Below are 124,450 nucleotides of genomic sequence, written 5' to 3'. Positions count from 1 at the left end.
ATGTATTCCAAAATATATACTACTTCTTGTCACATTTCTAAGACACACTAGTTTTCACATTTCCTGTCACTTCACAAATAAGTATACTAATTCTCCTTAAGAAACAGTTTGGTTTGAACTTTTATAACATATCGGCTGTATCTTATTTCATTTGTATTGTCAACTGTCAAGAGCACACCAATATTTTCTCCAATCTGGTATGTATGCCGGTGTTTATTGTTTTTTTCCAGAAAACTCAAAGGTTAAACTGTCTAGGATTAATGGAACAAAAACCTGCACCCATAACGGCCCTTGAGAACCGGTTTTCCCACCCCTGTACTCCTAGCCTACGAGCAATGATAGGTTTTCAATCAATTATTCAGCCCTGATAAAAAAATGCATTTTTTCTGACACTGACCCAAGTATCTGTGCAATTTATTTACCAACTTTCATTGTGATCCCTCCAAATAAATGCAGATGAGGAGTGAGCGAATGGAGATGGACTCTTGTGCATGCAAGCAGGTTGACACAAGGATGGAGGTACACTAAAGTCTTCTTTAAATAACACATTTTTTTGCAAACCAAATCTTCATACATAAAACAGTAAAAAAAAATGTAATGTCACAACAAAAGTAGAAAATCCAAATTTACAGCGGGAAACACAAGGATCATGGGACGATTAGGGTGATCATGAACTGAGTCGACAAGGGGGAGACAATGACAAAGGGTTTAAATAGACAGACAGGGGTTGATAGGACAATAAGGAACAGGTGGATAACATGAGAGTAGAATAGTGAGAGACACAAGGGGCAGGCATCAGTTGGTGAAATCAATGGGTAATTGCATGGGACACAATGGGAAAAAGCCAAGAAGTGTACACACCCCAAACGACATAAGCAGTGACTTGTCAGATCTTGATCCTGTTATGAGGACACGTTTTAGCAGTGGCGTGGCGGGCTGTGAATTTCAAACGAACGCCTTCAGTGCTATGTCTGAATCAATCCAACCCTCAAAAACTATTTTATGGCAATAAAACCTTTACTGGAGCTACAGCTGTGAAACATAAAAAGCATGAATAATGACCTCATACAATTGAAATATTATTTAGGAATATAGCCATATTTTACTCACCAAAAATCCTTTGTATCTGTACACAAAATTCATCCTCCTTTCTTTCCTTCTTTTCTATCGCTATCGAAGGTAATGCTAAAAGTCAACTTGTCGTGTCGTAATTCTGGCATAAGTTTTTATTCGATTTAGTGCTGAAAATGTTCGTTCCCGGTTTTCGACAGGCTTGCTTGCTTCGTAGTTGTCCGGCCTTTCTTAATGATGTCCAACTTTTTTGAAAAAGTCTGTCTGGAAAATGGCTTTGACAGTAAATCTGCTAACAAATCAATGTTTTCTCCTTCAGCCATTGCAGGTTGACAGAACCTTATAGAGACATCTATAATTAGGAGACAGACTGTCTTCTCGATATTTGGTAACCCTTTCAATGTGAGCACTAGTGCTGGATCTCCGTTATTGTTTACTTTCATTTTTCACCCTGCCAACACCTGTTTGTCCAATAATTGAACGATGCTTGTAATTGCATAGGTTGCAAAAATTGCAGTGTATAAAGGAACTGCGGCAAAAGAATTCGTACCAAAGAAAGTGAACAATGGACTTTCCTGGTTTGAATACGCCCTAAGAGCATATTCACATTCTCACATCTCATTCAGGGCAAGTATGAATACGCCTCGAAAGATGAGCAAATAAACCAGGACAGAATGCAAAAAAACAAGCTGGACCTGCTTTAAATGTCATAAAATTAAGGAACAAACCACTCTAATAAGTTCTAATGAACTAATCACACTGAAGAATCAAGAGGTAGTGCAAAACATGGGTCCAACTGGCTGATTGGCCGATACCAAAATGCACGGCAGCCTTCTTTTTTTTTTACTCTGTACTTTGAAACACTTTAATGAGTGTGCAGTGAACACAACATGTTTCAAGAGTACATCATGTACCCTCAGGTTTTTTCCCTAGCAACTGTTGGTGGTTATTGAATTGAATTGAAAGTTTTTCACACTTTTTTTTCATAGTTTGGTGCGACTGTGAAATTTAAGTGTGGAATTATTAATATTATGCTGGGGGTATTTCAATATCTTAATATGTTACATCATTACTGACATTACCAGGCATGTTAGTCATCTAACATTACTATACCGTACACTTATTCAACCTGTTGTTCTCTATTTTATTTAAATTTTAAATTGCATGTTTTTGGTGTTGGATTTTATCAGATAAATTTCCCTCCAAAAATGCGTCTTAAACCCCAGTGCAACATATATGTTTTTTTCCTTCTTAATTATGCATTTTTTGGCTGGTGGGACTTATACTCAGGTGCGACTTATAGTCCAGAAAATAAGGTTTTGTTTTGTGTGCCTACAAGTGCCCTCAACTGTCTTTCCCACCACTTAGCCTATGCCCACTCTGAAATGGTTTCCTTGGCGCTTGAGTCATCATGTTTGCCAAGTCAATCAGCGTGAGAGCTGCCAACTGAGGTGGCCCCTCCCTCTGGGGGGCATGATGTATGTTTCACTTACATGCCACACAGTGATGTCTGACTGGACCAACAGCAGATGAACAGAAGAAAAGGGATGGAAAGGGATGGGGTTGGTTTTGGAGTTAAACCACAGCCTGAATAATGGATTTGAACATGAGGGTGTGCCAGATGTCTTATTAGCTGAGTGGCTTCGAGTCACCGGACTACTTACATTGTGCCCACCTGTCTAGAAATACCACCTTCGATAGGCATATGATGTTTGGGATTGAGACTTATATGCTGTCATAGATTTAAACACACAATACTGTGTAAATTGGGATGGCACTCTGGCTTTGATGAGAAACTCACTGAGGAGTCACTCACCAATAAACCAACCTAATGAAAAAAGGAGGCTATGTGGTTAACACAATTAATTAAAAGTAAAAAATATATATTTTAAAAGTCAATACATTAAAAATGTATTACTTGCCAGACAAAAAATACAGGATTCAGGATAAATATATTAAATGGAAATATACAGAATCTGCCCACACCCACACATACAAAATGCAATACACTTTTAACTAGTTGGATTTTGAAATCACTGGTTAGCTCATCGGCCTTACAGTTTTGGGGTTGATGGTTTGATCCCAGGTTGGTCATCACTGTGTGGAGATTGCATGTTCCCCAGGGTTCGCATGGTTTTTTTTTCTCCAGGTACTTCGGTTTCGTCCCTCCGCCCAAAAACATGCAGGTTATGCTGGTTGATACCTCTAAATTGCCCCTAAGTATGAAGTTGTCCGTCTTCTTGTGCCCTACGATTGTGAGCAATGAGAATGAAGATCTCTAAAAATGAGTAGAAACTCCCATGAAGTAAAACACAGACAGAAAAAAATGAAATTCACATTCAAACAGGCTTTAATTGGTCAACGCTAACACAGGTGGCAAAAGTCCCACTCAGGAACATTGTCGGCGCCACTCTATTATGAAGCTGGCTTGCATCACCACTGCAGATGACCTCATCAAAGCTGTATGACCCACGCCGGCCTCATCAACAATGCCTGACCCCCCTGATCTCATCAAAGATGGGCACCCCGTGAGGCTCAGACGGGTGATGACAGCCCCTAAGAAAACTCATCATGCATTAGGATACAAGAACACTGTAAATATGGGGAGTCAGCGCCACTTAGATATCGAGACCTTCATGCCCAATTTACCCCACCGCGTTCCGTCTTTTATGTGGTAACCCGGCGGACAATAGAGCCGCAAACCTTCACGGCCACAATGTCCGCCCACGTCGGCTGGCAGCAGTGACAGAAAAGGGGGGTGAGGCAGCTGGACGCACTAGATGGGTCGCTCATTGAGCATTTGAGCGATGAGCCAGGTCATCACATCTACCCACCTCATCCATCATGCCCCACAAACAGACCCAAATAAAGAGGACACATTCCTGCCTCCGCTCCCACTACTACATTCAAACCCAGTGGCGGTCCATGCATTTCACACTAAAGCCTTCTGGAGTGCTACGTCTGAATCAATCCAACCCTAAGGATCTATTTTATAGGTCCAAACACTTTACTGCAGCTACATCTGCGACACATAAAAAGCATCAATAATAACGTCATATAATTGAAATATTATTTAGGATACTTATATTTGCTTGTGCAGCTCGCTACAGATAGTTTGGTAGCAATGACTAGTCCACTCCATCACTAGCCAATCGTAGTTTGTGAAAGCCATGATGCATCCCTACGCCTGCAAGATGCCTTGGTGTTGCCAACTCAATATCTGATTGGTTAAAGCAATAGTTTTATGGACGCCTATTTTATGCTCAGGGCCTGCAGAACTGATTGTGAAAGCCTCCAGGTAGATTTTTGACCTTGGCAACAAATTATGGCTGAAATTTGATTGGTTAAATGCTTAAAAATGAAACACACATCTGGAAGTATGGGTTGCTCTGAGAGAGATTTCAAATACTGGATGAGTAAAATGTCTGTGGAAGAATAATGAGAGGAAGGAAGACATATTAATCCACATTGGAGTCGTTTATTTTCTTGTTCCTCCCACATTATTAGAATTGAAATGCATAACAGTTACGTCGTAAAAAGCATGAAAATAAAAGTACCTCAACTTGCTGATTACTTTTTTAAAAATTTATTATAAACAAAAATTAAAACTGTGGTCCCTTAAAATGGGAGAATTCATAAGAGCAGTCTGTTGAAGTTATTTTATTTAGTTTTTAAAAGTTTGGCACAAGGGCTTGACATGAACCGAACGCCACACAAACTTACAGAGAACCGTAGAAAATGTCAACCTAAATCTTAGCAGACCAATCATGCGCTTATGAAACAAATGATGATACCTGCTATTTTTTTCGTCTTTCAATGATTTCACTGATTTCTTTTTAATCTATGTTCATGTTTTGTATAGTTAAATCAATAAATCGCCATTTAAAAAGACCTAATAGCTATTCATTCACCAGTTCCATTAAAAAAATAAGGGGTTACAAGTATGTTTAATACTATGTGGCACTCAAAATGGAATCTACAGCCCACATTGAAGTCTGGGTTCGTCCCAGAGAGGAATTTGCCGTCATCTGGGCTTCGGAGCAGTGCTGTTTAGTAAACAAACTACAGTTTGCCAAGAAATAAATACAATTATCAACATACAACAGCAAACAACAACACCAACACCAACAACATTGAAAAAAAAAAGAAATTAAACAAAATCATGATTGTCTAAGATGACTGAAATACACAAGAATGGAAGGATAACAACTAGCATTCAGGCTATTTAGTGGTATTGTTGGTTGTCTAGGATGAATTCAATAGTGTGGAAAAGACAAATGCCCTTTACAGAACAACATTTAACTTCAGCACTGGCTACTTATCTTAGTAAAAACATTGTTTTCTTTTCATCCACTGAAATGACAATCTATTTATAACCTTTCACAGATAGCGAGATGGGCAGGATGTAGCACAGTACAGAATGGTCGATTGACAATTGTGTACAGTGCAATGATTGTGCAGACACACTGAATACAGATTGGGTACTTCTTGGTTTATTATCATTATTGTTTAATAACTTTGATGAGATGCCGCTATTTGAATTAAGGTTGTTAGCACCCTTCATTACATTAAGTGCATTGTTTGTTTACTTTTTTACAAGCAACACATGGACCCCAGCGGTGTGAAATCAAAATGAATATAGGGAATTGAATATAGTATATGTCATTAAAGACAGTCTAATTGTCTTGTCTTTCAGACACAATCAACTCCAAAATATTCACCCTGCTTTAAGTGAACGGGGCAGTGAATGCAGTCTAACAAAGATACATCAGCACATCTTCCAAGTCCACCAGCTGCCTTTGGTGTGCAAATGAATAGAATAAATACCACTATTATTACTTTAAATTGATTATTTCCACCACAATGGTGTCATCCTCCGAGGTGCCGTATTATGAATTCTGTTTAAAGGTCTTAGAGGGATGTTTTTCTCTCCAGAATTTGAGGTTTCCTGGGCTGTGGCCCTTGAAAAGACCCTGCTTTGTGTCCAAGGCGCCCCAATTGGTAGTCAGAAGAGCCGTGATTCTGCTTGGCAGTCACTTTGAAGACGTTGAAGGGGAAGAGTGCCCCTGCAAAGGGCTCCAAGTTCCATGAGTCAGTGTATGTATGGCATATGGCATAAAAGGTGTGAAGCAGGGATCATCATACATGGCTGAGGGACTGCAGGGCACTGGATTCAGCAGCAGCCCGAGCGAGACTGTGCCACATAGAGGCTGTCGTGTGGGTGGAGGGGTGGAGAGTCTCCTTTTCAGCTAGAGACAGCATCATGGCGTAAGCCTGGGACGGGAAAGAGATGACAAAATCAATCAGTTGCAGACACAAGAAAATTGTCATTTACAAAGATAGCAAAAATCTGTTTTGATTGAGGAAAATTATTTGACTTTAGGATATACTGTGCTTGCAATAAAAATATAGTGTTAAATGTTTGATTCTAGCAATGTAAATTGCCGTTTTAAACCGCCAGAGTTTGAGCTAAAAAGGTTATTCACTTTGGTCTTGTTATTGAGGAATACATCAGAATACAATTTGGATTTGGTAGGAATATTGTAGAGATCTATACGCTACAATTACCTGATACTGTGTTTTTTCAGATTTTATCTGGATGTGTTTGCAATTAGGTGATTTATGTCATTTTGTTGGGCCAACACAAAAAAAATGATAAAATGCGAAAGTGTGATGTCGACTGTCGTATTAGAAATTGACCTTAATGTGACACAGTATATCTTTTTCGTGGCTGCTTAGTTAAATATATCTCAAGTGATAAATTATGAAAAATATATTAAAAAACACAAATGAAATATACTACAATAAGTAGTATCGTATTATTCTCAAAACAACCTATTTTAAAAGCCAATCTGGCAAAATATGCATCAAGGGGTTAGCAACTGTGAAACTGTTATAACTATATGACAAGGTTGTTTCAAATTGACAAAACCTTTGAAGAAAAACAAATCCAATAATAGCATTTTAGAATGGAATTCACTATGATGCGGCATTTAGGGGTCTACAAGTCTGTATTTACTTACAGTATTTTCCCATACCTGTGACTTGGATTTCCTAAAGAGAGGCTGTTTGACTGCTTCGTTCAGAGTGGTTTGGGAAAACGATTGAGATTCTTCGTCACCTTCCCCATCGCTTATTTCACTCTCCTCGAGTTTGTGGAGATCTGAAAACTGACGAATCTGATCCAAGGCAGAGTAAGCACTTGGCTCTTCCTCATCCTTATACCTTGAAAAAGATAACATAATCATATATTACGTTAATATATTTTTGTATCGCTTATCCCCACAAGGGTGCTGGAGCCTATCCCAGGCAACTGTACGCAGTAGGAAATCCTTGAATTGGTGCTCTTTGTTAGCTGGGATAGCTTCCAGCACCCCCTATGACCCTTGGGAGATTAAGCAGTTAGTACAATGAATAAATGTTAATTATTATGTCAGATTTACCTCTTGGGAGAATTTTTTAAATTCTGGCTCAAGTCATTTGCCTGACTGAAATTAAGTTCATTTTGCATGATGTCATCACTAATGTTGCTGGGGGAGATTTTGTCTTGTGGTTTTATATTACTGGGCTCTTCCCCTTCTTCGTCAGCACCAAGCTCCTCCGCTTCCTCATCTTCCAAGTCATGTGACCCATGCCTGGCCATCAGTAGAGCCTTTTCTTCAAATTCTGTGCCATTGACACTGGAGATGAAAAGTACACAAACTTTATGTTATGAAAAAAGTGTCCACCATGACCACGTTTGCCTCAATATCAATGAATGTGTTTCTAGCATACACAAAAATAATGGGTAGTATTTGGCTATGATGGCGCAAAATGCAGAATCTCGAAGTTCATCGGGGGCACAGAGCCCATCTTGGCAAACCAGCACCAAGTTCATCCGCTCCTCATCTTGTTTATCTTTACTACTATCTAGCAATCATCAAGTAGGCCAAAATATTTATCTGACAGTCCATTTGGAGTTGAATTATGAGTGCATTGCCAAGCAATCCATTCTGCTATCCCTTGAGGAGAGAAAGAGAACCAGCTATGCAAACTGCCAAAGCCTTAATTTTTCCTTGTGTCTCAGTGCCAGAGGAAACCACCATTTGCTTAATCACCTGGAAAGACATTGAGGCTGATTCACTAATTACGCCCAGAGATGTCTTTTGTCACATACTTAAAAATCTTTCTAGAGAACTCTGCCTGAAGGGAAATTTACACACATTGTCAAAATAATACAGTTCCTGATTTGATGGGATAATATTTACTAAGCATGTGCAAAATGTGTTGTATTATTTTTCAATGTTGTTGACACTGCATTGTGCTTCATTGAAATTTGGGCCTAGCAGGGTGGGTTCTGGACCCTTTTGAGCTCACCCAGCTCAGAATTTGGGCACTTGAAGAGCCAGCAAGAGGTCTATGATTAAGAAAACAGATTCGCTAATTATGCTTTCAAACGTGGTAATTTGCCGGGGATAAAGTATCTATCAGAAGCAGTCAGAAGCACACCATTTTGAAAGGAAACACAGGCCGACCTTGTGACCCCACCCCCTCTACCGTCTTCCTGCAGACCGACATGCTGGTTCCAGATGTGGTTAACTGCCACACTCCCCATCTGGGTTTCTTTCCCCGTGCTCCCGAGGCTCCTACGTCTGCTGCTACTCTCGGAGGCCAATCACGGAGTAGTCTACGAGATCTCTATCTGGCCTAACAATCGGGCCTGGGATCGGGCCGACATGAGGTGGGTGAAAACAAACTCTGAGCGCTGAACAGATTGTACAACAGCTATCTGACCTGATCACAGCTTCAAGAATGTATTTGCATAATACACAGAGAAACAAAGAGACATCACCTGATTTAATTCCAGAAAGATATGGGATATCCTTGAATTTTGATACACATGATTGCTCTCTGAACAGTATGCAATTAAGAAGATGGACTGGGGTGATTGTAAAATGCAAGTCTAGGTTATGCAGACAGCTGTTGAACAAATTTAATCTAAAAATGTAGAGTGTAGAGTTCAGATGTCTATCTACCCTTCTTCGGAGAGATCTGGTGATGTTTGACTTTGGCCTGTACTGCTGATGAAATTTCTTATTTCGTTGAAGTAAGAGTCTTCTTTGTCGTCCAATATGGCACTGCTACCATCTACTTCTGACTGTGGAGAAGACATTGCGGTACCTGCGAAGAGAAACAAAGGAGACATATATTTCTTGTAAGTATCTCCTGGTGCACCATTTTTTGTTGAAGAATCATACTATTTTTAGTCACTAGCTACTTTGTATAAGCTAATCAAACGCAGCTAAGTAGAAATGTGTTGCCATTAAGGTGAGATAAGCCGACAATAAGGACACAAAAGTTTTAGAAGCCCTTTGGAAATAAACGGAATAATAATAATAATAAATGGGCAGCTAAATTGTCCTTAGACAACACATTTGATTCAAGTGGGTCATTCTTCAGCGTTGTTACTCTTGGAGGTAGAATACAAACGGTGGCCAAGCTAGATGGAAGCAACTGCTTTTCTTTGACCGGTCATTGCTAAAAGAATTTAATTGGACACAGAGTCCACATCCCAAACCACCCCAAATAAGCTCAAACCCTCGTAGCAAGCTACACTTGCACGAAATTGTGGGTTATTCTGTCGTTGTGCTCCATGGTGGTGGTATTCTAAGAAGCTCCAAACCTGACAACTAGAAAATTTTCAATTGCATGCAGGCACAACTCTTTTTTTTCCAGTTCATGGAGAGCGACCATAATCATGCTCCATCAAAGACGAGGCCTGAGTTACTGTTCATAGATCGAAAAAGGTCAGTTTAGTAGTTCAACCTAATTTATAAATACATTTTGCACTAGAATCTAATACTGGATTGGAATGGCTCCAATATTAATCAATAATGTGTGCCTTTTTCTTTTCTTTCGTTTTTTAATTTGAAAAATAAGTATTTTGTCATCTTTTTAAATGGATTTGCATTAAAAGTGAATTATGTGAAAATCCCCCTGGAGAGTAGATTTCAAACAGTCATTTGGAATTGTCCTTACCTGACAGATTGCCATTCTCGTGCTTCTTGAGGTGACGATCCAGGTTGGTTTGCTGACCAAAGCACCGATCACACAAGTGGCACTTGAAGGGCTTTTCCTTGTTGTGGATGTTGCGAATGTGGCGCTGCAGGTTGGAGGAAATGCTGAAAGAGCGGTCGCAGTATTTACACCTGTCGAAAAAGACAATTGTTTGGAGGTCAAATCAAATGGCAAATTAGACATAGTATTCTGGAATCCCTGCTTTGTTCTGTGGGAAACATAACCGGGGCGCTAATGCAGAACACACACACTCTCGGCCCCGGCAGATTCAGACATGATGGAGTAGCTTGTTTAAGGTAAAACAGAATTACCTCTTATCTTAAGCCAGCTCAATAAAATTGCATTCTTCTCTGTATCCCAGCAAAATTAACCGCTTTTGCCAAGTTTCTTCATGCAAAATTATAGGAGAAGATTACATCTTTTCTTTGGCTGGAATTAGCTTGCTCGATTGGCTATCCCACAGGACACCCATGTTTATCACCATAACAAATTACAGTAAACAGCAGCGATCTTTAATGTCATGCCAGCGAATGAGAGGGAGGCTATCGGGCTGGGGCAGTCAAGGGCCATGTTGGGCTCTCTCCCACCCCTGTGGTCAAAAGGCCTCCAACGAGCTTTGGGCAAACATTCCTCCAGGTTGGTAACTATAAAGCTCTGCCCTGGCCAAGGATTACTCATTATATTAACAAGGTAAGGTGATTTTAGAATCAACAAATGTGCTTGATTCTTGGTTCCTTAGTAAGTATGGAGACATTTTTATTGGTTGGAAAATCACAGATAGGGCCCTATGAAAGCTTTTCAAAGAAGCTTGAAAGATTCTCCTGGTAAGGCTTTTAGCCAAAAAACCCACAATCACGAGGATCGCAAGAAATACACTTTGTCATAATATTATATTTTTGGAAATCTATGAACAATTTTCAACATTTTAGTACATACTACTTGGTTAATTTTTTTTATATTGCTTGTATATTGTTTTGTCAGTAAAACTACCCCCCCCCCCCAAAAAAAAAAATCAATTAAATGCTTTACTAAATGGAAAATATTTGAACAAAAATGAAAGATTTGAACAAAAATGAATGATTTGAACAAAAATGAATGATTTGAACAAAAATGAATGATTTGAACAAAAATGAAAGATGTGAACAAAAATTAAAGATTTGAACAAAATGAAATATTTGAACAAAAATGAAAGATTTGACGACAATGAATTTCACTTTTGACAAAAAACTAAATAGCTAATTTACTTGAGTAAAAATATAAATAAAAAAATCTTACCTATAAGGTTGCTCCCCTGTATGAGTCCTAAGGTGGCGTGTCAAGTTGGCAGAACGTGGGAAGATTTTTCCGCAATATCTATGCAAGATCAGAGGAATGTAAGCATGTTTTCAGATTTCTTGAAAACAACTTGCAAAAAAAGTACCCTAAACATGTACTTTAACAACATAAAAATTATAAATACAGTAGTTGTACATTAATATGTGAAACAACGTACACTGACTGCACATCATATACTTGTGATAGTTATTAAAATTCAATTTAGAGTTCTGTAATGGAAAACTTACCTTTAAATTTGACAGCTTATTTTCTAAGAATAACCCATCTGAATTATGATGAAAAATAGTATATACAGGATAAGAGTACTGTAATTACCTGCAAGTATAGCGTTCCTTGCCCTTGCGTAGTAGCGTCTCTGGAAGCGTTGAGGGCGGAGCCCTGAAGTCAAACATGGACGGAACTGAGCGCAGCAGCTCACTCGACTCAGGCTTCAATGAGCCAAAAGTTTCCAGCTTCTCGGCCATGTTCTCAATAGCTGACATCTAAAGGGGAGCAACAGGAAAATACAAACTGAAAACTCCAGGAAAGTCAATTCCGATGGAAGTGCATGCTAATTAATGGACTAGAGTTCTGAATTGGAATTAATTTTTCCTAAATTTTAATAAGCAGAGAGTAACAAGAGGTTTTTTTTGTGTCTCAGTGTCCACAGAGGTATATAAAAATACCTGCAATAATTGGATAAAAAAAAAAAGTTTAAACTACATGTGTCAGAGTGGCGGCCCGGGGGCCAAATCTGGTCCACCGCATCATTTTGTGTGGCCCAGGAAAGTAAATCATGAGTGCCGACTTTCTGTTTTAGGCCCAAATTAAAATGAAGAGTATAGATGTATATTACATTTCCTGATTTTTCCCCTTTTAAATAAATAATTGTCATTTTTTTATAATTTTTTTCTGTGTTTTTAGTTCACAAATCATTTTGTAAAATCTAAAAATATATTTAAAAAAAGCTAAAACAAACATTGTTTTAGATCTATAAAAAAACGTAAAATTCAGGGTTTTTAATCCAGTTCTTTCAATCCCTTTATAAAAAAAATATCGAAATACATCCTCAATACATACGTCCGGCCTGCATGAAATCGAGTTGACGTTAAAGCGGCCCGCGAACCAACCCGAGTCTGACACCCCTGGTCTAAACAGTTGTATGTGAATGTGAGTCCCAATTCCATAGCCTCCAATTTTTTTTAAAAATTGTTTCACTCAACTCACTCAACTCAATTCTCAGACAGACAAAACCAACAAAGACAGACACAGAAAGAATTAATGACTTCAAGCAATCTGCTAATGAAGTGGAACAGTTGCTTTCATCAGATATCCACAGAAGAATTATGCATTCTGGTCTACATTGGCTATGGATATATGGACAAGAAACTATTTGCTATGAGGTGGTCATACTTGATTAATTGCAACCAATGTGTGTGAAAATTGATGCATGAGTGAGAGGGAGAGGAATGTATTTGTAATAAATGTGAGGTATACAATGTGTGTACACAGTGTGCTTACAGCCATGTGTGTTGTAAACGCCTATGATTGTATGTGCCAAGTGTGTATCTGTGTGTTGTCAAATCCATGTCCGAGTGTATTTGTGTTTGTGTGTGGAGTGATTCATGTCCACTCCAGGGCAGTAAACCATTCTGCGCACAATGTGGGAAGACAGCACATTCGTCAATATGAAAGATGTTGACATTGCTGATCAAGGGCCAGACATGGGTAATAATGATATCGCTGTTCCGAACAGGGGCGTAGTGGGGGGAGGAGTACGGATGCAAGGGGGGGGACGATGGGGGAGGCAGAAGGGTTGTGGTCCCAGTAGAGCAACGGGCCTGACAGGCCATCACACACACATACCCTCCGCCCCCCCAAATGCACACGCACACATTCTCTTGTATTTCATGGGAGCCGCAAAAATTTGCATTATTTTGTTTGTGCGCCTTCTTGAATTTTCGCCTTGTTTTTGTTTTATCAAGGCAACAAATCAAAGGTGATTCGGCCCTGCTCTGAAATTCCATCTCCTGTTTTCAGCTCCTGTCACACTCAGACTGCATGCTAAGAAAGAGTAGATGGCCAAGGGGAAAAAGACATGAAGAGGAAGTATGAAGAAAGACAAGATGATAAGAAAAAGAGAAAAAGTGAGTGGAAAAGAAATTCAGAAAGAGTGAAAGGAAGTGTGATTTTGCTTAAGAAAAATTTTGCTAAGATAATTATTATAAATATATTAAGTATATAATATAAATTATCTTTTGTATAATAACGTTTTGCAAAGCTTATTATTTACACAAATATACATTATTCTAAACATTGTAAAAACACAAACACTCCTACCAACAATTATAACACCAGCTTTATGATTTCATAATTCATCCAAAACTAACAATAACAGTGCAATATAGTTTATTTTACAGTTTCAATGAACATAAATAATTATAACCTTTATTCATGATATTTCTAATTTAATTTGCGCTCAAAATATACTCATGCGCACCTTGGCTATATGGATAGGAATACATGAAAAACACTTATTCTAACCACAGAAGATAAATAAAAATGATTGATGTATACTTTTTATGGATTAAGTTGATTAAGTCTATTTAAGTATGTAACAGTTCCCTGTGTGTGAACTGTTTAAGCTACTTAATGTCAAGAAGTGACCAGACTCTGCTCTGAGGTAATTTTCCCATGGTCATACATCCTACTCTTTTGTATAACAGGCCCCTTTACTCATACATTTAAACACACACAGACACACACACATGCACACACACCTCATGAAACTCCCCTTTCATTCTCCCCAAGGCAGTGTGTAAGCATTTGTGAACTTGCTTGTTGCTGTAGTGTCGCAGTGGGACCAGCGGTTGATTGGCTATCTTCAGAAGTCAGTGATGCTGCGAGGGGCCAATTAGTGAGATGCATTCTCAATTGTTGATCTCTATCACCAACCAGATGTTTGGCGAGAGCAACTACCTCAACCCTCGACCCCCTCTGCTTCACGGCAGTGTCCCAATGAGAATTTACCCCTCAGCGCAATTTTAGCAACCCCCCTCTAAACAATAACCTTCACTACACCATTCACTGTCCGCCCTCCCATGCCCATTTTAAATAGACGTGCTTCATTATCTTTACAGCAAATGTTCAAAAGTGGTTGGCTAGGGTGTTGCACCGCTGGAAATTCCCGCTTTAATGTTAAATGTTCAGACCAGAGCAGGACTTAATCGAGATAAAACAAAAAATGTAAACAAATTAAAATCATTAAAAGGGGGAAAACCAAAAATACGTACTGCATCAGGCATGTTAATGCCACGTGTTGTGTGTAAAATGAAAACAAGCTTGCACATTACAGCAAACGCATATTAACTGTTAAAGTCTAAATAAATAAACACAATAGGTGAGTGCTTAGCATCTCTGCCTCACAGATATGTGATCAGGGGTTCAATTCTGGGGTCCGGCCTTCTTATGTATAGTGTATCTGCTGTGTGTTTTTTTCTGGCCATTACGTTTTTTTCCTACATCCATAAAAACATGCACAGAAGTCTGCTTGAACACTCCAAATTGTTCGTGGTTGTGTGCATGAATAGTTATTTTCTTTTTTTCGTTGTGCCTTGCGAATGGCTGGCAAAAAAAAAAAAGGTGCACGATGCCTACTACCCACATTTAGCTGGGACAGGGTCCAGGAACCCTGTGTGGATAAGCGGTTCGGAAAATGAATGACTGCTACTTGGGGGTCATATGAACTCTCTGTCAACTTGTAATTCAGTAATTTAAGTGGTTTAATTTGTTGTATATGACAATTTGTAATGGAGTTATATTACACAACTTCTAATTCACAGTAAACTCAGAAATCTTAAAGCAACTATAGCAAAAAAATGACACAACTGTCTCACGTGGAATGATGTGCTATAACTACATTGAAAAGAATGAACAATTCTGGCTTGCTGTTGTTGTTTTTTTAACAAAACATTCACATTCTTGCAGTTTCTGCATCACTTTGAGTTAAGAAAATATGTACTATATGTATATAAGAGAAAGCAAGAGAGCAGGAGAGGAGGAGAGAGTGAGAGACAAAAACAAACTTACCCAAGTGTTCTGATCTGGCAGACGAAACTAAAGGAAAAAAAAGGGAAAAAAAGTCAAGAGAGCGGCAATTGAGATTTTTTTTAGACATAAACATGATCCAAAGTGTTTTGATGTGTTAAATCTTACAAGTGCAATGAGCTGCCTAACTATAAAGTTATGGTGAGGGAATTGTAGGTGGGTGGCTGTAATAATTCCCAACAGTTCAAAATGTGCTCAATAAAGACATTATGAGAGCAGCCAGTATGTAATAGGAGACCATATTCCTTAGCAATAAAATTTCATGCCAGGAAATAAAAAGCTGAATCACAAAAATTTAAAGAAAAACGAAAAAAAAAGTTTTGAGTTCATCCGCTTTTCTCAGTTTGCCTTGATTTACACCCCAATAGTGAGTCAGGTGACTATAAGCAAACCTACTCAAAAGTATCCCTTGTGGCCCCTTGCTTTGTCTCACTTGGGCCCCCACTAGTCTGGTGTTTCTGGGAATGATTTGTGTGTCCAGACATCATAAAGTCATAAAGATGGCCTAAGCACTGTGTTAGTGTTTCTACTGATAGGACACCTCATTAAGGCATGTGGGACGACCATGTGGTTGTTGCAGGCTGGGCCTTTTGCAACAGTCTGGACAGAGGACATAAATCAGGCAAATGAAACAGGCTGTAAAAAAACAGACCTGAAATGGCTAGAAAAAAAGTGAACAAAATCATATGCCTGAGAAAGCGCTGTTTTCACTTTCCAAAACTGTTCTCACCCAGAAGAGTGACTGAATAAATGAATGTCAATCCCTGGACAGACACAAAAAAGGGCATGCACAAAAATCCATAGCAGAAATCCAGCTTCTAAAGTAGGGGTGACGAACATGTGGCTTCCGGCCAAAATTAATGGAGCTAATCATATTTTGTATTTATTGTGGGTCTTTGTTTCATGTTTCTCTTGTTTTTATTTTCTCTTAAAACACACTCCAATTAAAAACAAATAATAAGTAAGGAAAATAAACAGTTTAAAGTGAATAACATTATTTTAAATTGTGTGTTTTGTCTGGTGGCTCTTTGATTCTCTCAGTTTAAAACTTTTGCTCTTTTAGTCCAACTTGTTTGCTACACCTGTTTGAAAGAATCTTCCCCTCATACACCAATTTTAACTAAAATTTGTAAATATTTCTTTATAGATCAGAGTTTCAAAGTTCCACTTAATGTTAATGCAAAAAGGAAAACATACCTGAGGATGAAAGAGGAAGCCTGGAGCAGGACGCATGTACTTGTCTTTCAGTGTCTCAAACGGATCACCCATTCTCCTCTTCTCAACCCTGCTAATAGTAGATTTCTATCAATTCTCAACACACAATTAATAATAGAGTTTGACGTATGCAACATAACTCGACAAAAAAATAAATCAAGTCATTTATTGAGTGAAAGTGTTGGTAAGTGACGAGACTAATCAATGCATTTAAACAACATGCTTAAAATAATTTACAATTTGGCAAATGGGAGTGTGATATATTAGTAGTTTCAGGCCGTCATAAGATCCATACTATTTTTGACGGAAAGTTTGTTTCATTTTGGTAGAGCAAATTTTGACAGTTAATTGAAATTCGGTCAATGGCATATTGGACACAGTACGATATGCTGATGAGAATGTATAAATGCATGATATATTACAGTGCTAATGAATGTTAATTTTGGCATGGTTTGCGAATTTGTATGACAAAAATGCTAGGAGTGTACTGTACTAAACTGTAGTCTTTAATGGGAGTGTGGTTTATGACAAAACCACTGGGATTAACAGTACCTGTAGATTGGGTCCATAAAGAATGGAGTCGGCCTTGCGTGTTGTAAGTCAGGCTTTGACGTTTCCATGACTGCTTTCTCATCTTGATAACCATCAATTGTTTTTTTCTCTTCTTCTTTTGCACTGGATCCTCGGTCTCTGATCCCTAGGCTGAGATCCAACGGCTGATCCTGACCAGTCAAGTGAGAGATTTCTCGTTTGGAAGACGCAAAACGGTTAGACTTCTCCTCCTTTCGCCTAGTAGTGAGGTCAAATGGTGACTCTGATGACGATTTACTCTGAGCCTTTTTGCAATCTTCTACCTGCAATTGTGGCTCACTCTTCAACACTTGAGATCTGGCATCTCTGTCTTGAACGGGATAGACTGGTGGAGAGAAAGTTGTAAAGAAAGGTAGAGGGAACATCGAAGGATAGGGCAGCGACCCAACTTTTTTGTCTTGCAGTCCAGCCAGACCTGTAGAGCCAAAATACTTCTCCGCAATGGAGGCAATTGCCTTAATAGAGTCATTCACAGCCCCCGTAACAGCTGTGTGCTCATCCAGTGAAGAAGTGATAAGGGCAGGTCCAGCGTTGCTGCTGGTCAGGCTCAGGCTCTGGGGACTACTATCGCTACCATTTCTTTTGTGGCTTTGGCCATTTTCCCGCATAGCACCCCTGTCCCTCTCACTGTCTATATCACTTTCAAGCTCAGAGCTTGACATACTCTCCAGATCACTTCCACTTGGTGTACTGATGTCTTCAAGATCACTGCTTTCAGATTGGTCGCTTTGCTTGTTGCGTTGCTTGGTGGAGGACAAAGCGCTATGTGTGTGAAGGTCTGAATCTGTGATCTGACTTTCAAGACCACTGTCATCTTTTCGAAGTGCCTTGAGGAGCTCTCTAGACTCCTGAACTCCAGGGCAAGGAGGCAGGAGTGGATTCCGGCCTAGTTCTGCACTAGACCCAGTAACAGCTGTGAGAACTTGTTGTCTAACCGGGGAAGAAGTGGTAGGAAAGGGCGGTGGACGGTGGTAGAGTCCCGACGGGAATAGGCCAGGGAAACTAAACGGGAAAGTTGGAGCGGCAGGGAAAGTGAGCCCACCGTGATGGCGGCTAGCCCCAAAGTAATCAGCCAAACCAGCACTGCTATGGGCCATGGCCAAAGTTGATTTGTCCAAACCTGGCCCACCAGGGAGTGACATACTTTGAGCAAATAATCCTCCTGTCGTGAAATGGTTTTTTCCCTCGCAAAAACGCCGGTGCTTATTCAGAGACGAGGTGGTGCTGAACATCTGACCACAGTCCTTGCACTTTATCTGCGTTCTGCAGTCCGCATGCATGCGTTTATGACGGCATAGGTTTGAGAACTGTGTGTAGGATTTATGGCATACCTCACCTGAAGGGCACAGAAAAGTAGAAAAGCAGGTTTCACAATATGGCGCACAGATGAAGACGCAAAAAGTGCTAAAAAAAAAACCATCTCACAATCATATCTACTTATTACATGACACACAAAGATTTTTGTGTGAAATACTCATGTTCACATCAATAGTATGACACTGGTTTCCCATCACAATATGATGAGGTGTGTTCAGATCCTGGTATTGTCATATGATGACAGTGTGAGTCAGTTGTTACCACTCATCACCTGCACATCAAAACAAGTTCCCAGGCATCCCTTGCCTCATTGTGTCCCACAGATTCTATAAACAATTACATACACAAACACACACACACACACACACACACACACACACACACACACACACACACACACACACACACACTCACGCAACACAGACAAACTATGTCACCGAGAAGGATGTGCAAAAGAATGCAAGCGTACTGACGTGCACATGAATGTGAACACACACACACACACACATGCACGTTCTTAGCAGTATGAAGTACAATGGCTCTATTTTGGGTTTGTGAAGGAAGTAGAGTTGAATGAATCCTATCCTGGAGTCTAGTTCCCAGGACAGGTCCCACGTCCAACTGCTGCCCACCCCTATTGCCCACCCTACGTCTCTCCTATCGTCCCTACAGCTCCCTCACCTTGTCCCCAAGCTGTGTCCCTGTCATCCTGTGCTTGGGAACCTTCCCACAGTCAATTCTATTCCTTTTGTGACAACATTTGACCCTGAGAGATGAACAGTGGCACTATCGTTTTCCATAATTTATTGTCTGTCAAAAATAAAGTACTATCCCTACTGTTTACTCATATTCAGACGGGTGTTGTTTCTATAGATTTAAGATGTTATTGTCTTTTTCTCTTTCAATTAGTTAAAAAAAAAACATTAATGACTGTTGACCAACATGGTCAACCTGTTATGATTTTTTTATCCTATTTTTTTATCTTATATAAATATATAAGATTATTAATCTAGGAGAAGACCCACTTAAGCCTGGGGAAATCATGCAAACTCCACACAGTGAGGACCGATCTGGGATCGAAGCCTCGAACCCCGCAACCGTGAGGCCGATGAGGAAATCACTCGCCCACCGTGCCTCCAAATCTTTTTCCAAAATTTTTTGTAATATTCAGGTTTTTAGGTTAACTAAATATATATAAATGTTTTGGCATCAGGCCGTTTTGTGGTGTAGAGGTTCACTCGCTCAACTTTGGTGCGGGCAGGTGCGGGTTTGATTCCCCCTGATGGTGGTATGATTATGAGTGCATATGGTCGTTTGTCTCTCTGTGTGGCGACCAGTCTCAGGTGCCTGAAGTTAGTTGGGTTAAACTCCAGCAACCCCCATGGTTTTAGGATGAATGAATAAATGTTTTGGCATCAAAATTTAATTTGAAATTGAAACAACAGAATAGAAAATGATGACAAATTTCATATGAAATTTTCAATTCCGACGGTTCTTGTTCCAAACCCCTAATAGTGTGAATGTCAAGGAATGATTGTACATGCAGAGAAACATTTCACACGAATAGCGTTTCACATTATGGTTTCACACACCCCTTAATAGTAATAGAGCCTACATATTTCAGTTGATTGCAGCAAATAGGCTCAAGTACTATGAAGACAGCAGTACATGTGGTTGCTATTTGGGAAGAAGAGTGTAGGCTTTGGTCGGGAGAAGTAAATGGTCTACAGAAAAGTGCAGTCATCCTAGCTTTTATTTACAGTATGAACGTTAAAGTGCTCCATTGAAAGTGTGTCGAATAGCGGGACAACTTTTCACATGGCTTCATGTGGCGGGTCAACGAAATAGAAGAGGGGGTGAAGGTCATAATGCTTTAGGGAAAGGAGAGTGTGAAAGGTCAAAATATGTCGTACTGGGTATGTGAGTAGGATAAAGACGTGTGTGTGTGTTTGTGTGTGTGTGTGTGTGTGTGTGTGGACGCGGATACGTGTGGAAGTGGAGGGGTGTTATGTCAGTCTAGGTCACTTGGGTTAGACCAAGTAAAAGTGGATCCAATTACATGCTAGTTAAATAATCATCAACATATTTGTATGCCTGCGAGGGCTGAGTATGTAGAGCTCCTATTTTAAATAGAGTATGTCATGACTCTCAATATTAATATCCTCCTTTATATTCCCTTTGGGATACTATCTGCTTAAATAGGGAAGTCAAGCTGAAAAAAGGACTAAAACGACAATTTGTGGGAAAGCTTTCCTAGTCACACAAACATGTTATTTGAGTGATTATTATAGTGTACTGAGGAGACTTACATAGGTAGGGTCTTAGTGACTTACACATGAAGGGCTTGACACTGCTGTGGATGTGCTTATGTTGCTTTAGGCCCGAAGACGTAGCGAACGTCTTGCCGCAATCAGAGCAGGCGTGGGCCCTTGCCCCGACGTGCTGCGAGCGGATGTGCCTCTGCAGGTTACTGGGGTCTGTGAACACCTGCTGGGGAAAGAAACCACGTAGAGACAAGAGGGGTGTTACTATCGACCAAAGATATGGAACCGAGGGTTATAAAACAAAACAAAGAGTGTTTATTTGCCACACTTTTCCCCCAAAAAGTCATCACATTACCTTTGAGCAGTTTTCACATTCGTGGTGCTTGCCACTGTCATGCGACATCTGATGTCGGATAAGGTTTGATTTCCAGTTGAAGGCCTTGGGGCACTGGTCACACTTATATTCCCTCTCCTCAGAATGGGACAGTGTGTGGGCCTCCAGGCTGTATGAATCAGATAAAAACACCACAATTAAAGAATATAATACGTTCCTTAGACTTTGTATGTGTCTCATGCTGGCCTGAACTCATTCGGGATATACTTGAAATGTGTGACTGTGAGTTTTGCAACAGTTGACATTGTTGACACCTGGTTGGATGGTTGGCTATGATAATGCATTGCCATGAGGTAATGGGACTTGATGAATAAATTCATTCATTCATCATCCATACCGCATATCTTTGCAAGGGTTTCAGAGGTTATTTTTAGCCTATACCAGCAATCATATGGGAACATGAGCACACCCAAACATTACGATCTCTTTATATTATCTTGTGAAATGTTCTTGAACAAGCTGGATGATGATAATTAGGCTAATAATCTAATTGACAGTAGTCTGGAGAGAGCGGCACAGGCTTCTGAATCACTAATTGCCCATATTATCTTAATGACAAAACACAGCTTGTGGAAGGTTTTCCACAGACTGCCTTCTTTAATATATCAGCAAACCAATCCGAGCATTAAGGTAGCATTAATGATTATCAAAGGCCGATACTTAACACTCATGTTAAACTCATATGTTTACATTAATTGACATGTTGCTTAATTGCTGATTTTAATTTATTTTTTCAATTTATATTTAATGCCTTCATTGAGATTTTAGCCAGAATTTGGTGTGATATGCTTTTGAATTCTCTATTAAATTTTCACTGTTAAATTTTAAATTAAACATTCAAAGAAATATGGTTAAAATAAAAAAACTGGTTGACAAATACTTAAGCCACCAGAAAAAAAGCAATTTGCTATAGTTTCATTGTTTTAAGTAATAAACTGTGTTAGATGATCAGTTCACTTATTGTTTAAGTATTTTTTCCTGTCTTTATGGCCAACTTGAAACAATTTGTGCATTCAAAATTGATACTGATATTAAATTCCCTCTCCTCAGAGTGAAACAGCATATGGGCTTCCGAGCATCAGGAATCAGATAAAAATGAACGATGAAAAAAAAGAACTCAAAGGATGAACTTGAAATATATCACTGTAAGTATTACAGAAGAACCTGATTGGATGGTTGTGAATGCTATGATACTACAATGCAAAAAGATACTGCAGCTTGATGAATACATTTGTTCATTCCTCATCCATACTGTGCTTAATTGCAAGGTTTGTTGGAGTTGCTGGAGCATATCCTAGATGACTTAGCGTGAAATTTATTTATTAACTTATTTATTACCTATTTATTTATGTCTTAAATGTATTTTCCCGTCTTTGTATTCTGACCCTCTTGCTACTGTGACATTGAAATTTCCTGAATACGGGATGAATAAAGTTTTCAAATCTAATCTAATCTAAATGCAATAAGATCACTGGATCTAAAATCGTCAATAACCTTAAAAATTGTTTGGACAAGGAAATAGCTTACTTTTTATTGTCTAAGTTGTATATTTCGTCATTCTCTGGACAATATTCCAATATATATTTATGATTAATAAATTAAACTTATTAGCAAACATCTGATTTTGGTTTGAAAGAACCTTTCCAACTAGAAAGCGAAACCCATAGTGTCTTAAGAGTTCATACTAAACATAATTTTTATGTATGTATGCTCTTTATGACCAATTAATTCCTTTTAATTGCACTTCTTAAACTAATGAATCATCAATCAAAATAATCATTCTTGGTGACCTTACATTAAACAACGCCTTTATTATGAGAACAAAATGTGCAACAGTGAATAATTAAGTTACCTTTGGACATCTGGGAAGACTTGATCACACTCTTTACACTCATGAAACTCATGAGACATGTGGAAGGGTCGCAAGTCCTGAGGTTCCTGGGCATTGATGTCACTGTCCTCTCCTAAAGACAAGATAAATAAATCAAATTTTGCCTAATACTTCCAAACGATATTGACTATCCGGACAAACAACCATTTCAAACCTGCATCAAGAAATGAGGAGGGGGGCATCCCACACTGCTTCATCTGGTGGTCCAGTAGTAGGCTGCGGGACTCAAAATGCTGGTCACAGTCTTCACAGTGGTACTGTCTCTCTTCTATATAACAGTGGGTAGATTTGATTAAATAAATCCCCATGTAAATTGTCCCAGTGAGCAATATTATACTGCAATGATGAGTGTATGATACGGACCATGAATATCAGGAGCCATGGAAGTATCACATGAGTATTCTTCTGCCTTCATGAAAAGTAGAAGCTCTTCACCGGGGTAAATATCTCGAGTGACTTTGTAGTAGATCTAAAAATAAATTAAAAAAAAATAAAAATACATAGCATATTATATGTCTTAGTTCAAATAAATGCAGAAAAAACTATTTTCTCAGTCCAAAGTTGCTTTATGATACATGATAACAGAATGTGGGAGGGAGTATATACCCAAAGAAGGTAAAAGCATTTACTACAAGCATCCACATTTTTGTACACAAAAACATGTGTGACATTCACACAAGAAACGGGGCGAAAAATATGGCAATTGATTTGAAATTCATCATCAAAAAAGCAACAAATACAATTGGCATGACTTTCCAGTCATTAAAAAAGGGTTTTATTGTATTGAACGCTACTAATCACCTTTCTTTTATAATGATATGCATAATTTAATCTCACTTCTAAAAAAAATATATAGATATTCGGATAAATCCATTGTATTACTAAAACATGTATATTTCATGAGCGCTTTGAATTAAACTTGGCCAGAAAAAAAACAAAGAACAAAAAGGTATGAATCTGAATGTCAAACAATGTTTGTCCTTAGAGACCTGCAATGATGGAATAGCAACAGGCACTGCGTGAATAACAGGAATATACCTAATTTGGGAATAATATAGTGAACTATCTGGAATACTGACTACTGATTTAGTCTTTTTGACCAGCCTTTTTTTGCTAAAGCAACAGTAAAAGTAATGCCGCATGCGCAGGCATAGCCGCACTTGAGGAATTCCCCTAACAGCTCCACCTCTTTCCCATAGAGTGAACACACACTTACTCATTTGCACACACATTGCCCGACACCCAGTGATCTCACAGTGGTTAAAGTTAGCAGGTTCTTCTATAGATTAGATAACTTTAGGGTGGTGGAGTTCATGGGGACAAAGACCCCTCTTACTAGCAAGGCCATTTATACTACAGACTGCCATTGAAAAACAAAAAGAGATGTTGCTTAAAAGGAAAAAAAATCTTTTTTTTACTGCAAAAAACGATCTCAGGTTTAACTTTGGTGCATTTTTTTCCTATTTTCTTTCCAGTTTTGAGTAAACTAAAAGATAAAGTGCTGGTTTTTCTAAGCGGAGCGCGTTTCAAAATTCAAACGGTAAGTGAAGTAAACATGGCTTTTCATTCTTCCTATGGATTTTCATCCCATTTCTTAAAATTCATTTCCTCCAACAAATGAATGAATGAATTCCTTTCCACGAGAATACCTCAAAGTGTGCTTTTTTTCATTTTTTTTTTAAACGAAGACCACTTTGTCATCTGATCTCGTCTAATTGTCCAAAACGGAGTGAGAGGATACTAAAAAATAAACAAAAAAACAATTGGAAGTGTCCATTTAAAACGAGTCCGTTGAATGAAAAAACATTCTGAAGTTGAGAACATTTACCTGATTGTTTAATGAAGATTGTTTAGCAATCAATGGGTGCAATTACCAGTATACGCAATCCAACTGGTTAGGTAGACATAACTAGTTTTAATCCAGATTATTACCACCCACACCTTGGTGACTCCTTGGCGCACACTCATTTAATTGGTATGCCACTTTACCAACTTTTATATGGTGAAAGATCAGACATAATCACAGGCTAAATTGACAGTAATATAATATTACCCTGAAAAATTATGAGATCAAAAGTAACAAGAATACAACTTTTTTACATTTTTTATTTAGTATATTTTTGTGTTCTGGTTAATACGATTAATCAATTCCATCCTAAGAAGTGACAAACAGTTTTTTTTTCTGTTTTATGATTTTATTTGTACTCACTAGAATGGCAAACCTTTTAATGATAATTATCCACCGCCTCTTGAATGAATTCAGTGAAAATATGTGATATGATCACATAATAATTGCTCAAGATAAGGAAAAACATGGTTTTGTTGTTTGGCAAAGAACTGAATTACTTTCTCAGTCCTCAAACCCATTATAAAACAGGGTAGTGCATATTCTTTTGGAGATTGTAACAAACAATACTATAACTTTTAAGAAATGACACCAAGCTGTCCAATTGTGTAGAGCAGGGTCAGGAACTTTTTTGATCGAGAGCCATAAAATAATCACATTTTCAAATGTTCTTCCCTGAGAGCCATACTCAAAATTTAAAAGTCAAAATACATGAAAATGTGTGCATTTTTTTTCATTTGACCACTTTTAAAGTACAAAAAGACTGAATTCTTTTAACAAGATTGTTATGCCGTTGAGTATCAATGGCAATATGCATGGAGAAGAGTCTAATTTAAAAAAAATATGATTAAAATGTTCACGTCAACGTCACAGTGCCGATGTAATGCTCCAATTGGTGTGTTTTGGACTTAGAGATTTCCATATTTTAGCTCACGGGTTAGTGGAGAGCCTCATCCACACATCTAAAGAGCCGCATGTGGCTCCCGAGCCATACGTTCCTTGGTGTAGAGGTTCTCTTGACTGACTTCGGTGCAGACAGGCGCGGGCTCGATTCCAGCTTTTGGCGGTTTGATTGCGAGTGTGAATAGTCGTTTGTATCTCTGTGTGTCCTACGGCTGACTGGCGACCAGTCTAGGGTGTCCTCTACCTTTCGCTCAAAGTCAGCTGGGATAGGCCCCCGGTAACCCTCACAATTCTTATGAGGATGCACGGTATAGAATGTGAATGAATGAAATGTATTAATAATATTAATATAAAGAAATAACCAAACATTTTTAAACAAAAAAGTTATCGTGGTGAATTAGAATTTCTGAATGAGACATGTTTTTCACTTCCTGTCTCATTGATTTTTATTCATTTGGTGGTTTCATGTCTAAGTGAGTGACAATCATTGTGAGATGCATTAATGTTCCCACTCAATGCTAAGTAAGAATCAATAGACTCAATGAGATTAAGGACGCACTCAGAACAAGCCATTCGAGGTGTGCTGGACTTTGATGTGATTAGGGTCAAGATGGTGTAAGAAGAGGTCTATCAAAACCAACTTTGGCCTTGAGGCGTAGTTCATTGTCGATTGGTCACCAACAACAGTCACCACAATCTCATCACTGTAACTTTATGACATTTTCTAATTTGCACACCAGATAACTGTGAATACATTATCCTTCTACCAAGCACAGTAATCACATCGGCACATGAGCACACCCAAACATTGAGAATGCACTAGTGTCAAAGTGGCGGCCCGGGGCCAAATCTGGCCCACCGCATCATTTTTTGTGGCCCTGAAAAATAAATGATGCGTGCTGACTTTCTGTTTTAGGATAAAATTATTATAAAGAGTATAGATGTATCTAAAATGTCCTGTTTTTCCCCCTTTTAAATCAATTATTGTCATTTTTAATCCATTTTTTTGTGTTTTTAGTTCAAAAATAATTTTGTAAAATCTAAAAATATAGAAAAAAAGATCAAATAAACATTGTTTTAGACTTATAAAAAAACGAATATTCAGGACTTTTAATCGCCTTTGGTTAATGGAAGCTTTTAGGATCAAATTATTATAAAGGGTATAGATGTATCTAAAATTTTCGGATTTTCCCCCTTTTAATCCATAATTGTCATTTTTTTAATTAATTTTTTCTGTTTATAATTCAAAAATCATTTTGTAAAATCTAAAGATAAAGATAAAAAAGCTCAAATAAACATTGTTTTAGATCTGTAAAAACCTGAACCTTCAGGACTTTTAATCCAGTTATTTTATTCCATTTATATGAAAAAAAATCTAAATATTATATCTAAAATGCTCCGGCCCACATGAAATCGAGTTGACGTTAAAGCGGCCCGCGAACCAACGCGAGTCTGACACCCCTTGCTTTAAAGGATCTTGTGAAATGTTCTTGAAAAAGCTGGATGACGATAATTAGGCTAATAATCCTTTTGCCACTGAGTTAAAACGGTAGAACGAGGAGAGTGGCAAAGGCTTCTGAAACGTTAATTGTCGACATTATCTTAATGACAAAACACACAGACTGCCTTCTTTAATATATCAGCAAACCAATGTGAGCATTGATGAAGCATTAACAGTCAAAGGCTGACACTTAACACTCATATGTTAAAGGTTAATGAGTTACATTAATTGACATGTTGATCGATTGTTGTTTTGAATGTAAGTTTAATTAATCTTTTCAATTTATATTTAATGCCCTCAGTAAGATTTTACCTTTAATCGTGATGGCAATTAACTCAAATAAGTAATATTGTGAGATGCTCTTTAACTCTTAATTTTCTGTTGTATAGTTTTAAATGAAACATTTAAAGAGAAATGGTTAAAATAAAAGTCTGGTGGACAAAAGTCTCTTAACTATATATATATATATATATTTTAAATTATTGTATTTGATGATCAGTCCACCTTTTGTTTAAGAGATCTATTTTTTCCATCTTTATTGGCTATTTTGAAGCAATTTGTTCATGTAAAATTGAGTGTATTACTTGGCTGAGACCAACAGGCTTTATTAATTCAGTTAAACACATTTTCAAAATGGCTGGAATTTGTATATATTTGCATATTCAGAACTGGCATTTACTCAAAACACCCCTTCATGTAATACATTTGTTATTTCATCTTTTCTCTCAAAATTGCGGACTTCAAGTCTTGTTTCACCTTTTATGAGGATTTTGCAGCAACAGGTGTATCCAGGCATTGATGAAATATATTTACTAATTTTTGCTATTTCCATGAATATGAATAGAAAAAAAAACCCATTCACGATGTACGTCCGGCAGATTTAAGTGAAAAGCGCAAAGAAAAGAAAAAAAATCCCCAAAATAACGAGACAAAACAACCTCATTCCCCCCTTCTCTCCTTACTCATTCCTTCCTTACTCACACACACACTCACCCTCATGAGATTTGTCCATAAAGTTTTATGGTAAACAGAACTGGGTCAGAAATAAGAGGACCAAGGCCAGTTTTACTTTCACACTATAAGGACTGAAATGGAACTTACGAGTGAGCCATAATGACCAACACACCTGGAAATTGCTGAGTTTGTATGACATTGTCGTCATATAAATCTCACAGCAAATCATCTCCAGTAAAGGTGAATTGTTTAAAACCACTAGAAAAGATTTAGCAGCAGTATAAACTCAAAAGGAGCGCACTCTGTCTCCTCTGTTCAAATCTGGTGGTTGCGTGTGTGTGGTACTTTATTCCAGACATCAGACTCAGCACTTCTCTATGGCCTAGTGGACTATAGAAGCAGCCTTTTTTCTAGTCATATAGCCCAAGGAAACAGATGCAACACCTTGCACTCACACAAATGACTGAATGCATGCATTTGGACAAAAAAAACACAAACAAAATGCCCTGATAAATGCACACAGTAGCAAAAGTGACCGAGGCTTTGCAAGACCACCCCTACATTTAGTCTATTCAATTGAAGTATACAGACGGGCATTGTGAGGCGCTACAGCGTGTTTTCAAAAACACCAATGTTGGCCGGAAGGCTTAAAGACGGCACATTGTGCTACGCTGTGACAGTGTGTAATAGTTAACAATCACCTCATCACAGCCATGTCCGAGACCTGTCGGAGTCTTACATGGGCACCGGAGCAGAACCACCGTGTTGACAGCAAGTCACACCTTGTGCACGGTTCTCTATGCTTGTTTGTCTGACTGTCACTTTGGGAAAAAAAAGAGAGGCCAAGTGATTCCAGACACTTCGTGTCTTTCAAGGGAACGTGAAGTGGACCTTTTGGAAAAGTGTGAAGAACTGGGAACTGTTGATTTGTTCCTGATTTTTTTTTCAGTTGTCCACCTAAGACTGGATTTTCTGCACTGATGATAGGAGAGTGGCTTGCAAATGTTTTAATCAGACCACCTTTTTTGTACATAAATATAGAATATGGTATGATTTTGTACTCTGATTTCAAACAAAGCCTTGCCATAGAATTTTGTGTGGTTCTTATAGGAAACTGATGGAATCATTAGAAATTTGAATGATGGATGATTTCAGTAATGTTATCTTTAAGTAGACATCTATAATTTTTAATAGGTTTTCACTTCTGAAAGAACTGTCTAGGAAGTTGTATTAAAATGTGATTATAGCATAATCCTACTATGTTCATGTACCTGCACTGTCACATTCCATTTTTCTTTGTCAAAACGGCTGCTGTGATACATATTGGTAGACTTTTGGTAGACTTTTTGTTTTGTTTTTAACATTTTTCCTCATGTTGTGATATACATATTTTTTCATCTTTTTTTTGGTTCTTGTAGGAAACTGATGGAATCATTAGAATTTTGAATGATGGATGATTTCAGTAATGTTATTTTTAAGTAGACATCTATAATTTTGAATAGGTTTTCACTTCTGAAAGAACCGTCTAGGAAGTTGTATTAAAATGTGATTATAGCATAATCCTACTATGTTCATGTACCTGCACTGTCACTTTTCCATTTTTCTTTGTGAAAACGGCTGCTGTGATATTGGTAGACTTTTGGTAGACTTTTTGTTTTGTTTTTAACATTTTTCCTCATGTTGTGATATACATATTTTTTCATCTTTTTTTGTTTCTTGTAGGAAACTGATGGAATCATTAGAATTCTGAATGATGAATGATTTCAGTAATGTTATGTTTAAGTTGACATCAATAATTTTGAATAGGTTCTTCACATCTGAAACAACCGTCTAGGAAGTTGTATAAAACATGTTTTTATAGCATGATCCTACTATGTTCATGTCACTTCCCATTTTCCTTTGTCAAAACGGCTGCTGTGATATTGGTAGACTTTTTTATTTTTATTTTAACATTTTTCCCAATGTTGTCATCTACATACTGTTCATCTTTTTTTTTTGGTTCTTGTAGAAAATTGATGTAATCATTAGAATTCTGAATGATGGATGATTTTAGTAATCTTATCTTTAAGTGGATATCACTAAACTTGAATAGGTTCTTCACACCTGAAACAACCGTCTAAGAATTTGTATAAAACGTGATTTGGTATTAATATTTAGCAGAATCCTACTATATTCATGCAGTCATTTTCCCTTTTTCTTTGTCATTTTCCTTGACTTTTTTTCTTTAAACCTTTTTGCCCCACTTTGTGATCTACATGCTGTCCATCTTTTTTTTTTTAACAATTCTTTTTCATCACAGTTTGGTGAGTTCTCACTGAACAATAATGACAAGCATGGAGTTGAAATTCTTTTGCTCCCCAAACACAAGTCATGTCACAAAATGCTCACACGCGTGTCAGGTAAAGTTTAGTCTCTTGTCCACCGCCCTCTAAGAAGGAATGACTGAGTGGGATTAGTGAGGTGAACAGACCCCCATGGGGGCAGCACGCACCTTTTGGCCACAGCCAGGTGAGCAGCAAAGGACTGTGACATTCCTGACATATCTAAGAGTTTATATCGCCAGCGTGACAGGGAAGTGTGGAGAAATATCATCTCAACAGGCCGCCTCTGATCCTGCCCTGTGGTCCTCGCATGGCAGAAGCCAGTATACAATTACAGAATGAAAACACGCTGATAGCATAGAGTGTCTGCAGTTATACTGCATTGTGTGTGTGCGTGTGTGCGAGAATTGAGAGCAGGGTGGGCCAGTCGCACAAGGGACTATCTGACTTGGATCACAAAAACACCTTTTAAGACAAGGGTGTCAGACTCGGGTTGGTTCGCGGGCCGCATTAACGTTAACTTGATTTCCTGTGGGACGGACCATTTTAGATATAATATTTAGATTTATTTTATTATAAATGGATTAAAAGAAGTGGACCAAAAGCCCTGAATATTAGTATTAGTTTTTTATAGATCTAAAATAATGTAAATTTGAGCTTTTTTGTCTGAGTAAGGGAAAATCATTTATTTAATCATTTTTATTTCATTGCAAAAGGAAGCCAATTTTTTTTCTTTAATTATGCTCTATATTAAATTGGAAAACAGAACATATTTGTATATATTTTTAGATTTTACAAAATGATTTTTGAACTAAAAACACAAAAAAATGATTAAAAAATTACAATATTGATTTAAAATGGGGAAAATCAGGAAATATAATATACATCTCTAATCTTAATTTGAATTTGATCCTAAAACAGAAAGTCAGCACTCATGATTTACTTTCCCGGGCCACACAAAATGATGCAGCCGGCCAGATTTGGCCCCCGGGCCGCTACTTTGACACCTGTCTTTTAAGACAAGCAGGACAGTGGGCATACAATGAAGCAAGCGTTTGGGGGAAACAGTTATAAAATTAAGATCTTGCCATATTTAGGTTTTGCTTGTTTTTCTCTTAACACACAGCAGAAAGCACAACTTGTTAAATAATGAAATCATGAAGGTCAGTGTGTGTTGTAGGTGTCTCCACATACCTGATCATCTATCTGGCAGGCAGTCAGATTAGGTTGTTTGGCAGTGGGGGCAAACTGGATGAATTTCAGCCAGCTCCCTATATCTGGCTTGCTGGCATCCACACAGTATTTTACATGGCCTGACCCGTCCAAGATCTGGGGAGAAAGAGATGAGTACAGATCAACATCAGTCCAGGTTACAGTGGACCAACCTCCCCTTTGAGGGAGAAACCTTGAATGTTGGAAGTGGCTTCATATAAAAAAAAAAATGACATTCTTGGATAAATATAAAAAGATGATAACTTTGTTTATTAAACGTGTTGTTTTTCTGGCATGAAATGCTTATTAAATGTATAAAAATGAATAAATGTGTGAACATGAAAACACATCTTATTTTTTGCAGGGAGTTCGGTTTTAATAGAGATTTGGTGTTCAAAATACATTAATTTTAATATTATTACTATCATTAGTAGTATTTATTGTGATAAATGATGTGCATTTTAAAATTGTTTTCTGAAAAAGGCAACTTTATTGCTTGGTACACACACGCACACTAACACACACGCGCGCACACACGCACGCGCACACACACTCACACACACACGCGCACACACGCGTCTACACGCCAAACAAGAGATAACTAAAGAACAACATTTTATAAATACACTCCATCTTCAAAAAAAGACAAATTAATTAAAAAACAACTCTTTAGAAACAAAGACAACGAATATCCGTGTTACAAAAAAACAAACAAACGCTATTTTCTTTAATTTTCTGGCCCGACAGAAAAATGAATGGAAATATTTATAGCATCAAAAAACATTAATATGAATATAGCCCTTTTTTCAGTGCATATATTATATAGTACACGCTATTTGACATCGATTTTGGAATATGTTTAAAATACAATCATTTTCATTTGGACAACACACAAAAATCGAAACAATAGAGCTTTTTATGTTGCTTTTAAAATCACTGTCGACCACGTCAAAATCGTATTATCAAAAACAAGAATGAATTATTAAGCTTGACTGAATCCTTTTGTCTAACTCCCCAACATTGTTCCCCCCGTTTTTGACCAAATTTAAAAGTCACTCCGCGTTTTCACTGGCATCAACCACTGACAAACGCCTGATTAGAATAATAAAAGAAATACTTTTAAAAAATCATAGTCGGCTTTTCTTACCTTCTAAAATGCGATTGGCGTCGGCGTGCGCTTCAAGACAAAGTGCCGCTCAAAGTGCGCAAAAGTGATGAAAACTCCTCTCCAAGAAATATAAATTTATTTGCAACAATCTCATTCGCTGCTGTTATAATGCAAAGTCCATTTGATTTAAAAAGAAAAAAAATGTTGCGCTTCTCCCGGACGCGAACCCGCGCCTCTCCAGTAAGCGCACTCTTGACTATCCGCCACAAAGCGCGTGTTTTCTCAAGTCCAATTCTCTCATCCCACGTTCCCGTCCGACTGGTACATCTCCTTTTCTCTTCTCTTCGCAGTGTCCCACAGACGTCCCCGCTGCAATTCCCTCCGGTACATCAACTTGCTTCCAACTTTTCACTGCGTCCGCTCCTCTCATGTCCCCCCCCTCCTGTCCTGACGCACCCAGGTGTCCCCCCCCCCCACACACACACAGACACCCACCCTCCTCCTTCCCAGATTGTGATGCTTAGGATGTATCAATTATAAGATAAAGGAGGCACTTTAAAAGGTCTTCTTCTTGAGTGTCTTTCTCTCTTTTTTGTTGGTTTTAAAAGCAAGATCTTATAAAAAAAAAAAAACGTCCATCCTCGAAGACCCATTTTTTTGGGGAGACTGTCCCCCCACGACGGAAGCGGTTCTTCTCCGCAGTAAATTGTCAAGTGACGGGGGCCCTGGGTCGGAGAGGTTGAGCGGGGTCAAAAAAAGGTCGGGATGAGGCTTCTTAGGGGATGAACAGCCCGGCACACTTTAATGAACCAACAGAAGTTTCAAAGGCGGCTATTGTGCATGTCTTCTGAAAACTTGTTCACAACACTCAGTGTCGGTTCATTGTGATATCAAGAACATTTTCTCTCGTTTACGTTAAGGCACATGTGTCAAAGTGGTGGCACGGGGGCTAAATCTGGCCCACCGCATCATTTTGTGTGGCCCGGGAAAGTCAATTATGAGTGCCAACTTTTTGTTTTAGGATCAAATTCAAATTAAGATTATAGATGTATATTATATTTCCTGATTTTCCCCATTTTAAATCAATAATTGTAACTTTTTAATCAATTTTCTGTGTTTTTAGTTCAAAAATCATTTTGTAAAATTAAAATGAAGAGTATAGATGTATATTACATTTCCTGATTTTCCCCCTTTTAAATCAATAATTGTCATTTTAATCCATTTTTTCTGTGTTTTTAGTTCAAAATTCATTTAAAAAAAACTAAAAATATCTATAAAAAAGCTAAAATAAACATTGTTTTAGATCTATAAAAAAACCGGAATATTCAGGGCTTTTAGTCCAGTTCTTTTAATCCATTGATATAAAAAAAAAATCTAAATATTACATCTAAAATGGTCCGGCCCACATGAAATCCAGTTAACGTTAATGCGGCCTGCGAACCAACCCGTGTCTAACACCCTTGCTTTAAGGTAAGGTAATACTATTTTGGGAGAATATCTGCACATGGTTATAGAAAAAGTCGGATTTGCATGAGCAAAAACAAATAAATAAGCCCACCGTTGTCACTGAGTGGAGTTTATTAGGCAGCTCATAAAGTTGAGGAGGGCTGTAGCAATGGCTGATGAGAGCAGATGATGATGGATAATGTCTCAACCCTGTGACATTGACCTTCCATCTCAGATAATAGCTATTGTTTTGGCAAATCGCGGAGCAAATGTGCAGGAAGGACAGGAAAAATTATGTGTAAATAAGGCAGGACCCCGCCACCGATTCCCATCGTTTGGTGCTCCCTGAGAACCGAGTAGAGACCCCGGTCCGCCCGGTCATTGATTTCCTGCCTCTCCTCGACTTGTCCATTGTTGGAAGCCTTTTTAATTTAGCCATAAATTGGAAAAGCTCAAGCCAAATGAGCTGCTCTATTTTCTTCCTGTCAGGATGAGGGATTTCTTTTATGATGCATTGTTTAATAAATACAAGTAATCTTAGAAGGCTTCACATGGTTCTTCGCATCTGATGCACAATACGGATTGTCCATCGAAAAAGGAAAGATGCACACATTAGATTTTAAGGGGGGTTTAACAGGGGTAAGTAACAATGTTGCGGGAGGCCTTTACGCCTCCTCAGTCGGGACATGCTGTAATACTCTCATCTGCCAGTAGATGGCAAAGTCTACTGAAATGAACTTCCAATTGCAGAGAATAGAAGATTTTAGTAAATGATATTAAACTAGAAAAATCAGCATTTCGCAAATAGATGCAGAATATTGCATTGATTATTCAATATGTGCCAATATATGTCAATATAACCTGCCTTTTGCTCTATAGTATACATTTGGATGACCACACTAATGTACACTTGCTGCACTGGACATGAAATCTAACTGTGTGCACTTGGATTTATATATTTTAATCACATGACTGTGCATAGTTCAAACCTGTTGTGTAAATATTGTATTAACAAACCGGGACAGATTTGCGAGGCGTAGCTTTAATTTGCATTTGTTTGAGGTATGAAAAGCATGGTGATGATTCTTATAGATGAAATAGATCTGCTTTATCTGAATTATTTGACCACTTAGCTGTAAAGATGTTTGCCTTGGCGGAAAGCTGTTTATCAACACATTACAAATGTTAGACTTGGGGCTATGTTGCTTAGTACTGAACAGCACAGCATTTTCATACCTTATTGGATCTTTTAATTGTTCAATTATGTTTTGTGCTGAGGTTTTAAAGCACTGTGAAATCTTTTTGGCTTTGTTGTTTGTTTGCAGAATTCAGTCACTAAAATAAACTAAAGATGGTGACGTTCTTTAATTTTAACTGTAGTGAGATATAGCTTTATTGATTATACTTGGTTTTTTAACATAAAAAAAAATATGTTTTTGCTACTGGGTTTCGGATTCTTGTAAATCATAATGGGATTGTATGGTGAGGGGGTCCCTTGTGGGTTGCAAACCGACTCCAACCATGCAGAGAGCCAGCGTCTGAGGGGCCACATGGAGGCAGGCCTGCGTGGCACATTCCTGCATTAGAAGGCACTTTGAGAAAAAGCAGAAGTTTACATTATAGCCAATCTACCTCAAATCATCTGCTGTTCATTGCGGGAAAACCTCTAGAGATTAGATGAAAAGTTACGGACATGACGTTAGCTCTAATCTAAAATATCTTGACCCCAAATGATCGTAACGTGGAATAATCCTGCCGTTTTATGGAACATGCATCCACATCGTACCTCTCAATTACCATTAAATCAGAGTGCAGGAAATGAAAAGAGAAATGTACGTATTTTTTTCCTTTTTTTTTTTGGTTGGGCCTGGAAGTAGGCCTGTCGTGAGCAGCGTGTTAATCTCTACCTCAGTAATTTGGTTCTGCAGGAGAAGACAGAAGCCCCGCTGCTGTGCCCTGCACTTCATAAATCACTGCTTTATGTGGACAAGGTCAGCTCACCCCCTTCCCCTTCTACTGGCCCCTCCGCCATGTTTACCCGGCCTCCCGGGGGCTCTCAGGACCAGACCAACCCACTTCTAATTACTGTGGATTATTTTCATTTGCCGGGGGTCAGCCAGCCATTTCGGTAGAAAGAATGAGTAGGGATGATTTTCTGACAAATTTTGTGGCCTAGGAGAAACAGGCCTGACATGTTTGCTGAATTAGCACCTGGATATTTTGTGTTCACTCTGTTTTCTTTGCTTTTGACAGCTCCATGTTAAAGCGTATGGCCACATCGTATCCGTTTCCTTATCACGGCATTTAAACGTCGGTTTAGTACAAGCGCAAAAGGTCAGATTTATTTGTTTTTGTCAATTAAATAAAGAAAACCCCCATGACACGGGACTTGTTTAGCATCTGGATCCAACTTCCATATGGATGGACATACAGAAAAAAAGGATAAATCGCTACAAGAGAAGAGACAATTTGTGGGCATATAACAGTGAGAAATGCATTTTACTACTGTGCTCTTATAACTGCAGAAGTCATTTTTGAAGAAGATATATAGCATGAAATTATCTTGTACTTGCTGTGTCATGTACATTTATATGTATGTATATGTGTATGTATACGTGTGTATGTGTGTATATGTGTGTATGTGTGTATGTGTGTGTATGTGTATGTGTGTATATGTATGTGTATGTGTATGTGTGTATATGTGTGTATATGTATGTATCTATTTATGTCTAAAATCAATTTTCCTGTATCTGCATTCTCACCCTCTTCCTACTGAGACAATTAAATATCCCAAATACAGGATGAATAAATTTATCTAATCCAAACAGAGTGACTGTTAGGTTTATCATTATTATACATTTGCTTGAAATATAACCATTATATATATATATGTGCTTGCAATGAAGAACGCTTTGCCTTATTTTGGATATTAAACATTACATATATGAATGCTTTTCTTATTAGAAATGTTAAGTTCATCATTATTATAAATGTGACATTAATACAAGGCATTTTAATACATGTCTTGCAAAACAAATGCTCGCTCTAAAGTTCACCAAAACACCTTTGGAGGTCACTTCTTCTTCACACCTGGACTTCTCCAGACTATGGTTCACAGCAAGAGAACGGTAAATTGTTTTGGGAAGCATCGAACTCTGAAGACTCTTGGGAATATAATCTTATGATAATGTGAAGCCTTGATCAAGATGTGCCAAAAAAAACTACCACCAATTTACAATCCTCCATGGATGGCCCCCTATTATTTCTTTCTTTCTATATTTTTTTATGGAAATGCCAACAGCAACAAGAGGGTAGTCTTTCCAGGAAAAAAAAAAGCTAAACGCTGTCTGCCCGAACAAGACACACCTGCCAGTGATCATCAACTAGTGACTTTTGTACAGACACATGAAACATGTTGCTTTTAATTCAAGTTCGCACATTGAGATTGATTGGAATGACGTCCCAGAACAGATTGTTTGACTGGTATATAAACTAACTCTCCACTGCACACTATTCAGATTCAATAACATATACTACAATGTTGGAGCAATCTACTTAAAGACTTCTGAACGTGCAAAAGTCAGCAGGCTTAGATGTTTTTAAACAATTGAAAATGAGTCTTAGGGTGTGCCAATTGCAACATGTACAGAAAGTACATCACCGACACTTCCTCTATGGAATCTCAGCATACATGGCTACATTGTATGTTGCCTATAGGGTGCAATAAAGCTACAAAAAGGGCAAAGGGCTACTTTTACAGACATAAATTCAACTGGTGCTCAGCTCCTTCATGTTCAGAATGTACTGGAAACTTAAACAGCCTCACTTGCCCAGTTGAGACAGGAGAGAGGGGAGGTAATTAGAGCATGTTACCCATCGCCACAGGGTGAACACCTCTCTAAAGGCTCTAACACGTTCATAGAGATCATCTTTAAAGGCCTTTTTAATGCTGCAAAGGCAAGAAGTGATGGAATCGCAAACGGCGTCTTAAATCAAGCTACAGCAAATTTCACACATGCATTGCGTTTTACTCCCCTGTAACGTTTTAAGTCCTGCTATAGAAGGAATTTGGAGACAATTTACTTTCCCTGTGGCGTATCTAATGAGAAAGCTAATATTTAATGTTGGAAAATATCAGGTTCACATGGTTGACTTGATCTTTGTGATAGCGGAAAGGAAACACTTCCCTGTCACTTACATACGTTTCGTAGATAAAACAAGATTTGAGGAAACTAAATCTTTGAAGACATAAGGAAGCAGACAGAAGGTAAAAATATAACGGTTTATCGCTGTAAATCATGGCCTGTGACGTTGATATGTTCTACAATTAAACTAAATATTTTTAACAGCATAAATTGGTGGGTGTCTGGCAGATTAATTGCTAATATATTTACTTCAACAGTTTTACTACCATAGTAAATAATATTAAATGACCTCAAGAAGTGTTCAGAGGTGTCAGTTTTTAAATTTAAAATGTGTAGATGATCAGAACTACAACCTATGAAAGTGTTAATGGGTGTTTTTTAAGTGAGAAACCGAGAGAATGTAAGACCACGGTGCACTAGATTTGCGACAGGCAAGCTCAGGTCAGTAGTTTAGTGTGTAAGGGTGATGATTAAAGTCAGAATTACCTGAGAAAACAACAAATCAGTAAGAGTAACACAGTGACACCGTGTGACTCCCATTAAAGGCTTCAGTGGGTTTCAGTAGCTTCAAAGCAGCTCTGAGTTAGGCTGGAATTATATAAATCCTGAAGAACTACTGCATAGCGTCCTTGTCCTACAAGAATACATGAATGATGTGTGTAATTTCTATATATTTAGCTCTCTTTAGATCATTGAAACAGTGGGGTTGGGAGGGACTAGGTAATAGATTAAATGAAAAAAAAGTTGAAGGAAAACAATGATTATTTTTGGAATATAAGTGACAAAGTATAAGTCCTCTTTACCAAAAATGAGAAGGAAAACAATACAAATAAGTTCGACTGGAGTATAAGTCGCATTTTGGGGGGATTGTATTTGGTAAATTAAAAAAAAAAGTGTCATTTTTCATGGAATTTAAAATAAAAGAATAACAAAATCCAAATACCGTCAATGTTAAAATTATCAACACAGCCAAGAGCACCCTTTTGCGTTTTATTGTAAAAACATCATGTGAAGTAGTATAATAATGTGTTAGTCATTTTACAGATAAGTCACTCCTGTGTTGTAGTTGCACCACCAGCCAAACTATCTACATATACATTTATAAATTACTACTTATTGCCTGTAAAATACGAAACTAATTTGTTTTTCCTTGACACCAATAATCATTCCAAAGTTCAAAGTATCTAAAATGTAAATACTCGCCACTGACAAAAGAAAATTTTGCCGAAATGGGCAAAACAATTTATACAATTCTTCCAATTTATGATCTAGAAATACAAAGACTCCACACAAGCATGTCCAGTGAAGTTATATTGAAGGCTTTATGTTAAGATAATGGAATCTCACATGACAATTTCCGTAGCAGACCCATCAGATGTGAGCATTGGTGCTTGTCGGGTTTATTCAATTCCAGACCAATCATTCAGGTGTTATACACTTATGGGTTAATATTCTAACTGTGTGACTGAGGCCTCCGCTAGAAATAAATCAACTTTTATGATGGGTTGTTATGGTTTTTACTGCACTGGCATTGTGTGCGACTGATTTGGGGATCAATCACCTCCAGGTGTCTGCTGTGGTGCCGGTGAGCAGAGACGATCGATGGAGGAACTAGAGCCGTGGTGATGGAATGGAAGTGTGTAGATGTGTGTTTGTGGGTGTGTGTGTGTTTATACACTATGACTTGGTGTCATTGCATGGTGTGTTTGCAAACAAAAGTGATGAAGGCGTGTGCGTGAGTTCTTTGGAGCAAGGGAGCAGATATATCTAGACGAGAGGGACTGATAAACGACTTCTGGACTATGACCAGACCATCTTAGCGCTTATCGAAAATCCCCCTAACCGCCCATTCATCCCTCTCTACACTTCTTTATCTAGATGGCACTTTGGAAAATCTCATTGTCACACACCATTTAACAAAGACAAAAGTTTCAGGCTTGCAGCTAGAGATGACAGACCCCCCCAAAAAAGCAGCAACTACCAAGTATTGCTTAAACAACTATCACAAAGGAGGGTTTCATTAGAGGTGGCACGAGCACACGTCAACAGACAGACACATTTGTCACATCTCAGTTTGTCAGACTTCTTTCTCTTTCTGAATAGATATGGTGTTATCCTTGATCATCTCTCTGACCATTTAGATGGCTGTTTCCTTTATGCTGTCAGCGTGGCTCAGCTGAAACAAAAGAGCCAGAGCGAAACCCATGGTTTGTGAATCGGAGGAAGTTGGTGCTGATTACGCTGCCCCCTAAAGAAGCATTCCGATCCTGTGAACTTGCGATTAGGCTGCCAATTCCCAACAAAACACTGTACTAAGAGTAATCCTCATTTGTTGACCCGCCCTGAGTGCCTCAGCTCAGGAGTTGTCATTGGTACCAAAACCGTTTGACACTTGACCTTCTTGTTTTTGACATCCTTCAAAGGGAACATTTCACACTAAATTAAATGAACATTGGTTGGGCTAGAACCTCAAAACCTGACTCAAGTCAAACTTATCAAGATATTAACTACACTTTCAACATTGTGTAAACCATTTAGGGAATTGATGACAGTTCGTGTAGAAGAACCTAAGAACACAAAGTCATCCAGGAACTTTGTAAACAACTAGTGGTCAAACCTAAAACTTTTTCAAAAGTCGAATCTGGCAAGGTTTCATGACTTGATAACTTTCTATGTGAATGGGTAGCAAAAATTCGGTCCATCCCTTCCTCCTAGTCGACTTTTGAGTGAAAGACAAGCAACAACTGTTACAGCAGATACAGAGATGGACAACCAATTTGCACTCAAGTTTCACACCACCACTGAATGGGAATTGATCCCACACTGCCTGCACATATTTGAGGTGAATGTACCCCCCCACCATCATTGACGTCGCAAAATGTTTACCCTGGCATCCAACAACTAGCAATTTGGCGTACTTTACTTTTATATTTGACTGTATACGACTACTACTAGTAGTATTTCCTAAATCGTCTTCTAGTGTGGGGAAAAAAGGTCCACTTAAGTCTTTTACAATTCTGTAGTAACCCTCGATCCGGATTGGTGGAAGAAACCTCATTGGTTAAACTGTCTGTGTTGGATCAGTTGGAACAAAACCTGCACCAACTGTGGCCCTTTATGAAATAGTTTAAATACCCCTGTTATAGCTCGTAAAAGATGAATGGAGACCAAAGAAATATTTTTAATTCAATTATTAAGTATTATGATATATTTATAGGCATATTAAGTTAAACTAGAAAACTAAAATTATTAACTAACGGCATCCTGGTACTGACTCATTGTCCTACTTTGCCATTACACAGAACTATTTTCTTTATTGATTGCCCAATGAATCTTATTGCTAATGCTTGCTAACCCTACTCCTTTAATACATAGAGTCATAATTTAAATGTGTTATTATTTCCAGATCTACCCTTTCTCTCTTTAACACAAAGATCTGACAGCGAGATCTCGCAAAGGAGGACGGAACATTCTGCCACCTTCACCTCTCCATCCCTGATAAATGTCTTTGTTGAGAATGTTTATATGACTGAAGGGTTATTCATAACCAAGCTTTAGAAACAACGTAAACCAAGTGGACATCCTAATAGAAGCAAGTGTCTTCAATTTCTTTGTGTTTGACAGATTCCCTCTTTCTCTCATCCTCCTTGATAGGAAGAACCCTCATCTATCAAAACGAACCCAGGACCCTGGCAACAGTTTTCTTCATTCTCACGTTTGGTTGATGGTGCAGGGTTAGGCCAGTCCTTTCAGGCATGCAAAAGACAAAACAAGCTTGTAAAATCTCGTTGAAGTGACAGTTTGAGTTGTGTTGAGGGACGTTTATTGCTAAATTGTATGAGAGTCATGATTGTGATGTTACTTATGGAAGTGTGTTTATAAAAGTCAAGATGGCCTTCATCACTCTGCACTGTTGCTAAATCACTTTGCAAGATTCTCCTTAGTACATGTGTACGTTAATTCCTCTTGACCATGTGTCAATGTGAGAGAGACTTAATGCCGAATGGTATGAAGGCGAACAGACTGGGAGAGTGTACACATCCCAAACAAGAATAGGTTCAGCTTAAGCTGTCTGCTTTCATTCCTCTCCAGGCTCCTTGCCCTGTCTTTCGGTCTCCTGCTCTCTGTAGGTCTTTTTCATTAAGGCTGTAGAAAAACAACATGACTACGGCTGTTAAAAAAGAAAAAGCGGCAGAAGGGGGGTGAGTTCCAATGGCCCCGAGGCTAGGTATAGGGCTGGGCGATGGCTCAGGGGTTGGTGGGTGAGGTGTGTCCTGAGAGAAGGCCCTGGTGTAATCTCAGTGCTGAATAGACGAAGCTCTTAATAGAATCCCGTCGTCCGGCTGCCACTGAGAGAAACAAGAGCTGTAATGGATGGGTTTCGGCTCTGGCTTCCCGTTTCCCCTCATGACCTCTGCGTTGGTCAGAAGTAAGAGCTAAAGAAGCATTGTAGCCCCGGGCCTGATTGAATGGGGAGGGAGGGAGGTGGCTGATGTGGTGGTGGCGGTTTGGGGGTGAGGTGGGGGGTGGGAGGCAGCCACGCTGATAGACCAATTTCCCACTACTGCGTGCAGCAGGGCTTGATTGATGAGGGCTGGTGCTGCTGAGAGGAGCCCCATCACATGCGATCACATAAATACTTATTCAGCTCGAATTGGGCCTGACAAGCCTTACGACAGCTTTGTGCTGTCACAGATATCATTGCAGGGAAAACGCTCCATTAATCATGCGTAATTAACTTTTCCAAAGGAGGTTGAGTGTAGGACCACTAGTCGCCCGCTCAGTACCATCACTTTTTTTTCTTCAATCCGGCATATTAGTAGGGATTGGAACTGGTTTTATGAAGACTTAGATCCAGTTTCCCTTGAGCCATGCAGTTTGTAACGGAAACAGCTTCATTAGGATTGGTTTCGGCCATTAATGGGCTTGATACAAAGCATCCCTTCTCTAATCCAGCCCACTTTCAGTGGCCTTACAGTGCAATATCCTGTGAGCATGAACAGCCATAATGTTGTCTGTTTGAAGTTGAGGCACAAAACATCTGAACGCCTGCCACTAGTTAACTAGATTGACCCTGCAATAAAGTACTCTGGAGGAGTAATAGTACAAGTGCTCAACAAGCTTCATAGATTTTCCTTCTCCCCTTTGGCAAAGAGTAGCCAGACCATCTTTTAAGGTATTCTTGTTCTTCTGCAGGAGATGGAATGACTATTAGGAATAAACCATAATACGGTACACAAAAGAAATAGAAACAGAGGCATTGTACTGCAAGCAACCCATTTGACTAGTATTCGTCCTCCCACTCAGACTCTGTCCCCACCTAACATGCTGTTGGCCAATACTTGTCACCAATAAGACGTGTTAAAAAATATAGATAAACATAAAATACAAAAAAAATACATCTAGTGCCAATTGCAACACTTCAAAACTAATTAAGGTATTTTTTCCACAGGTTAATCCTATGAAAAGAAAACTAAATTGTAATGTAAAACGAGATTGATGTCCTGCTGCTAGGTCAAATTTGCAATGCCAACAGTTTTCTCAAAATGGTCGAAACCTAAAATTTACCATTTAATTTACTTCAACAAATTTGCTCTACTATGCCACCTGTTTAAACATTTTCCCGTAAGTCATGTACAAAAGATGATATCTCCTGCTTTCCATGTCTCCAAGGGTAGTGATACAAAAAGTTTTCTCTTAATGCATAAAGTGTTTCACTTAAGGGTCCTTAAAAATAAATTGTAGTGTGTGCATGCAAACAAAGCAGACCATTTGTTTTGATCAGTACCTGTTGAATCCTGCACAAAACCATATATTTATCTGACTCAAACAGAGTCTGTCTCATAAAATGTGTCATTATTCACGATTACTTGGATCCACATGTGTGTATATATCACATTACAGAGGGAAAACGATCATATTAGGATAGACATGTGTCTGCATGTACACACAGCCAGGTCAGTCGTTCTTCTTCTTCAATTGGTCACTAGAGTCATTTCCTCCACACGTCAACCTCACTTGCAGTCGTGACCTGACTCATTTCCTGACTATTAATTGGCTCTGTCTGGACTTCTAAGGAAAAATTACTTGACAGTAAAACATAAACGCGAACTTCACATAGACTAGACTAGGATACATCTGTCCAAAGCCAATTTAAACTATTCCCCACTGCACTCACACGCAGGACGAATGTTTTTTCAATCCTGTTTCCCCAATCATGATTTTCCCTATTTACAACATTACATTTCTCATTCCCATACTAAGGGGCTGTTATTGTCATCAAATTTCATGCTAATTTCCCTCAGCTTCTCTTAAAAATGAAGATAGAAGAAAGAGAACCATCAATTTGATGACTTGGGAGGGAAGCAGACTTTGAGTACAAATGAGTGGTTACTGGCAATAGTGCATCAGTTTGAAAGTCTGCGAGGAACATGGCGAGTACAACAGCTGTCTTTCTTGGCTGCCTCGGTCACCCCTCCAGAGAACAATTAACAGCGAAGTCGCTAAAATAGCATTACACCGAAAAAAATGTATGAAGAGAGTGAAAGATTTATTTAAGTTTATGTCCTACATAACAATGGTAAATTATTTTCCCTGCTTCTTATCCATTTAGAGCTGAATACTAAGTCCTGTTAGTAAGAAAATTGCAATTTTTTAATGTTCAGTTAAGAATGTTGGTTAAGCTGCATGAGATCTATTAGTACACTTTTTGAAAGTGAGATTAATTTTCAAATATTGTAGTAATTAGGATGCAGTAACATGATGACCTAAACTAAGATTAGAAATTTATTTAATCCAGTGTTCGGGAAATTTCTTGGTTGCAGTAGCAAGACAGACAAGACACACAAGACATTGTAGACCTAGGTAAAAAAAAAAACGTTTTTTTTCTTATCACTCCTGAATGCAGCATGATTATGAAACAGGAGAGGCAGTTTAATGACTGCACAGGTGGTGGTTGGAGGGGGTCTGTCTTGTTAAACATTAGGGTCCTGTGTTTGTCTGAATTAAGACATTGCCTTAAGGGAGAGAGTCAAGATGCAGAGAAAGCTGGGAAAGAAGACCTGAATGGGAGATAGTCTTGTAGGTGGAACAGAGTGGAAAGAGCCTGGTCTGAATTCCTGTGGCCACAGCTGCGGGAGCTGCAATCACTAAAATGTAGCGCTGTCTCAATGCAGGCAATTTTTGGACACACTGCAGACAAAATAAAACAGCAAGACATGTCTGCTTTTTGAATCAAAGAGACGAGCAATTAACAAACCGGAAAGGTTCAACACTCCTCCTTCTTTTCTGTTTCATCCCTAAGTCTAGTAGGATGTCATTCAAACCATGGCATGGATTCAAGTAAAATCCAGTCAAGTTGCATTTATCTATGTAGCTCGTAATGACAACAAGGGCTTCTTTGGTCCACACTTGATAAAAACCAACAACCTTCCCTGATCCAACCCACCAATTGGGCATGGAAAAACTCAAGAAGACTCCTCGTGTCTCTATATTTGCCCCTCTTTGTTCACCAGTGGCCAAGCATCTGAGACTTCCATCATCGATCATTGGCCTGACAGTGGGCCCCAGGCGGGACCAGCCCTGTCATTTGGATTCTGTGATGATTTTCTCTCAAAAAGGAGCCTGCTTATTCATTCCTAGGCCTGGCATGGATGAGGTTTGGTTTGGAGCCTCCATACTTTCCCCAAATGTCCAGAAAACAGTGAAGACGCTGTCTGCACGTTTGGGTCATACTGGGGTGAGCAAGACAGATAAAGTGTAGAGTGAAAGTAAAATAGGTTTGCAGAGCTGAGCAGTGGTCCTGGAAGTCTCTCAGTACTTACTCCAAACCCGTGAAGAAACACAATGAGGACTTTGGCAGTAGTGATAAATAAAAGTAATAGATATTTGAAATGAGAAAACAGTGAGGGAACATGATTTATGAGCTATTACGTTATTTTTTTGTGTAAAACTTAATTTGGAGTCCTGCATTTGTTATCTAGGCTTGACACTGTTTGTCTTCATCCATGACAGTACGTGAATGTCCTTGGAAAAAGTAACCATACCACACAAAGTCTATTCCCTGCTCTCTTTCTCATCATTTACTGCTTTGCTGCTCGAGTTCATTTTTGTGCCTCATCGCTCAGCCTAACCACCTCTCAACCGCTAAACAAGGATTTACTAGGCATACCATTGTCTTGCTGGTCACATTGTGCTATCATTACAGCCAGTTATAATTGGAAACAGGAGTCTTCCTAATAGGATGCATGGAAACAAGGGTATCTGTCTCTTCTGATCTCCCCAAACTGACTAATCTCTTCCCTCCTCCCTTCCTACAATGGACACCACTGCACATACACACACTCTTTGCTGAAAAAGTGACATCAATAAACTAGGACTACTATATCAAAAGCTAAAACAATACATAACTTGGGATGTTTGCTAAAAAACAGACCTATTTTTTCTTTTATTTTATGTTCTGAATAGGATAATTGTACAATATAACTCACTAGCCAAATTAGCCCGGATGTGTAATGCCAATGCATGACTGGAAGTTGCAACCATTACACAGTCAAGGTGGTATAGCAAACAGAACTTTACAGAACAGCTAACAAGGTCACGTTTGTGCTCTGGTTTGCTCAGTCATCATACTGTTGAATAGTACTTAAAGTGTTTATGTGAGGTGGCTTGTCTTTCAAATAGTAGTCCATCATAATCTAGACCAGTTGAAGTCGGCACCGAGCAATGGGGTGTTTCCGATCAGTTTTGGTAATTTTGTTGGCATGTGCAAGTATTTGATTTGGAAAGAACCCTGTCGAGTCATATGAACCAATAAGCAGACTTCTTTACGTTGTTTTAAAACACTGAGTCTTGGAGTAGTGCAGTTCTTCCTCTAACAGGTGAGAGGAGAAACTGATTTGCTCAGTGGAATATAAATGTTGAAAGACAGCTTAAGCCTCTGGAGTCGAAGCACGGGCCGGCGTGCCCTGTGCGCATGCTGTTTTTCAAGCCTGGTGATTTTGTGATTATGTCACCCACGTGCTCATTCACTCACACCCAGTAAAACGGGAGAAAATGCTTGGAGTTTTATAGGTTTATTGTCCTCATGAATACTACGCTTTAAAATGCTGGATGCTGGATGTTTATGTGCATATTTTGCCATTTGTTTTGTACTTTATCCCCAATGGAAACACTATAACTAGGTTAGACACAAAGAACAAAAACACACTATTAAAAACATAAAACGCTTTTCCCTTTACATAACAAAGATGTGTTCATTTGAAGATAAGTGTCCACTCTCAACACAAATCAAATGCAACTTAGTTGTATTAAACGAGAAATATGAAACAAGGCAAATAGCCACAGTATATATAAAATAGGATAAGAAACAAAGAGCCTCATTTATTTTGGCCGGTGGGCCGCATGCTCGTTCGCCACCCCTTCCTTAAAGAATTACATATCCCACGATTCCATTGAGATGTCAAACCGAAAATCACAAACAGTTACAAGTGAGTTTTATAAATTCAGTGTGTGCAAGGGATTGTATAGAACATGTTTTGACCTTATCACTAATTAATGCTGAAAAAGTCAATGACCCTAACTACTGTTTGTGTTGAATTGCAATATATAAAAGGATTCTGTCTTATTTTCTTCAACTGATGCTGTATATTGGGATTTCTCTGGTTTCCTCCCACATTCATGCATGATAGGCTGATTGGAAACTCTAAATTGCCCCTAGGTATGAGTGAATGGGAATGGTTGTGCGTCTCATTGTGCCCTGCAATTGCCTGGCCACCGATTCGCGCGTCCCCCGTCTCTGGCCCGGAGTCAGCTGGGATAGGCTCCAGCAGCCCCCACGACCCCTGTGAGGATAATTGTGTCAGAAAATGAATGCATGTTTGGTTGTCTATAGGACATCAATGTAACTAAGTCTTACATTTTTTTTTAATCTTAATAGGTCCAAAATAATGATACATATATATGTGGTTAGAGTGTGGGGGGAAAAAACAGTTTGGATACGTAGGTCATGTCGTCCTGAAAAGATGGCAATTTTAAACTAGTCTTTCTTCGAAGTATAAAGGAAACATCAAGGCATGCCAAATCAGACAAAGGAGTTAAATGACAATTTAGAATTTGAAGTGGGGCACTTAACGATCTGACCTATCCTGACCCTGACACCATCTCTTTAATTCTGCTGAAGTAATTCACAATTTTGAGTTTTTCTTGTCATTAAATATCTCTAATATCCAATACCTTGCATTTCTGACACCATGAACATGACTGGTGGTATAATAAATTGATGGACGTAAGATGTACCAGAATAGTGCGATAAATTTGGACGACCTTCGTTTGCATTCATAATCCAATGTACAAATATAGTGTAAAAGAGATTACCGCTTCTATAAGACCACTTGGTTTTGTGTGACGAGCCTGTCAAACAAAAGGTACACACACTTCATTAGCACTCTCCGTGAGAAGGAAGCACTCTTAAAGATGGAATCACTCCTCCTCTCCCTTCTCAGGCTACTGCTGTGCAGAGTGCTGGCTTCCTTCCCCACAATCCCCGCGGCTTCTGACCAAACACAATGCTCAATTTGTTCATATCCATTGCCAAAGAAAAAGTCCACGCACAAAGCAGAGGAGATAAGGTTTCCAACTGGCTTACAAACACAGGTGTGGAACTGTCAAACGCTTCAAAACATCTTCTCCAACTCAGGCTACCACCTCTTATTTCACTTTCTGACCAAATAAAAGGACAGACGGATGTAAATGGACAAGAGGGTATGGGATGAGTGAGAGGTTTTGAAAGAAAGAGATTTTAAATAGACTGGCAAGTTGATGCGATTAAAAGAATTTAGTCATTCCTTTGCACACACAAGCAAACACACCCACACAAAACCCTTACACAGCTGCTATCTCACATTGCATCACGCTGCTCTGCACCTTCACACAAGCAATCACCTCTGCTCTTGCATTCATTCAGTCTTGCTTTGTTTCATTGGCATCAAATGGTTTAAGTCAACAAAAGAAGAGAGGGAGTGTTACCAGCTGTCACAGTCGACTCATTCCCACACAAGTACTCATTTTCACCCCCTTTCAATGAAGATGGCCTTGGCCTTTTCGCCTTCACAATATAAAATGTTGTTTACTAATTATCACAAATTGGGCCTAAATTTCTTTTGTGGAAAATGCAATGAACAGGTCACCATGACAAATAAATATTTATCATTTGAAGTTTTGTGCTTTGACTTCATGAGAAATTAGCAATGCAAGCAAGCTTTCTGTATATAACTTACATATAAACTGTGCTTATCCCTTAGTTTTAATCACTTATTCATTTTCTGAACCACTTCATCCTCACATGTCACTGGGGGGGGGGGGGGTGCTGGAGGCTATTCCAGGTGACTTTCGGCATGGGCGGGTAGACCCTAAATTGGTGGCCACCCAATCACAGGGCACAACAGACAACCATTCACGCTCACACTCATACCTAGGGGCAATTTAAAGGGTCCAATGAGTAGAACATGCAAACTCCACACAGGTGGATCCCATGACTCCATAACTGTGAGCCCGATGTCCCAACCACTCACCGCCGGGCCAGCCTCCTCAGTTTTAATGACAGTAAAATCTGTGTGCTTTAATTCAGCGCACAAGATTGGTTGTAAAAAAATGTTGGTTGGAATATATGATATTATATATTATACAGGCTAACAGCGTAAACATTTCATCCATATGGAGTTTCCAGTTCTTCAGATATTTATTTCACACAATTACATTATCTAATTTTATGAACTGCTTTATCTTGGCTGGGGTTTACGGGGGGTGCTGGATCATATCCCAGCTGACTTCAAACCAGAGGCAGTGGGACAACCTCAATTGCTTTAACTAGAAACCATACAAACCAATCATTTCAGAATCATTATTGATTTTTATGCAATTGAAACATATGCACAATAACTTGTTGAAGGTAAAAGAAGGGGATAGATAGATTTTATGAGAAAAGGGACAAACAGGGGTGAGATAAGAAAAAGCTGCTTTCTTTGTGTTTTGGATGACTCAGTTTACAGGGAAGTAGCGTGAATGGATTCTGCAGTGAAGAAAGTCTAATCTACTTTTACATGCCAATTTATCACTATAGACCTTCATATACTAATTATACACCATTTTTTTAATGAAACCTCAAGGTTAACACAGGTCATCTTATTGTCGTCGTTTCCATCTCGCTGATTGCTGTCAATGCAAAGCACTCTACAGTCACAAAGCCTATGTGCAACCTTATCTGGAAGCAGATCTTGTAAGAAAACTTGATATTATAATTTAAGGATGCTTCTATTGGGTGTCAGTTCAAAAGAGATTAGGTATGCACCATTTAGTCATGGAGCCCTTGAGCCGGAATCAATGGTGAGGGAGATCTGTCTGAAGGAAACAAGATCTTATCTAGCTGATCCAGCTCATAAAACTGTCCCTTCTAATGGATCAGCATCCGGAGATGTATATTCGGAGGCACGTAGTACATACTCTTAAAGATGCTAAGTAGTGTGTTCATAAAACATTGGAGGCACACACATTTGAAAGCATATGGCAAAGCCATCCACATTCATCCTAGTGTCCTCTTAAGCACCTTTTCATCAACATAGATGCCTTTTATAGGAGACAAGGAGAGATTTAAGATCATGAATGTATAATAGACAAATTCATGTAGATTGTTTGTTAAACCAAGTCATATTTGCATGTGTTTTACTGAGTAAACAGAGCAGTGTGCGGCACCTCTAAGATGTGGATTGGCTCTCTCAGGAGAATGCCCACACACGCATGCACACACAGACCAATAACATTCCCTTTTGCCTCCTTTGGCCAAGCCCAGAGTTTGACCTCTCCGTGTCACTCAATCCTCAGGCCAATATTTACTTTCTACATCATAAATATTAAATATCTACAGAAGTAAATATTTGACTTTGGCAGCCACGAAGTGGTAAATGAATTAATGCATTCACGCAAGGTGGGCACGAATGTCAGGGTGTTCTCCCTTTCTCATCCATATATGGACATCCTCTCAGCTTCTACTTATAATCGTAAATGTTTATCAAATTTATTGGTAGGGTAGCTCCTTAAGATGTGAAATTTTAAGCAATAAAAAGTTAAGTGTAATGCATGTCCATAAAAAGAAAATGCTAAATTAATCTCATCTCATTTTCTGAACCACTTAATCCTCATGTGGGTCGTGGGGGGTGCTGGAGCCAGAGGCAGGGAGACCCTGAATTGGTGGCGAGGACACAAGTGGACGGACAACCATGCACACTCACAGGCGCAATTTAGAGTGTCCAATCAGCCTACCATGCATGTTTTTGAAATGTGGGAGGAAACCAGAGAACCGCAGGAAACCCACGTATGCCCAGGTATAACATGCAAACTCCACACAGGTGGACGTGGTCTAGGTTCAAACCCAGGACACCAGAGCTGTGAGGCCGACGCGCTACCTACTCGCCCCACCGGGCTGCCACGAAAAAGTCAATCTGGACTAAAATATACAGTGTTTTTAAATCCTTCCATTACTGGGAAAGGCTGGACAGACAGTTCAGAAACTGTAATCATGGCAGCAAAAAAAAAAGAAAAAAACACGATCTATTAGGACGCTAGAAAGCAAGATCTACCAAATCAGATCAGACTCATGGTGCAAGGATTTTCCGGGGACGGTCTAGCAGATCTTGGCAGGGTGCAAGATGTTCCCTGGATCAGTCGGTATACATGGAGTGGCACACAAAAATATGCCAGGCCAGAGATAGTATATGGAAACATCTGTAACATGATAGAATAAAAGTGCCCCGATACACACAGCCACAACTACAAGTTGTACTTTCATCTGGACAGAAAAAAACATTGACACCCACGAGGCTTCGCTTTGATAAATATTGATTCTTGTCTGAAAAACACTTCCTAGATTATCTTTTAGACCATTTTATGAGAGAAAACATTGAAGTGAGGCTGGGAGTTTGATTTTTCTCTCAACCAAATCTCTACCTCCCAGTGGAGAAGTGTTTCAAACTGAGTTCTGGTCATTTCAGTGATGCATGTAGCACTCCTAAACTATACCAGGCAAAGCTCACTTAGCGCAATACTACAATGAGCAAAGATGAGTTTTTACACAAAGTTTGAGTCCTTCCTTGTGGGCATATATTAATGTTCAGGTGGCTATGGAGATTGTATCCTTCTATTTTTGATCAGACTCACAAAATAGTGTTAAATTATGACTATCTGTCCATGAGCAATTATTACGTGCTCGTTTAATCTAAATGGACAGACCCTCACTACACCGATAATTTAGCACAATACAGGTTGCCAAATTCCCAAACCTTTGTAGTGACAGAGCCCAACATGGGTATTGCTTTGTCTTTATATTAAGATAAAAAATTTAGGTAAAAATGTTAAATTTAGACAATGATGCCTTACCCCATGTCTTAACCCAACATTGGTCTATTCGAACAAGTATTGACAAAAACCCTTAAAAAGTGAAATTTATTTAACTTTCTACCAATGTTCAGAAAGTTTTTTTTCTAATGTTCAAGAATGACAATGGCTCCTGAGATTGAGTAGTGGAGTAAGATGAGCCTGCAGGATCGCAATGTCTGTTTGACCCTGGTCTGTTTTTAATTGCGCCCTTTAACCTGGTGGACATACAAAATCCCATATCTAAATAATCAGATCCCCTTTTAAACTGACAGTATATTTACACATGCAGGTAGACATATGCAAACTCCTTTTAGTTTTTATTTGGATTTGCTGACAGCCCAAATATGATGGACACTATACATACCATGTCGTATATGAAACCATGATTCCAGTTCTATTTATAGCATTGTTGAAATTTATTCATCAATATATTAATAATTTATTATTAATCTTTAGTCGATGATGACTAGCACTCACCCTTAAATCCTTTTAAAACAGAAGTTTCTAGCGGTTAAAATAGAATAAAAAATACATTTGAGTTATTTACTAGCAGGTTTTGGATTATTTACCATACTAATAGTTAATTGGTCAGTTATTCGTAGCTTGATGTAAAAGGCTATAAAAGGACTGATTTAAAAAAAAAACTATTCAGTAGAAAGTAACGGCACATTTTAAGAATGAACACATGAATTACAAGACAGTAAATGACTTAATTAATAGCCAGTCTCTCATAATGCTATTGTAAATAAACCAATACTTAATTCCGGAGCTGGGTATGATGACAATTAGGCTTTTGTCAAGTCAATGATGATGATAAAGCCTATGTCCGATTATTATTATTATCATTATTATTATTATAGTAAACCAGTCACAGTCTCTAGATTCATCTGCAACATAAATTGTTTGCAGAACTCGGGGAGTGGATGAATTTTTAAGTAAGTGAAAGGGTACTCAGAGGGATCTAAAGTAATGGACCTCCTATTGTGCCACACAAAGACAACCCACAACAGAGAGATGCACTGCATCAAACCAGTAGGACAAGAGGGGTTCAAAAAGTTCTGTCCCCTGGGGTCTTTCGGGTTGGCATCCATGCACTCTATCCCAGCAGGGGAACAAGCTTCTTCACACAAACACAGTGGGAGGAGGAGACAGCCCTGCACTAGTGTGCAGGGAATATCTGAAGGACAGGGTGAAAATAAGAAAACTTTTGTCATTTTACAGAGATGGCGTCTGTTGTCAAAAACTGATAATGGTCACCACAGCTGCTCTAAATACAGCCAATGGGTGTGTGGGGCGCTTGACTACTATATTCTTATGAATAATTATATTATGCGGAGGAATATGATCAGCCAAAATATATGGATGGATGGGTAGATAACTTTATTCATCACGTATTTGGGAAATTTCATTATATATTTATATATATATACATATGCAGATGCAGTTCAGTTAAAAATCCTTGACGAGAATGGATAACTACATTGTCAATATTCCCGTTGGTGACTGAAGAGTGCCAAACCAAGTTGCCCTCTGCCAATTTGAGCACATCCTGTCTGGCATACCACCGGGTGCTGAGGCGCAACCTCTGTTTGCGATGCCAGGAACAACTCCAAGTAACTAACCCAAAACACTTACAGAATGCCAATCTAAATGTGAACATCCTCAAAGCAAACCAACAAGACTGTCATTGTGGCAACCCATGGAGCAAAAGTTCTGTATACGGTTTCAAGCAAAATTTGGAATTACAGTGGTAGCCAGACCTACATTTTTGCACACCAAGAGCTGTCACTTTTATTTTACTTTGACTTGCGAGCAAAAAAAGGGGGATTCACTGTGGTGTTTTTAGTTGTTTTCTAAATGGAACAAGTATTCGAACAAACAGAATATTTAATAAAAATTGCAAGTAGGGCGGACCATAGGTCAAGTAATATAAAAGTGAACAAAGTCGTATCTTGCCAATCAAAAGAGACATGCATAAAGATGGGCCCAGCAGACGAGTGGTTAGCATGTCAGCCTAAGTGATTCCTCCTTGTTTGGAGTTGCATGTTCTCCCCAGGCTTGTGTGGGTTTTCTCTTGCTACTCCGATTTCCTCTCACATCCCAAAAACATGTAGAGTAGGCCGGTTTAACACTCAAAATTCCCCCTAAGTATGAGTGTGAATGTGAATGGCTGTCTGTCTCCTTGTGCCCTTCAATTGTCTGGTCACCAATTCAGGATCTTCCCTGCCCAGTCCCCATAGTTGGCTGGGATAGGTTGTAGGATGCCCGCGACCCATGTGAGAATAAGTGGTTTGGAAAATGAATGAATGCATTCATACTGCAGCCAGCACAATTTAACCTGGGAGCCTGTTACTTACAGCTGAAATTGTAATTGTATTTGGAAATAAAATACATTTATATGCACCTATGACCAAACAAAGTGAACCCAAATTTTGCATGTATTTTCTTCCCTCATATATAACAAACTGGCAGAGGTGCAAAGCAGTAAAATCTTCCCCAAACCAACCCCCACACCAAAAAAAAAAAAAAAACTTGCAAAGAGGCGCTCAAGCGACTGCCTGGCGCCAAAAATGGTGTACTGCCCACAGCGAAGAGGTTACTCTGGGCCTATCCTGTACCACTGGCCTGAGCAAAAAGAGAAAGAAGAGAGAGGGGGTGAGGGACCAATTGCAAGGATGTAGAAAGTGAGGACTAGAGCAGGAGCAAGATCCAGGTAAAGAAAACAAACAGACAGAGGCTACAGTGTGTGTCAAGTCATTGGGGAGTTTTAGAATGTTCTCCATCTCGGTTCTCCAGAGCAAAAACTCCTTGAGGGTTATCTGCTTCTGGCTGGCGCTGTCATTTATCATCAGTGAAGAGAAGCAGGGCCTGCACAGTCGAGACCAATAACTTCACTCATGTAAGCAGATGTGTATAGAGAACACACACACACACACACACACACACACACACACAGATGTGCTAGTATCTATTTGCTGTATATTAACGTGAAACAATTTGTAATAACTTCCAGTTAAAATGTGCATGGAGAAGCAGATATTGTGATGGTATGCCATTAAAAGATGAAAATAAATCCACGTGTAATGACAAGGGTAAACATACACTCACACAAAAGGCTTTAAATGTTTGCTCATTTTCTAGAATCACATGTATTTGTTATATTATGAGGGAGTGTGCATTTGTCAGTGTGTTGGGAGGTTGCACTTATCTGTGTGAGCAATCTGAAAGCATTTGCATTGCATTTCTTATGAAAGGTGAAAGGATTTCAAACAAATACCCACCTATAGGCTACTCACAGGCCACTTTTATCGTGAAGCAGTAAAGGCATACACTAACAGTAATTAACAATAGTTGTATTGTCGTCATAAGGACATTTTTTTGTATATAACATTCAATAGTAGTGTTAACATTCATTCATTTTCCCAACTGCTTATTCTGAATGCTGGAGCCTATCTCAGCCAACTACAGGCAACAGGGTGTGGACAATCCTGACATTATTTAAAGTAGAATTATGGTATATGGCTTTTGTTATCACAAAAAAATTGCTATGCCGTTGTTACCCAAAGTTAAAAGGGTCTATGCAGCAATGGTAGCATTAACGATTGGCAAGCAAAATTCTAAACAGGCTCTCCCTCAACACACATTTTCTCTATCTGTAACTCTTTCTTTTCAGAAGGATGTTCTTGCCCAATCATTCCTTTGTACAAATTTTCTTTTCTGCAATGTCTTACAGGTTTAATTATCTACAAGACAATCGCTGTACATTTTTATTCTAAGGACTTATTTATTGACTGTTGGACCAGAATACTCTGCTGGCATTTCAATTAACCATTTATAAGAGAACAATCAACAATTTAGCAAATTTATTTATGAATACACTTTTACATAATTCACTTTTGCAATAGCAAGAGTGATGTCAATGACACGATGCAACTATAGGATGCCTCTGGAATGGGGGCCTCATTTAAGGAGAGAGAGAAAGGAGAAGTTGTCATTAAAAAGTGATTTGAAATGAAAGGAGATAGATACGTGAGGCAGGACTGGGAAGGAGGGGTAATGGGAGTCCTGGCCACAAGGCTGACCAAAGCTGACCTTTCTACTTATTCCCTAATTACATGTTGTGAAACTTAAGACGACTCATAGTCATTTAACTACACCGGGCCTCTTAGAGCACAGACAGAAATAAATGACAACATCATTCCATGCACACTCTTAAAAAGAGGGGGAAGAAAAGAGGGCAATATGGGTAAAAAAAGAGATAGGAAAAGTGAAACGGTGTAGGAAACCGAATACAGAGTGAGGGAAGTTGATGCCACCTGATATTTTAAGGAATGTGAGTCACAAAACTTTCTTCTGACGGCATTCTAGACTGTTCATGTTATTTCCATCTGATGTAATATCCTAGTCTCTCTGTAAATAGCCCAAATGTAGAAGAGGATACAATGATTCATCAACACAATCACTGCCGGCAACATTCATGAAAATCAAATCATGAAGCGCATTTTGGAGGATTCTACATAAGAAAAATACTAATATATATATTTTTTAAATACAGGTAAAACCATAGTGTATTTTTACATAATTTGGAGTATATCATTACATACTATGCTTTATTCATTTTCTTGTCAAGTAAATATTACTGTATTTTTAATCACAAGATTTAAAATGCAGACTAATATTCTTATGTATGTTGGATTTAGTGTTCAACGAGCCTGGCCTGCATGTTTTTCAAGTGTGGGAGAAAACTTGAGCACCTGGAGAAAACCCACACAAGCCCAGATAGAACATACAAATTCCACACAGTGATGAGGCTAGGATCAAACCCTCAATCCCAGAACAGTGACCTGCTAACCACTCCCCATAAAATACTGCTAAAAAAAGATATAAAATTTTTACATTAAGTTGTGTATTTATGAGTGTTTGTATGTTTGTTTGTTGCCAAAAGTTTGCCTCCTCGCCCCCCACCTCTCCACATGCCTTTCAGCAACATTGCAAAATATGTTTACATGTTTTTTGTTTTAATAGTTAAATAATTTTCTAATCAGTGTCTCCTTTTGTGTGTTTCACGTATTTCATACAAATCTGGTATACTATATAATGTTAACAGGTTTTGCAGAAAAGGTTATAAGAATTAGGGTTATTACGTGGAAATGCATCTCTACTTACGAAAATTCTAATTACGAAACAAATTCCGGAAACAATCAATTTCATGAGACTACTAAATCACAAATTATTTAGTTAATGATTAAAACTTATTCAACATATATTTCTAATTAAGTTATCCTGAGATGAGACTAAGGAGACCCAGATGTTGAGCAGTTTAAAGCAATGATTCTTTGGTTGAATGAATAAACACCTTCCTAGGCCTGTTCATGAGTGTGCATTGATTAGAGCTTTATGACTTGAACTCATTTCCTGATATTAATTAGCTAGGTTAGGTCTCTGATAAGCGCTTGTCTTAGGAAGCAATGAAGGTGGGAGACAGGAGACGAAGAACACGAAAGCTGCTATCTGTAATCTGTGATCAATCTTGACCCACGAGGATGGTATGCATGGAAAGTGGGGTCAACCCCTGGCTGCCCCCAACTCTCATCATGCCTAACCTACCCCACCCCAGCTTAGACCCAGTTCCTTGGTCACACATCACCCTTCATCCCAGGGGTGGCTCAGTCAGCCCAGAGGGTAGAACACTCCGCAGAGCAGGCAGACAATTTTCAGCCTGAGTGCATTTACTTTCAGGCCAACCATCATGAAAACAAACTGACAAAACAAAGGACAGCAAATTAATGACCCATGCCCCTGCAATCCCCCCACCACGCCAACCCTCAAAACCCCAACCTCTGACGATTGACTTCTCTCTTGGCACTTCCCTGCCGATCCTCCCCTCCTCCCTCCTATCCAGACGTTTGATCCCTTCCAAATCACATAAGCACAGCCACACATATCTGGACACCGACGTCCACTCCCCCCCCCCAACATACACACACAAACACACCCACAGACATCAGTACCACCTTCACCCTCTTCCTTAGCTCCGTGACCCGTGGCATCTGGTTTAGATTGTCACAGGAAGAGTGCTGCAAAGACATAGGGAGGGGAAAGGCCCAGTGCGAGAGTAAAGGCCTCACTGTCTGTGTCTGCACCTTCATTATCATATGTTAATATTAATACAATTTAAAAAAAAAACAGACATGTAGACACTTGACTGTGCTGAGTGGAACAGCATGGTCTCACAGTGCAGACATGTTTCTCACCTGAGAGCCTGTTATGACTCTGTATTCCCTGAAAAAACATTGCTTTACCTCAAGGTTCCAAATGGTTAATACAGAGTCTGATTGGATATTATTTTCATCCAATAAATGTGTCATTCTGTGTGTGTGTATATAAGTTAGAAGTCTGATTAATTTTGTACGGGTTTTAAATAAAATTGTAAAAGTACCACCTCTTAAGTACATCATAGCAGAGTAACAGAATGAGGTGTGACTTATTACAAACCTGTCAAACATAAACCGATATAAAAGACTGTAATTGGCACACCTAATCATGACTACATGGTTAGGTTTAGGCTTGTCGCTGAATAGGCATGTGCGCAACTTCTGTATTACGTCAAAAATTCTTGACGACAGATACACTGCATGCAAAAAAAGGAACAGAACAATCAGAACCTTAGAACTGCTTAAATGCTATGAAGGCATTTCTAAGCTCACCAGAGCAAAGAAAGCCTTGGCTAGACAATCCCAATAAATGTGCTCAACATTCATTCATACTTTCATCTTCCATATCGCACATCCTCGTAAGAGTTGCGGGGGTTGCTGGAGCTTATCCCAAACAACTTTGGGCGAAAGGCAGTCTATACGCTACACTGGTCCCCAGTCAGCCGAAGAGCCCACAAAGAGTCAGACGACCTGTCTTCAATATGTCATTTTTATATGAACTTACTAATAACAAGAATTAAAATGAGTGTAGGAACTATGGAGTTGAAAAGATACTTACACAGGTCAAAATGTGCAAAACATTTGTTTTCTGACTGATTAACATACATTACGGCATTCTGTTTTTATTTTATGAGACTCAACCCACACAGTTACAATGACAGGGTGACTAAAGCCCTTCCCCTTCACACACACACACGAACACACACGGGCACGTTCCTGTGAGATTACTGAAAAGCCTCAGAGTGTTTCATCAAGTGTTTCCTATTCAAACAGGCTTGAGTCGTTGATCCATAGAAAAGCTGAGGTCACCGCCCTTGTTTTTAGTTATGGCTTAATTTTTAAACTGAGCGCTTGACAGACTTAGAATTCGCCTTATCAGTCTTGTCTGTATTTCAAGGTTCGGACATTTCTCACTATGTGCTAGATCCTCACAGACACACAATACAAACATGTTTTCCTCCTCTCTGTCTCTTGCTGACCTCAATGAGGTAACTGGTCAACACAGCCAGATTTATCGCTCATCAGCCCGTATTGGCTGAAGTGTAAGCCAACTTTAGAATATTAAACAATACCACATAGGTGGGGGAGCATTCTGAGGCATTGTGTGGTACTAAAAGATGGGAAACAAGATGCCACAAAGAAAAACATATATTTAAAAATTGTGATGTGGAATTTAAGTAAAAAGCAACTATCTTTTCATGATGCAATTGTAGACAACTCATTCTTCTCCCTCTTACTTTGTCATTCGGCCCAATACTTACAACCAGTCTTGAAAGCATAGACGTGTCCCCCGCCATTCCATATGCATTTATTGATCTCTTACTGCACTCACATATGCAATTTAAATTACTCTTGATATATTTGTCTCACAGCTGTACTTGTTTTTATAATATTTGTTCGTATGGAGTGTTGTGTATGCAATGATTAGTGCAAATTTGTTTTCCTAAAAAGCATGCATGAACATTTGCATGTCCTAAATGTTATATTTCTGGTAAAAGTATTGGCTGTCTGTCTGATATATTGTCACCGTCTGAGTTGCCACTCTTGCCTGCTTTGCGGCCCTTCACCCACGAGCGTGACATTCCCATTATTCAAGTTTTCCTTTAACTGATTTCAGGGCAACGAATACCTTTGAATGTCAAATGTTTCACCGATTATAATAAACAAGCATAGGTGCTCGGCTCTGCTGATCCCACTCCCTTGTTTAGAACCAAAAGACAGTTGTTGCTCTATTACAAAAAAATCTCTTTCAGAAAATTGATTACATGAGAAATAAAAGTTTCAGTTAAATGCATAGGATATTTGTAAACAATTATGTTCAGGTATGATACAGAAGTTCAGCACTTTAAATCAATCAAGCAAAATATACAGATATGAGAAGCAATTCAGTAGTTCAATTCAATCAAGCCAAAGCATCGTTAGGACACCAAAACAAAGTAGCACACAATATCCGTTTGAAGAGGATGTAGAAATACAATTCTCTTTCATGAAAAGTGAAAGACAACATGAATATTCAGGTGAGTGCCATGGTTAAAATGTGGTTTACTTACCAAAAACCAAGACAGCAGCATCCACACAGTGGCCCCATTGGAAACAATAACCACCAACACAAATTACACAAATCAACCAAGCAGCAGCAACACTTGAAATGCTCATTAACACTCATTTGCTTTGGTTAACGACAATCATCAACTCACACCCATAATTCTGCATCCAATCAGCCAGGTGGTAGGGACACCATGTAAAAACGATTCATACATCAACTCTGCTTTTAGCTTTAACAAATACAAAACTTCAGTTTGCACACTTAGGGAATGTGAAGAAATTTACTCGTCTATTAGGGTCACTCCAAAGAGGATGACAGAGAACACCAACACTGGCAGAGAAGTCAGTGTAAATACAACTTATCACTAATACTAAAAAAAAAACCTGAGGTAGACTAGGTGGACAGGAATACTGGAGGTTAAAGATAAGATGACATACAGCTTTTAGCTCAGATCTTGGCTCTACATTAGAGTTGCCTTGGTCTTCCAATGCATGCATTGGTATACCTGCCTCCTCCCATGTTACATAAACCTGCACGTTTGATTAATTGACAATGATCAATTGTTAATATGCGAGAGGAAATAGTTTTTGTATCTTTCCTGCAGTTGGTGTGTGTTCCTATTTGCTTGGCGAAAGTGGATACCACCTTGTCTCCACAACCCTAAAGAGTACAAGTGTGAGAAAAGAAGCCTGGTCAACCCTAGATTGGCATTATGATGTGGGGAAAAAGGTAGCAGCCAGAAGTTCTGACATGACTCTTTTGAATTGAAATGTTCATCCTCTACATATTCTTCCTACAATAAAAAAGACACATTAGGCAAATGGTTGTCTTTGTATGTGTCTTTCCTGTGATGGATAGATGAACACCTCATTAACCTGCTTGCACGATTAAGTCCATGTAAATCCTGTAAGCCACGTATCTGAGTCAATGTTCTGGATAATACAGTTGTCCTCTTTATAAGGAATATTATTTTGTAATGCCACCGCAACGGACCAGCCTTTACCATCTGACCAAATTACAACCACATGGTCACAGATGAATTCCTCCATAATCCCTGCAGAACAGCCACCAACCACCAGTCATCAGCTTCCAACACCACATAACCACAAGCTAACCGTGAACAGAGAGGGTGAGGGAAACTGAAGAACTGAAAGAAGGAACGAAAAAAAAATCTGTTACTCTTTCTAAGGTGATGGATAATGCGTTCACACAAAAATATAAACAATTACAGTGTAGTTCAAAAGTATACTGTAAAGTATATCTATCTTTTTATTAAATGGACTAAATCACCTCAAGTGAGCTGCACCATCCATTGTCACATATCTGATATGCTAATTAGTTTCTTAATGACAATCACCACTTAGGAGCTGCTAATTAAAACCAATTTAATTCCAAGACACTTATCAGGCTCCAAGGAAAAATACATGCAATGGAGGCAGGAAGAATTATAGCCACCTTTATTTGTCAAAGTCCCCTCACTCCTCCCATACTGCCCTCCTGTCTGTCACTGTCCCCTAGCTCGATTGCCTCTAATGGACATGCTTTATCTAGGCTGACTTAACCATTGTCACAGCAAGTAGAATTTGTGAGCTTTTAGAGTGGGTACACTCATCAACATTCTGAAGGAGTAAGGGATGGACGCAAGGAGGGAGTTTGCTTGGCAAGTATCCATTTATCCACTCTCTGGGCCACTCTGTTAGGCTTCTGCTGTCCATTCCCAACTCCTGCTTAGCAAATAGGATGGCACTTAAATGAGTGTAAGCAATTAGCTTTACATTCATCTCGGGTATGGACAGATAGGCTATCAGATGAATGTATTGCAGATCGTATTCTAAGCTAAAATAAGAGGCACAATGAGAATCGGCAAGTAAATTAGATGGCAACGGAAGTTTGCCTGGTCACCCAGGAGAAGAAACTGGATAGGCCCACTTAAAAAAAAAAACCTGAATCGCTTAACCTGCTTGACACAAAGACAGCTGAAGAACCTGAGCTTTGGTGTCAGTGTAGGAGGCAATAATCTGTTGACAGGGTGGGCACAGGTGGTAAAACAATTAAACAGCCTCGCACGCATCTCTTTGGTACACATGAGCAGGAAACAAAACTGGTTGCAACTGGAACCTGTTACATCTGGTGCTCTCATTCCTATAAAATGATGCAAACCAATTACATACTTTGTCAGTGCTTAGTATAGATAATGTCAATGGAGGTGGAAATGTTTTTTTGACTTGTGTTTTTGCAATAGTTGCATTTTTACCAACCAGATAATTTAAAATACTACACTTTGCCCAGACAGTGATGGTGTCAGTGAGTACAACTTTTAACTTAAACTAATTGAATGCATTTTCTAACATGATCTTATAACTGAGAAATGCTTCTTCAAGTTTATGTATTAAATATCAAAATGAATCAGCATCATTCAGTGTTTGCAATTGGGTAATACTTTGATCTTGTGTAAAACTAGTATGGAATACAAAGAGACAATAAAAGTGAACAGCCAAATCATTAAAGTGTCGTTTAAAATTACTGAACACTGAAAAGAGTCCTTTGGTCATTTTTCATTTTTATGAGGCGAGAACATGAAGTGAAAGGGTCACATTGCAAAACACACATAAAACACTATTTTAAATGTTCATGTTTTCTGTGATTCTGTGGCTGGCCGCATAGTTTTGTCCTATGTGGAATCTGCATCCTCACATGCTTTTGTTGCTTTACCCATTAAAAATCTCCTAATTTCATCTTCTGAACCGCTTTATCCTCATTAAGGTCATGGGGGTGCTTGAGCCTATCCCAACTGACTCTGGGCCAGAGGTGGGGGACACCCTGAGTCAGTGGCCAGCCGTTCACAGGGCACAAGGAGACGGACAAGCATGTACACTCACACCCATACCTAGGGGCAATTTAGTTTCCAATCAGCCTACCATGCATGTTTTTGGAATGTAGGAGGAAACTAGAGTACCCAGAGGAAACCCACACAGGCCCAAGAGAACATGCAAACTCCACACGGGTGGAAGTGGTCTGGATTTCAATCCTGTACCCTAGTGCTACATTTATATTACATTACGGTTGCCAAAATTGAGAAATAAAATCCCTAAAAATATGCAGTGTTTGACTGTTTTGGATCCACCGGCATATCCCAATGTAAGCCATTTTCACTTAGAATTTGAGGTAATGTCTCTTTCAATGGATGACACACATGTATGTACACACACACACACTCACCCGCACACAGCATTGAACATGTGCAATGTCCATTGTAGAATGAATTGCTTTGGAGTGCTGTTGTTTTACAAGGCAAGATAAAGACAGGGTAGATCAGATTCCCAGCTACCATTTCCCTCCCAAGCTCTGTGCTTTTATTTATGTGTCAGCGACACATGTCCTTCCTTGATGATCAACCACTAAATGCAAATTGAGAATAATGTCTGAGCATTTTACAATTGAAGTTCACCACACACCCATGTAATTGAGGTGCATTGATCAAAACAGAAAAAATAAATAAATGCAAACTCTCCCTTCAATTTTGACATTAACTAACACTATCCCCGCCAAACAAATGTCAAAAACCATGCAAATAGCGCCTGATATAGCCTATGTATGTGCTATTCATGAAATATGAAACCTATAATTAAATGTCAGTTCGAGTAACCTGAACACCACTTATTATTTGATTATCATATTTGCACTCTGAGAGTGAGCAGTGGAGTGTAAATGTTGTTTTATGTGGCCAAGATTTGACCTCACTCTTCCCAACATGTTCCTAATACACTGACTTTACTAAATGAATTACTAGAGCATTGATGTAATTTGCTTTTGGTTTGCTCTTTTGTATTAGGCGTGTGTATTTATAATGATGCCTCACATTTTTGTAAATAAATGAATGAGACATTGATAGATTGATTATCGTGACAATATTGTTTTTTACACTATGCTATTAAAAGGAAGCCTTACAGATGAAAGGGAAGACTTCCCAGAGGACGTTCTTTGGCTTATTTGTTAACACAGACTATGCTAACAGATACACACACACACACATGGACTCACACCCTCAGGCCAGTTTCTGTAATGGGATCCTTATTGTTATTTCTGATGAATAAAATAAATCCCAGTAATTAACATGTTAACATGATTGATGGGCCTCGAGTCTGCAGGGAGCAGAAAATGTCTGTCTGCAGTCAAGTCGCCCGCTGTTGCCTTTCCATAGAGTGCCACATTGAAAAAGATTCAGTGAGACATGCCGAAAGTGAATGCGAAACATTTGTGCCAGAAATGTGCTTAAAGTATACGGCGTACATTTGAGTTGGCGGTTTTTAACCACAGATAGATATGTTTACATTTTCTACTCTATGAACAAGATCATATACAACATGGCAAAATCCGCCTACAAAGCAATATAAATTATTCTATTAAAGGCTTGAGAAAAGTAGCTAAAGAAAACAGCTGTGTGCATAGATTAGGGGTGGGTAAACTATTCCATGAAGGGCCGCAGTTGGTGCAAGTTTTCATTCCAACCCTTAAGAGGAAACCTTTCCACCAATCTGGTATCTTAAATATACAATCAGTGGATTCCAGTTATGCGCTTCTTGTTACAGCAGAAATCTCATTGGTTAAACAATCGGTGTTGGATCGGTTGGAACAAAAACCTGGACCAACAGCGGCCCTCGAGGATCTAGCTTCACCATTTTTATGGTCTTGTGTTTGAACACTGGGTACATGGATTTCTTAGGAAGCAATTGAGATCTAATTTGTCTTCAAGGGAAATGTGGCAAATACAATTGAGCCGATTCATACGAATACTGGAAGTTACATGAGATGAAAGCTTGAATGATAAAGAACTTTATATCAAACAAGATTCTACAAAATCATTTGAAATGCATTTATAATTATACTCAATGGTACACAATATCATACTCTGAACACCTCAGAAAAAATAAAATATTTCAAATAATCTTTACACATTATCTAGCAGCTCATATAACAGCAACTACACCACAATTCTCCTCAAGAATATTATTTTATCCGCCATTTTTTGGGAGGGTAGTGAAGCATCACCTATTTCTCGCCAGCCGCAAATTCTTTTGACCAATTGCGTGAAGAACACTGAAGCAGCGGCTGTCATGGGCCGTCCCCTGGCTTTGGCTCCTCGTTTTTTATGAATGAATTAATCAATAGTGATACCGTGCTACGTGCTTTTTTCCCCCTTTCTCATTATCTTAATTAGTCGTTTATATGGATGTCCCCCACTTTCTTCTCTGCATTCTATTAATACATTAACATGCACTTGACAAAACGAACAAGGGCACAGACTCAATAGCGGTTGCTCTACTGCTCACTTTGTAGTTTAGTGTAGGACTTGTCATACAGATATTAGTGCATTTGACAGTGTCCCACACCAGATAAAACTCGACCCAGTGCGTTTGAAGGCTTTTTTTAATACAATTTTAGTCTTAAAAGCCAATTCTGACAATGCAGTCTATTCTCTAAATATTTTCAAGTTATCCATATCCATCATTTATGCATTAATGTATATTTATTAATCAACTCACACACACTGCAGATAAGCGAATGTTTCTGGCAACAATATAGTTAATAACGTCAGCATTACTTCACTGATAGTCATAAACAATTGGATCCATTGACTATGAATGAGTAAGAGTTCATCTAATATACCATATTTAGCTCACATTCAAACCTCTTTTTTATAACTTACTGTTGGAGTTTATGATTATCTTTTGTTTAACAAGAATATTCTGTTCACATACTTATGTTTATACTTTTGGCTTATAAACTATAATGTGATTGAAGTACTTACTTTACTTATCATTACTACTGAAATGGCAAGTGTTTGATTCATTTTAAAATCTATTTGTATTTGGTTTTATTTATGCCAGCCCTGCCTTTTTTCAAATGTATCTATTTAATTTTTGCCATCATGACTCATACTTCCAAACATTCCACCACAGAGCATCAATGAGAGCTGTGACTAACACATGTATTGTAATGCTCTTTAACACATTGTTCCTATCATGTAGTCTTAATAATGTAACAATTACATGTAAAAGTAATCGTTTCCCGGATGGCTGTCTCTATTCAACCAAAAAGAAAATACTAGTGGGCCATTTTATTTACTTTATTAATTGTATGCATGTTGGAGCAGATACTAATCAACCAAAACTAAAAGTTAAACTGGTGTTCATTCATTTTCTGCACCGATATTAGGAATAGTGGTGTTAATTAGTTTAAAAATGAATGAGTGTTGTTTAGCATTGAGTTTTGAAAATCACAGGGTTGACTCAGAGAGAGAGAGAGAGAGAGAGAGAGAGAAACATAAATATGAGGATCAGAGGGTGTGTAAGTGTGCACAGGCGCATGTTAAGGCGTCTGCATAATAGCTTATACAGCAATGAGGTGAGAATGATGGACGCCATTCCTCAAGAAAGAGTCATGGGCACCTCGTTTTTTAAGCCTTTATTAGGAGTTCCTTATTGAGAGTGCAGAGATAAATTGGATGGAAACCAACATCCAAGTAGTTAAATACATTGACATTCAAACTTTTAAATTGCACTAACAAGTCAGTCTGCCTTAGCCAATGGACAGTGTGAGAAAATATGTCATTTCTTTTCCGAATAGTTTTTAAAGGTTATGGAAAATGACATCACACTTTTTGAAAAACACAAATATAGACACAGTGTGATTGGTAAGTCTAAACATGCACTTATTGCTATTGGTTTGTTCTTTCTTGACTGCTCGTGTATGCTGAAGTCAATAAATGTTCATATGTAGTTAGACTTAAGAAATCCAACCCAGCAATCATTCTCAACATGCTGTCATTGGAAATGTGATCATTTGTTGGGCATCGATTTTTTTGGTTGTTTACTCATGTTTGTCCCTGGACAAACAATATTCTAGCTTTTAATCAATTATCAAGAAGCCCATATTTTAAAAAGCAGGAGACCGGCAAAGCACAAAAGGCCAGTTTTTGATCAAACAAATCCCAGGAGAACAAATCTTTTATTACTATTACTAACTTAAGTCAACAGATGTTTAAACAGTAGAACTGTTTTGAGCAATCACATGCGATAATTTCCAATTCTGACTGCTATTGCTTGTTACAGTCATATTCACAATTGGTGAATCATCACTTCCATCGTTCTATGTACGCAGATTTTGCTGAATTTAATATAAAGTAAAAGAAAATGTTGTGTATTTTGTTGTACAGTTATTTATGTTGTCTGTTATTTGTTTCCAATGTTTAGTTTAGTGTGGTGTATCTGCTAAGGACCCTGTCTTTTAGTCTACAGTTTTACATGCTTAGATGTTATAAGTAAAAGAAAAAACAACAACAAAAAAGTAAGAAAAAGGGAAGGCCGTGCCGATATGCCAAAGCGTCCGGCTTTTGGCTGCCGCCAGACACTCACTTTGCCCAAGGTTTAATAGATATAACCTGCAGACTCTTTATGACTTCAAAAGCATCTGAAGACTTTTCAGGACATTTTTTGCACCACTAATCCTCACAAAGGTGCCGGCAAACTACGGACAACCTTATTTGCTGGCCAAGGATGACCATTCACACTCACTCTAATACCCAAGGTTAATTTAAAGTGTGTTTTCGGGATGCGGAAGGAAACCAGACAAAACCCACGCAAGCCCGGGGAGAACAAGCAAACTCCTCACAGTGAAAACCGACATGGGATCGAAACCCTTTACCCCAGAACTGCGAGGCCGACACGCTATCAACTCGTCCACTCCTTTTTTAAACATTTTTTAAATAATTCCATCATTTGTTTATTTAGATATGTTGCACAACCATCTATTGCATAAAGGTAATATAAACTAGGTTCCCTGATCATTTAAGAAAACGCATGCAGTAATGAAAGGATGTAATTCATATGTGAACTTCATTGATTCAAATGGAAACATTGGATTTAAGGACTCATTAACTTATAGGTAAAATCATTATTTTATATATTTTTTTAAATCTGGAGTGCAGTCTAAACAAATCAAAAAATACCACCACCAATTAACTCAGAAGCCATCAAGGCAAAGCTAAATAAGGCAAAGGTAGTACAGAAAACAGCAACTTACCATTGGGCTTTTTCACCAGCCGGACTGAGAGTTTTACAAGTCTTCACTGTCACAATGAGTTCTCAATTCGGCAACCTGGCCACATAAATGTTCCTCTAGGGCTGGGTAGCCTCGGTTCCGTGTAAACATTTTATCCGCCCTTTCTATCATCTGCTGCCAACACTGAGAGAACTAAATTATAAACAATTAAAGCTAGAATGTTCTGAATAATCAATAGGGTTAGGCCTAAAGTGAAACCAAATTTAGCATTATACAAGTCAACATAGCACCTACCAAAGTAAATAGGGATTCTATGAATGCTCACTCACATTTGAAAAGCTAAAGGATCAATGTCTCCTGCAGCTTTTTGTTCCAACTGATTCAACACAAACAGTTTAACCAATGAGGATTGTCCTGAAAAAAGTAGCACCTGACTGTAATGCACTGATTGCACTTCTAAAATACCAGAATGATTGAAAGGTTTCCTCTTATTGGTTGGAATGAATAATGAAAAATGTTACCCAATGCCGCCCTTTTTGGAGACCCTTGGCTGTACAGGATATTCTTAGTTAGATTATATAGAAAAAAATGCACATATACAGCTAATAAACCAATAATTTTCTACCTATTAAACTATTTTATCCATATTAAAAAAAGATTGATCCATCCATAATGCAAGCATTTCCTGCCCCTGATAGTCATGTTGCCAGTTATTTTTAGGCTATATTTAAAGCAGAAAGACTATTAATATTTACAACTGAAATCAGACAGCGTCTATGAAGTCTGACTAGTGTAACACTAGACCAGAACTTATAATATCTCAGCATCAAAATTATATTTGGAAAAAAAACTGCAACATTTGTAATATATTACTTTGAATAGATGTTGAACATTTCTTTAGAATAATTGTATTTATTTTTGACAGGTATATAAATGAATACACCAGTGTTTCCTAACCAAAATTACCTGCAAATGAGTCATACAATGTAAATCATTACATTACATATTTTTAAATCATTAAGACTGCAACTTTTGGCAATATTATTTTGGTGTAAAAAATTACATTTTACACATTTTCTAAGTGGTCATACTTCAACTAGTATAGAATAGAATGCTATTCAGTTTCCCAGAAATCTTTAAAAAAAATGAGCTTAATCTCTCAAATAATATTCCCATTTTTTTTTCTTGACAAACAAAGATGCACTTTTAATTTAGTTGAAATGTTTTTTTTAATCAAGATACATATTTTGGATTTAGTTATTTCTCTTGTTATTTAATATTATATATTTTTGATTTTTGGTTTTAAAATTCCAAAAGATAGTATGTGAGTCACATACAATTAGCTTGTGAATGTATGAAAACTTTATTAAACTTAGAAAATGGTTTTTATAGGGCTGTTATGGCAGGAAACAATCAAAACAAATCGCTCTCAGCTGTTCCTGTTTATTTCCTGCAGTTTGACATAAACAAAGAATGAGAGACTTTGGATGAAGAGGTGAGCAGAGGCTTCTGATTGGCCTGATTATATGAAGCTGCAATTACTACCATGAAATCAAATCTTACTGGAGAGACTTTAACGAGCAAACCATCACGTAGCCCACAATTACCATCACAGAACTATTAAACACTGCGGCTATGGCCTTGTTAAACGCTCTCACATGTAGAGCTGGTACAGTCCTTTCAGGATGGTGACTTTTAGATGGACCCTTAAGAAAGACTGATCAACTACACAGAGTGCGTTATCTCTGGATCAAAGTGGACATCTGCACTCATTGGACCGAGGTGAATCCCTGCAAAAGGGAGTACGATGCCTCATTCTTGGTGAATGAAGCCATGGTAAACATAACCCGTTAATATGTGATTCCTCCATCATCAACTTAATACACAAATAAAACCAGTCAAGCCTTAGCAGAGGAATCAAAGTCAGTGCCCTGTTAGGCCAAAATTGGTAGGACATTAATTGGAATTGTGCAACTATAAAAATACTCTACATGTGCACTGACATTTACAAATTGCAGAACAGTTCTTGTGACACTAAGTAATTGCTCACAACCGGGATTAAAAGAATTAAAATGATTTAAACTTTGGTTTGTTGAGAGTTACCTTTTGAACAAAGGAAGTAGGAGGAAGAAGGGTAATAGTTGTTAATTAACTGGATGTAATAACAATGCTTATTTGTTTATCTATCTGCCAACAATGTTTTTTCCCTTTGTTTTGAATGTTTGGACTCCCTCCAAATGAAATTATAGTTATGCCATTGCTTAAACAAAATATCCATTGGAGGTTCAAGTCTGTCTGTCCCTCTAAGTCTATCAGCCAAATATCTGTCTTTTGCTCTCTGTGTTTGCTGTCAATGTAATGATTAATGACTTAGCCTCATGATAAAGTTGGATCAGGTTATATATAATACATGAATTCATACAAAACTTCTCTGGACTTCTCACTCGCCGCTGAGTGTGCAAGACACTGCGGCCATTATGTCTGTTTTATTCCACATTCAATCATCTCACTTCTACATCTATATTTTCCAGATGATTCTATTCACATAAAACTGTAACTGTTATGTATGCAATCTCCTCTTCTCCATATAGTGAATAAGGCTCATGCTCGCTATTCACCTCTGTCTTTGCACCTATGATTTCTGATTAATGACAGCCATTTGTCAAGGCCAGCTGGATAAAAGAGTGAATATTATCTCTGCGCAAAGGGGCGGGAGTGCATCGTACAACCTCCCCCTCATGTCTTTTATGAGTGGTTGAACACAGCGGCGTGGCGGGATTCGGGGACGGCCCGACAGCTAGCAGATCTATTCTCATTACGTCTCTATTAGGACATCAGCTTCCACTGATCAGGCCCTATATCTTTATCTTGACACCGGAGAGGTGGTTGAAGGGTAAAGAAAGGAAGGGAAATGAAGAACTAAATTCAAGCAATGCTGTTGCTGAATAGTGAGAAACTTATCATCCCTGAATTTGATTAGCACCAAGCCAAATAATTCGAATGGTACTAGAATTATGTTTTGGAATCAAGCAACATGTTTGCCGTATGCTCCCCTTCAGGGATTTTTCTGATGTCAAAAGCAGCATCCTATCCATTTCCCATTATGTATTGGTTGTGAGATACAGTTCAGTGAACAAATAACATAAGGTTTGAACGAGAGTGTGATGGAATGAGACAATGTGCTAAACAAAATAATGGTTAAACCACTCTGAAAATTAGGAAGAAGTGTGACTTGAGTCAACAAAGATTTGCCATGTTTAAAAAGTATCATTTAAATGTAATATTACATTTAAAGCAGCTCTAGAAATAGATTGGTTTGGCCAGGGCAGAAATGTGTACTCTGGGGATTTGTTGATTCATTTACAACTATTTACAATCAAATTCAACTATCACATGAATGGATCTTTAACTATGTTCAAGACCAGTGCAACATGTAAGCAGTCTCTTGCCTTAAATTCTCGGAACAACAAATCTATGTTAAGGTATTCAGGCATAATGTTTGAGGAAAAGTTTGGCCATCTGTCAAAAATCCAACAAAACTTCTGCAATTGTTCCCCCACATCAATGAGATCCAAGATAATATTACTTCTTTATTTGACAGTCTTATCATACTCTTTGTGTCAGGGTTCAAACAGATCCACAGCACTATTCATGTGTCCCCTCCCATGTACTGTGTTAATATTTGAGCAGTACCAAGAGGATTGAGTACGCAAATACCCTATAACAGACATAAAAACACTTAAGAATGTGGAATCAAATATTGAATGTTTTACATCTTAAGTGGTTGAGCCGTAAATGTCACACAGGTGAAAAACTCAGACTTGTAAAAAAGTAATGTGTTCCAAAGAGGTCAAAGTAAAACCAGCAGGAGAGGAAAAGATTTGTGTGCATGCGTGAACATGTGCCGTGGCATAACATTAAAATGGTGATAATTTATTGAGGGTTTAAGTTACAATACGACCGGGAATTCATATGATGACAATTCCATTCACCAAGGACACACGTTTATATTGTGTAAAATCTGTAGTTCAATATAATACAATTTAAGAGCTAATAAAAGTTTTCATTTTTATAATTCTATTCACTTTAACATCTGCAAATTAGATTTGTGGCCTCTTGTGATTTTTGAAAATAGGAAGTAAGTGGAAAACTGTTGATTGACTAAATTACCACTAATTACAGAACCTTCCGAACTCAACATTTGCATAGCCTCTGAACTGAAGTTTAGAGCAAAAAATATGTAAAAAAAAAATACTATATTTCTCCCTCGAATTAATCTCTTTCCTCCAAAGCCGTCGCTTCCAAGCCTATATCTGAAAAATTGCCCAGAATGTCCAGTTATTTCCTTTCAGAGACAAACAGAAGATTGGAGGTGGGGCCAAGTGTCATCTCGATATATGCACCTGAAGACTCTAAATCAAGACCACAGCAGTCCCATCTTCATTCTGGATATTTAATGAACTACCGCAGGCTTTTTTATGCCTCCCAAGGCTCACTGAGTGACCACTTTGTAGTTGTGGAAAAAAAGGCCCTTTTCTCACTAAATCTTACTGCGTGCCACAAAGGATAAAATATGCCTTTATTCATGGGCTATTTACCAGATCCAGATTTATTATAGGGGTATTCTAACCAAAGGGGTATGAGAGACAAAGCCTCATTGCCCCACCCACAAGCCAAGCTGGGACAGAGACTCATCCTCATTTTGTGGGAATTGTGGTAATATATTCCTTTGCAAGAACAATATGAAGTATACATTCCCAAAAAATTGCAGTTTCTGATGAGCTGAGTTCAACTACGTTTGACTTTTTGCATGCTCATACACATAAATTGAGATTCGAATTCAGAGAAGTGGATGTCGTAAATATTTGTCAATTGGGACACTTTTTTCCATCGAATCAATAGTTTGTACATTGTGAAGTCTTGCTATTGGAGCTTATTACTGAAGAGAATGGTATGATCAGATTTTGGGTAATTTTGTGAAGAGGTTAAAGTGATTGCTTTGGAAGTGGGGTTAATTCATTCATTTTCTGAACAACTATATCCTCACTAGGGTCGCAGAGAATGCTGGATCCTCTCCCAGCTGACTTGGGGCCAGAGGCAGGGGACACCCTGAATCAGTGACCAGCCAATTGCAGGCCTAGGGAGATCATCCAAACTCCACAAAGTTGGACAGACCTGGATTTGAACCCAGGACCCCAGAGCTGTGAGGCATATGTGCTAACCACTCATCCACCGGGCCAACGAAGAAGGGTTGAATGTAGTGAATAACCCTAACAATTCCTTTTAACTGCATTGTATTCAATGACACACCTGTTCTTCAAAACCGATTTAGTCTGTGGAATTTTTACTTTAATACAGTGTTGGACCTAATGCCGTTAAATGCGTTACGTTACATAACAGAACTACTTTTTTTTAGTTGTAACTTGCTACAATTTTCAACGTAAAACGGCCCTATAAATGTTGTGCGTGACTTGAAAAGTCCTTATCCGTTCTTATGAATGGACATGAGACACACTTTGAGGAAACTCGATTGACTTTTATCCAACAGACTGTCCCCAAACTTTATCGGTACAAATCCCTCAGCCTGCAGGGAATGTTCAAATGCACATCTGCACTTTCAAGTGGGTCTGTCATTCACAGCTGCTGCTCTCCGTGGTGTCTCAGCTGGCAGCCTTGGTTCTTAAACAACATTCTAGAGTCAACAGGGCTCTTGTCACTCTACCGTAAATAAAGTGCATCACGGAAGAGGTTATCAATTGGCTAACATAGGTCAAGGTGTCAGTTTAAACCAATCAGAGACAGTTTGAAAGAGTAGGGTGGGTCTTACTAGTATGGCTTATTAACAGACACATACAAAACCTGTTTACGCACACACACACACACTGACACGCTGGTTTCCATTAAACTTTTCTGCTTGTTTTCTCCTCATTTTAGAAATCAGAAATTTATTGTGAAGAAAGTACTAGCTTGTCATGTTTGCTTCAGGCTGGCCAAAGGAACAGGTGTTTGCTTAAGTTGTGGGCATTCATACTTGATCATGTTTAAATTTGCCATGCAATCACTACACTAACTATGTAGCATCTGTCCCTTCACTGACCCACAAGTGGTGTTACCATGGTATCCCTTCATTCAGTCCTTTGTTGTCTTCACTGGCAAAAAGGTCATGGGTGAAAGGCCAAAGACATACTTAGAGTAATATGACCTTTGTCAGAGAGATCTGAACTAAAAGTTAAAACACCTTTCTTCACATACATGTAAAATTTTCGTCCAAATGTGGTTATTATACGAATGTAAAAATATATTCGAGTGAATAAATCTTTCTGCATGACATTCAATTACGGTATTTTCTGGCATATTGACCACATTCACGTATATGCCACACCCTTAAAATTGCCTTAAAATTGTTGCATTTTATGATTTCTCTCGTATAAGAAGCCCCTCATTCACAATTTTCACCTCCATATTCATGGTTTTGATAGGGAGTATAAATGTGTCACTTTGAAGGGAAAATTATAGGAAAAATCATCGCACGTGGTATTTCTGAGATACTGTATGAATCGAAAGGATCAGGCTAGCTGTCCTAGTCATTGGGAACCAAAACAACAACAGTTTAACCGGGGCTGTTTCCTCGGCCATCATTGTATTAATAGCTGATGATAAATTATTCGATATTCAATTGTCACGTCTGCTTGTAGAGTCAAGGGCCGTAAATGTAAGATATTTACCATTTAATATAGCCTATGTGAATGGAACGCAAGATGGATCCATGTCGGGAGTAGATCTCTTCTATTTTGAGTCATGGAGCCTGTGTTATGACGCTTCAGCTGACGGTTTGAAGTGGTATGGTACAATCTCATGTTCTTCGTGGCATGTGACCATCTTTCAATTTCCTATACCATAATAAAACCAATAAGAATTTGTCTAGTGACTCTGTTTTTATTTAGGCATACGCCCTCTGCTGGGTCCTGCATACATGTGACATCATTTTTTTTTAATAAAGCTGATGACAACGTTACATTAATGTTTTATGTGGGTTCAATTTCAATAGTTACTGATCTGGGTACGTCTTGATCACAGGTTTGAATAATCTTTTACAGGAGTCTATTGTTTACTCATGTAAAAATGAAAGTGGGTCTGTAAAGCCTTATTTCATGCAATCGTTTGTTTTATTCAATCAAATTTTTCCACGGTGTAAACAATAGTCTTGATTTCACCCAGTCCAAAAAATTTATTCATTTTAATTTGACCTTAAAGCACTTTTAAGAACTCAACCACATACAGAGTTATTTTCTCTCCATCCATTTTTTAAGTAAAATAAGCCAAAAGTCCTGCAAAATAGACACACTTTAACTGTGTTGAAGTCACTTGCCTCTACACACTTGTATTGCAAAAGTAAGGGTTCATGGACTTTGGTGACCCTACAATGACCTGTTTGTATTGTGTTTCCTTGTTCCTCCTGAATAGAGACTGCATCCTTATCCCACTCCCTGCAAGTGATGTGCCTTATCACTGTTAAATTCACTCCATATTTCACTGTTATTTTGACTTTGTTCCTAACTGCAAAAGCACAGTTTGGTATCATCATACAGGAGCACTTGTCATTTCACAATACAATTACACTCCACGAGGGAAAGATACTTGACTCCTCATTAAATGTCAGTACCCTTCCCAGCAATAATCAAGAAATGAATCAAGAAATGAATGGATCAAGAAATGATCCCAAAATTTAAAATCTGTGAAAATAACACAAAATGATCTTTGGGGGTATGGAACTATTAGAGGATGATTGCTCTGTTCAATGTGCTTACAGGCTAATACTGATCGACTTCTGTCCTATAGGAGATAGAAGAAAGTGCATCAGAAAATCAACAAACTGGTACATTAGCATTTTCCCATCCCATGTGTCTTCATCAAAGTTTTAGCTGTGCCGTGTTTGGTACAACCTGGAATGGTCGCTAGACAATTTCAGAAAATGTGTCACACATTTAAAATTCTCGGAGTTTATTAATGTAGGTTTGCATGTATCCTCATGTATGGGAAAAGTTTAACATCAAAATGTTTCACTGGAAATTTGAATATCATTAATTTGTTGCTTGATATAAGTGATGGAAGTTTTTTTAAAAAAGGTTATTTCATTAATTTCTCATTTCTAGTAGGTTGCTAATTTGAAAAAAAATGCAGCAGGTGTGCATGCTTTTTTCGACATCGCCCGACGGGGCACTGACAAATCATTTTACATATTTATTGAAGATTTACAGTGAAAACGAAAGAATTAAACTAGTTTCGAGTAGATCTGTTTTTGCAGTGTATAATTGCATTGTGCTGCCAATTGTTAACAATAAGGGAACAACTTTCCTGTTTCAAAACTAAATAAGTTTTGCGGAGTTTGGCTGACTTTTCATGGCCTCTCCTCTACTTTCTCATTATTGCTTAAAAGAAGGCCCCCAGAAACACCATTGGTGCAGCTGTAAGCTTTTGAGTAAGTAGTTAAAAGGACCCCCCGCCCCCTTCCCAAATAATAATAATAATTCATAAAAAGCAAACAGATTAGCAAGTCAACTTGATCTCACAGGAGAAAGTCTTTGAGAATTTGAAGTTACCAGAGATAAGCGTAGGGGAACATCAAACAGCCATATGTGCATGCTTATTTTTAAAAGCTGGGACTTGTTATCAGGGCTGGGCAGGACTTTAGGCTCCACGCATCTTGTTGTTTTGGAGCCTTTTTAGTCTTTAAGTGTGTTCTGGTGATTGGGGGTGGAAGTAATGGCAGCAGTGTTGCTATGTCTCTCACACACTCATAGCCAGTCCAATTTCTGGATAGCTGCCAGCATTTCTAAACTAATATTCACAATACTGGTGGTCGCTTAGGCCCCAGTGACAAAACAACACATTGGAGTGTGCCAAGCATTGACTCCCGTTTCTCTCTACACCTCAGTGCGCTTTGGGAGTCACTCCTTCTGAATTTAAAACATTTGAAGTCTCTTGTGCCATTTTTTAAAGCAAATTGGTCCCTTTCATATTAAATGTCTCTTATATTGCTGATATGTCAGATATGCATTTAAAAATCATACTCTATAACTTGTGGCCAATGAGATTGAATTGAATGTCTTTATTGTCATTATATAAGTCCAATGCATTTTAAGGACATCAATGTAACTAATTTTGACTAACAAATTTAGTATTTTTTTCATCTTTATGGATGTATGTGAGAAAAAAAAACAGAATGAATGACTAAACTAAACAGATAAGAAAGGCACTTGAGGTTGTTGAATGACAACCTATATAATCTTATTGAGAACAAAACAATCTGCCTTTATTTGCTGTGCAGTAATGTTGGATGGGAAGATATGAAGAAAGAGAAGAATCCTTTCCCCAAATCTCAATGAAAAGCTGCTTTTTGTTTTTAAGAGCACGTCAGTTTTAAAAACTTTGTGATCTATTAGTATCTCCAATGCATTTATAAATCAACAATTAGATCTTAAATTACTATGTGCATTTGAAATTCAGTCTAAAGTCTAAATTCGGAAAAAGAGCAACATTCCATTTGTTTTATTGATTTCTGTTCAACTTTGTATGCCAATCTGAAAATTAGTTATACTTTTAACATATTTTGATGAATTATCATATCATTAGTGGATGTGGAGATGGTATCATTTTCTTATTCTTTATTTTGCTTTTACAAATGCAACCAATGCAGTGTGTGTCTATTTCGTATGCCATTTCAGCACAGGTGAGGTACACCCTGGACTGTTTGCTGGACAATTGCCATTAGTATAACCATTGCCACTCTCAGTCACACCAACAAACAATTCGGGTCATTTAATTAAGCTTGAAATATGTGAAGATGCTTGAGCAAAAACATAGAAGTATGACAAGAACATGCAGTTTCACACAAGAGGAGGATACTAATCCCTGATTGAAGCAAAAATGACGATCAATGTTTTTAATGAAACCTCCCCACTAACTACAGTCCCTTATGACCAGATTTTTTGTATTTAAACTTTCTGTAAGTTGTTTTAAAATTAGATTTGGAACTCTGAAACTCATAGTTCTCACTAGTTTTATGATCCATCAGCAGCTCATTTATATTTATGTTGGCCTCTCAAGTGATCCCTGAATGGTAATTCTGTCTGAGACTTCTATTGAATTTGGCCTAGGGCTCACTTGATATCACACCAGTGGAGCACCAATGTTTTATAGAGCTGTAAGACAGAGACATACTGTTTCCCCCTCTTAGCATTTCTGTCTCATGACACTTATAGGATCTAATCACGCAAGAGGCACTGTGCATCCTTGGGTATGTATTGGTATGCATGATTAATGTGTGTTTGTGTGGAAAGATAATACATTTATGTCTTGGGAAGATATCTGTGCATGACTTTATGTTTCTGTCCGAAGGTCTGTTTGAGTGTATCTATGGCTCCATGCCACTAAGAACCTCTATCACTACAATTTTTTTCACTGTTGCAGAAATACCTCCTCTTCCCAAAACTCCTTTATGTCAACCGTAAAGCTCTTCTTTAGCTTTTCCGTAAAGGAGCCCTATAAATTATCATGACGTCATCCCTTTCTTATCTATGGGACATCCCCATAGATCGATATCTCAGCTCCCGTAAAATAAATAGCTTCTAATGCCCCATCTTCTCTACATTATTTATGGTGGTTGTTAGTTTACAAATGCAGGACACGATTTATTTCACCGCATCACTACTACTCCTATTATAAATAAGCTCTTGAGACCTAATCAGGGATTGATACAGTACACAAGTTGGTGCATTTCGGAGTGCCTGGAAATATATTTGTGCTTTATTTGGAGGCAGAATGAGAAACCCAGTAAAACTATAAACTCAACTGCCAAATATATTAGCAGTTTAAAGAAGTCTTGAGAAGACAACTGGGTGAAAATGGTTTAGGGCAAGAGAGGTGAAAGTGGACTTGAGTGTAGCCTGGCCCCACCCACTGGTAACTGGGGACATCCGTTACTCAGATGACAGCGAGAGTGGCAGGCCTATTTGCCGAGCTGCCTGTGCGTGATGACGGATTTGGCAGACATAGCGATTGGAGGCTGCGTAAAGTGACAGGTTGCATTTCCATTTGGGTGAAAAATCTGGCTAACATTCCTTATGCGGATCACTGGATGAAAGGAAGAAGAAGAACATGATGGGTCGACTGAACCTAAACACCTTTTCTTATTGATGGGTCTGGTCTATCTGTCATTTGACATTGTTTTGTTTTCTGTTTTCCTTTACCTTGATTTAAATAATGTGGCATGGTGAACGAGTGGTTAGCACGTTCGCCTCACAATTCTGAGATGGAGGGTTTAATCCCAGTGTTCCCACCTTCCTGTGTAGAGTTTCGCAAGTGCTGCCCATGCGTCCACTCCAGGTTTTTATGGCTTCCTCCGAAATGCCTATAAGATGTGTGTTTGTATACAAATTGTCTGTAGGTATGAGTGTATGTGCCAATGGTTGTCCATCTAATTGTGCCCTGGGATTTCTGGGAACCAATACAGTGGGATAGGCTCGAGCACCTCCCGTGATGCTTGTGACGATAATCTCAATGGCAAATTATTGAATGATTCTGTTGAGTGTATAACTACTTGTTGTTTCCACTTGAGGATTTGGAGATACAATACTTCTTGAAAAATAGGTGATTAAATATAAAAGGGAAAAAACGTTATAAAAACAGTTAAAGTTGCTGCAAAAGTGGTCAACCCGCCACTTGTCTTAAGCCTGCTAACTCGCTTCTCAATGATCCTAAATAGGATAAGCAATACACAAAATGGTTGGCTTCATCTTAAGTAATGTAACCACACACATGGGACATATGTGAAGATTTAACAACATAGAGTTGGCAGATGTGATAAATCATTCTTAAAAATTGTTATATTTTCAAACCACCCACTGTCCTGAGTGCTACGAGTTGATCTCTCTTTCCTAAATACAGTATTTCGAAATGGCTCTGGTCATCTTTAGAAAAGAATTCTCGTCGGTCAGCTGGGATTTCAAAGTCTATCTGATCAGAGTTTATTTAAGTAGAAAGGTAAATAGTTCACTAGTATGAAATGTGTCCCAAGAAAATCTCCAAGCTAAACCCTGAGGTTTGTTTGTGAGAAAACTTTGAGGAATGTCCATCCTCACGCCCCATTGCCGTTCTCTTTGCCGTGCACTCATCGGGCATTGGAGATGGGACACCCTAGATTTACGAGACATGTCAGAAGCTTCACATTGTCAAACCCTCCGGGGCCCATCTCTTGTCTTGATCTGGCCTGTAAGAAAAACAGCAGTTCTTCATAGTCTGACAGAGTGCCGAGGCCATCCAAACACACAGGCACAATGGAGACTGGTGAATATGTGGAATGTAAAGCAGTAAAGGGAGACATCCCTTGACAAGGGTCATCTTCACATAGACAGCGGCAATATCATAAAGCTGCACAATTGTCTTGATTGGGAGCCGATGTTTACCATGGCGATTTACAGAAAATACATAAATAATGCTCAAAATCAACTTTAAGTCTTTGAAATGTTCAGTTTTTCCCCCACTTTGATTAGAGCCAATATATTAGCGTTTGTGACCATATTTACTGAAAACCTAATCCCTGCTGTTTAGGCAACTAGATCCCACAGACGTGTGTTAGTAACAGTCTCACTATTGGAAAAGATTTATGCAAGTTTTTTTTTTCCCATACAAATACTATTTTTGGACATTCCTTCATTTTCTGTAACGTTTATTCTCATTCGAGTTATGGTGATGCTGGAGATTATCCCAGTTGACTTCGGGAACCAGGCTGGGGACACCTTGAATTGGTAGTCTGCTTAGTAACCAGAGTTTTGTGCCACCAATATGATTTATGGCTCAGTGTCCTAGTTGGGGGTTGCATAGTCTCATTATCACTAAGGGCAAAAGAGAAGAACTGCTTGAAGAGTCTGTTGAAAATACATAACAATGGATGTCACAACATGCTTAGAGGGAATAACAATTAGTTTGTTGGAGATCTCTGAAATTTTGTCTAGTGTTCTGCAGCGAGAAACCCTTTTTAAGAGATCATTGTTGACATCACAGGCCAATGAGAACGGCATGATAGACTCCCAGAGCACCCTATGTGGAGGAGAAACCTTTGGGCTGTATTAACCTTTATCTGTAAGCACCCATGAACAAAGATCTTTCACAGTTTACCTGCTGAAGTCTGGAAAATCCTATTACAGATTTAAGGGCCAATACTCCGGAGGGAAATAAGTCTCCCTCGACACACACAGGACAAGACATTGGATACTTACCTCACTTTTTTAGGTGATTCTACTTTGATAATTTATTTGGTTCTCTTACTCTTCTTTCAATCTATCACTGTTTTTTTCAATATTATCTATCACTCTGTTCTGGTCCCTGTCTAGTTGTGCTCACCGAAAATATCTCATCCCAGGCTAACCTGGTCAATATACATGACTCTGTTTGTTCTCTCCCTATGGGAAAACACCATCTTTTCTGCAAAATCTATGGTTGATGTGCGAAAAAGTGGTGTGCGAATTTCAGTTTTCTACCAATGGGGGAAAAATATGTAATTCAAAACATATGACCATTTAGCATTTTGGACGTCTCATCCAATATTTGTAACACGTCCACTTTTTATTGCTCAATTTACATTTTCAAACAATGAAGAGTGGAGGGTATGGAAATGATTTAATGCAAAGTGGTTGACTTTACTGCAGTTAGAAAAACATTCCTGGAGTCACTGAACATAAACAAAAAAAAACGTGTCTCGGAAGAACACAATTGTCTGACTGATCTGACTTGTATGTAGCATATGTATAGTTTCAAGAGGGAACTTTTGCAGATGATTGATGAGGCTTTTTTATCGTTTTAATATATTATAAATGTTGCAAATGACTGTCGTAGCAGTAAAGTCAACCATTAATCTAATCATTAAAGATAATATGACGTCTTACTTACTATTGCCGAGAAAGAGTTTGTATAAATGACATTGTGCTGTGTCGTTCCAGCTCTCCTTCCCTCGTGTGACTTAGGTGTCTTCAATTGTCTTGACAAACCCCTATATATGTATTTAAACCCCAGCCTTTGTGGGAGTATTGTATTGTCTGGAGGTTATGTCACATTATGTTGGATTTTAATGAGAATAGATTTCCATTTTTAAGCTTTTGTTATGAATAAAAGAAATAGTTTTGAAATGGGTAAATACTACTATTTGTTGCAGTCTGTTTGATAGAATACAAACCATCAATACAAACAAAACAAATTACATTTTGGTTTATTACTGTCTTTTTTATATTTTTGTACACATATTCAAATATCCTATATATTAAATTCCTTAGATATTCTTGATTCACACTAATGTTATTCAATGGTGTAATACCGGCCAATTTTAAACAATAGGATGACAGAAGGTTGTAAAAGATACATTTGCCAGAGTAAATGTTATATGGATGGGTCATTATTCCCGTCTAAACATGCATAATAATCCAACGCTACAAATTATTTTTATATCTTAAATGAGCAAAGTATTTATTACAAGACCTGAATCAATATATCACACCTCAAGAATGATATTAAAATGCAGAGAGGAATTTTTTGAGCAAAATATTAGTATTATAATGCACGTTCTCACAACTGTTTCCACCATTTTTTCTTTAAATCCCCTAATTGCACATGCAACATTTTTTGGGGGGCTGTTCAAAGTATTTGTTTAAGTCTAGACACTTGACATGATGATATAAAAACTTTTATGAATGCTTTCCAAACCTGATCAACCCTACCGTTGAGTTCCCAATGTGATGTGCGTGTGTTGTGACTTTCATTATAAAGAATCAGCAGGACTTTTGTCTTCATCAAGACAGGTCAAATTATCAGGGACTAACAATGTCCCCTCTCATTTATTCAATCACTGGCCCTTCTTCATCTCTTGTTTTCTCAAATTCCCTTCTTCAGTCAAATATGCTCTTCCATTCATTTCAAATCTATGATGGTCTATGACCTTTGCCCTGCTCCAATGGGGCTTCCATCACCTGGCTTTGTGGGGCTGGCTACACCTTCCGAAAACTATGGCTCTCACTCACGTGCCTTTGTCCTTCTACAATTCTCTCTGACTTTGTTCAGTTAGTTAACCTAGCTTCCCCTCCCTGCTGGGAACTCAAACAGAGAGAGAGGAAGGAGGAGGCAATGAGGGTAGATGATGAAGGAATTAGGCAGTGATTTAGGACATAGTGGGAAATCAGAAAATTATCGCATTGCCTTTTTTTCATTAAAACCGCAATCAGAAAACTACCGGGTACTTTTTTGTCAGAATGGTTAAAAGGACCTAGTCGGGCAAATTGTTAGACACATGGGAATTAATTCCCACTTGCACTAGACCCTGTGTTTTTTCTTTGAGAAAATGTCCTCACTCTTTTCACATGAGATTACAATGTCAATAACCCCCACTGCTAGACACACACTGGTCCTCACCAGCACCAACAAACAACAGATTTAGCCAAAGAAAGGATTACCAAATTAACTGAAAGGCAGGACGATGAACCCTCAGCTTGTTTTGTCTTTGGAGTTTTCAATGAACACCACTCCAAGACAATCAAGCTTTGGCTGTGCTGAACGGACAGCTCATTTCACCCACACCTTCTGAGACAAAAGAAGATCCACATGCATGAAGAGGTTGAATGTGACACATCAGAAATCAGCAGCCTGGGATAGTTTATTTTACCAGGAAGACAGTACATCTTATTCAAAGTTAAGAAGAGATCCGGTAGGTGTGCTAGGCTAACCCAATGTATAGAGTAATGTAACCTACCATTGCAATTTCGTATTACGATTATGTTTCAAGTTTTTGTGAGAAAATGGTTTTGTGAGAAAACGTGATGATGTGGTTTCATTGAGAAGGGCTTGAGTGACAGAGAGGTTCATCCCTATAGTGCTTTCACCTTCTGTGGGTTGGACCTTCTTCTCTGACAGTGGATGGGCTGTGGCCAGGGCCTCAGGGATTAAGGGGCTTTTCGCAAGGCATGAGGGTGGCTTTTTCTCTTTGTGCCAGACCAAGTGACAGGCCGTCAGTGCGCAGGGGACAGACATACAGACATCTGCATTCATTCAGGACAGCGGCTTATCCATGCACAAAAAATGCCCTCTTGAAACGCCATCAAATCTACGCTCCCACACTCTGTCTAAGTCACGTAGTATGATCCTATCAGGGCACATAAGGTTTCAGGGGAGCCATGGTGACCCCATGATGACATTTGAAAAATATTTTAAAGAATGTAACACCTTAAAATATACGTATTGCTAAATTATTAAGATTGTGCAATTGGCTGGCAACCAATTCAAGATCTACCCTCCCAACTGGCCATAACTGGGTTGTATAGGCCTTCAGCATCGACACAACTCTTGTGAGGTTAAGTGGGATGGAAAATGATTTACTGAATAATTAAGAGTGACTATATATTGATTTATATTTGTTCTTGTTTTTGTATTCCAGTAATACAGACCATGATATAAAATGATGCAAATTGTTGTTTTTTCCTCTGTCTGCACCAACAACCCATTTGGTGTTTGCAATAAAACATTTTTCAAGTGAAACAAAGTACAGAAAGTCCAATCCATTTCAAATTTAAGATTTTTAAAGCATTTCATTTGACAGTACTTTGAAGGATGTGTGACCAGGCATCTGCTTCTCCTCCCTTTATCCTTCCAAGAGCAGTCGTTTCAGGAGACAGCCAGAGCCAAGAAAGGCCCTGCCCAGCCAACTAATCCTCTATTCCCATTCACTATCACTGTTAATCTCCTTCACTACCTCCCAGCCACCAAAACTATCGACTACGCCTCTCACTCAGGAGAAACACAAAAGCCTGTCCCGCCCATGCCTACCTTCCCATCCATTCCTGCACCCCTAATGTGCTCCGCCCATCCCTCCAACTGTAGGAGGCACCCATCTTTTTAAGCCGAGGAGCCGAGTCCCATGGGGCAACAGGTTTTTGGTTGGAGCCGACAACTCAAAGAGTGCCGGATAACTCTCTCTCAGACTCAACCTCCCTTTCTTAATGTTGATGCTGACTGACATGAAGTGAGTTTGAATTTGAATGTGCAGGATGACAGAGTAGGACAGCGAATATAGACTCTTGGGCATTCAGGCATTGCCATTATGTACAAAAAGCTTAATGCAAAATACCTGTAAATGGTGCAGACCAATACTATAGCAGAGCTTTCAAGATTGACGTTTGCCCATTTCAAAATGCCTTCTCAAACTCTTTTACAGGTACTTAGAATATTGATTAACACTATTATTTTATATTCATATAGTGTTATGTAGAATACATCCACACAGATTTAAATATTTCAACCATTTTTCTCTTGTATTTTTAATGATTATGAGAGATAAAAAACACAAATTCAGCATCTCACTGAATCGCTGAATCTTTAGCCAGTCAATTACAGGGCACAAGGAGACGGACAACATTACATGCTCGGACTAATACCTGCGGGCATGTTCTACCGTGGGTTTTCTCCGGGTAATCCGGTTTACTACCACATTTCAAAAACATGCATGGTAAACTTGGGCATTTGACGCACAGGAACAAAAATTACCACAAGTGCCAACTGTCGCACAGCCTACGTAGACGTACTGAAAGACCCAATGTGTAGGTCACATGATGCATTGCAATAGTTTGCCGCCTTAGAATAAACTACATAAAATGTTCTTTACAGACTAATCAATAACTTAGGTCAAAACAGCTATGGAAGGCTTAATGAGTCTTTAAACTGTCTCACAATCTTTGTTATCTGGTTACAAAACCAGATAACAGATGCCTAGAAGACAGTAGTTGACACCCTTCAAAATAAGTGTACAGGTAAACCCTTAGAATCTGTGGAAGGAGAACATGTGGTCATATTTTAAGTAACGTTATTACACTTTTGAGCGCTTCAGTGCTTGTGAGATGGATTTTTAAAATTATTAGTTTGATTTCAGTTATCTCTTTATGACTGAATTAGGGACATGAGTGCAAATTTGAGTTATATTTCCATAAACTATGTACCAGTACAATCATACCCACACACATATTGGTCATGCAGCTGCCATTCTGCCCAGTCTACCACACCTCAGCCCAATGAACCCCTCACTGCTGCCTCTAAGCCTTTTATTTACTGAGGCTATCTTTCCCATAAGTCACTATTCCTGTATTCATAAAGCATCATGAAGCCCATAACTCACACTTCCCCTTTATGAATAAATCCCATAAATTTATGGTGATGGTGTTGAAGAGCTGTGGCCTCTCAGGTGACAAACTTCCCTCGATCTGTCAAGACCAGCTACAGCCGCTCGGGGCTCTTCATCAAGAGCTCCAGATGGGAGCGCCACTTTATCGTTCCCTGGTCGGTGACATCACCTCACCACGCTTGATTTGATGATGAAAGTAAACATCTCTGTCTTAACTCACATTTGCCAAATCAATTTTGTTTTGAGAGACCTTCTAAAGGGGCTTATTGGCATATTGACGGTCTGTGAGCGGGAGGGGAACTGGCAATGGGCAAGGGATGGGCATGAGAAAGGAGGGTGGAAGTTCAGAAGGGCTTAATAGCATTTACCATATTTAATGCAGAGATGTCATCACTGAATATCCATTCTGAATAATGTGCATTTCATCATAAATTCTTTACAACTTATTTACTTAATGGAAAGAGTTATGGCTCACTGTCAAGGTGGTAATTAAACATTATGATACAGTGCTGCCTCACCAAGATCCCATCTTTCCCTCTAACAGCTACCTCCATCTCCCCTTTTCAATACTTATTATTAATGAAGTACGCCATTCATTTTGGTTGGATTTTTTCCCTTATAGGAAAAGGAAAAATCGATACACTGTTCAAATTATAGCATATATTGTGGCAGTTGCTGTGGATGGTTGTATTTTCTTCATTGCTGTACTTGAAATTTTCAAAACCTTATGGCTTTTTTTTACTTAAAGAAACCTAAAGACATTTTCTCAAACTGCAGCCAAATAAAAAGTCCCTGGAGTAAGGAGGAAAGAAACTCCATTTTTTGTCGGCGCTAATTTACAATCTCAAAGTTCATAAATGAAGACACTATTTTGGCGTATTGAGCATCAGCTCTGGGGCAAAAGTATTGGGTGAGGGAAGAAAATTTGATGGTAGAAAGTATTAAATAACTTTGTCGACTTAGACAAAAAAGGCACCTTCAGTCAGAAAAAAATGGTTTGTGTTTAGTCTTGGGAAGACTGTCAGTGCATGACCACTATACCACTCTTGAATGGAATAAAAAGACTGGATTGGAAATAATCGCAGTTTTCTGTGTTCATATGGTCATCGGTGAGGTCCTTCTTTTGAATATACGATGTGATTTGCAGCTGTTCAAGGATATATAATGACTACACATTACAATCTGTGATGCAATGTTAACTAGGGAAAAAACGTTTTGTCTGGGAGTTTAAATTGACAAACACATTAGTTCGGTAGATATCATAGTATTTAACTCATGGTATACCATATGTTTCGCAATGTTTGGAAAGCAGACAAAATTTCTGAAATTAAGAGAGAACATATAAGTGGGTCCAAAAGGAGGGATTTAAAACTCACTTTTTCTTCATTTTCCACAGAAATGTAGTTTGCATTTTCCCATAAGGGTTTGTTAAAATTCAAAATTATCTTATCTATCATTTGCAATTCATATTCCTCCAAAATGCACTATAACCAAGGCACTAACTAATAAATACAAATTTAAAATCTAATTTAAAAAGCTATTAGAATATCAATACAAGAACCGGATAATATTTAGAATGTTTTAATATATCTTACCACTATATTGGGAGTCCTATAGTATGTGCTCCTCATTTCCAGAAACTGAGCCCCTTCCTCCACCTTCATAAAACCAAAAGCCCGGTCTGACATTGACACACCTATCTAACCTTTAACCTTGTCCTGTGACCCTTCCTTCGATTTTCACTGTTGTCTGACCAATATATGTGATTTGACTATTGGCGCACTTGGTCCCTAACAAGGATTTATTGTGTTTCATTTTAATTTATTAATTAGTTTTAATTAGTTAAGAGCATATACTCAATCAAAAACCACAGTACATTCTTGAATGTGAAGCCTAAATAGGCACCTTGTGGTGTGCACTGACCTAAGTTTCAATATGAGTAATTGGGAAAAAACAATAAAATAACTGATGTCAGTGTATAATCCATGGATACTTTGTGCACAATTAGTTGAACTGCATAAAATAAAGATGACCTCGCCTCATTTCAGTCTTGTGCTTGGTCACAAATCACTTAATGTAACAGTAAAATTTGAAAGAAACAATGAGCCAGGAAGAAAACAAAACCAAACAACATGTATTTACTATTGTTAAATAGTATAATATAAGGATTTTTTTCTGACCTGCCAGCCTTGTGTAGAGTCTTTGACAGAAGGTGTTCGTTCGCCAATATATGGTCCAAATCGTTCTCCAATGAAAATGCTCCTGCGACTCCAGATGCCCAGGGCACCGTTTAGAACAGCTGACTGTTGCAATTCGAAGTCCAGAGGAATGGCAAAGTTTTCTTTTGGGAATATGTCTGTTGTTTGTTTGAAGGGCAAAGGCCTTCGAGGTGAGACCTCATCTTCAGACTGTGATGGGGACGTTGGGTCCTCTGCCAGGCCCGAAGACAGAGCAGGATCGCCATCTATGCCACTTGGATCATCCATTATGTTGGATGGTTGAAGAGCATACTCGTCATCTTCGTCATCTGCTCAAGTGAAATACAGAAAAAATGGCGGTGAGTGCAAGGAATGGCAAAAGATTAAATTGTGTTGCATGACAACTATGAAGCAAGTCATGCAATACAACAAAAATCCTTATTTAAAAAGACCACTCAATAATACAGACATAATCTAACAAAGCTGTTGCATTAAGTGTGTGTAAGATGTGGTAATGCCTTGATTGTGTTTAAAGTGAGCTTATTACTGATGAACTGAAGCATGAAGAGTCATTTTATTAGCACTGTCATTTTATTGTGAACCGTTTTAACGTAAATGATGTTCTTTCTCGTGATATAACTTGACTGGAACATTGTATATATTCAAAGATAAACCATGACTTATTGTGAGATGTGAAATAACTTTAATTGGCAACTTAATCCAAACACTGAACATGGAAAATACGAAACAGTGGTGATGCCAGGCCAAGTGAGCAGAAGTAAGTATGCATTGTAGAGCTCTGATTGTTTTATATTTCCTTTTCCGGAACTTGGTCTTATTCATACTGTGAAAACAGAAGGAAGCCCACAGAGGTTAATTATGAATATAGTGAAACAGGATGTAGAAAATTACTTCTGAACTCACACAGAGCTTCTTTAATATGCTACTTTCTGAAGTACAGTTTTGTTTTGTTTTTACTTCCTTCTTTTTAGGTATTGCTGATTATACAGCAATAAACTGTATTTGTTAGAGATTCTTTTTACGTAACAGTTTCAGAATTTGCTGAATGGTGGAACATGACACAAGAGACTCAAAAATACAAAATAAAAACACAAAGCCATTGTATCAATGTTTCCAGACAATAAAAGTATCATTCCAAAATCAGTGTCATTTCAAATTTGAGAGGGAACAACAAATAAACTATCATTGATGCAGTAAAACATTAAGATCACCAGGAAGCAGATGACAGACTTTGTCAAGTTCTGATGAACAAGGTGTGCCATAGTGGAACAAGGAGACACTCAAAGCCGGAAATGGTCCACAGGAAGCTACCGCTCCCTGGCGTGCATCTGTGGAGAGTTGTGCCTAACGTGGGCTGACAGGCTATGGCGTGAAGGGGCTCTGCTAATGAGGCTCAGGAACCCATCTCTGCGTTCAGGAACATTCCAGAATGACTGCTGATGTGACACTGCCTCACTGTGTGGTAAGCCAGAACCCTTTTATCCACAGACTGATATAAATGCATTTACTTGTTCACTAACCATGAAGCAACTGTTATTCTGAATGACTAGAAAGATAGCTGTGGTCTTGACCCTCAAATGCAACATCTCATTTATATACCTGAAGCAGTCATGTATATAATCACCTCACACACATGGGTGTTACATGCTTAGACATGGTAAACAAAGCATGACCAAACTAAATATCAGTTAAACAAGTGTGTTCAAGGATTTCAATGAGGACCAAACGTGTTTCAAAAACACGATTAAAGACTGCAGTTCTGGCTTCAGCATGAGACCCAATGCGCCTCAACAGGCCAGACTAATGGTTTTCAACACAATGTGCGTACTAAGTTTATGTAGTTCTGAATGTGAAGCTTACCATATGGGAGAGGGACAAGAACTTTGATAGGTAACTGTATCCCCTCATTGGTGTACCCCCATTTATATTTCCCTTCCAATTCTGTTCTCCAAGTTCAGATTTGATTTAACCCAGAAATTGTCTTGCTTCACTGAATAAAATAAGACTAATTTTACTCATAAACATGTTGATAGTGTCTAAGGTGTATTCAGTTTCTGTACCACTCAACCAGGGTACCGGGGGTGCTGGATGCTATCCTAGCAGACTTCGAGCACCAGGTTGGGCACACCCTGAAATGGTGACCAGTCAATCGCAGGGCACAGGGAGACGGACAATATATATAATAACAATATATATGCATTTATACATGTAGTCAAATGTTTATTTTCAAAACATATGGTATTGGTACTATATTGGCCTCTATGTCTTGGAATTGGGAAAGAAAGTTATAGTTTTTAAGGGAAAAATGTGTGGGTTCCCTTACTCTATATCAAATTCCACAATACATTTTGTAGAACTAGAGTATGTCCAAAATATGAGGATTCCAGTATATCAATTTCTGAACAATGAAACAGAGACTGTCCCTGCATTAGTAGCTTAAATTGTATCTAAAAGAGTCCAATATTGTCAGTTTATTCCAAATTCACAAAATTTGACTAAGAAGGAACATATTTATTCCTAAACATGCTATCTGCACGGGTGGAATGATTTTCACCTCTGCCACAAAGTGTTGGCCGCACTCATAGATCACACGATTATACCAAGCTGCGAGCAGGGCCGCCATCATCAGGGAGTGAATTAAAGATGATAGAAAGAGCTATTAATCACTATGACAAAGCCCCTAATGGAGGTCTGACCTGGCCACTGCCAATGGGACACACCCACGGGACAAATGGATACATATGTTTACAGAGAGAAATAACCTACCTGTGAACATGACTACCCCCACTGTTTTCATTTTAGTCATCACAGCCTTTTTTGCTGCTCAATCATCTCCTCTCTCAGTTAGCCAATTATTAACTTTGGAACTGTATTTATCATGTTATTATTATTACTTTTATTATTATTATAATTATTACTTTTATTATTGTTAATATTATTTTTACTATTATTATAATTATTACTTGTATTATTGTTACTTTTATTATTACTATTATTATAATTATTACTTTTATTATTGTTACTATTATTATTACTATTAGTATTGTTGTTGTCATTGTTGTTGTTATTATTATGATGCTGATGATGATGATGATTATTATTATTACTATTATTATTATTACTATTATTAGAATTACTATTATTATCGTTGCTATTATGATGATGATAATGATGCCTATGATAATGATGATTATGATTATTGTTGATATTTTTTATTATTATTGTTATTTTTATTGTTATTATTTTTATTATTATTGCTATTTTTATTGTTATTATTATTATTTTTAACAGAAGTTTGGTTTGCAACATGGCAATATGCACTGACAAATATTATCATTTTTCTCCCCCAATGTAATGTAGAAGTATAGAACTCACGTAGAGCACATAATAGATGATATATTCGAAACAGACCAGACGTAACTAAAAGAAGAAGCAACCTATACTGCTTCACTTTGTCACTGTATCACTGTCTGAAAATCAGTTGAAGACAATTTCACTTTTGTATTCTGCATCTAATTAGTAAGGACCAATTCATAAATATCATAAAGATGGAAATTAGCCCTCGGCTACAATCTTACATGTTTACATATATGTTCATAAACATGATTATGAATATGTTCTTTTATATTTGCTGTCCCACTAAATAAATCAAACTGAAATCCCATCTGACGTCCAGAAAAAAAGGCCTCAATTATCGGCTGAGTCGAAGAGATGAATTCATAACATTTTATTGATGATAGCATGTCCCTTGGGTATTAGTGTGAGCATGAGTGGTTGTTCGTCTCCATGTGCCCTGTGATTGGCTGGCCACCAATTCAGTCCCCCGCCTAGTGCTCGAAGTCAGCTAGGATAGGCTCCAGCACCTCTTGTAACTCTTGTGAGGACAAGCAGTACGGAAAATGAATGAATATATTTTTTATTCTACTTTTAGTTGAGATCAAGGAAACATCTGTTGAGCATGTAACTAAATGAGAATAGATCCACCAGACATGCAAACACTTACTGTCTAACAATGTGAACACCACACAAAGATTGAATTGGCTACACTTAGAAAAAAGAATGTGGGTACCCTTAAGATAAGGGGACACCTCTTATAGAAATAACACACCATGGAGAAAAAAAACATAACTAAATGAACAAACAATTACAGCTCGCCCCTATCAGAAAGGGGCTGCTGTTCATTTACGAAGCACTGTTAATTACAGTGGATCATTTTGTACCCCGTTCCCTCAGCAGGGAGTAAGGAGGAATGTTTTGAACCAGTTTGCCCTCAGGAGAGGCAATAAGCTTCCTAATTAGCACTCTCTTTGTGCTTAATGAAGCCTTGTTGGACAGTCTTTAGGTCTGCAGGTCCATTGGGGTAACTAGAAGAAACCATGTGTACTGGTTGAACAGATTTATTCAGCAGTCATTATTGTTACTTACATTTCACCCATTGCCCCATATCTTTGTTCTTAAACGAATGCCACTCTAAAATGCTATTCATAATCAATATTTAAACTAGCGTTGTCCCAATCACATCATTTTTTTCTACCTAAGTTACCTGATTTTGAGGATTTACCAATACGGAGTTACCCTCAGATATTTCGGCAAAGTATTAAGAATACAAAAGAGTGCATTTGATTGTAATATTTTCACATTGCAGACATTATTATGATTGTATGATTATTTTTGCTGTGTTATATAGCTAGTGTTTTGTGTCAATACATTTTAAAAGCCTGATATTTCTAAGCCAATTCCTACACTTTTACAAAAAACAAGCGCTAATATTTTTCAAAATTTGACATTTTTTCATAAACATAAACATACGCGTATATGCAAACACGCCCTCAGTGTAACAAGTGTGTACGACTTATCCCATTCTTAATTAATGAGGCCGGCCTTTTTTTCAGATCAGATTGAGTCAACTACTACTCTAAATGGAAAACACTCCATTAAGGGCCTGGCAAGCTATTAACGTTTCACAACATTCCAAAACTCAGAGTGGGTCCCTTTGTACACACATTGACACTTAATTAATTAGCATTAGTTGTGATTAATAATGAGGGTTCTTTAATTGTAAATCTGCAGCTCCGATGGCAAGCTGACACAACAAAGGCGCCTATGTCCACAGCAGGATTTATCTGGGGAGCTGTTCAGGGGGAATTTAACATGCTCCTCACAGGTCTGACAAATGGCCTATTAATTATCTAATGTCTGACAACAGTCACTTGATAAAGACGTAATGTTTGGTCAAGTGGAGGAGAAGATGCATTAGAGAAGAAAGAGGAACAGAAGGTGTTTACACTAAAGACTTATGTGAATTTAATTTTAGTAGTACAGAATGACTAAGCCACAGACATAATCAATATGGAAAACTAACATAGTCCATTTATTTTTAATGAAATGCAAACAAAAGAGATCTCTTGGAAATTCTCAGGTGGAAAAGCATCACCACCACTACTGCCCTTGAGCCACAATCAATAGCCACAATGTAAAGACAAGAAACTCTGTATGACATCTGGATATCTGTCTCTGTCCATGAGTTCTTTATTTACTTCCTCTAAGTATACTGGGTTCAAAGTGAAACATTTATCACTACATTTGTTTTAATGAGATATGATCACATGGTTGGAAACTAAATCAACACCGTGCATGAGAAGAAAAAACGAAATACAATTCAATAAATGTGTTTTATTTGGTGAATGAATGTGTTTCTAAAGGTAGCGAATTAACTTGGAATCAGATACTAACCATCAGGAAGAAAATATAAGAAAGCATAGGAAAATGGTTATTTGAAGGTGGCCTCTATTGGGAGAGGTTTTCAAGTGTCAATTGGTGCAAGGTTTTTATACAGAATATTGGATTTACAGTATCTATATCTTCTAGTAGAAAGCCTATTATCATTTTTGGTAGTATCAAGTGTGAGACAACTTATTTTTTATTTGATAAGGGACAATGACATTACTTGAATGAACCAATCATTTTTATGTGTTTGTATTTACCATAGACAAATACTACATTGTGTATCTGTTTTTTTCCACCTACACATTGTTCATGATTTACAACAAATTCTATGGTATGTTTACATAGCTAAATGGCTTTCTGTAGTCTACTTAAATTATATCTCAAGTCAATGAACTTTTCATACCTTTTTGTTTCAATGTATATATTGTGTTGTGAATTATTTTAGGAAAACTCCCTAATGTAAAATGAATATCTATGGTTAAATGTATGCCTGTGTAAATAGCTTTTGGTACTAAAATGGGTAAAAGCACAATACACTGTATCTCTCTCCAATGACATTTTACTACTATGACTTCACTTTTTAAATATATATTCTAAGAGTTGGAGATGAACTCCATGTTTGGTACTATAACAAAAATAATTTGTACTCTGAAAATGACATCTGTAGTATAGCAAAACCAACCGGAAATACGAACATCACAAAAAAAATTGATAAGATGCACTTTTTTTGACTGTAAAGACAGTCATAAAGTAATGTTACAAATGGGAATTATTGGATTAAAATGTTGCTTCAATCCCACCCTCCATGACTTCCAAGCCAATGCTAAGTGGCATGGAGCCCTAATATAATTATTGCACACAGTTTTGCACATTTGAGAAATTGATTCCTTTGATGAAATGTGAGCAAGTCAGGTCTGGGCAGTGCAAAGAGGGACATATATTCAGAGTGGTTGTTGACAGCCCCCCCTTTGGTCCCTAAAGGCCCCCCTGGGTACCAAACCACCAGCCTCAGCTCTCCCCAGCCTGGCTCAGTCGTTAAAAGAAATGATAGCATATGTGCTTTGTTTACCTTTTGATGTCTTCATAATGCATTACACAATTAGACTGATGTGACAATATCCATTATACTGGATAAAATATTTATGGAAGCCTGAGGATGAGAGATTTTATCAAAAGGGAGGAGGGGGTAGTAGCTTTGTGGTCGTATAAAGGGAAAACCTTGTAAGGAGGTCTGCTGGAACTGTTGAAAATTTCTACCAATGCTGTATTTTCTTGCAATGTAAATATGGTGCGGTCTGCAATTTGTGTATTGATCCGATAAAAGTTGTTAATCGAAGCAATCAGGAGTTAATGCAATTCAATCTGTAACGTTCATTTTCAAAGACAATCTATACTGTAATGGCTCATCAAAAGATATCTTGATTAAATACTTTTTTTTCTAATTCATTCATGTTTTTGGGATGCGAGAGGAAACCGGAGTACACGGAAAAAGCCCATGCAAGGCCGGAGAGAACATGTAAACTCAACACAGTGAGGGCTAACCAGGGATCTAACCCTCGACCCAGAACTGTGAGGCCGAACCATTCACTTCCAGACATTAAATTCAAAAATAAAATAGAATAAAACAAATATTGGTCACAACATTGAATACTCAAGTATGCATCCTGGAAGGCAATTTATGACCTTGATGTTGTGCAGTACAGAACTTTTTCATTTCGGGCAACTGTCACAAATTATTGCCTATTATTAGATCGAGATTTTCTTCAGTTAAAACTTGGATGGGTAAACATAAATGGGTGCTACATATCCCTTAAATTGTAGCCTCATACCCATTGGAGACCTTTATTTAATCCTGTCATTGAGCTTTCTTAGCAAAACTAAAAATGTTAGCTTCATTTGTGGGAAAAAAATCAAATGATTCTAAATATTCCGTATTACCCCTCTAATTTATTTTCTTATTCTTTCACACTACTAGAATGCTGCTATGTTTCTCACCTGTCTCAGCCCTCACGCTTCCACAAACCTTTTTTTTAGTGTGCAGCCACTCCACATCCATCACAACCCAGAAATTTAAGGAGCCAAATTGGCCTCATCTGTCTCAATGTTGGATGCAGATGGAGTTTCTTCTGCTGAGGGAGGTGCAGTTAGCCACCCCGCCTGGCCCTACCCCTACAATCTACTTCTTAAACAAGTATCTAGACTGCAACGCTATCGAGCTGGATGCTTGGATGAAGAGGGCAAAGAGGGTGAAGTGACCACTTCACTGACCACCCAAACCTTGCCTCATTTTAGAAACCCTGCCTTTTGTTTAGATTTTATTTTTCATTTAACCTCAACCACATTCCATTATTTCACACTCATTCTTATTCATTCATCTCACAATCCCCATACACACCAGCATGCATGGTAGTGGCGCAATACGCAGTGCAGTCTCGGGCAGCCTGGTCAGAGTGTGCTCGTTAATAAAGGCCTAAATGAGGCAGCATGCATAAAACATGAAGCGCTGCGTGCTGCCTTAATGAACTGCTGCTCCATAATTGCATCTCAAAGCTGTAAAATGAAGACAAAATATTTGAAGAGGGGTTCTGTCACCTCTCTGCAGAAGCAACACTAATCACAAGCATTGCATGGGGCCCTCTGGGTCCACCCCTGACAGAGAGCAGGGGCTAAATGCCCAGGGCGGCAAAACTGGAACCCCCCCTCAACAGCTAATGGTACATAATTGAATAATTGCTGATTACAAAATAAGGGGAGGGGGAGTAATAACATAACACAACATAATGGTGTGTGTTATCTCAATTGATATCATTGGGAAGGAGAATGTAATTATAAGGAATATGAATGGATGGTAAATATGTAGTGGCTAAAAACTAATTTCATCAACGCAGAACGAAATACTTTGCCTGGAATGATTCTTAATGCAATGACTGCTGACACCTTTAAAAAAATGGATTGCAAGTAAAGTTTTGATGAAATGACAAACAGTTTAAGACTAAGATTAAAAACAACAACAAAAAGAGTATTGCCTATGGAAACACACAAACATGAAACGCCCACACAAACGCATACAGTGACAGGCCTAGAGACAGGCAGCCTTCCAGATGAGAGATTGGAGTCCCACCCAAGGGTGTCACCCAGACAGTTAGAGAGTCTCTATAGTGACAGGGTGGCTGCTGAGACATAATGAAGGTGCTGTGGCTGTCACAGGAGGTCACTGCTGATCACACTGCCCAGCTGTGGGGGGTTAAGGACACATGTAATGAATCCCACCAATGACAAATGGCCTTAAAGTCCAGGCTGAGACATCTGACAAACTCAGACTCATCACTTCGAGACACACAAACATGCACATTCACACTGATGGCTCCAGGCAAAGGCCCCAAAACAGAGCCATAAACATTCTGTTACACTCTATGGCATTTCCTTATTATACATATAGAGACAATGCTGTTTTGCTCCATTTTGTCTAATATTAATTGAATGCCTTTTTGTCTTGATGATGGTAAATGTATGATTACATGTACCAAACTGAAGAGTACAATGTTTGTTTAATTTCTCTATACCACAGGTAAACACAACACTACAAATTAAATTGATGATGAAATGTGAGACAGAGTTCAAATCTGACGTTCCATAAAAACTAAATTCAATTAAAAAATGTCTCGGCCTATAGTAACACAAAGTAGAAATTTTCCACTCTTTGGGTCTGCTTACTTGTCTAGGTTGAATGCAGGATCAGACCAGTTCTGTTTTAACTTTGTTACAACTTGTTGCATACAATATTGTCCAAAGCGTCTCATACTTTCCAAACGACAGGGAAACATTTGGACCAGGGCATTCATTCATGCAGATGGTGTTTGCTACGTCATTGTTGAAGGGTAACATCCCTACACTGAAGGCATTGGAAAACAGAGGTATATTGTTATTTATTTTAGTTAATATAATTAAAGTTGATTCCTGTATATTTAGAACTTGATTCAAACAGACAATATTGTAAAAAAAAAACGTCTGAGTGCTGCACTTAAACACTGTTGGTCATTGTCAACTCTGAGAAGCCAATCATGTTAACTGCACAAGCACCTGCCTAAAACATGAACGCTCAGAGGCATGCATGTTTTTAAACATCACGTTTAATTTTTTTCACTTTGATCGTTTTTGTCATTCTAGCAATTAGTATTATTTCCCCCCATTTGCTTCGTTTCGTTTATACAGTATCTAGTTAAAGTGAGCATAGGAACGGTTGGAGTAGTTGGAGTATGTGCATGTGTTTGTGTGTGAGATAGACGTTGAACTAAATTGAGAGTGACATCTGCCAAACGTCAGTGAGATTGGAAAAGCAATGTGGAGAGACAATGATGGAAGAAGAGGAACATGACAGTAACAGAAACCCATATTAGACGGGGAGCACCGGAGATCTGGAGCCCCTCATTAAGCCTCGGCAGGATGGTGGTGAGTGTTGGAGGAGGTTGAATGATATGCACTGTCCTTTACTAAGTATTCATAATACATATTCTTAAATGTAATTACAATTAAATACAAATTGACCAGAATTAAATGCAAAGGTCAATTAAGGGCCACATATTGTGTGTTTTTACTGTTATCGCGTGTTATTCTTTAAATATTTAAAACCATATATAATTCTTGATTTGAATACAAGAGCCTAATTAGCGGGCGCAAGTGGTTAGCATGTCGGCCTCACAGCTCTGGGGTCCTGGGTTCAAACCCAGGTCACATGTATCTGTCTGAAGTTTGCATGTTCTCCCCGGGCCTGCATGGGTTTCCTCCGGGTACTCCGGTTTACTCCCACATTCCAAAAACAGATGATTGGACACTCTAAATTGCCCCTAGGTATGAGTTTCAGGGTTTCAGGGAGTCAGCTGGGATAGGCTCCAGCACCCCCTGTGACCCTAATGAGGATAAAGCAGTTTGTTCAGAAAATGAGATGAGAACTTAATGTGCATTAAAAAAGTCAAGATACAGATATAAAGTAAAGCGGATATTTTTTTGTTTTTTTAATTCTAGATTTTTTTTTGTTTCTCCCACAGTTATTTCTTTATCTTGTTAGCTTTTAGACAAAGCGATTTTATTTCTCCATGCAGATTTTTATTTTATAAAACTACAACAAAAACATTTTTGTATGCTTTTTGCAACTCCCATTTTTATACTGTTGCGTTTTAAGCGAGGAATTATAGTTCACACGAGCACCTTACAAAATACTTCAGAACAATTTGATGCATTGACTATCCATCGGTGAAAAACAAGGGACAATCAAAGGCATTCAAGCACGGTAGGCAATTAATATTTTTTGTCCTCATGTTATGCAAAAATCAATAATTTTCCTCTTTCCCCCATATTGATGCATTGCTGAGTAAAAGAAACGACCAACTTTTAAAGCAACTGTCATGTACTTAGATGCAAATCAATTGTAATTAAAACTGAACAAGTGTTCCGCTTTATCTCCTCAAAAGACTGCATTGCTCATTAAATCCATTCTCGTCAGTTATCTGGAGTTAAATGAAGTCGTCTTCCTTTGGGATAGCAGTGAATGTTTCTACACTTGTGTGATGAACTAATTTCTGCTTGGGTAACCATCAAAGGCCATCCAAATTAAATATCAAGCAATTAGCTGTTTTATGTCATTCTCCAAAACAAACTGTATTAGACGCATTTAATTAAACGTTCATATTCAAATCCAGTAATCAGTTTGAGGCAGAGTGGATGCTTGTTTTTTCTTCACATGAAACATAACTAGCCAGGTCGGGCCATCGTCTACTCATTAACATCAAGGTGTCATTTGCATTTACTGATGGAGTGTTTCACTTTTTCATATGCCTCGTTCTGCGCTTACATCAATCATCGGCAAAGGGGGCCAACACAGGCCACAATTAGCCCCCCAAATCTGCCACTAAGCAAATAGTACAAGAGTTCACTCATTGGGAGATCAAAAAAGCCACTTGTCCATTATATAATTGAAATGAAGGTGGAGTGTTGCACTTCTAAAAAACTCTATAATTACCAGCTGTTAATTGCACACTTGTGGTGACTCACTTTTAATTAAAAAGAGAGGCTCGTTGTTGGGTGATAAGCAACAGTGGAGGGGGAATGGTTTAATCAACAAAGCAAGAGGAATTTGTTTCTGCTGGGGCCAAAGGCACACTGGATAAATCTTCAAATAACCTAGGGAGATTAAACACGTCCATTAGGACCAGTCAGGTTTTATTTGGGGTGGACGGAGCAAGGTGCATTTGAAGTTGTCCCACTGCAGAGTCCTCTCCAAAGCTCGGCTGGGGGTGCACGACTAATCAGCCCATGGTTAGCCCTGAGCGCTCAAGTGGAGGAATTGGACTCTGCTGGGGGTGAAGAAAGGAAAAAGAGTGAGGGGAGGACAGAGTGGATGAAGTTCAAACGTCTATGACGCTTTCTCAATTGTGCGTTGATGAAGCAAAACTACTTTTAAAACTGTATCCAGTTATTTAGCAAGTATTTTTGGGGTGCCACAAGAACCTTGACGAGGTGATGTGGGTGAAAGCTACCTGATTTAGATAATGGATAAAGTAGGAATATAACTCTTTGCAATTTGGTGTCTTCATTGAAAACTTTACTCTTAATTTTTAGGACTGTCGGGAAAAAAGCCTCAAACCAAAGCAAGGACGCAACACTAAAAGGTTTAACCGAGATTTAAATCGGGATTAATTTACCTCTACTTACAAATGCTTCTCTATCCAGGTTACGAAACCCAGCCATGAATGATATAATAAGTTCTATTTAATGCTCAGTTGTTTTGAATTCATAAGGTTGTTTTATGTGTGCTTATCTGCATGTGTTCGTTTGCTTTGTTTTTACCCGTATGCACCTGCATGAATATAACATGTTTTTGCATGCTTGTTATTTATTTCAATACATTGATAGATAATTATTTTCTATTTTTTCTGTTTATCTCATCTTTCAGACAAAATTGGGACACCTAAATATTTTAAAGGGCTTATTTGGTGTTTTCTTTTCAATCCTGGAATGAGTTAGACAACTTACATATAAAATACTGCTTTACTTACCAAAAATCCAAGTCACAAAATGAGTTATGGAACAAATTAATTTCATAAGTAGAGGTACCATTGTATTTAATATTTTTTTTACTGTTTTGCTGGGAAGATAGTTTACAAAGCACCAGGCTGCCTTGAGCAAAGTAACTACTAGATACATATATGTGTCATGGTATGGGTTACTGATAATGTGTATTGGCACAATGACCTGTCTTAAATCTCACTCAGACACAGTGTAAAGAATATGTTAGTGTTCATTTGCAATACCGCTGATAAAAAGCATGGATTGATAATACTAATGGCAAAGTCTCTTCACAATTTTCCCCACACGATATTTAACTTGAACTACTCCACACTTGCCAAACACTAACATTCAAGGGGAGAGGGAGGGAAGCCTTTTGTAATTGATATATGGCCATTTCTCTATAACTCATGTGTGTTTATATAAAAATGACTTTTACCTTGGTCAGCAAGTCAATGTTGTGCCTCAGAGCACCATACAGTACTTGACTACCAGGGTGTGATAACCTCATCCACCCTCACTCTGACCCTTTCGCTCCTTTGCTGATAAAACTGTCTGCCAGGAAGTGTCTTTCGCAATGCTTCCTCCCTCTTATGCTCAATCAACACCTGTCATCTCAGCAATCTGATACCAGGAGCTGAGAACTCGTTCATGCTTCTTGGACACATTTTTAAAAACATTAAACACAGCTTCGTTCTGTGTGTAAAATGCAGATCCATCGAGTAATAACAGAATCGCCGGGGGATTCCCAAACCCCCGGTGTTTCAAGACTCTCGTAGATAAAGCAGTCTGGGTTTATCTAAGGAAACAGTCGCTGGGGCAAGGATGGACTGGCCTCACTGACAGATTAGTCCAGCCCAGGCCCACTTCCTGCCTGCTGAGGACACTAATTAGAAGGCAGAACTGACACTACAATAAGAGCTGACAGTTGAATGCACTTAAAACAGCTTCACACAATCCACTATTAGTATTGTTGCCAAGGCATACATTTCATCACATTAGCCAGTGCTTATCAGATGTTACAAAGTTAACTTGGATGTTATTCAGCTCCAAAAAAACATGACCCATTCCAAAAAAACTGTGAGGGTGCTGATTTATTAGTATGCCAGAGTGTTTTACCAAAAAAGGTATCATTACTCCAACAGCACCAAATAGACTTTACTCACTTTTGCCCGACCTCCACTTTCAACCCTCTTCACAAACTGACAAGAGTCATTGTTAGCATTGACATTTCCCAAAGATATCCTGTTTAAAAACATGTTAGGAAGTGTTTATCAGGTCATGGTCAGTTGCATGCAGGTGATCTGTCAATGTTAAGACAGAAGAAAATAACCTCTAGTCTCATAAAATTAATACTACTCCTACTACTAATAAACATAACCCAAGCCTTAAAAAAAATGTGGAATATGCAGCAACTTCTGGTTCAGTAAATTATTAATTAGGGATGACACCAGTCATTACTACTACGTTGTGTCTGTGCCAAAGCTGTGAACTTCATCAACTCGCCACCACAAAAAGATAAATAGGCCAGCAAGGTGTATCTCCTCAAAGTTTCTGATCTGAGACGGTCTAAGCAGGCCAGATGCCTCTTGGCCATTCAAGACTAAGGGGATAGTAAGCCATCCAAACACTTGGAAATGATGTCGAAGCCAATTCTCTTTTTGATGGAACTGTTCCTGCGTCATATGCTGCCGCACGACCACCCGGCATTCACCAACACTACAATCACAGAATCACAGACGGAAGATTGGTTCTTTCTCTCTACCCACTGTTACGCACATGACTTTGTCATGCCAAACATTGCTTTTTTCTCTCATACTGGTAATTTTCTTGTGAGGCATGATGCTAAAAATAGAAGAAACTGCTTTAACCACACTTGGAAAAACTCAACAACAAAAAAGACCATCAGAATTCCGTGACTACAGTCGGCGGTCAAAATGACATCAGAGAATATTGAGACATCAAAAGTTGTTCTTATGAGACAGCCAATGAGAGCCCAGTAGAGTGTAGCAAGGAGTAAGAAGCAATGCATCTGCGACAATTTCAAAATAAAATAAGTGATATAGGGAATGCAATGATGTTTTGGAGGGATTTTGTAACTTGGATCTCGTATCACTTATTTGCAAATAAAAAGCTTTCATAACTTGAAAAGTTAGTACCCATTTAGGCATTTGTAAGTAGAGTTACAACTAAATGAGAACATGAAGTAGAATGTGTTTGAAAAAATGAGTTATTATAGTATTTGGCATTTGGTTAATAGGTTGGGAAAACGGAACAGTTAACATATACAGTAGGAAATGATTGATTTGATATTATTCAATACTAAAATTAAAATCCTCTGATTTCAGACTTAACATTATATACGGTGTACTTTAAACAGGTACACATAAGTACATTGTACACTCCAATGGAAGTGGCCTGTGATGTTCTAGCAGTACAACCATTTATTATTCTGTTTTGCATCATGGTTGATTTATTACATAACAGTACACACACACACACTCACACATGACTCACACATTTTAACAAAGCCTCACCAAATAAAGGGAAATGTACTATTGCTTAGAAGGGAAATTTTCAGTATGCGGCAATTACCCATATTAGGTCAAAATATTATGCAACAGTAGTATGAGCTCATCTGCAGATTTAGTTTGAGAAGTGTGAAAGATGTTTCCGATTGGATAATTTCTTTTGTTAAAATTATTTATTGCATAATTTATTTTTAATTGCACTATTTTAACTGGAAAGAAATCAACAGTGAAAGTGAAAGAGAGGAGTGTGCAACAATTCTGCCTTGTGGTTACAGAACTTCTGTTTTTCTGCACCACAGCGGAGAGTTCAAATTGGGCCTTTTCTATGGTTGTCTGCGTTTATGCCAGCGGGCAGAATATCTTCAGTGTCAGCCCATGGGACATCCCAGACGAGGAGGGCAAGAGGCAGCCCCCACAAACCAGGCCCCATCCATCATCATGACACCACTCGCTTCAGTCATGGGAAAACCACAAACGACTGGTCGCTCACTACTGCAGCTCAGAATACATGGGGAGGCAGGATTTGTTGTGTTTTAAATCACGTTTTCTTGTTTATTATAACTATTTTAAGATGCTATGATGAGACAATTCCTTGCTGGGAATGTGCAGAATTTAAATAATTTAAAGAATTTAAAGATCATTGATTCTCATTCAATTTTGAAAAAAACATTATAGATTGTTAGAAAAAACTAAAAACAATTTAAATATGTGTTCCTTTCATAACATCAACTCTGCTCACTTTATTGAATTGAAGTTTTTAGACATCATTCAACTTGTTGTTCTGTTAGAGAATGGTTATTCAAATATATTTTTATCAATTAATGACAAAAATAAGCAGAACAAAACATATTGTATTCTTATAATTAAACTTTCCCAAAGCACTGACACTTAATCATTCAAGTAAAATAGATGAAATATTAAGGAAACCTTATTTATGTTAGAAATGTAACATCAGGAACATGATCATTTTGTAGGTTGTTGCCCTTTTGTATTGGCGTCTGAAGAGATATGATGAGAAGGGATGCTCTTTGTTCAGGCTCAGCAGGGGCCTAGACTGCCTGCTGACATCACCACTTTAAATATAACTCTTAAATCACTAGCAATTTAACGCTAGATGCTAATGTTAAATAATAATAAATAATACCGCAAATACTATTCACTTTCCTAATGCACATATTCAACATGCAACCCATCCACGCAGACCAAGCGTGAACACTCACAAAACCTTCATACACACAAATATTTACAATACTTGATATTTAAATACAATGAAAAAGGTTATGACAATAAAAAAAAACACTTTCAGTCTGAAATGTTTGCTCAAAGTAAATTAAAGGGCATTTTTAATTTATGTTCAGATAGAAAATATATTCCAAAATTTAGTCAAAATGAGCCAATCACTTACATTTGGGAATCATATTAGAACTTGGCTTTAAAACTCTTTTTATATGCTGTAAATAATGAATGCAAATAGCTGATTGATGCATCTGCAAATGTAGTTTCATAGACACCCCTTGCAGTATGAGCATCATATATATATCAACAGTATTTTCAGCACGATAAGGCACACCTAAAAGTCTTCAAATTTTTCAAAAACTGACCATGTACCTTATAATCTAGTGTGCTTTATATATGGATCAATATTGAGCCGCAACTATAGTTCTTTTGTCAATCCACTCTAATTCAGTGCTCACCATCATTGAGGGTGAATTTCCAAAAGAACTGATGTTGGCGTCAACAGAGCATTCAAAGCTAGACGACAAACTGCGTGAGAGCAGTGGATGACAGGCAGGAATTGCTGACTTGCTAAATGACGACTTTGATGACAGTGTGGACATGTTGGATGCCGCATTTGCCTGGCTGTTCAACTATTGTTGTGTCACGAAAATACTAATGCTTTACCTCTGAGAAAATAATAAAACAGTTGTTTATTCATGTTGGGAGTGAATGGAGTTGTCAAGAAGCTGATTTGTAATCTATTAACGAAGTTTGGCTGACTTATCTAACTATTTTGTTGACATTCCCTTTAGTGCACTACAGTCTAATGGAAGCATATTAACATAACCCCAGCCTTAACTGTAGCGCCTTATAATGCGGTGCGCCTGATATATGGAAAACGTTCTAAAATATGTCATTCAGTGAAGTTGCGCCTTATAGTGCAGAAAATACAGTGTGTTTACATATATATGTACACACACACACATTTTGTATTTATCACAGATGTGTGGACTAAAATAATCGTACACACAAACACAAACACCGAGCAAAGGGTGCTGATCTTAGTTGCCGTTAATGGTGAGCAGAGACAGGAGTTCTATGTCTGTTCAGTGTGTTTTAAGAGTGTTTAAATGAGTGAAAAGTCAGTTATGGCTTCCAGATGGGGGGCAGTTTGATCCAGATCATTTTGACAGGCCTGGACTTTGATGTGCTGTTGCCTATTACTGACATTACAGGGAGACGTGCATATTTCTCCCTAATCGCTTCCAACTCCTCCACAACAGTAAGCGTTGAAGCTGGCCTCACCCGGACTATGAATTGGAGTATGTATGTACACAGGGACTCTCCAGATATGATACGATATGTGGGAATTTTGAGCTAACATTTTGAACTTTAAGGAAGTGAAAAAATCAATGAAGAACCCCATTTTTTTATGCTTGACATCTCACCTCAACTTTAATTTTGCTTTTATCCATCATAATGTTCTTACTTGAATTGTGAAGTAGACTGTTTGCTGTTATGTTGTTGATATGGCTCAGTCAGATTTCTAAAAGATAGTCAACCATTTACCATCCTACAAAAAAGTCAAAAGAAGGTGGCAATCAACCCATATTCTCCGATAATATTCTTGGAAATCATACCGAGAGACTACTGTGGAGAAAGACGTAAGAGAAGAGACACCTCTGGGATCCACACTAATTACTATTCGAACAAGACAACCCCTTGAACCTCTTAACATACCCTCCTCATCTTCTAATTTTGTAGAACTCGGGAGAAGGATGAAGAGTAGTGGAGTGAATCAAACCAAAATTTCCCACTTAATCTTCCAAAGGCAGGGGAATGCAAATGGGCCGGTAGTTGGGAATCTGCTGTTTTGTCTCTCTTCTGGGCAATCTACTTGGAAAAGCACAGGGTGGTATTCGGAGAGAAAGCCTGGAGGACACTTGAGTAGACAATAGACCAACCCTGGGACAAAGTGATCCTTGAAGAGGGAACTTTGGAGAGGTGCAGGTGTCTGGGGTGAGGAAGGGTCTCTCTAGCTTGACCCACTTATCTCTAGGAGTTCCCTTCCTTATCTCCCCATGGCTTCCCTCTTCTTGTCTGTAGCACATACATAAATTACCAAGATGTCGGACTAATTCAAACATGGAATTGGACACATAGTCGTCGTCTCCACATCGGCAGGAATGAATAAAGAAACCTCAGATCTCTGGGCCTCAGTGCCTTCACGGTAAATGCACTCTGTTATTCTCTGTGACGGAAAAAGCAAACATCTAAATAAAATCTTTCAAACACACTCTCCATCTCCTGACAGATAAGATAGGGGGTGAAAGCCATGTTCCATAAACAAAAACATCACAAATCACTGGTCATTCAGTTTAACCAAAAAGCCATGCAACCGTTTTTAGCATTAGTTTGACAGAGGGAGGACAGCAAGGGAGGAGGCCACCCTCTCTTTAAAATGTCGTTACTGCTGTCTATGCTTTGGGGAAAAAATACATTGATTTGAAATAGCAAAAATAACCAAGAGAGTGCCAACAAGAATCAAACGGGACACGGTTACTTAATTTGTTGCATTGATTTTAGTGGAAGAAAATAAAAGGTTGAACAAATGTTAATCATTTGGCTTAATTTCTAGTATTTTTTCAGTAAGATGATGATTTCATTCATTAATTGTGAAAGAAATGTCTTCTTTACCAATGGAACCTTCCTGACTGTTTTGTGGATCTTGTAAGTCCAAAAATTTTAAGCCAGACTTTTAATAAGTACATATTTTTCTAGAAATAAAACCTTAAAGGAGTCATTCTACATTGCTTATGGGACTTTATTTGCATTGGAGCTTTTTCAAAACATGAAAAAGCAAATCAATATCTCTTTGGAGCCGGTAAGGCAATTATATTATTCCAATTCTATTGTTTTATTTAGCTTTTTGTTCTCCTAATCCTGTCAGGTAGTTGAGATCTTGCAGCGATATTTATCTAATTTTCACAAAATGTTTTCATATCTCGTTCCTTTGCGCATTAGGCAAATAAAACTGAGGGGCCTCTCGCATTGTGAAATCAGCTGGAATTGAAACATTAAAGAATGAAGGCAGGTTGCTCACAGAGCCATCCTCCTGGATTTGGGCAAATTCAGCTGAGGCAAAACAAGGAATTAATTTGAGGGGAGCGACTTGCGTGCTGCGCCTGGCGTGCTGACAAAGATGAATGGCATCATTCCAACTGAATGGTAATTTCACTTTTTGTGACAGCGCTTTAAAGGAAAAGCGACTAGGGATACATAAAGCATTTGCAATCCCATTGAGGACCCTTGATACCTGCCTATCAGGCACTGCACATTGTTTACCAATCATCTGATATTGATTGGTTTCACACTAAAGTTTGAAGATGAATTAGAGAGAGAGAAGGTTAAGTCCTAACCTTGAAAGATTTAGTGTCTATTCAGGCCTCGTGTAGGACTTTCCTCAGCTCTCTTGGGGAATAGAGAACTTCTAGATTCAATAGGGGGGTGGGAGACACAAAACGTGTCACATTCACCAAGTGAAGCCACTGGAAGAAATGCAGAAGAACACCCAAAAGCATAATCTTTCTACCCAGTTGATAGAAATGGTAATTGCATGTGTGGGATAATACTTTGAAGCCAAGGCCTTGGTCGGACAGACTGCCTATTTAAGTTAAAAAGGGGGCAACAAAACAGCTCCTTCTTAATGCTTTTGTACGGTTCTCCACTCTTTTAAATGTTTACTGAAAAAGAACCTTCCAGTCTTGTCTCATACCATGTGACATCTATCATTCTTGGTTCATGCACACATTGTTTGATTTGAACCACTGAGATGTAGCCATCATTTCCATCTATGATTCATTTCCTTTGAGATGGACAGAAACAGACATGGGGACTGAATAATGGTTAAAAAAAAACAACAACAACATAGATAAAGCCTCAACATATTTTTTCAAAGAAAATGATCTCTTGCTTTTCCTTATCTGTCTCTGCTCAAAAGCCATAAAACATGGTAGAACTCCATGGGATATTTCAGGTCAACATTAGGACATCCTCCCCCAAAAGAGGAATGTTTCTACAATTTGACCTTCATATTTTGACAAAACCAAGAACATGCTGGCACCAGAGTAGCATCCCTTCATCTTGTTGGAATGTACCATCTCTCAGCATGAACTTGGAGCTGTAAATGGACCACTGGGACACCCGTAGCAGCTGGGCTACACCACTTAGCATCCCTATCACCCTCCAGCAGACAATTCATCAGGTTGAGTCTGAGGCTCTCCAGCACACTCGACCTCTCAACACATAACAAAATAGGCTTGAACCAACAATATGCCCAGGTCAAAGGTCATATTAACAGAATAAAAGCTTAGGTCTATCTCATCACAGCAATAATGTAATGTATGTACTCATAACATTGATGCCAAGGAAGTAGTTAAGGTCGTTCATTTATCTTTCACACAATATTTTTGGAATCACTATGTTTTTCACATGGTCCTGGATTTATTTATATTTGTTTTTAAGACATGGGCTGCACAAGGATTAGGAGATAACAGGTGGGTCTGGTAGCACACATGAATACTAGAGGGTCAAAGAGCAGTAACAATTTGTGAAAATTAAGTGCAATGTTGGCAGATGTTGTTAACCCCATTAGGACATAAACCATTTCTATGAAAATTTGTGGTAAGGTCAAAATAATCATGATTTGAATGTCATTTATGGCAATTCGGTAGTTATTAGAGCTCACTAACATACAGACATTGGAGAACATTGGCAATGTGTTCAACAGAACACATAGGTAAGATGAAGCATTCTTTAACTTTTTTAATTGACTAGATATCAGGTAAAGTGGTTCTTTCACTTGACTTTGATGCAGGCAGAGTGGGATCGACTCCCACTCGTTGGTGGTTTGTTTGTTCGTTGAAGTGGTTGTCTGTCTCTATGTCTCTATGTCTCTATTACACTTCAATATAACCACATCCAAATTCTTTTTGCTTAAACATTTTATAAATGTTTTCTGGACATTGTTCATAGATCTAACCAGCCAAAAAATCTTGATGACAATATAACCACTTTGATCATAAGTAGTGAAGACGTATGAGAAGAAAGAGTTTTTAGAGTTGACATATTCATTTGTATTTGAAAAATGAACTACTGGTGCACAAGGATTTCATGATATATTTCTCTCAGCCATTTCCAAAAAATAGTACAAACTTGAAGTTTTTAGGAAGCATTTGCTATACCTTATACTAGACATCTAGAAAATGAAAATGTGGAATGAAATTAAGTAAATATTTTGCACTCTCCTACACACTCAAATCATATGCATTAATTTTTCTATGCAGCTTTTGTGATCTTGAATTGTCAATCGAGTGAAATATTGTTTAATAAAAGAAACTGTTTATGTAAACATAACCCAAAATGACAGAATGCCCCCTAAAAATGTTTGTTAAACACTAATTATATAACTTTAACTGAACTCAGTCAAAAAAAGGGTAGCGAATTACAACAAATGACCTTTCTTCTTATCCTACATACACATACATACATAAGTAAAGTTTTTGCCTAATCCTACTATGAAACCGCAATCAAAACAAAAGCTCTTGCTACTGCACTTTGGAGGTAATTACATATATGTCTTGTATAAGCACCGAGCGGCTGCGAGGCCTCAAGGCTTAACAAACACTCCCAGCATGGTCATCGCCCAGTTCTTAATGAGAGCGCCACTTAAACTTTCCCCTTCTCAATCAGCATAGCACAAAGCAAGGAGTACATCAGTGGCGCACTGATCATCCCCACGCTGCTGAGTGTGTACAACAGGCATGTCCCTGGATACGCCGGCTAAATACCTCCAAGCCCACAGAAGACCCCCACAGCAAGCCCCTAACAGAATGGCAAGGCATTCGTTCATGCCCGTATGCCGTGCTGGCTCTCATGTGAGACTAGATGAATGACAATTCCTTCCAAAAGGGCAGTTAGAAGGAGCAGTTGGGCTAAAAGGGAGTGGTGGCGGAGGGCTGCGGCAGCTGTCCCACTAGCTGCATCCACCCCCTGAGACCCCCACCATCCGCCCTAGTCTTACTACCAAACTCAGCAGCAGGTTTCTCCCTACAGAGAGAGAGAAGAAAAAACACGCTTCATTACGTCCTCTCTCTCCAAAGCAGCTAGGGGCCTTTCACTGCAGATAAGCCTCTTAGACATGAAGTAGCGCTTAGAGCAGCATTTGAGTGACAGCAGGAAGGTTTAGCCATTCAGTGGACAATGCGCACATTCTCCGGCTTTAATCTAGGAGGCGGACAATGATCTGTTTTTAAGGCCTCATCTCCTCTGCTTTTCCCACAGCAGTAAGTGACTGGCTCAAGGAGGAGGAAAAGAGACAGTCCAAGAAGCCGCGGGCTGGCCAGGAGAGTGGCTGCTATCTCCAAAGGCCTCATGTTTCCGTGACAGTCCGGACTGAGGTGCGACAAGAGAGCTTGATGTGGGCGTGTAGTTGGCGTAAAGGCAAAAAGCATCAATAACACACGTAGGCGCGTACACACGCATGGAATCACACAATTGCTCGGTGATGGTTGAGTGCGCCCGTGTGATGGACAGGCAGGTGAGAGGCCTGCTGGTGATGTGGCTTAGTGTGCCGCTTTGTCATTCTTATCTATGCTGACCAATGACATCTGTCCCTCCTCGACTATTGTTCGTCTTTATATATGATGCATTTATACAAACGCTAATGCACGGCCAACTGGGAGGGAGTGCTAGACAGTTAGGGTAGATAGCCATAGAAAATTATTATTGTTTTGATTCAATGATATTGTCTATCTACTATGATTTGAAGGACTTTTGTTGACAGCATGAAGTATATTTGTTAGAAGGATTGGATTGTGTGAAAAACTGTTGTGCAACCACAATGATTATTATGCTTATTAAAGCTAAGTGTCTTCCATATTTACATTTGCCTGCTTCAGATTCCATTCAAGTTCTTACTATGAATAGGCAAGTAGTATATAAGTACTATATTCTTAATATCAAGACCAACACATTGTACAAGTAGGAGCAAAGTGTGTTGATTTGCTATGAGTTTTGTAGATATTTATATTATTTTAGAATCATTTCACACTTAATACTGGTTTGTTTGGCTCACTATTGTATAAACATCCGCATCTCAGCTAGTGTGTGTGTGCTTGCAACCGCGTGTTTGGTTACATGTGTAAGCAGAGGCCAAGTTATGGAAACATGTCCTCCAAGCAGTATAGCCTTAAGGCTTCATAAATGTTTGATTGAACTGTCCATCACATTTAAAAATAACACGGTTATGTAATTTGTCTGTATTTATTGAAGCGTTCATGACGAATGCTAGTAACTACAACTCTCCCTGTGATAGCAACTTCTGCATAAATGTATTTTTATTGCTTATATTCCGTCATATAATCTTTGAAAAATATTAATTTGACATTTTAGCTGATATTTCTGATGAAATACTAATATGAGTACAGCCAAAACAAGATTTTCTACCATTAATTCTCAATGGGTTTGAGAAGTGTACATGCAGGAACAGGTGTAAAAATAAAATGGGTGGAAAGTTGTAAGCTGAGGCTGAATAATGCGTAAAGAAATCTCAAAAAGCACGTCCAGCATTTCCTCTGCACCTCTCCTATATCTTGCTTTCTTTCGTTTGCATTTTCTTTTCATTTCCCTCCAAATAATTTCACACACCTCATCACTGTCACTGACAACTTTATTCTAACCGATATACGCATTTACCTCCTTTTGGAGCCCAGCCACAACACGAAAGCTAATCAATCCATTGTTTGTTCTGCATGACTATATACATTAAAAATCCAACGAGCCAGTGCAGAATCTGACTTCTCTTTTGTTGGCACTCTCTTTGGCCACAAAATTAAGAACAAGGGAGCTAATTAACTCATCCAAAAAATAATCATTTTTATTGGGCGAGTGGTTAGCGCCTCGGCCTCATAGCTCTGGGGTTCTGGATTCAAATCCAGGTCGGTCCACCTGTGTGGACTTTGCAGGTTCTCCCCAGGCCTGCATGGGTTTTCTCCGGGTACTCCAGTTTCCTCCCCCATTCCAAAAAAGGCATTGTGGCTTATTGGACACTCTAAATTACCGCTAGGTATGAGTGTGAGTGTGCAGGGTTGATCCAGGGTGTCCCCCACCTCTGGCCCAGAGACAGCTGGCATAGGATCCAGCACCCCCATAACCCTAATGAGGATAAAGTGGTTCAGAAAATTAAATGAGATGAGATATATATTCATATATAATGGTAACTTAACAATACTTCACCCTATTCACACGAAAATGTAATCAAACCTAAAGATTACCAAGCATTGGTTTGGAATAGGAGCATTTTTTACATTAAGATTAAAGGTGAATGAATGCCGAGGAAAACAAATACATTTTAGGATTAAGACAGACATACCAAACAGGGTGATAGACAAGGAGACCGAATGAGCAATTGGACAAACATAGGGAAATGGATCATTTCATTAGAAAGAAAGAGTTATGTGGCAGCAGGGAAGACAATGGGGCCCTTCACCATTCTACTGTGTGTTTATGTCCCCCGTCAGTCTACATTGGCAGTGTCCCCCTGACTGCTCCCAGCTGACTTCTTGCGTTAACATATACACACACCCAAACACACACACACACTACGGACCCAACAAGCTGAACTTAAAACATACTCATGTTTTCCTGGTTTGCATTTAGTCACGTCAGCATTATATTAAGTGTGCAGAGTTGTATGACTGTGTTTGTGTTTCAAAGACACAAAGAGAAGTACGGAGTGAAGTACCCATTGGAGAAAAGTGACGAATGAGTGTGCATGGGAGAATAGGGAAAAAAAAAGGGATCAATATTTTTCTGTTGGACAGCACTTAAAGACGAATGCCATTAAAATCAATTGTCTGTAGTTTTATATAGGATAAGTAAGCATTGGATTTTAAGTTTAATATATGCAGTTCATTGATTGATGCAATCATCTATGAAAGGCAAACCACTTACAAAATGAGTGGCTTTGAATTTGGCATCCTAAAAGAGACATAAAACTCATTATTCAAGTACCTTCCCACACAATTCAGCTGAGAGGCAACCAGCAACCAAATATCTTTATTTGTTTGTCAGCCACTTGAGATGCAGCAACTCATTTTGAAGGAGTCTCATTTCCACGTTTTAACCCACTAAGATTGCTGGAAAACCACACCCAAAAAAGTATATGACGTACACTTTGTGTATTTTAATGAGATAAAACCATGTTAATCATTTCTATTCAAGCCCATGGATAAACAATCTAAAACAGCAAGCCAATCAACATCGCTTATACTTCATAAATTACGAAATACAATTGTGAAACCTCTCCCATATTTTTGCCCAATTAAGATAACTGACAAAAAGCCATCTTGGGCATTTCCAACCAAAATTAGCTAGCAAAACCAATGAATGGAAATAGATATTAAGAACACTGGCATGGGACATTTTATAACTTCTTATAAATATATGTTCCCATGAGTTAACAATTATTTGAATATATATTGAATTGTTTAACAGTTGACATTTCTGTTTTATTTCAACAAAAATAGTGACTTTTATTCTTCCTTGCTGCAAAAGCAAGCTTCTTGGGCTTCAGAAAACTAGTAAAAACATTACAATTGTCATACCTTCAGCCACAAAAAAATATTTCTACAGTGTATATTTCCTCTTTCCAATTCAGGGTGTCCCCTGCCTAGTGCGCATAGTTGGCTGGGGTATGCTCCAGCACCCCTCCACAAAATTGTTCAGGATAAGCGACTTGGAAAATGAATGACTGTGTGTATGCATGCATACATTCTAAATACAGTATCAAATTTACTGTAAAACAACTATTTTATTACCCTCAAATACCAAAAAATCAGTTTGTCATGTTGTTTCCATTCAAAGAACTTTATAAACAGGTGGATTGATGGCACAGAGATTACTATGCTGTGCAGTCCTTCGTGAAAATGTTTTTTTCTTGGAACTGTCCTTTTAAACTACACCTTCTTTCTGTCCTCCTTGTCTGATAGCAGTGCATAAAACACACCTAAAGTTTTTGCTGGAGTTGGGTAATGAGGCAGACCTCTGACCTTGTCTTGATGACTTCCATACCTGTGTATGTGCAGGAAGACGTGTGGTTGTGTATATGAGGTTGTGTGTCTGCAGCTGGCGGCTGACAGCGACATGACTAATGAGTGCTCGGGACAGAAATAATAGGTGGGAATTATAACACAAAAGGGTATGAGTGAAAAGAAAGTTCAAGAAAAAATGCAATAGTAATATGAAGCAACAAAGAGTGATTGGGGCAGAAAGGGAAATATTTGAAAAGTGAATAATCACGTGTAAAAAAAAAAAAAAGGGATGTTTTTAGGATTATTATATGTGGAATTTTGCCAGCAGATCTGTTTCATTTTCAACTCTAAAATGAACACCATAATATGCGTTTACTCTGTATTAGCATTAAAAAAGCTCAAAGTTGGTTGTGGGGGTACCATGACCTGGACATCAGATGTGAGTGTCTGGCAATACCACCTTAAAAGTGTCCCATTCAAGGTCAAGGGTCATCACATGTAGACAGAACAGAACTTCCTAATTATACATGATAAACGTAATCACACCCAGGAAGCCTTTCTCAACGCATTTACAAGCTTAACCTTGTCAGACATTCTAGTCTGCTGCAGATTTTTTTTGGCAAAGCAATGACAGTATAATATATCAGGACCTCATTTCCATGTAAAGAAAATTCAGGGTTTATGATGAAGTGACATTTTGTTTAGCAAATGCGGAAACAATGAAGGACCGTTGATGAGGTTCCCCCTCTGGCTGTGTGTTGTGATAATGATAGCATCTGGCCTTGAGAGAGCCCCTCGGTGAACCCTGTGCTCCTGCTGGATCAGATCAGTACCCATAATGGCTGTGTGCAGCCAAAGGGTCTCGACCCAATGACACACAACACGGCGCCAGGACAGAAGTCAGACAGATGGACAAATAGACAGATAGACCTTCAGACAGACTTTCTGTCTCAAACTGCCAATAGATACAACAATTAAGTCAGGTCTGGTCATTTTCATGTGAGTGCCCTTTGACCTTTACCTCCTACACATGTAAGGAGACAAATTACCTCTGCCATTGGTTTTGCCAACAGCTTCAATGTAGGAGAACCTAGCGTGAGCAGGCTGAGACAGCGGACATAAATCATACCTGTATTTGATCTGCTGTGGATCTGGGCTAGCTGATGATGTGACAGGTAGCATGACTGTTTGTCTTAGAACTCTCAAGGGGCTATAATGGGTCACTAATTTGGGTGGGACGGATGTGCTTTTACTGTAATATAAATCTGAGGACAATTGTGCAGTAGCTTTTTTTTCCCCTGGAACACAGTCAGTAGTATTCATCAAAAAAAGCAGTCGAAATGAAAAAAGATTTCCCATATAGTGTACGATCCAAGACCTTAGCAAAGCAGTCTTTTTTTTTCAATTCTCTGAAAGCGTTCTCTACATTAATTCTGTAAAAAAAACATTTGAGATATTATGAGAAAACAAAGAAGTGAAAAGCTTTCGATAGATGCCAGTGTAATGATATCACCTTGCATAAATGTTACTTATTTTTCTATTTCCATGGTTCTTAACAAAAAATGCCTTCATGATTGGCTGAAAATTTGTCAATGCTGTGACTTCTTGAAAGTACCTCAAGCATCGCAAACCTGATGTTCAGAGAGAGGGTGCCCGACAACTCCAAAAAAAATGGAATACAAGTTTATAGGATTTTTCATACTTAGCAGTTTGTGTTGTATGGCTTCAAGTTAAATGAATAAATAAATAAAACAATAACTTTCAACTCGAGAGTGTTGTCTCTACGCTGGTGTCGTTTGCAAGATTCTAGCTTTGAAATCTGAAACAACTTTCATATTAAAGACGGTTGCTCAAAAAATGTTAATATGCAAACCCGGAATCAGGTACACGAAAAAATTGACACACTCTTGGGCCCAACAACCAACTTGGCATCAAATACTCCCAAAATCCTTTGTGTTAGACATAATTTGTGTAGCGTCAGCCAAGATATCAGAACGCCAAAGGGGGCATTGACAAGTCTTTTTTTTTTCAAATTAGGTATATTGGATAGAGCAGCCAAACAGTTTCAACACAGTAAAAGACAATTAGATTCAGCATTGACATTGAGAGAAGAAGAATCTTAAGAAATCCAAAAATTCCAACTGGGACAAAGTGTTTCCACAATCTTACAATCAATGAGAAATATTCTGATATTTGTGAACAACATTAGCAGGCACTGTTACCGCACAGCTAATTCTAATGGACTCAGAAAAAAAGCAGCTTCTTTTTAATGATATTGGTTTCATTTCACCTTGGAGGCCATTCATTCAGGGTGGCTAATTATTCATTGATAGTTTTCTTATTTGGAGGAAAATAAGACGTTGTTTTAACCTGAAATTATGCTATTTTCTTTTGCAAAATGAGACCTTTGTTCCTATGAACATCACTTAGTCTGTACCATTGGTTCAATATTGTGGGAAAGTAAAATGCATTGGGTTGATGCAATGATAATTATTCTTTGTCTGTGTGTCGCAGACCACACTAAATACAGACTTGATTAAGGCCACGAGAGGGTCTAGCAACTAAGCATTAATCCATCCTTTAGGTAAATATCTGGTTCAGGACCTAAAGATTTGCACTTTTGCATCTTACTTCCACATTTGAAACAAACTACGTGCGTATTCGTACACAAAACCTATGGACCGACCAAAGAAAAAAGGCTAACTGTAAATTTCAGAATTATATATCATAATGTTTATTAAATAAATCTAAATATTTCACGTTTCCTACAAATTAAAAAGCTTGTCTTTTGTTTGGTTACAATTTCCCTTTCTTCAACAACAGTGTGCGATGTAACCTGACTAAATATGGGAAAGTTCCCGAAGCGGCACTCTAAAAGTCAGATGCATTGGGTAAATGGCAATTTTTATTCCACAAGAACATTAACAAAATTACAAAGCATCTTTCTCTGGTGACCCAAGAAAAATTACTATGTCACATCAGGAAGTGCTCTTCAAAGTTTCCACCATTCTTATTATATAATTTAGATCCAGACTTTGTTTTCCTGGTTTGCTGAACCTGTTTTAAAACCCTAGAGGGTAACACGTCTCCGGGCAAAGCAAAATCAGAATTGCATTAACACCCGAGAAGCATTTCATCTGAGGCAGCACAGCATTGCAGTCTAAGACACCTCTAATAGAGTTTCCTCTCTGTCTGACGGCAAAACATTTTACTTCATTGTATATGCTCCTGCTCGCACAAATCTATGCTGGATCAAATAATCAAATCAAGCCAAACAAATTCCATTTGTTAAGAGGAGGATCAAACACTAGAGCACACAACAATTATATTAGTGTCACGTAGCAGACGCTTGGTTTTGTTTTAAGAGAGCAGCACCGAAGAACCGATTGAAGCTATTTAAACTGACGCTTCAGGTTACCTTTGCAACTTTGATCCATGCATTAGGGGTTTTCAAAAAGTCTGCACATTCAAAAATCAAAATATAAGGCATGTGGGGAGATCACATGAATGCAGCAACAAATGTTTTATTCCTGTTAATTCAATAAAATTTGTACTGCAAGCCAAACTAAATGTGATTTGTCCATACAAAAGAACAATGATTCTCTAAATTCTAGCATTATTTTTTTTCTTTTCATTTTTTTATAATAAGAATGTTTATTCAATTGTGAACTATTTTTTTGGTCAAGTGTAACTCTTTCTGAAAGCATAGACAACATTCATTCATTCATTTTTTGAACCACTTATCCTCAAAAAGCTCATAGGGGTTGCTGGAGCCCATCCCAGGTGACTTCACACCATGAATTGCATGCCAGCCAATAGAAGGACAACCATTCATGCTCAAACTCTTATCTATGTGCAATGTAGAGTGTACAATTAGCTTACCATCCAGTGAGGAAAGACCTTCGATCAGTGGTCTCAAACCGGTTCCACATAAGGCCGCAGTGGGTCCTGATTTTTGTTCCAACAGATCCAGTACCAACATTTTAACCAACCGGGCGTCTTTAAAATAAGTAGCACCTGACTCTAATTAACTGATTGCACTTGCAAAAGGTATCCTTGTTGAGTTGGAATGAAAACCACTTGTTCACCAGGCTACTATTATATTTGTTCACCAGATATTTGTCGAGAACTGTGAACCGGGCTGCCATATATACTGTACAGTTGTATAATTTTATGCATAAGTAGTATATACTTTGGTTCTATGAGACCATGGCAGAGGTGGGCAAACTGGTCATCAGGCCCTTTTTTTCAAAACCTTGGTGGCCCAGCGGCTCGAGCAGATAGCATGTTGGTCTGAGGTTCTGGGTTCAAATCCAGTTTGGTCCACCTGTGTCAAGTTTGCACTGTGTGGGTTTTCTCTAAGTACTCCAGTTTCCTCTTCACAAAAAAAAACATGTATGGTAGGCTGATTGGACTTTCTAAATTGCCCCTATGTATGAGTGTGAGTGAATGGTGGCCACTGATTCCTGGTGTCCCCCACCTCTGGCCCTAAGTCAGCTGGGATAGGCTCCAGCACCCCCACGAAATCAGTTCAGAAAAGGAATTGAAACAAACTCATGAGTTGTTTGTGAAACATTTTTACAGACATGCACATTCACGTACCCTTGACAAAATATATATAACCACTCCTCTTCAAATGAAGAGAAATTCCAAAGAGAACAAATAACAAAACTAAAATAACAGATACATTCAAAGAAAATTCATCAACCAATTAAAATCCAGTATCACTTTTAAAATACGGTTGAAAAAAATACATTTAAAACATATTGGCCTTGAAAAAAAACATTGGTACGCCTGGATTCAATTTTAATATTTATAATGAGGTGGTCATTGCAAACTGTTTGATTAAAGTGTCCTCTCCATACTGATGTTTGTAAACTTCAAAAAAGTCCCCGTGCTGTTACATGACATGTTTTATGCCACACTCACAGATCAGAGGAGGTAAAAAAGTAGGCTTTATATAGTTGAAGAGGGAAAGCTGATGATAAATTGAAGAGACAATGATAGAAATGGTAACTCCAAAGGAATTAGAGTTGAGCTCCAAGGTCAAGATTGCACATCCCACATCGTTTAAGCCAAAGTTGACTTCATGAGAGATGACGAAAGATAACACCAGTAATGAAAATAAATTATAAGTGAGACGACAATTTGTCAAACTGCATGTTGACAAGCCAAAAACGTGTGGGAGAATGTCTCATGAGCAGACAGGGGGAAAATCCTAAAATGCAGTTGTACCTCTACTTTCAAAATGATTTGTTTTAGAAGTGGTTTCGTAACTTGGATTCTTCGTGAGTAGAAATGCATTTTTACATCTATGGAAATGCTCTAATTCTTCCCAGCGTCCTTAACATACTATCAACTAAACCCTTTCAAATTATAATGCAGGATGGTCCAAGCTTACTTACATTTTGGTGGTATTTTTTTATTACGTTTCAAAACTTGAATTTCTTTCGTATGTTGGAACTAAACTTTCTCATTGAGGTTTATTTTAACCTGACTATTTTGGAACAAGACACACTCTTAAACAGAGATACCACTGTATTTTATTATATAAGTGGTGTTGTTTGAATTTTTTGGATGTGTCTTTAATATCAATAACAATGTGCAATACCTGAGATTGTGCAATATTTTAGCATTTACCTTGCCCGGACATGATTTTTTATACTTTTATATTACTTTATTATGTTTTTACTGGAAAAAAAGCACTTTGTGGAGTAGCACCACTAATTATTCGATATACGCAGCTGTGTACAATGACAATAAAGGCTTTTGATTGATTGATTTGACCACTGTGAACTTTTGTATAATTACGAGTACCAATTCTTTAAAGCCTGCAAATACAATTTCAAACAACCTTACCTCTTTATAGCTTGGATATGTGGCCTATAACTGTAAGTTAATGTTCTATTGAAGTTAGTTCTTGTCACTAGGAAATCCTTCTTTTAGGGCAAAAAAAAATCATTTGGCAATAAGAAAAGACATTTCCCTTGTTTCTTGTTATTAAAATAAACAGAGACTGGGATGGCTGTGATGAAGTGTTGTGTGAATGTGATGAGCGCTGAGAAAAAGACAAACCCAACAACCTGACTGCCTGACAGTTATGCAAAAAGACATAGACTTGAGTTAGGGGATTATAATTCTGCCAGAGAATTATCCATATGGACAAGATGGTGTCAAAGGGCATCCTTCCTACAATGACTCCTCATCACTCACTAGCCTTCTTGATGGAATAGCCTGTGAATGTGTATGTGCCTGTCTTTTTGGGAGGTGTATGTTTGTCTTCATCTGAATCTGTGAGAGATAGCACAGGATAAACGACTGGTTCTGCTATTCTTGGCCTCTCAGGAGAAAAGAGAAAGCTCTGTTGTTTTACCACCACTCAAGCCTAAGACTGTCACCCACCATGTCAATTTCGTCTTTCATCAACATTTGCAAAATGTCTCAGAGGGAAAACATCAGTTGGACGGTGAAAATAACATTCACTGACAATTAAAAAAAAAAAAGATTAATGTTTGAAAAAATATGTAATCTGTTCAAGAAAGATTGTTTTCTTTCTTGAGGTTGGGAAACCAACGTCCATTGGACAATTCCTACTAGGCCAGCCATTCCAAGAGGATGAGGTCAAATATAAAATGAATAAAGTTTAATCTAATCTTATTACCTTATATATATATATATATATATATATATATATATATATATATATATATATATATATATATATATATATATATATATATATATATATATATATATATATATATATATATATATATATATATATATATATATATATATATATATATATATATATATTATTTTCTAACTTTTTTAAAGGTAATTAAATTAGATCATAACATTATTCATCCTGTCCGAAAGTTATTTCTGTTGTGTTCCATGTTTTATTTGAATTTTATTACATAAATGACCAACCCAATTTAATTGAATTGGAAAAAAAAAATCTCCAAACACTAGGTTGCCCTTTTCTTCAATCAGACAAATTATTTAATACGCTTTGTAGCTTTGCAACACAAGTGCCTTCTTGAAAAAAATTCATCTTGTTAATACATTTTCTTACATCAATTGGTCAATCTAAAAATTTGTGTAAGGATTCTATTGAGTAAATAACACCAAAGGCCAAATAAATTAATGTTTAGCAGCAGAACTGCATTTTTTGTTAATGATACTATAATTTTAGTCTATCCATGCTTTTCATCCTCAGCTTCACAAATTCTTCTTCATCTGTCTGTCTCTGCTATGCATCTTTTGTCACTGATTGTTGATGCGACTGGCTGCTTCCAAGCAGTAGAATGACCTGCCTTGCTAAACAGGCGGTTGCACCACTTGACCCCTCTTAGATTGAACTGTCAGATGTCAGCGATTAATGGTAGAAGCACCTGCAAGTGGCCCACCTCAAGGTGCCTTGCAAAACCTCACCCATTCACAAACAGGATTAGTGTAATTCTGCAACTCCAATGTAACTACTTGTATACTCAATCTATAGACTTTCAAGCTGTAAAACGGGTTCAAAAGATGTACTTAAGGAGTATAGCACCCGTGTCAAATCATTGAACCCCTGACTAGAGTACAAGACACCTGAGTACAATTACCCTCTGCCTTGTGTCTTTTTTTTTAGGATCCTCATTGACCTTCTGTCACAGATCAATTTTGTTACTTCCTTTTCATTCTGTAACATTGTTGCATTATTTTGTAATAAATAACAACCCCTATTCCATTCTTATGTTAAACAGGTACAAGTTGCATA

General features: G+C 38.2%; 1 protein-coding gene and 1 long non-coding RNA gene across 7 annotated transcripts; both read right to left on the bottom strand.

Annotated features, from left to right (window-relative positions):
* Positions 1-4,539: 4,539 nt before the first annotated feature.
* mecom (MDS1 and EVI1 complex locus) lies at positions 4,540-120,693 on the bottom strand. Of its 6 annotated transcripts, none has more exons than XM_077722952.1 (18): positions 120,568-120,693; positions 90,018-90,364; positions 31,941-32,075; positions 23,585-23,690; positions 23,376-23,489; positions 23,183-23,294; positions 21,292-21,439; positions 20,982-21,162; positions 17,317-18,691; positions 16,747-16,837; positions 15,532-15,558; positions 11,779-11,945; positions 11,404-11,481; positions 10,090-10,259; positions 9,087-9,231; positions 7,515-7,751; positions 7,110-7,296; positions 4,540-6,345 (listed from the first exon to the last, which is right to left on the bottom strand). In XM_077722952.1, the coding sequence occupies exons 1-18, from the start codon at positions 120,665-120,667 to the stop codon at positions 6,211-6,213; spliced, it is 3,855 nt and encodes a 1,284-aa protein (XP_077579078.1). In that variant the 5' UTR covers positions 120,668-120,693; the 3' UTR covers positions 4,540-6,210. The 6 variants fall into 6 exon arrangements, with proteins under 6 accessions (XP_077579078.1, XP_077579080.1, XP_077579081.1 ...); XM_077722954.1 differs by having other exon boundaries at positions 21,006-21,162; XM_077722955.1 differs by having other exon boundaries at positions 16,747-16,834; positions 21,006-21,162.
* Positions 35,458-70,056, bottom strand: LOC144200695 (uncharacterized). The gene is made up of 3 exons (XR_013327175.1): positions 69,956-70,056; positions 69,648-69,818; positions 35,458-36,089 (listed from the first exon to the last, which is right to left on the bottom strand). It is a non-coding gene; the product is annotated as an uncharacterized LOC144200695 (long non-coding RNA).
* Positions 120,694-124,450: the final 3,757 nt, after the last annotated feature.

Source organism: Stigmatopora nigra, chromosome 8, assembly GCF_051989575.1.
Source record: "Stigmatopora nigra isolate UIUO_SnigA chromosome 8, RoL_Snig_1.1, whole genome shotgun sequence".
NCBI classification, from domain to species: Eukaryota; Metazoa; Chordata; class Actinopteri; order Syngnathiformes; family Syngnathidae; genus Stigmatopora; species Stigmatopora nigra.
The sequence above is the reverse complement of the archived record's forward strand: the minus strand, read 5'-3'. Positions and strand labels throughout refer to the sequence as shown.

Excerpts from the sequence above, each read along its gene's own strand:
- mecom (XM_077722952.1), bottom strand. The coding sequence starts at position 120,667 with ATGTTGGTACTGGATCTGTTGGAACAAAAATCAGGACCCACTGCGGCC. Across the intron at positions 90,365-120,567 it reads AGGTCTTTCCTCACTGGATG|ATGACGAAGATGACGAGTAT; the intron begins GTAAGCTAATTG and ends TCACTTGAGCAG. Across the intron at positions 16,838-17,316 it reads TTTATGGACCCAATCTACAG|CAGGGTTGAGAAGAGGAGAA; the intron begins GTACTGTTAATC and ends ATCTACTATTAG.